The following is a 144,179-nucleotide window of genomic DNA, read 5'->3' as shown; positions in this document are numbered from 1 at the left end:
CAGAGGAGCCGGAGATCAAACCGGCGATTTTTGCGATTAAATGACGACCTGCTATCCTGAGCTACAGCCTCCTTCTAAAGAAAAAGAAAAAGAAGAGAAAAAGCTGCTAAAGTTAAAAGGTGAAAAGCAAACTGACAAATAGACCTATACCTCCATTCTATGCCTTTTAAAGAAATTTATTATATATTATTATTTATAACACTTATTCCCATATTACCTAAAAAATACCTTAAAAATGCAAATATTGCACTTAATACATTCACTTATATTTTCATAGGTTTAAATATATGATTTAAATGTATCCAGTCCACACCATACTGTATGAATTCCAGTACTGTCAAAGCTGTCATAGCAGTTAGGCTAATATTACTCTGCTTAACAAGACATTTAGCAGGACATTAAGTTAGTTTTCATTCTGCATCATGATTGGATTTAGCTATTGCCCCAGTAAAAAAAAACTGACAGCATGTTTGTCACGGTTGATATTTTTCATTTACAGGTAGGAAAAAAAATCAGTTTTAGTTTTAGCTTTTAGCCGCAGCTATCTCATTAGCTAGCTTCACATAAACAAATTCTTCCTGCTTTGGCTCTCTATTTTGCTGCTTTATGTGCGTGTAGTGAGTGTGACACTATCACAGTTTACAAAATACAAAACCTAAGTCCAAAGACGATGGTTTGCCCTGATTTTTGGCCCTTTTTTGTAGTTACACAATGTTTTGGTGGAAATTTTAAATTTCTGTGTTGTTTTTTTTTAATAATTTAAAACGAATGGAAAAAACATGTAGTTTCCTAGTAGTAGGCTACACAGTGTGGGTTTGAACTGAAGGTAATGCATACAAATACGACTGGGTGCGGCCTTGGCACAGTTTATGTGGTGTGAGCGTATTCTCAACCCTCAAAAATAACTACATGCAGAGGCAGAGGAGTTGGGTTGAAGGTTTAATTTATGTCCTTGTTGGCCTGTCAGGAGGTTTGCCAACTCCAGCCCATTTGTATTTCACACTGTTGTTTAAAGGCTATAAAACATTTTATGTCTAATTTCTGTATTTAACAGCGTATTAACGGTGACGATAAAACAATACTGTTTAGCTGTAACTCTCCTAAATACCACACCAGATTATTTATGTTTACACACAATAAATTCAGTCTACAGATTGTCTGATTACTGGGTAGCACACACACATACGTTTTAAGAAAATATTATAGCTTATCAGATGAGAGAAACATATATCGCACATGTATAACTTTCCATATTACGCAAGCTAAACAAATGACAAAGGATGGATTTCATCTGCGTTACATTCAGCATGTGAAAGGACTGACTGCATTTTACCAGCCAGGAGAGATGAGGTGCGGTTGACCTTGGCATGTGTGCTAACGCACGCACACAAACGCAACACATGCACACACATACACGCCATGTACTGTAGGGGGGAAACTGACAAATGGCAGTGCAGAAGCTCAGTTAGATGGTAAATGTGTGTTTAAACAACGCAGAGTGACGCTTACACACGCAACACTTAGTGGCCGGTCTGTGATATAAGATTGATTTGGTTCACTCTCTCACTCTCACTCTTTGACACACACACACACACACACACACACACACACACACACACTCAGTGGAATATGAGTGATGTGATTCAGGACACCTCTCGGCAGCCACTCTGCTTTCCATCCTAACGCCTGAGCAGAATACTAATCACTGGATCACATTACAGAGAGAGAGAGAGAGATGGTTGCAGCTATAGAAGGAGGAGAAGCAGCATGGAATCGCATGGATTATATCAGATGACAGAAATACAAAGGTGGGCTTCGCCAGCACCATGGTGTTCTTTTTTTTTTTTTTTTTTTTTTTTACAGCTACAGCTTCCTGTGAGCAGCATGCAAATCCTGTGGGTTCGTGATGAAAAAGTAATGTCTCGGGCAGGTGAGAGCAAAGCTTAACAGCAGGGTTGGAAACATGCTGGAAACAATGAGAAAGGAAATAAAGTTCTGTCCACCTGTACGCCATGAAAGTCACCTACAACAAGCAGCTGCTGTAGAAACAGGTACTCCCCTTAAGTGGAGTTAACATAAATAATCAAAAACGCTGCCTTTGTTTAACCCTTTGAAACCTGGAGCGATAACGCTTTCCTTGTGCTGCTTTCAGATGCCTTTCACAAGTAGTTAATTTTAAGAAAGAAAAAGCTAAGGAAAAACTATATTTCCATTTATCATAATTACACATTAAAAGGTTGTTAGGGAATTATTGTATTTTTTAATTAATTGTTTTCAGATCAATTCTGTCTTTAAAAAAAAGTTTTTAAAACTAGTTGTCAGGTAATTTTCTGATACTTTTTTACTGATTTCGTTTCTTTTTCCATTGCTCATTGCCTATTTTCCCATGTTTTTGAAAGAAATACAGTTCAGTTAGGTAGAAATGACACAGAAATTAGTGAGAATTTACTAAAAAGTACTCAAAGATTATTTGAAAAATATGCAACGGACACAACAACAAACAAAAAACACAACCAAACAAAAGTGGAAAGTTTAAAAAATAAAAATTAAAAAAGTAAATGTCCTTGTTGGCCTGTCAGGAGGTTTGCCAACTCCAGCCCATTTGTATTTCACACTGTTATTTAAAAAAAAAATATAACACAGAAATTTAAAATTTCCAGCAAACATTGTGTAACTACAAAAAATGGCCAAAAATTAAGGCAAACCATAGTCACTGGACATTGGTTTTCTTTAACTCTTTTCTATAACATTTTCATATTACTAATGGGAAAAATAATCATATGTAATGTCAAAGCTGTCACTTGTGATGAACCCACAGAGAATTGTCACCCAAATCTGCAGCCCCTCTCATTTCTATGAAGTGTTTCAGTGTCTACAACGGGCCGACAACACTACTGTTCTGTTCACTCTCACGGCTCTCACCAGAGTAGTTTCCAGCAGCCACAGGCAGCCTTAACAACTTTAAAGTTATAATATGCAGGAATTGTCAGTTCCTGATTGTACTGCTTGTGGGTACACTGCAAGCTGCTGTACTATTAGAACATTACATCTGACGTGATAGAAAAGCCGATACTTGAGCAAGCTAGTAAATAACCGCCAGCACCTAGCTCTCCGACAGAAAACAGGCCAACTTCATGTCATTCTTAATCCAATTTTGTGCTCGCCAAGACAGCCGACCCCAGATTCACTCGTTTTGAACGAGCTATGTGGGCTCAGCCTGATGTCTCGCTGTACTTGCGTTGCTTTTTTTGTCACAGTCTCTGCAATTTTTGTAGCTTCCTCTTGGATGTGTGCTGCTACTACCTGATCACTACCACTGTATGAAGTCCTGACCTCACCTGTGTGCTGTTAGCAGCTGGGGGCTACACATTCATAAATATCCGAAAAGACAGCAAAATATGATGAAAATAAGTAAGTGAATCATAAGTTATGATTGAGAGAAATTGCTTGTGTGAGCGTAACTTTTTAGAACTTTTTAAGGAAAAGTCCTCCATAGTGCGTTTACAACAATTTTGTCAGTTGCTGTGGCAAAAAAAACATTAATGCTGCTTTAAATACATTTTGCTGATTATTATTACATCATCATTATCATTATTATCGTTATTATCACTAATATCATTATGATCACTATTATCATTATTATTATTGAACTGGGTATTTTAAGCCCACACCCTGCCCGATCCATAGTTTATGTCCACTGTCACACCGGTGTCGTAAACGGAGAGCAAAATTTGCGGCAGATATTCAGGTTTTACTGTGCTGCTGCAACTCCGATAAGTAGAGACTGATTTTTCTTCATGTTCAAATTAAGCTGCTACACCACTTTAAGTGGAACTGAATTTCTGTTGTTCATTTTTAGTGAACTAGTTTTACTAAAATGCTGTAATAAGTGGAATTGTGATGATTTATTTGTTGTGACTGTTAAATGTATGCTAAAACACTGCTTTGAAGTGGAATTATTTGTATTTACTTGTAGTGTTGTGTACTTTTATTACAATGCTACACTAAGTGGATCTGAGAGCTATTTCTGAAGACACATTAGTTTACTTTGTTTATTGGGTTTTAAATGCTGCAGCAAGTGGAATTTTGATAAGAGCCATATGAAAATATTTTTAGTTTGTTCACTTAGTTATTTTGTAAAAATAAAATTTGAGAAAAACTTAGACACTGTTTAGATGCAGACATTTTTTTTGTATTGCACTGCAGAGCTATTAAAGTGTCAAGCATATACACTGCATTGATTTTAATAACTTCAACGTTTTTAAGTTTGCACTGTGCAGCTGTATTATCCAGGTGAATACCAGATCGGGATTCAGTATCAGCAGATACTCAATATTAAATTAATCAGGTCGTGGGCCAAGAGAACTTAATCAGGACATCACTACTTATTATGGTATTATCGTTTCTTCTAATAACAGGTACTTTTACTTAAGTAACATATTGTATGCAGGACTTTTTCTTATAATGGTGCACTGCTGTATTGCTGCTTTCATAAAAAATGATCTGAATATGTTTTCCACCACGTCTGAAACAGAGATTAGATGAAAAAGCAAAGAAAAGAAGCTCTATCCACCTGAATAGGAATCATCCTCAAGAGGCAGCCAGTAATAGAGCATTTAGTCCCATTTACTGAAGTTATCGGAAATTAATCGTTGGAGTCATTCTTCCTGAGCAATGACACAGATTAAAGCTCATTTTAGACTAATCTGGATCCTCACATGCCAGCTTAGGCCATGCGTTGTCCTTTCTTCTCAGAGCTGCACTTGCCTGTTTGGCCAACATGCAAATACAAACACTCACACTAAATCTCACACACTCTCCTTCTCCTCACCCTCCCTCTCTCTCTCCCTCCCTCCCTCCCTCCTTCCTTTTCCCCAACCCCATGCTGAAGCAATTATGTCCAGTGTGTGAGTCTTCTACAGGCAGTGTGAGGGTGATTGATGATGCTGTCAGCACAGGGAACATGTTTTAACGTCAGAATAATCTCCCTGCTAATATATTACATCCACTGGATAGGGTTCAATCATTACTAATAGCGCTGCTAAGTTGGTGAGAGGGGAGCTGGTGTTGAGAGCACGTGCCTTTGTAAGTGTGTGCGTGAGTGTGTGTGTGTGTGTGTGTGTGTGTGTGTGTGTGTATCTCATTAATCAGAGCAGAAGTAGAGGCAGGGAAATCTAGTAAGGCCAACCAATAAACAAGTGTGCCAGTGCAAGGTGGAATAAGCAGCCGGCGAGAAGTGTTTACTTCTTACATAATTACTCACACATATCCTATAGTCAGTGAATCGACTGAGACGCTGTTATTGTGAGTGTGCGAGTCTTACCACCACTTGATATAATATCGTCTTATGAAATGAAAGAAGTGGAAAGAATGGAGCACAAAGGCATCCGACGCTTCAAAAAGAGGCAGCCTTGTGGTGTCTAATCCGCGCTGTCTAATCTCTCAAATTGCTGTGACGTTTGATGAAGGGGATCGAGCTTGGTGTGAGGAGAGAAACGGGCCCAGTCAGAGAGGGAGTGTGTGTGTCTTTTTTTTTTTGCTGATGTGTACAGTACAGATCCAGCTGTGCCCTCCGCGTCTGAACAAATCCTTCTTTAAATACGAGCTGTGTTGTTTACAGCAGTTCTCTGCCTCCAGACACCATCCACTCTCTGCCTACACTGCTTCTGTTCATTTGACACTGCCTCCTCTCTTATCTGCTTTACGTACTGCTGATCAGATGCACCATCCCCCCGCTTTTTCTATAGCTGGGTAGAATATGCATGTTGTCGCATGTTGCATGCACACGCGTACACATGCATCTGGGAACATGGGAGGAAGAAAAAAAACGATGTGTGTGTGTGTGTGTGTGTGTGTGTGCAGGAGGGAGTCTGTGGGGATTGGTGTTATATTCTGCTGGTGTCAGCTGGCTCGTGGCCTGCAGATTAATGTGTGTGTATGTATGTGTGCGCACGCATATGTGCAAACAAAGGCGCCCTCACAAACACCCGTAAACAGATTAGCTCGTCTGCAGAGAAACAAAGGGTTAAGAGAGAATGCAGATTTCACAGGGAACGGGAGGGAGCCGAGGCTGTGCGTCTACTTTTGGGGTGTGTGTTTGTGTGTGTGCGAGGGGGTGAGCGGGGCCAGCGCGGCGGTGGAGCGTCGTGATCCCTCTCCCTAATACTGTGTGGAGAATCTCCTCGCTGGGCTCAGCTGCCAATTCTCTCCACTGTAACAGTTCCATTCTCCTCCTCAGCCGGTGAAACAATACTGCCATGCCTTTCTGTGCATCTCCACACAAAGAGCCCAGCACTGAGACAGACGCTCAGAGTGAACTGAGACACAGCAGCGGGACAATAGACTAAGAATGGTTTTGTTCGGCATTGTGTTGTGTGTTTGCGGAGACAAACAATAAAGAAAGTTCCAAGGGAAGAGCAACTTTTTCCTCATTGTTGAGACTTTAAGAGGATGTGCAGTTTACAGAAGTGGGAGCGGGGGATTTGTGTCTTTGGAAAATCTGTCGGTGAAACTTGTGTGTATCACTCAAGTGTATCTCGGAGAACATTTAGGTAACTCTACTTGGAGTCAGACTTGTTTTCCAGCACCACAAGTCTGATCTTTTGACAGCAAGGCCTGTATCACTCCTCTCTTTAAAAAGCAACAGAAAAACATGCACACATGTCTCTCACTATCCTCAACACACACACACACACACACACACACACACACACATACAGTGGACACTGGCATACGGAAGTTCCCCCTCTACTGGCGGCGGCGGATGCTGAGACGTACTGCCCCAGAGGACCACCTCCCTGGGACCTTGAGCCAATCACAACTGCCGAAACAAGCCCTTTATCTACAGGGGCTTATTAAGCTAATTGAATTAGCATGTTGTGGTTTCTGAACCCAAATACGATTAGCCTGTTATTACTGTGTTATCAGGGTCCCTTGTTACAGTAACAGCAGGTTACTTTTGGCTGCTTCATTGGCTCTTTTTCTCTCTCTGTCTCTCTCTGCCTGCATAACACAGGAGCTTTTCACATATCAGCTCCTGTGTTATCAGGGTCCCTTGTTACAGTAACAGCAGGTTACTTTTGGCTGCTTCATTGGCTCTTTTTCTCTCTCTGTCTCTCTCTGCCTGCATAACACAGGAGCTTTTCACATATCAGCTCCTTATCTGTTAGCTACCTGGCACAGTTACAGTGGCATGAATATCAAAGATATAGCACCTCTTATACCAGTAAAAGCTCCACCTGCATTCATGATAATATGATTTATTGACTCGGCGAGACACTACAGGGTCCTTTGAGCTCCAAACAGCAGAAAGACAGCAACTAGCTGGTGAGCATAGTGGAGCATTTAGCACCTAAAGAGGCAGATATTTCCCTTAGGAGTTGGTAGAGACCAAACACAGAGCTAAAAGGAGGGTAAATATTGAACTTAAATTTATCAGGTTGACACAACTCCAAATGAATGCTAATGTATGTCTGTGTCTGCTGGATGTGAAAAGGGTGACAGTTTGCCAATGTGTACCATACATTTGAAGACTGTGAAAAGACTTTGACAAGAGTAAGTCTTTTAAAAGATTAAAGTCTGACATCTTGACATGTGAGTTTTTAGTCAAACACCATAGCTATTTCTAATTGCAGACTGCGGATCTTACCGGGTCGCATTTGCATAACTACAACTAGATTTCCGTAAGATTATTTCCCATCATGCTCCTGCTAGAAAATATTAAACCAAACTCCCTTTACGAAATACGAGATAATAACAATTCCCTACATGTCCACAAAACACATAGCTCTGGAAAAACAAGATAACAGACATCATATGTCAACAGTGTTCTTGTCAGTTTGGCATCAATATAATCTATAAGGATGATCTGTATGTGCGTACAAGCTTTAAGCTACATTTTGATTTTTGTCACCTCAACTCGCTACCAGTCTCTGTTGTTTAGCTGTGCTACATTAGCAGGAGGAGACTATGGGAATGAGAGGCAAACTATTTCAAAAGTTAGGTTTTCTCACTAAAATAAGTGTCAGTTGTTGGATCATATACAAGTTGAATGAAATACTGACTCTTTTTCACTCCACACATCCTCCAGCTTCTCCTCCTCCTTTCACAGTACAAGAGAATCGAGACTTGTTTGCATTCTTGCGCATTGTAGGAGTCCCCCACCATGTCTAACTGGTTTGTTGCCACTTGTTTGGTGCTGAAGAGCACCAAACAAGTGGTGTTGACAGTGTTGACAGTGTTCATGCCATTGAACTTAAGTATTTGCATGATCCAAGACTAAAAATGGAAAATAATAAACATATTATATTTTGTCAGAACGTGAAGACGAGGAAAAGACTGACTTGAGACAGCAGAGTCAGAGTTTTATGACGACCTTACACCAAACTGTCAAGATTATGGGAGCACACGCCAACTGAAGGTTAACTTTCATGATTTCATTACGAAATTGTAAAATTGTCTGCGACAGTGAGATTGCTTAAAATGTTGTTGTTGTTTTTTTTATATAAGGCTGGCATAAAGCATGTCATGACAACTTATTAAGATAAACATGTTATTGTGTTTGGGGTTTATTGTGCTGCAAGTGACTAAAATGAATGAATGCAGGTTTCAGTGAAAAGTGAACTGATCAAAACAATTGTCAGCTTAAAATAAATTGCATGTTTTACGTGATTTTGGCTATTTTTGCAAATTCTTGAGCTTGTACCTATTACTCTGCTGATTCATTTTAATATCAATTTATTTTAATTGGAATTACTTTATTCTGTTACTAACCTTAACCCTTTGAAACCTGAGCTAATTGGTTTTATCACTTGCAAAAACATGGGAAAAGGCAATGAGCAACTAGCAAAAAGTTAGAAGAATTTTACCTGAAAATAAGCGAAAAGAAAAGGAGAAAAGTAAAAACCAAACAACAATATTTTTTCTGTAACATTATTATAGAATTATAATGATTAGAAATATATTTTTCTGGACATTTTAAAGGTGATTTTCAGGTCATTTTCTTCATTACCTTTTACTTATTTCTTGCAATGTATGGGAAATTTCTTGCCAAGTTTGTCATTGCCTTTATTCCCTGTGTTTTTCAGAAGAAATCTAACAAATTTGCTCAAGTTTTAAAGGGTGAAATAGCTTGTGAAAGGCGTCTGAATGTAGAATAAGAAAACTGATGTCAAACCAGATTTTAAGGAGTAAATGTCACATGTTTATCACTGTATTTCATTTCCATTTACTCTGGATGCTACAGTATATGATACGAAAGTATGACTTTATTTTAAGAGACAATGGCCTTAATGAGATTTAGATTTCATATAGAGAAGTGTCCTGCCCAAGAGACATATAAACCATAGAATTAAAATTGGATTAATTAAATACATAAAACGGATAAATAAAAACACTGTAAATAGTGACTGGACCCAGAGCACAGATTTTTGTTTTTTAAAGAAAAACTCCAGTGTTAAGCCTCAATGAACCTGCATGAACACAGCGTTCCTTGTGTACCGGCGCTCCCTTAACCAGCTGGGCAGGGAGTCATAGAGGCCGGCTTCACTGGGAGAGTAGGAGGTGGGCAGACTGGGTGGAGGGAGGTGTAGGGGTGAGGGAGGGGGGAGCTGGGTGAGGAGGCTGAGGGACCAGGTTGGGGAGTCAGCTGGTGTCTCAGAGCCTGTGATTAATACACTGGGGCTGCTCAGCACCACCTCCACACCACACTGTCCTCACCTCCAATTAGCATGCTAATGAACCTGCACATGTGTGACTGTGACTGTGTGTGTGACTGTGTGTGTGTGTGTCACCTGAGGGCTCTTTCTCACTGTGCAGCATAAACAGAAACAGGCTGGCATTCAGAGGAATGGCTGCTGCTCTGCTAATTGAGATTGTGTGTGTGGGTGTGTGTGTGTGTTATGGGCTGACCCCGGTGTTACTCGCTGCTGTTATGGTAACCGGTCGAATAGGAATGTTTTCTCTGTCTAGTTATACCTGCCATGGTGACCTTTGTTCTCTGTGATTGCTGAGAGGTGGACATGAGCAGTCACAGCTCGTTTTCCTCGGCTAACATGATTTACAGGCCTACCATGAAACACGCGGCATATGCAAATATTCATGGTCCGTAAACACACAATACACAGTCAAAAGATATCAAAATATGTGTTAAGAAAAACCTTCATGTGCTACAAAAACACAGACTTTAAAAAAATGAAAGAAAGAAAGAAAACTGTTTTTTTTGCAGATTCATTATGAATTGTGATGAGAAAAGTATTAGCAGTTGTTAGTAATTAGTATCGAGTACAAAATATTTTACAAACGCTTATAGTGACTAGAGTTAGAAAATAATTTTCATTAATGGATGGAACACAACTAAGTAAATTCATTCAAGTGCGAGTATGGACAGGATGATTATTTATTATTTATGTGAGGCTTTTTAAAATAGTTAGGCCAATTCTTATATTTGAAAAATATAAATAGCCTGTATCTTCTGATCTGGGGCTATTTCTAAAATACAAATGAAGCATTGGGTGCCTAGGTCTAATGATGCCACTGATCTCTAGAGTCAGGTCAAAGTGCCAGACTGCCTCCAATTGGGGGAGTCAGATGGGCCTCATTATCATTCAGGGAGGATTCAATGTCAACATTCAGTGACCTCTTCTAGATTCATGTTGTTGTCGAGCCTCTGTTTTTCAACCAATAAGCAGTAGATGCCGAGCAATATCATAACAACAGCTTAAAAATCCATGATGATAAGTAGCGGACTATGAGCAACCGTTGCACAGTGCAATAGTAAACAGCCCTGAGGAGGGCGCTGCTTTTAAATTACATCAACTCAAGACAAGAGCAACATGACTGACAACATGACACATGCAGGTAGTTGAATAGAGATTTAAATTACAGCCCTGCTGGCGAATGCACTGAGTCAAAGCCAGTCAAGCCAATCCAGCACATGTGCTAGGAAATAGGCTTTAAGATAAGCCAACTAGCTGCTGTCATCAGCTTCATTTTATCGTTTAATCAGTCTTCCTTCGATTCATTGCAGCAATGTTTGCTCTATAGGGCTTAAACTTTTAATCTGATATCCAAAATTGTATTTTTAAGCACAACGGACCATTTCAAGCAGTTTGTGTGGATTAGCAGAGGATGCTCTTTAAAATTTGCTTAACCTATTGCATTTATCATTGATTAATGTAGTAAAATTCAGTGAATTCGGAAAAAAAAAATCTCCAGGTCCACAGTCTGAGTTTCTTATGTCTGATCTCAAGACAGGTCACTAAGGTTTAAAATCAATAAATATTTTATAAATTAACTTTGAGAAAATAGTAATTTAGTAATTGTAGCAGCGCATGGAACTAAAAATGTTGAGACTCTTTGGGTATAAAACTACCTGTATCTTCCACTTCATAAAGCTCACAAAGTGAGTGCGCTACAGACTTCCATCAGCCGAGCGGCTAACTTTCGGTTTAGCCCTCTGCTAACTTTATTGGGTATGAAATTATATACTTGTGTGATTCTTCTAGACTTTTGAAATGTTATTAGACTGCATGGCTAAATCCCTATAATGAAACAAGTCATATCATGCTGGCCGTGATGCTAAAAAAACATTTATCCACTGACTTACAGACATCACTTTCACAGTGTAAATTGAGTGAAAAATAGTATTTTTGGGCTTTGTGTCAAACTGGCTGCGAAGCCCTGTGTAGTTCCTGGGTGCTTGGAAATAACTTTCAATTAAGTAAAAAAAAAAAAAAAAAAGCAGAACTGTCTTTTTGTGTGGTCTGATTTTTGTTTGTTTGTTTAACCAGTAGCAAAAGGGTTTGTGGGAAACATGGTCTTTATATTTAGGGAAACGCAAGCGCTTGCATCAGACAAACACGACCATAATTTGACTTCATTGTGCTTTTGTTTGTGGTGCTGAACAAAAACCATAATTTCAGAGTCCAGCATCCAAAATGCAAAAGGTAACAGCCACACATTTCATCAGCTCAAAATACATACATCTCCATTTCACCAGTGTATTTTGGCAGTGCTTTAAAAAAAAAAAAAAAGATCTTTCTGTGTTTTGGACACTAGAATAAGGATCAGTTTGCATGTTTTATGGTCAGTGTCCCTTCAGTGTCTAACATCACCACGCATCACCACAAAAACAGCACATCTAATAAGACGATTTACGAACTTTAAATTCCTCATGAACAACAACATAATCCTCTTTCCATTTTGGCCCTCTGGGTGCTCATGTATGTACAGGAATGTGCATTGAAGTGCCCGAGTGTGTGCCCACCAAAACTGCGTGTGTGCGTCTGTGTGAGAGTGTGTGTGTGTGTGTGTGTGTGTGTGTGTGTACAGACACAGGCAAGGAAACAGTGCTGCAGCAGTGCTACAGTAACCTTTGCAATAATCAGTTCTGTCTGATGGGCCTCTTTAATTAACCTTGTAGGAAATTAATCCCAGTGTTAAATGGACAAGAAAAAGATGTTTGATTACCACCGCGAGCCAACTGGGACTTCTCCCTCTGTCTAATTGCCCAGGAAGAGAGAACAAGAGGAAAAGTAGCAAGAATGAGAAAGGGAGAAACAGATAGGGAGAGAGAGGAGAGAGGGGAGAGAGGCGAGAGGGGAGAGCGGAGAGCGAAGCGCCTCGAATCCTGTGGTGTCATTAGCGTCTGTGTGAATGTCAGTTAGTCCCTGGAGCACTGATAAGGCTTCACCAAGAAGAGAGAGCAGAGAGAAAAAGAGAGGACAGGGAAGAGAAGGACGTTAAAGAAAAAGGGGAAACATTTTGTTCTACTGAGAGGAACAAAATACTTTACATATTGTACAGAAATTCCTGAGTAGTTACTGGGGAATAAGTAAGGAACTAACTGTTAATCAGGGATTAAGAGGAGAACATGTAGTTCCTAAATAAAGCATGACTGAGACTAACTTTTGTGCAACATGTCATCTCAAGGCAAATGTGTTTTATACCTGCATCAGTACAGTTGTAACATGCACACTTCCTTTTTACAGGAAATAAACACTACTAGTTAGATGAATGCAGCCTTTTTCAAAATAAACTTACATAGTCTATAAAACACTGTTTTTAGGTGTCCTAAAGGTCATCCAGTTTTCAATCCATCTTGAATGCTTCACACATGGCATTTTGAGATAGTATAGTTATGCAACCAAGAAGCATGAAGTGACTTAAGCCCCTTTCCCACGGCACAAAAAAACTCATCCACTAGCATCTGTTAGTAGCAGCGTAGATTCTGCTCAGCACTTCTGTCACTCTGGATTTGGCATTGTGTGTGTTTCGTGTTAGGAGTGACACAAAAGACACTTTGAATTCCGATCTGAGCAGCCAGAGCATCTGGACCGGGAAATATTTTAGATATCCGATTGAAATCGCATTTCAAACCACCTCTAAATAAAGTTTAGATCAGATTTACAAAAATGGCACTTTTTGTGTGTTTTTGCTGTCCAGACTTTCACAAATCAATCTGGATATGCCAAAAAACGTATCTGGGCTTGCAGTCTGACAAGGCTTATATGCGGATGGGTTTCAAGACACAGAGGTTTAACTGATGTTACGCTGAGAGCAGATAACACTTGCAATATAATGGAAGTTTTACCATCAAAAAGTTTTCCATCAACATCTACCCATATACTCCTCTCTCCCTCAGGCCTGTCGGAGCAGGTGCTTCCCCTCTCTCCTCACTAATGTCCCCAGATCTTTGCACTGACCTCAGCTATCCATGACTCATCCCGCAGCGTGCTGGCTCCGTGTGTAAGTGTATGTGTGTGTTGGCTGTGTTCATTGGTGTGTGTCGACTTCCTGGATCCCTGCAGGTGTCTGTGTCAATAATCCAGAGGGCAAAGTGAAGAGAACCAGCGGAGGCTACGTCCACCGTTTTCAGCTTTGGCTGTTTAGTCTGTCCACCAAAATACTGTATGTCTGAATGTTACGTCACAGAGTTTGACAAAGTGGTCTGTCTTCTTGTCTTTTATATAGAGACACTTTCCTTTCAGTTGTAGCCAGTATCAGTTCTTTTTATCACTTCACACTGGCTACATGTTCTCTGCATTTATTATAGCTAGATTTAATTGACAAAAATAAAACAAGAAAAGTGTTATGTGGCAATTTTTTCTTTTTACAAACACCTAACAGTGTTAGGCCACTTGAAAAAAGTCAAATAGCCAACTCATCACTAACTACTCGCTGAAAAAGTAATTGCATTACATTACAGTTTGCCTTACTTTATTTTATTCAGCCCTCAACACCGCTGAAGCTTTCACACCCACTTGTAGCATATTTGGTTTTTAAAACGTGTAGACACAGAAAACAGTATGTGGTAGTTAAACAATTCCTGGAGGGATTCACTGGTATTCAGCAACTTATGTTAGCTAAGCTCAAGAGACTTCCCATCACCTTTCAGGAGTCAGCCGCCCCTCCCCTTTTACCGCACCAAGACTACTATAACTGCTACATTAACTCGTTAAATCGGAAAACACACTTCATTCAAACTACTACAATAATACTAAAGGTACTGTACGAGATTGGCACACAGCTCTCAACTCTGACATCACAAGCACACATGGATAATGGGGCTAACAGTGCTAACAACTGCACAAGGGCTAACAGAGCTAACAGTGGTAACACCAGGTTGGTTGCCTTTAGGCGGATGTGACACTTCCACAATGATGCTGTTCTGCTATCATGGGCTGGGACGGCCCTATCAGTGGTAAGCGCCGCAGAAGCGTAATGCTAAATGACAGCAATTAGCTAGCCAAAAGGACGTGAAGGGAGGGACTCACAGGTGCATGGATGATAATAGCTGATCAGTGAAGATCAGTGAAGCTTGGATTACAACACATATAGAGGTAATCTGACTTGATTTTCTGCACAGCATGCCTTTACTCCACTATATATTTACATAGCAAATAGGTGTTTGCTGCTTTATCAGTGTTATCAAGGCTTATCAAGGCTTTAAGCGAGGTACACCATAGCTGACATGTGCTTCCTTAAAAATGCATATCAGCTACACATTAAGAACAAGCAAAGCTACAAAGTTATCACATGAGGAACTATGATTGGTCATTTGTGTTGTTCTCTAGACTCTCTAGATGCTTATAGAGAATGATCAGAGTGAATATAACTTGAAATTTAAGTTTTTGTTTCCACAGGGTTCCTTTGGCACTTTATTATTGAGTGGAAGATATAAGCCACACTTACTACAGGATGTTGTGTTAAACCTACAGCACATGTGTAAAATAAATATTGGCTGTTGAAGATGCAGCCTCTTAGAAATATCTTAAAATATGTTTATCTAATATGTGTTATCTAATTGACTGTACAAAAGGTAGATGTCTAAAGTCTTGGTAACTTAGTCCGTGAGTATAAATGTTTAAAAATTTGATTAAGAATAAAATAAAAGTGATGGACTATGAGATCAACTGGCTTGATAGACATCTGTTTTCAGATTTATGTTTATATGCGAGTCTATTTGAATATTGTTCTTGTCAGCCGAGCGTCCACTCACTTCATTCTCTCACCTTGCCTTCTCGTCTTTACGAGCTCGTTAGTATTAACTCATCAGCAAGGTCAAACACTGAAAACACGCATTACAACAGCCAAAAGATCACATTACACTATTTGAATAAATACAAGGCAATTTGTCACTGTCATGTCAGAGTTGCCCCTTTCTCTGTCTGCCCTCGCTGGCTCTCTCATCCCACTCCTTCCCTGCCCCCCCTCCTCCTCCGCACCCTGCCTCCTAAGCCCCGGCACAGCAGCAGGAAGCCGTAATGGTGATTGTATTAACCCCTCGCAGAGAGCACTGACCTTCGCCTCTGTTCAGCTGGAGGTAATAGTCCAGGAACACACACACACACACACACACACACACACACACAGACAAATGTCTGAATGCGTACACACTCACACAAAAGGATTCAGGCAGAGTTGAAGATTTTGCAAGAATTGTAGAATTAAAAAATGAAAGGGGATGGAAATGCATTCAAAGGGTGGTTTTCTCCTGGCAGCCGAAGGCCTCCCTCACTGTTCAAACTATTACTGCCATTTTGATAAAACATTTACCCATTTCTTTGCAACTTTAAATGTTAAACAAGGTTGAAGGTTGTTGTGTCTCCACCTGTAATTTTCGATCTGCACGTTTTACATACTGTTCTTCATTTCTTGTTGCACACTCATATCGGTTGTATCAACCAACAACAACAATAAAGCTGGATAAAAATAAAACCTAAAATAAACTGGACCTCTTCTGGGTTTGAATGGGGCAGTGTAAAAACAGACAATAAACCATATACTTTATATGCATAAGCCGGCCCTATGAACTATGACAAGGTAAAACACTGTAAATGACCGTCAATCAACAGATTGATTATCCTGCAGGTAACAAAATTTAGGTAAAATTCACAAAAGGTAAGAAGAACTCCCTTTTTTTCCTCTTATAGTTTCTTTGAAATCTGTTGAAACTATACCTTACTTCAGATTGTCCATCTTGACGGGATGATCCCTTTAAATTAGGTAGTTAATGTTATTTTCGATTAAACCAGTCTTTAAGTAACTATATTATTTTAGGTTTAGGTTAGGTATTTTAGATTGTCTCTACTTTGATTTTCTTATTTTCTTGAATTAACTCTTTTTTCTCTTTCACAGGTACAGATCAATATCACAAAGCCAAATGTTTCACTATATGGCACTCAGGCGTGGTATGGCAACCTGTTGGCACAGCTAAAGAGTACACTTACATGCCTTACACAAACAGCCATGAAAATCATTGTCAAAATTTCATTATCTTCAGCTTCTATATGAGGAATCTGTGCTTAAGGAGGCACAGAAGACACAAAACGACCCAACACACATCCTGAACCCTGAGTTTCAGCTGTTCAGGCCCAAAGTTCAGAATGCCAAAGCCGTACAAAAACTCATTCATGCCATCCTCCATCAACGTACCACACAACAATAAGTCACATTGACTCAGGGACCAGAATACTGCAACCTGACTATTTATTACCGTTTTTATTAACCTTTTGAAAGTGGCTAATTTTATGTGGTTATGTTACAGTTTTATTAATTTTTACTTATTAATTTTAGGAGGAACTGCTGTTTTTATAAGTGTGTCTATGTTGTATGATGCAGCAGCTTCAAGAGTTTAATTAGGTTTCCAATTCAGTTCTGTTCAAAAATCCAGCCGTATAACCAAATCAGTTCAGTTCAAGGAAAAAAAAGTTACATTTAAATGCTCCTACCTCTCTGGCAGTGAGTTTAGTCCATCCATGTGACGCAGATCCTCTCACTGGGATGATGCAGCAGTGTCTCTAGAAGCCATGGTTGTATTATAGAAACCTCGTCCTTTAGGTTTGACTCGCCATCTTGTTTCCCGTAGTGTGTGTGTGTGTGTGTGTGTGTGTGTGACCTCCCACACACACACACACCATGAAGAAATCTTTACTGTACATCCAAACTTCAAACGAGTGCATAAAAACCGTGACCTTAAGAAAGTAATGAAGAAAATAAATCACTTTGTCAGTGTAAATAGACTCAATAATGCTTTACAATCACAGCTTGTTGCAAAATTACTGCGCTGCTGTTAACAAGGCTAAACATGGCGGAGTAACACTACTTTGTCAACATAGGCCTAACATGGCGAAACTTCAACTACTCTCCAGTTTCACATGAAACTCAATATTTTCAGCTTAACACGCATAGCCTCACACACGGTCTCCTTAACAAACCGAAGATGCTGAGTGCTGAACAGTTTGTGGTGTTTTTGGTCATACACACCGTTACTTTAACTCTTTGCTAGCATTCTTCGTTCGTTAGAGGCAAAGCGCATCACAAGCAAAGTTTCAATTAGACGAGTTAAAACTCACCGAAAATCGTCGTGTTTTATTGAGATAAGGTCCGCACGAACCCCGACATGATAACTATTGTTTCACAGACTCTAAATAAACTCTTTATAAAGTATTTGAATCATTAATTTCACCGCTTTTCTTCCGCTCTCGGCTCCGTGTTCCGGTGTTAAGGTGCATCAGGCTCTTAAAGGGGAAGCGTCACCATTTCTGTAGGCAGACTTTTAATTGTTCCCATTAAAGGACTATTACAACGTTTTCATTTCTTGTTTAAACATTTATGCATTTTAATTACTTGTTTATGCATTTTAAAGACTTATTCATATTACGTTTTTTAGTGCGGGTTATACACTGCTCAGTTTTTTATGTGAACAAAATCAGCCAATCTTTGGTGCCATTTTTCCTTTTTTCTTTCTTTTTGTTTCTTTTAAATATGTTTTTTGGATTTTCAATACATATTCACTACAAAATACATGGTACCATTTTTTTCTCATCAGTGATCAGTAATGTAATGTTAGGTCTTTATGGTTCTGTCTTGTAGCTTAATTGGATGCTGTCAGATTGGTTCAAACAATGTGAATCTGAGGGATTAAGTGTCGGATTACTGGGAGTAAACATTCGTTCAAGTCAAATTAAGTTATTACATAAAATGAATCAATTCATGGCACACTTTTTAAATAACACTCTAGACTGGTATGAGTTCCAAGTCATGTGATTCGAGCCCATATCGCTGCATATAACTTTCATTATCTATAGTCCTTTTATAAGACCATTTATGCAACTTGGGGGTTTTCATTAATTTTCCTAAAAAAACTGAACTGATATTGTGGCAAATTCACCAAATTTAAAGACACAGAGCATTTCCATGTAAAATCATTTATTTCATTTGTTTGTAATTCATCATTTATTTATTTATCTCACTCTCAATACCATGTCATTGGAATGTATAGTAATTAAATGCAACCGCCAACTCACTGACAGTGTAAACTATTAACTAACACAAATCTCACAATATCCCACTGGCTCTGTGGATAGAGCAGGTGCCGCATGCACAGAGGTTATGTCCTCGCCGCAGTGGCCACAGGTTTGATTCTGGCCTCGGCCCTTTGCTGCATGTGGCCCCGTCTCTCTCCCCCTTTCAAGTCTACAATTTCTTACAAATTAAAGGCATAAAAAGCCACAGAAAAAAAATTATAACAAAACAATAACGAAAAGTTGGTTAAGTTTTTAAAAAGAAAAAAAACATATCTTACTTAAAGTTAGGAGAAGCTCATGGTTTGAGCTGAAATAATGTAACAGACTGTTCAATATTGTGTTACCCTCTTTAGTTGCCCTAGAGGTACTTTAGAGAAATTGAATTGAAATGCCGTGGAGAGAGGTGATGAAGAGAACATATATATACACTTAGATATCAACTATTATCCCCACCTAATTTTAGTGATAATCAAGTCTCCTCTGTAGTGGAACTAACATCATATTATGCATACTCTTATTGTGATGGCCCACCAGCAGATGGAGACATAACATACAGTGCTTTTTCGATGTATGTAACATTCATTCATTGTGCAAAAAAAGGAAAAAAACTTCAAAGCAGGGTAGATGTTTTGTACATCCTTACTTTGTCAATAAGGTGTAAGTCCAGTCATGATATCAGCAGAAATTAGCATGTTGGTTGATTAATTTTAAAGCCAGTATCAGCTGGTACTGATGACGTGACGATATCGTGCATCCCTATAGATCATGAATAAAAGAAACCAGCGTTTGGGAAATCCCACATTACATTTTCACAGTTTGTTGACCCTATTCATCTTCCCAGGACATTTTAGAGTAACATCAACTTAGTCCCTCTTTTTCTCCCAATGGACAAGAGTCTTTTTTCTCATGAGGACCACCTCTGTCTCTCTAAAATGGATGTCAACCACTCTGCCTCCATGAAAACTTTCTCTTTTTGTCTCACTTTCTCAATTCAGTTCATCGCTGCCTCTCTTTGCTCAAAATAAATAAAGTGGCTGAAAATAAATAAATAAATAGCACACTGTGTCTGTTTGTTTTCACTTTAAGTGTTGTTATGAGGTTACATTGCTTAAGTGTACTGCCTTTTTTTTTTTAGGTTGGCTGAAATTGTGACTTATGTCCTCCAAACAGACTGGCACAATAGGCACCATTCCATGGACAACTTTGACTTTTCCCTGTATCACCTACTCTGCCATGTGTGGTTTGCATAGACTGCATAGTCTATGGTGGTTTGTAACAGCAGCCCATGCACAAGATCTCCTGGTTGCTTTTTACAAGTTTTTTCATCCTTGTTTTGCATTTAAGCTCCGCTGTATAAGACGTAATTGGCTTAAATAATTAGCAAGATAAGGAACACCGAGGGCTGATGTAGGCTGTTTTCCTTTGACACAGATAAGAGTGGTGTGTAAGTCATGTAGTAATACATGCGTGATATGAATTTAACTTTTAATTATTATTGGTGAATGAATATTGAGCGGTTTGTTCACTCCACTTCTGATCAGCAATTTGTATCTGAGTGTAGTACTGTTTATATACAGTATTTGTAACAACAGCATTTCACTATATGCGCAAAATGATATTTAACACCAGATGGCTGAGCTGACTTTGTTACACTGAGTGAGCTGCTGTCACTGGTGCTGTTCAAAGCTAAACTGCCATGGTTTCAGGTGTTAGTGTTACATCTTCTTCAATACAGCATGACGGTCATGTTTGTAAATTATGGTCCCTTTTAGAGTAAAATGAACAAAGTGCAGACAGGGTATGTTTTAGGGTGTGGCTACATTGTTATTGACAAATTGCAACCATGTCTGTGTCCTCAAGTTCTGTCAGCTCCACCCACTTGTCTAAATATGGTCACTTCAACAAAGATGGTGATAGCCAAAATGCCAAAGTCGAGGCTTCAAAATGTTAGTCCATCATACGATCTACGGAAAAATTGATCACAGCCATTGTCTATGAATGTTTGATCAAAGCTCAAAGAAAAGTTTAGAATCAGTGCAATGACTCTCAGTGCCTATAATCTCAACACTAACACTTTTTGAAAAATCAGCAGCAGTATCTTTTAATAAAACCAAAAGCCTCAGGCCTTTTTTTCTTGGAGGACTGGCTTGGCTTTCTCACAAATTTTCCCAGTGCCAAAGACTGCTCTAACTGTAGTTTCAGAGCTAATATGACTACCACCTCTTTTTTTCCATTGCCATGTTGATAAAAGATAGTGTATCTGTCACCATGTGATATCTTGCCAAAACATCACCCGCATTAACCCTTCACACAGAGATCGAACAAATAAAAAAGAAACATGAAGACACTCAGAGTGAAAGTGGTCCTGCTTAGAAATGTACATGAGCTTTAACAGTATAGAAGAAATGATATCCTGTTCAAACACAGTGTAAATCACATGTTCTCTGTTTGTCTGGACCAAACCCTCTTAAAGGAAACCCTTTAATAAAAGAATTTCTCAGAGGTTTGTGTAGGGCGGAAGTTACTTGGGGCACCTCTGAGTGTACGGGGGTTAGCACAACAGCTCAGACCTCCTGCACTCTTTCATCTGGCTGTTTCAACATCCCTCCATCCCCTCCACTCCACTCTCTTAAACAAATCCTCTTCTTTATGACAACTTAACACACATACACACAGGGAGAGAGAGAGAGAGAGCCCCGGGGCAGAGCGGTGACCTATCAAGACTTTGACCCTGTGTGGGTGAAACAGTCAAAGTCCTCATGGACCCAGATGTCCTCTTGGCTTCTAAAACCGCACAGTCTCTTCTTTACTTTCTTTTCTCCTCCTCTCTTCCGCGCTTGCTCTCCTTTCCCTGCAGCCCCTCTGGAGACTCAGTGATAACCAGGGTAGACGGGAGGAGGAAGGGAGCGGAGGAAAGAGGGATGGAGGGAAGGGGGTGGTGGTGAGAGGGAGTTGTGATGTCCCGACTCAGGGATATTTAATCCTCTCTGTGAGGGGCGAGCGTCTCTCTCCCTCTGTTTGGCTTTGGGAGATCAAAGAGGCAGTTCAGATCCTGGCGAGATCGCTCGCTCTCTCCTCCTGAGTGGACCAGAGACTCACACACACACACACACACACACACACACACACACACACACACACACTTAAGTACTTGGGGTGACTGGCGAGGACGTCGGTGGTGATGGTGGTAATGAGGCAGTGATTGATGGGACTTTATGCTTCTTTACTGCACTGTCTTAAACCGCCAGTATATGAGTGCGCTCCAAGTAAAATCAAATCTGTGTGCAGAAGAAAAATGGGCTGGTTAAGACAGAGAAGAAGACCCACATTTCAACAATATTATGTGATTTCCTCTTGGGTTGAATTTTAGCTTCATCTTCATCGAGTGAAACTGGTTTAAAAGTTAACTTTGCACTCCAGCATGCTCCCACTGTGACTCACAAGCTTCGTCTTTGGCACGGACACCATCAACCGAGCACACCTGGAGCTGCAGCCAGTAGAGTGGTATTTGAATTCATCTGTATAAAAGCATACCAATTGCAGTTTTGTTTTGGAGTATACTGTTGACTTTAGTCCATAACCGTGATGTTAATGTGGACACATTTAAAAATGCATCTTTTTTTTTTTGCTCTGCCCCTCAGCCCACACTAAGATAAGTCATAAAGCAGACACAGATAGTTTTCAAAGTTTTCTCCAAAATGAGAACATTAGAAAACTCTGGTCTCACACTGAAATTTCTAAGGGTAAAGTAAAGTTTAAGATGCACGATTGTCATGATTTATCACTTTTGAGGAACTCAATTTTAAGAAAATGCAACAAAATTGGGACAGCCGAATGGTCTATAGGCTCGGACACACCCAACTTTAAATTTAAGAACTAGTGGTGACGAAAGTCAACTGTTGTCAAAAAGTTACACTTAAACACATTGCAAAGACGACAGCCAAAGGCCAACTATAAGGGGGTTTCCATTAACCCTCAAATTGCGCAAATTGAAATGGCCAATATAAGATATCAATGCATAATGGAAAAAAATTCGAAAAAACTCCCATTTATCGAAAAAACTCCCATTTATCGAATAAACGTTTTTACACTCGCATGAGGTGGTGTTTCAGGCGATTCGAAAAAGCCATATCTTGCAAAACTGCGATGGAAATACTTTTTTCACTTTTGAAAGTCATATGACGCTATGGCTATATGCTTGTTGGTAGGAATTGTCCCCCTCCACCTTGTTGCAGCAGGTGCTACAAGAGTGTTATTGCATCGCATAACTCTTCAAAAGTTGAGCGGATCATGTGGAAGTTCTGAATCTACAATTCCCCTGTGAAATCATGGACTATCACCTCCCAGAAATCGATCATACATGGCCGTTGCCATGTAAAAGGAGCTCGTCTTTCCATTATCGCTCGCATAACACACCCATGTCGCCTTCAATTGGAAATAATGACGACTTATTGCCAGAGGAGAAGTAGCGTAACATCCCTCACTGGAAACAGTCATCTCACAATTGTGTTTCATCGACATTTTGAAAATATCTAGCAAACAACAACAGAAGCTATTACAAACAGTTAAATGCTCAGTGGGTAAAATAATAACCTTACCATATATAAAGTTTGTTTTGATCTTGTGCCCATTTGACTTTAGCTGTTTTTTAAAACTTTCCTCACTTTCGTTTCTCTTCTCATGCACTGAGTTGAGCTGCCAATCAGCGTGATTTTATTCACAGATGGGCTACACCATCGCCCATTCAAAATGCTCTTTGTCATAATCAAGTTAAGTCAGATTAACTTGGTTTACTGAAGTTGCGAACACTTATCAAAAACAAGGTCGTTTCACTTGTCATTTTTAAGTTGCAACAACTTCACAAAATTAAGTAAATACATTTCCAGTAAACTTAATGCTAAATCATTAATTATAGTTATATATTTCCCCTTTTCAAGCCAATTGGTTTTAAAGATTATTTTAAGAAAGATCAACTTGTCAAATTTGACACTGTGATTACCCATCTTGGTGCAATAGGAATTTGAGGCTGATCAGTTATCTGTAGGTAGTGATTCGTAGGATCAGGTGTTATTCCTTGTAATTCCTCCAGTCTTGGCTCAGAATAAAATGTTAAGCAACTCTGTGAACGTCCTCATCAGAGGCAGAGCGCTTTATTGTTGGATGTAATAATGTTTTTTCTCACCTAATGCCTAAAACGAGTTTCACACCCATTGCAGCCTTGCCAAGTGTTTATAATATTACTTAAAAGATATTCTCTGAGTCATGAAGTGAGTACATTTCAGCGCTTTCTGTTTCATCACCCTGGAGGAGTTTGTTAACAGTGGGAGCTATAAACCATATAGCTGGCGATAACAAAAGTGATGATTCCAATGTTTCCTTCTATTTGTATTTTAATTTTAAACCAATCCCCTGAAACACACACACACACACACCCCTGCACATACACACAAATGTAAACCCACGGCTCCCCTGCCACTCGGCTTCTGAGGTTTGCAGGTCTCTGATAGGAAGCCTCTGAAATGGAAAAGAGATAAGAGTAAATAAACAAACAAATACAATAAAACCGAATTTGTGCTGGTTCAGTGCACACAGAGGGAGAGGGGGCGAGGGAAACGGAGGGAGTGCGCTCTGCAAGGCCTGACGACGAACCCCACAAAGATGCATTCTCAATAAAGCAAAGCAAGGTAAATACCTAAGTGAATTCATGCAACTTCCATTTATTCAGTGGAATCTGTAGAGACTGAGCACTGATAGAGAGAGACACCATTTGGCTCTCTAACAATGGAGCTATCAGTTACCGCCTCTGTGTTCCCTCGATATGATCTCCGTCCATTTTACACAACTGAATTGCTCCAAAAAAAAAAAAAAAAAGCATTTGATTTCCATCACAATGATGTTATATGGTGTTGTCAGCTAATTCTCAATGGCACAACAAGCTTCTCTTTCTTTCCTCGTGGAAACCTTAGCAGAGGAACCGCGCTAAAGCAAATGTTCTGCACAGCCAGTCTGCCTTTAAAGCAGTGCCACGGGCTTTGATGTGCGCCCACACCAACACGCCACTCCAACAGCCTTTCTTCTCAGATGTTGCTTAATTACACTATCATAGTCTGTTAATTACCTTATCAGTGCTGCATAATCCCATGGTCAGTGTTTGAACGGCATGTATCAAAGCAAAGCGAGTCTCTTTCATGTGTTTTTTTTTTCCTTTGGTCCTGATTAGTGAATTCAGTGGCTCCAAACTGAAATGTAAAGACGACAAGTTGTTTAGGAAAAGATCATGTTGAAGATGTTTCTTGGTAACTGTTTATTGCTGTGTTCTTCAATGCAACAACAGCACGGGCTGCCACACAGCCTACTGTACCGCTGGTGAGAACAGTCTTTGGGATTGGTCTTCGAATAGCAACCTCATAATTCAACTCTGTTTTGTTCATATAAACCAATACCACAAATCTCAAGTTGCCTCAGAGGGCTTTACAACATATAAAACTCTGTTATTGGACCCTCTCAACAGATACGGAAAAACTCCCCCCCAAAAAACTGTAACATGGGGAATAAAATGGAAGAAAAACCTAGAGGAGCAACCGAGGAAGGATCCTTCCCTACCAGGACAGACAGATGACAACAGGACTCAGAAAAGCTGCACGCAGTCACCATGACAGACTGTTGCCAGTGAAGAAATAATCATCAACTGAAGTTCCCATACTTACAGAAGAGTATCAGGGCAAGTGGAAAAAAACAAGAGGATGAGGATTTTTTAAAATATTTTGCATTCTGAAAATAAAGTTGAGATGTTTTTAATTATTTATATTTTTTTCATTTCAAGAACAATCTCAAAATGTTGAGAATGAAGTCTAAAAAAATTGTACTTCAGAATTGGTTTCAGTAACAAATAAATGCTTTTTCTTTTAGTGCATAAAACACAGTGTGGTAATAAGTATAAAGATTTTGACAAGACTGTACTGTAAATTGCATCTGTTTAGAAGGAGAAACCACATCAATTTGGAAAAGGTGGCTGCATCTGCGCAAATTGAAATATCTGGTATTGGACAGATGTAAGGGTATCAATGGTTACACCTGCGTGCAATAAAGAGAGGAAATTCGGTATCACAAGACACAATGTGATGGACCAAAGGAGCAGATTTCGACATATCAATTTATTTTATCTATTATTTTTGACATTCTTTCAAAAAAAGAAAAACCCTCCTCTAATTTAATTTGTCTTATGTCTGGCACTAATACTGACAGTTTGACTTAATTCTTGACATTTTTACTTTATTTATATAAACAGCTGGTTTTGCTTTTTCTTTATGTACGGTTTAAACAAATAAACAAAATGCTAATTACTGAGCTTCAGAGCTGTATGTGTAGCTGTAGCTCTTGTCTTTTTAAATTTGACTTTAAAGTGCAGGCTCGCTGTCTCCAGTTTTACTAACCTTGTTAACCCTTGTTAACCCACTCCAGCTCTGTACTTGATCCACAGGCATGACATAGCCTATATTAAATTTTGCATCTTGGAAATAATATTTATCAAACATAATTGTCCTATTTCCCAACATATATAACTCTCAACAGTTACTGACATGCTGCTAGTACCCTGTTGAGCCCTGTTGTCCATGAAATTTAGGAGTTAAAGGGCCAAAGTCGAAGAGCAGATATAAAATCTAAATTTATGATGTCTTCTCTCACAGTCTCAATGTTGTTGATTTGGAACCATAATGTGACGGCAAACACATCCTGTCTGGCATCTGTATGTTTACCTCGAGTGCATCTGATGTGTTGCATATGTGTCGATTTTTATCGCCGTGCAACTCTGTTTGGATGCGAAGACGATAATTAAGAAATAATTGCAGGGGCTAGTGAAATGTTTCTCAAGCGTGGAAGATGCATGCCTAAATGTTAATTCCACTCAGAATATGTTAACGTATGCACAGATGTTAATGTAGACTGCACGGTGGGCTCTTGTGTTGTGCACCTCAGTGCTTTCCCAGCGCGCATGTGTTCTTCCCCTCAGCTCTGCCGGCAGCCTACTGGATCTGTCAACTTGGGGAAAATTTCCATTTTGCAGCTAACTCTGCAGCCGTTTGATGGATACGTCTTGCCGACTTTTATCTCTTGGTGCGTCTGCAAACTAATTAATATTTTTTTTCTCTCCCTCTCTCTCTCTCTACCCTTCAGGCAAATATTTGTTTCCTCAGAAGTGAGCGTGGGCAAACCTTCCTCACAGCTCCATATGCTGCCAGCTGCCAATCAAGTGGGCTGGAACCCTGAAACTAATCGCAACCCCCTCCTCTCTCCTCTGTCTCCTCTTCCTCTCCTTCAGCAGAAATGAAAGAAGTCGGGGGGAGGAGTGGTGTGTGTGTGTGTGTGTGTGTGTGTGTGTAGGGGGGATGTTAAAGGAAAATAAAGACATACAGTAGAGAAGAAGAAAAGGGATGGTTGAGACACAAGCCCAAAGCAGTGTCTCCTCTGCTCTGTCTGTCCACGCAGAGCTCTTCATGCCTGTCTCTGTGTTAAGCTCTTTGTTTTTTTTTTTTTATTTCTTTATTTGTTGTTCAAATGGATTGTACTGTATCTGCACTGGATTTGGTTTGTTTGCCAGACAGCTCCAAGAGTGAACAGTGCATGTAAACAGTAATTTGTGTGTGTGTGTGTGTGTGTGTGTGTCCTACCCAGGTACTAGTAGTGTGTGTGCCAGGGCTAAAACGCAAACACACAGCAAAAACTGCTTTACATCCATCTGCAGATAACCTTACATTCACACCCTGTGCGGACCTGGCCAATCACAGCATAGAGTGGCCGTGCTTATCAGATTTTGTGTTTGAAGAAAGCTACTAAAATGGTCCCCCGATCCCACTGTAAGAAAGTTGATTTGAGATGTTGTGAAATGGTCTGACAAGCACTTTGTCAGCATCATACTGAGGCCTTCGCTTTGACCAAATGACTTCAGTTCCTAAATGGAAAAACATGTAGTATAGGCCAAAAGCACACAATATGCTAACATTTACAGCAAAATCATTTTCGAAAATAAATATAAAGACGGAAGCTATGAAAACTGTACGCTGTATTTTATGATCACTGTTTTAAACAAGTTTTCAGCAGCAGCAGCTTCCGCCTAGTGTGGTGAGTGCCAATAAATCCAAACACAGAGCAGCACCTTGCCAGTTCTGCAGCCCTTTGGCATCGCCGCTATCTGAACCTCACCTCACCAGTCCATTGAATTTCCCTGCCAAGCTGATTTCATTTACTTTACCTGCAGTATTTACTTTCTTAAGACTACACACACTGTTTTATAGCAGCAGAAACAACAGCTGGTGAATGTGCTATTCAGTGGTTTGAACAATGTGGACAATACACAGGAATGTTTGCACCCTCTCTCAGAAGACAGAGTAAATGACATAATGTCCTCCACTAATGAGATACTGTTGTATCATGTCCTGCTCTGTAGGCGAGTCCAACTGTATACTCATCAGCCACACACGCACACACATACACACACACCTCTTTACTGTTTCCCTCCTGCTATCATGAGATGTGTGTGTAAGTGATCCTGTCTTTGTGAGGTTAATTGAAGGCAGGAGCTCTGACTGTCTGAGACATAATCTGTCTGCATGAACAGTGTGCTTGCATGCGTATGTGTGTGTGTGTGTGTGTGTGTGTGTGTGTGTGTGTGTGTGCGTGTGTGTGTGTGTGTGTGTGTTTAAGGAGAGGGATGTCTTTAATAAGACTGTACTAGTTATTTATACAAAAACAGAAAAAGAAACACACTGAAACTCCTCTTTATTCCTCCACCTGCTCTCTCTCTACCTCAACTAACCCCCAGTACAGATTAGTGGTGTGTGTGTGTGTGTGTGTGTGTCTGTGTGTGTCTGTGTGTTAGGGGGGTGCCGAGGCTGTTTCTGGGGATTTGGGGTGTACAAAAGAAAGAAAAAAAGCAAAGAGTGATGCCATAAGGCTTGCTATTCTCTCATATCAGCTCTTATTATCAGTCATTTTTTGACAGGACAAAAACCTTTATCTGGGAGAAACTGTGTCCGTCTGGCCGTCTCAGGAGCACACACACACACACACACACACACACACACACATTTTCTTTTTTTCAAGCCATGCTCGGGGCCCAGCAGACTGGGGTTCACACACACACAGAGCAGGTAATCGGCTCACTAGTAGAGTTAAGGGGTTAGAGAAAGGACGTAAAGAGCTCTCACCAAGTGTACCCCCCTCCCCCCTTTGACTGGATTAGAGCCCACCAGAATTCAGTCCAGGTGCTCTGGGGGACCGAGGGGTGAGGGGGTCCACGTAGGGTTAATTTTCCCTACCTAGTGTGAGACCACATCCCGCTGTTTGCTGTCTGACACATCACATACACGGGACCTTTAGCAAACACTGGAAATTAGCAGCGAATAATGCAGCCATGCTTGGAAACACAGATCTACATCCAGCACACACTCATTACCCCTAATCAACAAGACGTATGCTCTTTGGGTCTGTTGGGGTTAATTTGCAGACCATTCATTACTTTATTATCATGTCATGTCTTTATTCACATGATGCTCACTCTGCCATATGCATAATATTATAACGCCATAATTGCTGACACTTCAAGTGCAAGATTATTTCTTCCTTAAATGAAGTGATAGTGTGTTTCCATTGTTGTGGATGACAGGGGAGGAGACATAAGAGTTAATTAACTATGATTAGAAAGAGCTGCAGTCACTGAACAAGCTGAGGTTCTAGCTTGATACTCTGCTCAGTAATTGCTTCCTTTCCTTTCCTTCACTTTTCTCTCCTTTTCCACTCGCGGCTCCCTGTATTTTTCTCCTTCTGTCCATCCATCCATGGGAGATGTTGTTCTCAAAGAGGAGAGCTGGAGAGCCCCCTGCTGGCTGATTGTGGCAGTTCAGCCACAGCCAAGCGGACCAGTTACCAACTATTGATCAGTCAAATGTTCGGAAAGAGTACAATTTTCATGAATTAAAGACCATAACATGTAATTGGCCATCAATGTGTCTTCTAGATTTTAGGTATTTGCAAACTCTGCAAAAGTACCCAGATAACTCAGGATCTGGACCATGACTTTCCTCCTCGGATGGTATCAGGTAATGGCCACATTGACTTCTCACCCCATGAGATGTAAGGATTAAAGGGACAGTTCACCCCCAAATCAATAATGCATATTTTTCCTATTACCCGTAGTGCTACTTATTAATGTAGACTGTTTTGGTGTGAGTTGCAGAGTGTTGGAGATATCGGCTGTAGAGATATTTGCTTACTCTGCAATCTAATGGAACCAGATGGCACTCGGCTTGCGGGGGCTCAATGCACCAAAAATGTACATTTGAAAAACTCATCTGCCATGTCTCTTTCCGGAAATCATGACCTGGTTACTTAAGATAATCCACAGACCTTGTTGTGAGCAGTTTAATGCATGTATCACTGCGCAGAAGGAATCGTGTATCTACTGGTCGCTCACCTGGCACCGAGTTAGCTAATGTTACAGCTCAGCAGAAGGAGCCTCAGCTTGTCCAATAATATATGCACACGTCCTTTAGGGCAGTGATACCATTGAAAGAAAATAGTTCCTACATGAAACTGCTCAATGTCTTGAGTAACCTGGTTTCTGGGGAAAAAAGCATTGCTGTTGAGTTTTGTCACTTTTTTTTGTGGCTGAGTGCTATCTAGTTTCAGTTCAGGAGAAAACACAGACATCTCTATGGCTGTAATCTCCACCACTCGCTCCACAACAACTTACATTAATGAACAGCACAACGGGTAAGAGATAAAATATGTTTTTGATTTTTGGGTGACCTGTCTCTAAGTATGGGGAATTTTGCTCTGAATAGTCAAGGGGCCCAAATAATAATTCTAAGGATTAACGTGACCTCTGACCTTTTCTCACACAAGCCAATATTTCACCAAATGCAGAAAACATCTAAATGGCAGATCTCTATGATTGTCATTTAGAGTTTTTCAGCTGGACCACCATGCAGACAGAGATATGGAAACAGATAAGTTGCAACAAAAAAGTTATTTATTTAACAAAGTAAGTTTCTGGAGGGGGGCGGAGGCTTGGCTGAGTTCTGGGGGGACAAGAAGACTTCAGAGGGGTTTCCTGTGTTGCAGAGTTTCTTTGTGAGGCGACAGGAGGGGAAAAAACTGAGCCCTAACAATGATATCTGTTGACCACGTTAATGCTCCTGAGAATTAACCTACCCACCCTCAGTACAAACATTTTAGCCTCATCACTAAGAATAACTATTCCCCAAGCCAACATTGCTTTGGCAGTTCTATGCCGATAAACTTCATATCTCTGTGAAAGAGGCAGCTGTGCATTGCTCCTTAAATTCTGCAATGAGAAGCATCCAGGACTGTGTGCCATGTAGTGGATAAAATAGTCCCAAGTAATAATTGTGAGTTACAAGGAATGTCAGCGACAGGCGCATCATTGGCATCTCATTTACCACCGCTGGCCTATTTGTGACTATACATCATGCTTTAGCTTTGACTGAGCTGCTGCCAGTGGCTGTCAGTGGTCTTATTTTGGCAGTCGCATGGCTGCATGAAGAGAAAATCAAACTGAGCAGACAGAACTCAAGGCTCATTCAACACCTCCTCTGTGAGGCAACAGTGCTAACCACCGAGCCACTCATGTGACCAGTGTGTGTTGCGCTAAATATTACCACCTGCAGTTCACCGCTCAGTGTCTCAACAGCAACTGACAATTCAACTCCTTTTCGTGTCGACAGTTCAACTGACACTACAACTCCTTTCAGTGCTCATACGTCAGCCGACACTTTTAGGACCTTTATTCAAACCCAACAGTAATTCTCAAAACAAAATTTCGTTTTAGGGTTTTTAACTACAATTGTCTAGCTGAAGTGAACTCATGTACACAGTCAGAACATGGGGCCTTTTCTGGTTATTGTTGCTTCATCTCCTGCTTTTTGCATAATATGATCTTTTGAATAATCTTTTACTTTTACCGTTCAGCCAGCAGATGCTTTTAACAACTTAAAGGGTCAGTTCACCCAAATCACAACAAACAATATTTTCTCACTCACCTTACATTCATTCATTCATTTAGTAAATGTAAATTTTCCCCTACCTAAATCTGAATCAAATCTTCCATTTTACCCATTTTACCAGGAGAGTAACATTACTCATCGCACTTCGACACCCGCACGGCTACTGGAAGTGGCAATTCAGACAATGATGAGTTTTTTTTAAATGCCATTTAAGTGAAGCACAAACCACATTCTATTTGTCACATTTTTTGGTAAGATGGCAGTAATTTCAGAGACAGATATTTAAAACAATCCCTCTTGTATGTTGCTGAATTTTTTTTCTGTATCTTTAAACTGCAGATTTATCTCTCAATCAGCTCTGCTGCTATTTCAGTGGCATACCTCAGATTCTTCAGATGAATATTTGCGTTTTCTTCTTTTTATCTCTTTTTTTTCTCTTTCTTTTTAAATCTGTCTCACTGCCTGAAGGCTCCTTCAGATCAGGAGTGGAGTGTTTTCCTGTGGTTGAAATGTTATCAGATTACAACTCACATATGAGATTTCCCTTCTTATAAGAACAAAGAGGAGCTCTTGTAGACGTTTATAGACTTTTATTTTTTTTATTTTTTTATTTTATTGAAACACATTTATTTAAACACTTAAGAAGAATAAGAGTATACTTTATCATGAAAGCGTCAAAATATTAAAACTATTCTTGCAAGGCAGACAAATCTGTGACGATTACCATAATAAATGTAAATAAAATGACATATTAAATTACCAATAACAATCATGTAAAAGAATACAATGTACCAAAGTTGGAGCCTCTGGTATCACACACAACACAGTAAACTCAGCTGACCTTTAGCATTCGGTGGCTGTGGTGCTAAATCAGAGCATTACACTCTGACACAGCGTCTTCCATGTACATAAGTCAGATCAGGGTCAGCAGTGCATGTGCAGTTAAAAATACAGAATATTTCAATAATTAACGTTCTGGACAGTTTGATCACAGCATGTGTGTACGTATGTGTGTGATTGAATGTGTGTTTCTATGTGTTTGATCAGTGAGGTCTTTGAAGCAAACATGCCCCCCCCCCACCACCTCTCCTGTTCCACAGTGGAGCAGATGAAAGTGGATATGTGTGACTGAGAGTCCACCCGCTTGTTTCCACACGCCGCCCATTCAGACCAATAAAAAATCAGGATGATCTAATATTGAAGCAGTTATGATACAATCACGTCCTATTTCGATAACACCCAGGGAAAATAAAAACAGTCATAATTGTGCAGGCCGTTATGTATGTGTGAGTCAATAAATGGGCGGGGTGTTTTCTGAATTCCTGAATTGAAAGTTTCTGGACACATGTTGGGTGGGACAGAGACAAATAACAGTGTGAGGCAGAGCAGAGAAAGCAGAAAGATTTCAATGAGGGAGTGAAATGTGATTGTGGTGAAGGAGGCAGGTGGCCGGCCTGCTGTACACCAACCAAGCCCACAAACAGCTGTTCATTTCTCAAAACCCCCTTGTGCCCCCATACACGCATCAATTCTCTCTCTATCCCCTCCTATATGCACCCCTCTCCAGCTCCATCCCCGCCCTCGATCCAAACTCACCATTTCTGTCTCCAGTCCATCCAGCCGTTCCTCCCTCCCACCTCACTCCTCGCTCCAGCTAGCCTACTTTGATCGTGTGCCAAAATCAGGACAGGGGACGCAGCTGGTTCACCCATACATTTCTCACCTTCCACTCTATGGCCTCATCGTTTGCAGCTTTAGTAAGAAAATAAATAATTAATTGATAAAAAAATAAAATAAAATAAAATAAAGCTACCAGTAGTATGATGGTAGGATGAAGCCGAGTGAAGTATTTAAATTCAAACAACTAGACATTTCTCACCTTCTACTCTATGGCCTCATCATTTGCAGCTTTAATTAAAAAATAAAATAAAATAAAACAAAATAAAGCTATCAGTAGTATGATGGTAGGGTGAAACTGAGTGGAGGAAATATTTGTATTCACACTTTTAGAGAAATGTCCTGTCACATCATATGTTGCTACTTAAAGGAATACTTCACCCCTGAAATGATTACTTGTGTATCAATTCCTGAACCTGTGTTACTTTGTATCTGTGAAGAAACCAATGCAGCCAGCCCCCCAATGTGGCTGGCGGCAGTGCAGTTCATAAACCCCGCCCACTCCATATTAGCAGATGGGACATGGGCCAAACTAAAAACTCAAAGTACACATCAAATACATTTTCGGTTTCTTTCATTTTAGGCAGTTTTCATTATGCTGAAATTATGATTGACAGTTTTTTTAACAATCACTGTGCTCTGGCTCAGTGGCGATGCTTGCGATTGGCTGGACGTTTGTATGGGTGAAAACTTGATACTGCTGAGATCGCGACAACGTACTCTGGTTTCCAATGACATCACCAGCACAAGATGGCACAGCCGAATCCTGAATATATTAACAGCTTTTGTACAGTAGGAGGAAAATTAGATGTGCTATCCGTTTTTATATGCAGTTTATGACCTCAAAGGTGAACAAAGAACAAAAAAATAAAGAAAATTTTTGATGAGTTGAAGTCAAATGGGCCTGTGTTTAAAAGCTAAATTATATCAAAACCCTTGTGTACAAACTCACACACAACTCCTGTGTTCAGTGAGGAAAAATGACTATACGACTCGATAAAAAAGACTTGTATTGAACTGCAAGAGTCTGTAAAGTTTATAAATGGATGTTTGGATATAGTGTTGTTGTCAAACATGGACCCAAATGACTTCAATTAATCAAGAATTTTTCCTGGTTTTGGATGCTTTGTTGTCCAGAGGCGTGCGAGAAAAACAAAATTTTCCTCATAAATTCATCATATCACTGGATGAGTAACTAATCCTAAAGTAGACCTTTAATATCAGTATCATATCCATATCACACCACATTAATCCCATAACGTGTACTCTTTAATGGTGGTATTATTATTCTGTAGTAATTAGGGTTAGGTTTTTATTTAAATAAAGCAAAGCAAGTTATAGAAAACTGAAAATGAGTGTCTCTGACTGCATCCTATGCTTGGCATCCAAATGGTGGTGCTGTAATACTGATCATGTCTTTCCATAACAGAATGTACATCCCACAACTGTGCTGATGAGTCCCAGTGCAGGACATAAAAAGGTCAGTCCTTTCTTCCCCTACAGGCAACACGGCGAGCTCACTTGCTGCTGTACAGCGCACGGCCCACCAGCATGAAGACCATCCCAGAGATGAGCTCCAGAGGCACGCCGGCAGCCGCCACCATGAACGACAGCCCGTAGAGCACTGAAACCTGTGCATGTGGGCACGCCTCTCCTCTCTCCTGCAGGACGTAACGCTTCACCTCCATCACCTCCATCCACAGAACGTAGAGCAGCAGCATGAACAGGATCAAGCAGGCTGGGGAATGTGATTTGCAGAGTATCAGAGAGACACAGATATCACTGCTGTGAGTAACACCAGAGGAATGCAGCTCCTACTCATCTCTACTGTTACCACGGCAGCAGTGTTTAAACATGCTGTTGTTATAGCGACAGTCCTGCAGAGTGACATCTGCTGCTCCGTGTGTTTGTCATGTGACAGGTATGGACAGCTGACAGCAGCGCTGGCTGCAACATGTGTTTGTGTCTGTGCATTCACCTACTCCCCTGGCACTGTATTTCACGCTGCAGACAGACACCACGGTTATGAACTCCTCTCATGAACACAGACTATATTTACCAGCAATGATGAGGAAAGCACCGCCCAGCTTGTACAGTCTGTGGCTGATGAAGGGGACGCCGCAGACCAAGAGGAGGCCTCCAGTTAGAGCTGCGACCAGGCCGAGGACTAACAGCACGGTCCAGAAACCCCGAAACACTGCAAGAAATCCGACCAAGCCACAATCAGAGCACCTACTCATCCATATACATAAATATAGCACGGCAAGTGAGTGTTTGCACCCGGGCCACAATTATCACTGAGGTCATGTTGACAGTATTATTTTTTTTTTTTTTAGCTTTTTGCAAGTTTGGCCAACCTGAGGGGAAATGACATTCTACAGTTGGAGAAATAGCTTGACATTTTGCGAAATAACAATTACATGAGAATAGTGATAGCCTAACTCTCATATTTCATATATTATAGTCTATTTTTAAATACCTTATGAAGCTACAGCCAGGAGATGGTTAGCATCTCTTTCAGACTAGAAGCGGGAGAAAATAGCTCTAAAAATAATGAGTGCCTATCAAGCCTGGTAAATGAACTTACTACAACATATTTGTTCTTTTAAATATATACAAAATCTGAAGTGTGGCAACAAATTGTGGTTTCAAAGAGAGCTGTATGCCAGACTATTTCTTGGCCGGGTGCAGTGACTTTTTGAACACATATTTAACATAATGAGCTTTAAAGCCTTTACAAGAAGAATGAAGAATGAACGACACGACAAGCATTCGCCAGCCCAGTTTTGCACAAAAACAATGCATACCAGTAATGATGGGAAGTGGAGACAGTTGCAACACTTCAGGATGAAGCACTCTGGTGCACATAGATTTGTATGCAGTAACGTGAATTTGCAAGCGGGATCCTGTTGTTGCACAGCGGCGTCTGGCAGTCTGAGTAAACTTGGTGTAGAGCTACTAGCTAAGCTACTGTTCTACTGAGTTTCCTTTTAGTGAAATGTTCTGAATTTGTGTTTATGTGTGTGAGTGATTGTAAAAAAAAAAAAAAAAAAAAAAAAAAAAATATGCTTGTGGGTGTGTATGTACATATTTGGGTGTAAGGCCAACACCTCCAGAACAGCTTCAGCATATCTTGGTGTTGATTACAAATCTGTGAAACCACCAAAGCAATAAACCACCCAGAGATATGACCTCATTTGATGTTTTTATGATTGCATTGGAGTTGGAATTTAGTCAAACATCTACACCATAGCATCACTTTCATCAAACCATGCATACCCTGCACAGAAGCATCTGCACTTCCAGTGTTATTTTAGCTCCATGTGTTCAGATGTTTCACCTGTCTGTGTGGGTGTGTTGAGTGAGTTACCTGCTGCAGTATCATAACTTGGATGAGGCACCTGTCCAAGTGCGACAGGCAAAGGGAAGAGGTAACCATGGATACAGACCTTGGATTCTGGTTGGTTTGCTACATGAGAAAGAAAAAGTCTTTAAGGCTCAAAAGGGTAAAAAAAAAACCACACACACACACACACACACACACACACACACACACACACACACACACACACACACACACACACACACACACACACACACACACACACACACACACACAAAAACAACAACGTGGTTCTAAAAAACCCACACAAGCAAAATTTAGAGAAAAGCAAAAAAAAACACCCCACAAACTGAAATAAATGCCAACACATTCTTCCTCCTGTATATTTTCTGTCAAATATCCAAATTATAGACATTTGTCTTTGCTGCATTTGTGAGCGTGTCAAGCAGACCACACTGCCGAGCAAGAGACATGCAACCACACTGGACAAACCCCAACAAAAACTTTTTGCCGCCGTAGAAGGCGTACATACTGAAGAGAGTGGCCAGGACTGCATGTGTAGTGGGCTCCACCTGAAACACACATCTCCAGAAGAAGCCCTCGTGGTGCAGAGTGAGAGGTGGAGGAGAGGCAGTGACGGTTTCCACTGACTGGATCTAAACGAGAAAAAGAGACAGATTGACATCAGCGCACAAACAGAGAGACGGACACTGAATGTCTGAAGATGGATGGACCCTAATGTGTGTCAGCTCTGTCATCACGTGTCTGTTAGCCGCTCTGTGTGATTCTGTACTCCAGCGGAGCCACGGCATCAAACCTGGTTCTGATTATGGCCCGCTAGTCTGTGAGGTTTTCAAGGGGAACTTATGAAACACGCATGAGTGATACTCTCCATTTGCTTGTCAAAAACATGATTGATGGTGCTGAATAACACACAGCAACTTTAATCATCCTCTTTTATTGAAAATGAAAGACTTTGTTGTGCTGTGGCGGTTGGGAGGAGTTCACCGAGGGATCGGCTTTTATAAATATATCCCTTACTTTGCATTTTGTGGACTTTCTCACAAATGTGGCATGGAAGAATAAACGGGGAAATTAAAGGGGAAGTCCACTGAGTTTACACATGATGGTCAGCTGTGGAGTACTACACTGTGTGATGGCTCTGCAGGAGCTTTGTCTAGTCTGAATGATAATCCTGATGATATCATGACGTCGCTGTGTTTTAATTTTGTTAGCATGCTAATATTAGCATTTCACCCAAAGCGCTGCTGTACCCAAGTTAAGCCTCACAGAGCCAATACTGCAGTAAATTCCCTGTCTTGTAAACAAAATCAGTCCAGTAACCAAAAGACAATGTTGGCACTGTCCGTTTCGACTGTGGATATGTTATATTTGCACAGTTCATATGTATCATATAAACAATTTTACAGTTATGTAGCATATGAGCATGTACTGTATGTCCGTCAAGCTGCAGACCACTGTTTTGGACCAACAAACAACAAAACCAGTTGTAATTTAGCGAGTCATTACTGTGTTTCAATCAGCTTCTTAGGTACAAAAAGTGGTAACTTTTCATCGAGATATCGTTGCTTTTCCTGCTGGGACTTTGCCCACAAAACTGGGTAATTTGAGCCAAAACATGATCTTTACCAAACCATAACCATGTGGTTTTTCATGCCTAAACCTCACCAGACATTCACCACATTATTACTGAAATGTTAAGTTTCAAAAGATAGAGATGCATAATAACGTGCAAATGTAACGTGTCCGTGGTTTGCAGAAATGCCAACATTTATTCTGCCGATTGGGTTGAATAAAAAGCCTGCTTTACAAAATGATGTTTGGAAAACATTAGGGTTTACCAGACATAGGTGGCATTCACACAACAATACTTAATGCTCAGCTGGGATTTTCTGCTCAGATCCATTTTTTTGTTTGGCTGTTCACTTTGATTTTTAAATGTGGCCAATATCAGATTCTAGTGTGAACTGGTCACAGTCAAAAACAACACGTGATACTCATCAGCAGCTGATAACGATGACAAACGTTTAATTAGAGGTGGGAATTATGGAGGTGGAATCGTGTCCTGGATGACTTCACTGAAACTGATTTCATTCAGAATTTTCTACTTATTGCCACATTTTTTTATCACCTCTCCAAACAAGACACTACAGTGATGTAAAAGCTGCATTAATTCTGATTGACGGTTCAGACTTTGGCTGCACTGAAAAAAAATCTTACATGTATCCAATTTAGGACCACATATGGCAGTGGCCCAAATATAAATTGAAAAGATCAGAATTCACACTGCTGTTCACACTGTTATTTAAAAATCAGAAACGCTTGCGTTTATCAGACATAAAGGGTGTGACAAAAAGGTGCCACTGGATGCATTATGGGAAGTGTAGGATCCAGTGTTTTTGAAGCTTGATTCAACTAAAATTAAAAAAACAGTCAGGATGTCTTGACCTCCTGGTAGCTTGTTTTGCATTCATTCTTGTTTATATATGTTTCTCTGATCTGCAAGTCCAAATTATTTTGGTACTTCTTTAAATATCCTGTAGTGGCATAGCGTGCACACCAGCGTTTACACGACATCTGATCAGGTTCCACATTCATCTTTTTGTGGTTCTCACATGTGATGTTTCGGTAATTAAATTAATATACTGCTTTTTATTATAATATTATATAATTTATAATATACTGCTTATTATCTACATTTGTTTAGCAGGAGCTCACTGACTAACTCTGACAGTAAGCAGTGGGGTTTGTATTCAATGTATGTGTTTGTGTTTGTGAATGTGTGCACACATGTATCTGTCCTACCTCAGTCCCATTGGCATCTGTAATCAGAGTTGTTTTTGTCGGCCATGTATACGGTCCACAGTCGTCACTGGCCACCAGCCAGTAGTCTGTAGCAAAGGCAACAAAGAAACACAGAGTCCCTACTATCCCAAATATCCCCCCAGCCAAGGTCGCAGCTCCCACCCTCATAACTCCAGCCTAAAACCTCCTTCACTCCTCAGCTCTCAGTCTGCAGGTCAGTTAGTCCTCAGCTCCTCGCTGGTGTCCACTCTGCAGCCCCGTCCTAAAGAAAACAGTCGGGCTGTTCCGGCCACTCCCTGGCATGCTGGGAGCAGTGGGGAGAAGAGGCTCCTGTAACTGAGGGGGTCAGGCGGGGGGGACAAGAGTTATTTTAGGAAGCAGTAAGCTTGTCCTCGTCAAATTACCGGCGGGTGTGCTGCGTATTTATAAAAGAAACAAGGAGAGGCAGGAATGGCTTGTGTGTATAATGTGGACAGCGAGTATCAGCATTTATGACTGCAAGGTATTTCTAAAGTAGGTGCTACTCTTGGAGCACCACTTTGAAAATGAATTAGACTAAAGATGCAAATGACCCTCAAACCTCCACTAAAGGTGCTCACGAGGTGAAACACGGAGCAAAGCTTTAATGTAGCTGGCAAACAGTCAAAATGATAAAGCCAGGAGGTGACTTATGTAATCCTTTTAAAAAGTTTTAATTGGAAGGTATCCATGAAATTGCAACAACCTTTCATCAAGTCTTGAAACCCAAAACTCTATGGCTAAATAAATATGAGGTACTTATCACTTTATGGAGCCATTCTGAAATGACTGAGCACACTGAGTTCACTGGTTTCTCCTCCTGGTTTTTCTGTCTCTCTCACAGTCCGCCTTCATGGCTGCTTCTCGCTCTCCAAGACAAAGCTGAGTTGTTTCTTCGGGGCTCTTCCCGCAGGTGCTTGATGTTGTGGAGAGACCTGCTCCTCTCTGGCAGCTGAAGGTTGTGGATCCACCGGCCCACCGGTGTGAGCCGAAGCTGCTGGGACTGATGAGTCCTGCAGGATGGGCCTCGGGCTCAGGGCGCACACTGACGAGAGAAGAGATGCTGCAGTGAGCTCCAGGCCCACAAAGTCAGAACAGTCGCACTATTGCTGTCAGGGTCAAAGGTCAGGAGGTAGAGAGAGATAAGAGCGTTGGGAAGGCCACTTTGAACGCATAGCTTTGCAAGCTAACAATGACTTCCCCCGTTGAAGAAGCTGAACTACAGCAAAGCAACCTCAGGGAGAAATATAATTTGGTTAACTCAAGAAAAGTTGTTCAAAGTACTTTGTAAAAAATTATAAAATTGAAATTGTATATGTGATGCAAAATTATAACAAAATATAATACAAAAACATCACATTACAGCAAAAAAAGCCTCCCTCTTGTTCACAGGTCAAACATAAAACCAAAAAATAAAATACCCCACCATAGAGTGCTCCACGAATGAGTCCTGGAAACCTGGTAATGAGTTAACATCTTAGCACCCCTGATTCCCTCATCTCAAAGTTTACTGAATTTTTGGTTAGATGCCTGACATAAGGTCTGTGGTTAACACAAGCTGAAGAGACTTTTGTTGAGACGTTTTGATCTATGACATCAAATACGCCAGTAAATAACCTCTTCGTGAACTTTGAACCTTTTATGTGTCTTAAAGAGAGGCAGTTGCTAACAAGTGGCTAAATGAGACTACAGGATGTCATCAAGCTGAACACGGCTTACAGCCTGGTTGTGATGGTGACATTAAGTCATGTGACCATAAAGTAGTTCGTTTATAGCCTAACATTAGCTTTTAATTTGGGGTGTTTACATTTAGGTTTCAAAAATCCTAGAAGTGGTAATCCTTTGTGTTTTTGCTGAACAAAACGTGTCAGTATCAGAAATGTTTCTTTGCTGCAGATCTTATCTTAAGCAATAATCCAAAATCCAATGAAAAAATCCCCTGGGCTTCTTTGACAAGGAAACAAGGGAGACACTAACTTCTGTGTTAGCCTACAGAAAAAAAATCCTGAAGCACTCTATTCATGTGGAAGTGCAGGGATGTCAGCTTTGGTTTTGGGATGATAATGTCTTGATCAGTCAGACAGGTGCCTTCCGAAACTAGAATCCAGGTGTTGGGATGATACAAAGCAGGATTACTCACTTTAGCTAGGTAATCTCTAAAAGAGCAAACAACAACTACTTTGAACAATAAATCGCAATAATCAGTATGAATGATGACTGATTATCGTCAAACAGGGTTTAATAGAAGTAGAGAAGCAATGGTAAAATAAAAAACAAAAATCATTACTTAGCTTTCGTGGCCCACAATTGTTAATAGTTTTAAAGTTATCTAAGCACAAAAAGTCAAAAAAGTAATAACTAACTACTTGAATCACTATGCAAATATGAATGTAACTACGAGCAAGCTAATCATAATGTAGATAAACCACTCAGTTAATGACACGTACTTCACTTCTCCCCGACACAAGAGACGAGGGACAATCTGATGCTAAGCCTCTATATTCTAACACTGTTTTAGTGAGGACTGCAAGTTCAAGAGAAAGCAGAAGAGTGGAAAGACAAAACTTAAATTGTGTGCAGACATAATAATATGTCATTACAAAAACAGTCTTCCTGTCATCCATTTACCAGAGACTGTCCTATCCCACAGCAGTATCTTAGATACACACAAACAAAGAAACATAACATGCATAAATACATGCATATCCTTGGGACCTAAGTCTAGGACAGAAGTCGTAAACCTGAAGGAAAAACTGCATATTTGGTCTAATATGTGTTTTTTTTTATATTTATGTCTTTTACTTTTTACCTGTGTGAGACCTGCTGAGTCCTGCTCTCACTCTGCGACAGCCATTGAACTCTCCATCCTCCCCCTGTCACAGAGGAAGTACAAACGCTGCAAGTTCAAACTAAGTAATGAATAAATGAAACTCAATCAGCAATCAGTAATTTTCTTTGATTAAGTGAGCGTCATTTTCTGAACACAAATAATGATCTACTAGCATGCCTTGTTTCAAAATAGTGACACTAGGTTCTATTTTCAATTTAAAAAAGTTTCAATTTAAAAAAAAAGTCCTCTTCCTTTCATTTCTATTTACTGCATTCATTAACAGTCAGAACATATTGTTATTTCATGAAGGCATCTTAAGACATTTGCTCACAAAGCATGAGGCTGAGGATAAAATTATTTATGTTTTTCAATTTTTCTGATGAATTTCAGGTTGTCCTCAGCAGGATGTAGACTTAACCTAACAGAATGATCTCACCTCATTTGTTGACATTTTCACTAGCTTGCAGAATGATTAAAAAAAATGCAGAAAATGAGACAGAATGACTTGTGTTTGGATGCAGTACCTGTGTATTATACGTGTATCTCTCTCCCAGACTCTGGTGTCTGTAAAGAGGCTTCCTCGTTCTGTCCGTGGTGGCGTCCTGGTGCAAAGTGTGTCTGCTGTAGGCGGGTGTCTGCTGGAGTGACAACTCATACATAAATACATGAAAAGTAGATACTGTGCCTTTAGTGATTTTTTTCATGTAAACAAAAGGTACACAACTCAAAGCTGTGAATTTACCTTGTTGTTGAAGTTTTGAAGGTTTCTGGACAGGATCCGCCTGATGCTGTCCATCTCCTCTGGTAAGAGGGGACGGCTGTGGGAGCGAGGGTCCACTCTGAAAGGAACGGGGGTGAACATTAACATCCATTCAGCCAAAAACGATGTTGCGGAACTGACAGTGAGTCAGTTTTCAGTGGCACGATTGGGGTTTTAATTAAGAAGAAAACTGGTAATTGTCAGGGTAGGTGGAGATATTCCCTAACTTTCGACTTTCATCAGATGCAAATACTGCTCAAAAACTTGTGTTAAAACTTGCTATTCTTTAAAAAAACACGGAAGTAGCACAGATTATTATTTTGGTAATGACAATAGTGTTTTGGATTCAATGGAGCTCTGTCAATTAAGTTTTTAAGATCCCTGAGCCTCGCTACAAGACACATGGACATAAAACATGTATCCTCACAGTGGCGGCGCCTCTTCGTCTCCCCTCTGCTCCCTTCTCTCCAACTCCTGGTAAACTCTGAGGATGCTGGAGCGAGCCTGGTGATCCTCACGGATCAGGAAACGACGGAGGTACTTCCTGTTGAACTGCTCAAACCTCACACACACACATAAAATACATTACAGTAACCACTTGACATTATTCAGAGTCCTGACTGAAAAAAATATTCAAAAACTTTTCCATGAGGTATTTGCTGCCACCTACTGGTCATTTTAGGTCTTATTTTTATGGACATGGAAAACTGTTCAGGGAAGCACATGCAGAAGGTGAAATAAACTTAAAACAAGAAAAACTAACTTGTCTTTCCAGTAGTGTTGTCCCCAGTAGCCAACCACATCTTCTATTCCTGCCAGCAGGTGATCAATGAGCTAAGAGGAGACATGATGTGAGTATAGCTTCCATAGATCATATTATTCCTCTATGTATCATTTCAGTGTCTTATTTCAGAGTGGGTATCCATCCCGGCATGCTGCATATCTATTAAGAAAGTATAACCAGAAAACAGATTCTGTGCTGAATTATCCCTATTATTTTCATTTTCACAGATGAAAGTGAAAAAGACCTGTGTTCACACACAGAGGCCATGACACCAGTGCAACATGAAAGACTCCTTTTTATAACAAAGAACTTTGAACATGAAAAGGGATGTCATGTTTAACAGTTAAAGCATTTCACCTTGTTACACTGAGATAATGTCACATAAATGAAAAGAAAATGCATTAATAAATATCCTCATGCTCTCTTTATTACTATGAAAACAGCTGAGGTGTAAGTATGCTGCACAAGAATAAATGATGTATTGAAGACATTATTATCATTTAGTGACAAATGACACCTGAAATTTACCACACTAGTAACACATATACAGTACATGTTGGTAAAAGTTGTCATCTCTCACCCTGCTGTGGATCTCCTCGCTGACAGTAGGCAGAGCTCTCTTCTTCCTCTTTACATCCAGCAGCTCTACCAGAGGCTTAATGGTCATCCCCTGGAAACAAGACAAAGCACAACAAATAAAACCAATACATCTTCTCTGGCTTTGTCATGAATTACATGAATACTGGTGTAAAATACTTCAGTGGTCTATGGAAGGAATATTTCTGCTGACCTAAGACAGCCACTCTTTGGATGTTCAGAGTCTGTTTTGAACTCTAAATCTAAGGAGCACTGATGCTGAGGATAGTAGCTGCCAAGAAGATGATTCCAACCAGATGGAAATGTTTTACACCCTCCTGCTCTCAGAAATGGCTCAACAAAAAATGATCAGAATCATAAAAATGAAGAATAGAGTTCTAAAACACAAAAGCATCCAAATTGATTTTTTGAGCATATGGAGCCCATTTATTGACTAAATAAAGATTAATAATTGTTATCTATGAATGTCTCACTCTATCTACCTGTGCTCTGTTTACCTGACTATGTAAGATCAGGCGTACTTTTTTATTTTTGTTTTTTTCTGTTTTCTCATTTTGTTTTGTTATAGTCTGTTGATTATTTGTCTTAATTTGTTTTCATGTTTCCAGTTACACTCACAGTTTACTTCCATGTCAGTACAAACATGGATACTTCACACAAGTATTTCCCCCGGCAGCACAGAAGATCTCTTCAATCAGCACAGTTTCAAAGTGGACACCCAAGATTAAGGTCACCAATTCAGTATCTGACCAAATGTCTCCACTTCTGCTCCTGAGTTATGGTGTTGAATAATGGCAGAAGAGTTGTTTTTATAGAATGTTATGATGTCACAGTGAGGTTGACCTTTGACCTTTTAAATATAAAATCTCATCACTTTATAATGTAATCCTCTTACTTCTGTGTAATATTTTTCATAATTAGCATATAAATTCTTGAATTATGGCCAAAAACATGTTTTGAGGGGTCACAGTGACTTTGAGCTTTGACTTTGATCACCAAATTCAAAAAAAGTTAATTGTTTTGTGCTGAATTGTGCTCGATGTTCTTGAGATATTGAATTTAGGCGTATGAGACAGACGGAGAAACTGAAAACACAATGCCTCCAGCCATGGCTATCTCCGGCATGGAAGCATAAAAACTAGACTGTGACAATAGAGGAAGTGGTCTCTCATGAAGTGACATCGCACTCCCACCTGTACAAAGACAGTGAAGAGGATCACCACGATGGTAGTTGTGATGAAGAGTCTTTTCTTTGGGAAGTCATCGATCAGGAAGACGAGGGAGAAGCAGATTGCCCCTCTCAGGCCTCCGTAGGCGATAATGAACTGATCTCGAAAGGTCACAGTGTTCCTCCGGAGCTTGTTCACCACAGCAGTCAGCAGGAGGACGCCTTCAGAGGAGGGAGATGTGTTGATTCCACTAAATGACAACTGTTTATGAAGCTCCTGACCAGAACATGACTGGTACATTGTAGGGCTGTCAAACAATTAAATTTAAATCGTGATTAACTGCAGAATTTCAATCGCTAATCACTATTAATTGCATTTTTAATTATGTTTTTAATTCCATTATTTTGCTTTTCATAAGAGTTTCTGAAATCCATACTGAAAAGATGACGCAATTATTACCAGACTGTCTTGATTAGGAATCAAATGACAGCAAAAAAAAAAACTGCATGGGTCTGGCATAACGTGGACATGTCTGTAAAGAAGAGGCTCATGGTTACCCAAAGAACCCATTTTCATTTAGATATCTAGAGGTCAGGGGTCAAGGGACCCCTGTGAAATGACCATGCCACATTTCCATCACTAAAAATTGAACATGACCTGGTGGTTCCAGTCATTCATCAGGAATTCTAGTTTTGTTATTATACCAGTATCATCGCTTTTACTTCAAAACTCATTCTGGCACAGCCTCTTAAAGACAGGAAAGTAGTCTGACGATTATGGCGATTTGAAAACAAATTACGCGTTTATTACAGACATTAAATGCATCGCGATGAATGCATTGGCATTGACAGCCCTAGTGTGCCGGTTGACATGTGAAATGTGAAGATTTTTAAAGCAACCTGTGGCCCTCCAGACGAGGCAGAGCAGCAGCGTGGAGCAGACGAAGGGCCAGCTCCACATGTGGACGTCCTGTATTGTGGACACGCCCAGAAAGATGAAGATGAGGGTTTCACTCACGCTGCTCCACATCTTCAGGAAGTACTGGATGCTGGTGTTGCTGCGCTCGGACACATTAGCCTCCACATACTGCTTCATGGTCACCGCACAGGTCACAATGCTACAGAAAGGTTTAAAAAAAAAAATTTAAAAGATATAATTAGATTTTACCAAGCTAAACATTTACAAATGAAGGTCTTTTGGTTTAAGACACGGCAGCACTCACGCCATGATACCAGAGAGGTGAAGCATCTCTGAGGTCAGGTAGGACAGGTAGGAGTAGAGGAAGACAAAGAGTGGGGCAATGACCTGGGCTCTGGAGGTGAAACGTGAGGTGAGGGCCGCAACCAGGCCAAAGAAGAGGCCTACAAACAGGCCACCGAGACCCACCACCACCACCCGGCAGCCCCCCAGCAACACATCCAGTCCCGACACTGACGGCAGACGGAGGAAGGACTCAAACAGCTTGTAGAGCACCTGGGAGGAAAAGAGAGATGTATTATGCACAAAATAAGATATTTTATTTTCACGCTACCTGGTGACCATCTCGCCCCTCACCACAGTAACGGCGTCATTGAGCAGCGACTCTCCAAACACCAAGATGTGCAGCTGCTCGTTAACATGCATCTCCTGGAAGACAGAGAGCACGGCCACGGGGTCGACGGCAGCGATCAGAGAGCCAAACAGCAGGCAGTGGAGCAGAGAGACGTCTCCCAGAGAGCTGTGGGCCAGCAGACACACACCGTACAGAGACAGGCCGATGCCCAAAACGTTCCATAAGGTTCCCAGCACCGCATACCTGGAGATGTACACACAATCAGCAGCTTAGCTGAGCCATAAAAACCAAAACAATGATATAAATGACGAAAAAATGTTCCATGTTCCATTCCCGTTTACTGAGTTAGCATGTTAATGTTTACTAATTAGTGCTTAACAAAAATGAGAGTTGAGGCTGATTGAAATGCCGGTAGTTTTTCAAATGTCATAACCCAAAGATTTTGACACATTTTGACCCGGTGATAGCACCAGAGTGAAATGCAGGGGATCACCAAAGTCTTGCGAAATTACATCAAGATCAAGACATGACGTTAACGTATTTCTAGTTTTATTTAATAAGTTATTTAGTAAGACTGTCACTTATCGTACGCTGCTGGACCTGAGTCTTGGACCTTGACCAAGACCACACTGCATGACACATTTAAAATAAAATAAAATAACAACATCCACAGAAAACAAATGAAGATTCCTCTTCATTCACCTCTTTTATTACGATGGATACTGTAAATGTGTGAGTGTTTAGTGATAAATGTCTTGATAAAATAATCAAAAAGCATTGCAGCTGTGAATTTATGTCAGAATTCTATGAGCAAATAAACACCAAGGAGCTGAAATCAACTTGATCATCTTTATTCAGCACTCCATTTTTGCACAGGTAATTTAGTGATATCCCTGCAGTTGTGGTCTTGAAGTAAAATCCAGGGTCCTCTCTGTTTGAGAACACTACCAAGTGAAAATGCGGTCGATTCTGAGATGAGATGGAGACCTTCAAAAAGTTGTCTTGAGACCAAGACCGATCTTGTGTACTAAGATGCTGCCTGTGTGATAAGTAGCTTTAAAGTGATTAATTATATTTCCCTGACAAGAATATGTATTTTTATCTAATGTTTGAGGGATTCATTGATGCTTGATAAGTTCGATGGAAAATGTGAGATGTGCTGTGTATTTTATATAAATTATGGATTAAATTTCCCTGTAATTTAGACATATTTGGCACAATTGAAATCTTGATCCCAACTGTGGAAATTCATTCTGAAAAAATGATGAAAAGATAAAGAAAAAACAGCTTTTGCTAACAGACCCACATACGCACACACAAACATGTAAAAATGAACTTTGTACAAACCAAAGGATGGTGCCAAGGTTTTCGAAAAACAGCCTCCCTGGCAGGAAATATCCTGCGTCCAAGACGATGGGCGGGAGCAGAAAGAGGAAGAAAGCATCAGCGCTCAGAGTCGGAGGAGCCGAGTGGCGAACACCGTAGATCACTCCTCCAACCAGGAGGCCCACCATGATGAGGAGGCAGCTCTCTGGAACAACTGCAGGGACCCGACCTGACCAGTGGAAACCTGGAGGTTAGAAGATAAGTTACATCATGCTAACTGTATTCAACAATGTCATCACTTTTTGAACATATAATATAATATAATATGCACACACTTTCTCGTTATATCTTGGAAAGACTTACACACCTTTGAATGGGGATACTTTTTTTAAGTTAATTTTAATTGCAGATTAGAGAAGTTTTATTTCTCATGTGACTTTATATTGTAATTATATAAGAAATTTGAAAATGATACAATATTGATAAACCACTTGGATTATGTAACCACCTCCCATAGCATCTCTTGGCTTCTCATGTCTGAGCAGAGGACCAGCTAAAGCTTACCCAGCTTGGCCAGTGAGGCCAGCATGATCCACAACACGATCTCAAAGGGAGCCTGCACATGGTGATAGTCCACGCTGAAAACCCTCAGAGCCATGGGAAGATCCACAGACAGGCTGCCATCGCTGCTGTTCAAGCCCAGTGTGGGGGGCAGGTTGTGGGGCTGCGGGAGCTCAGCTGGGGGGGTCAGGGCCAAACATGCAGGCCAGAGCAGGCAGGTGGAGAGCAGCAGAGAGAGAGTCCGCAGGGCAGCCATCCTGTGAGAGAATAGGACAGGGGTTGTGGAGTTAGGGGGAGGGCGAGCAGCGTGCGCACGCACACACACACACACACACACACACACACACACACACACACACACACACACACAGACACACACACACACACACACACGCTCCCTGAGCTAGCAATGATACTCCACCAGCAGTACACACACACACACACACACACACACACACACACACACACACACACACACACACACACACTCTCTCTCTCTCTCTCTCTCTCTCTCCCTCTCTCTCTCTCTCTCTCACACACACACACACACACACACACACAGTGATTTAGAAGGATGATACCACCATTGTTTTTGTACTTTTAGTATACATAAGGTGCCAAAGTGCATAAAACAGCATCAAAATAGCGCTTGTTTATCAAACAAAAAGTGCCAGTGGAGGATCCCTTGCACCCCCGACAGAGGTCCTTGCTAAAAAAAATCCTAGAAGAATCCTAGAAATGTCCTAAAATCACAGAAACATCCTAACGTGTTGCTCCCTCACTGCACAGTTGAAGCTGAGACCCTACCTGACGGTAATGTTGTGAAGCCCATGGTCTCTCCGTCACCAAAGCACTGGGACTCAAGGTGTCAGCACGGTGTCTGTCAACCCCCCTGCAAAACAAAGCTCCAATTATTCACTGCTGATTAATGGCGACGCTCTGGAGCCTAGAAAATAGTATTGTAGACTGCCCTAGTTGGTTTTTTTTTTACATACCAAGTCATTATTTGGAAATATTAACTCATTATTTTGATAAAACTTTATCGTTTTCAATGAGACACAAAATCATAATTTTTCAAGAAAGTTTTGTATTACAATAACTTTTTCATGGTGATGGTGCTGTTGTGACATACAGTAACCTAAGTGCTTGAATTGTTGCTACAAAAGCATGCAGTATTGTATTGTTTCCACATAGACTAATTAAGTCTTATATTATTCCCATAATTCTTCACAAAATTGTATCATGGCAGCAATTTTACAGTGTATTGAAATATATGTAGAAACTTTAAAGCTAATTTCCTTGTTTGACAAATGCAACAGGGGTCAAAGCTTTCCTGCATGGCAGCTACGTTAAAGCCACCATCTCGGCCTACAGAATCAGATTACGGCCTCCACTGTTTAATTAACCTAAACAAAAAAGCTTCATTGTCCTGGTCATTAACACACATAAATTGTGGTTAATAGGCTCTTATGCATATGTTGCATGTGCAAGCTTGTTTGACTCTTTTACTTTTCCAGAATTTCAAACAGATGGCATGTGAAAATATTCATTTTTCTTCAGTTTTTAAAATCTGTTGCTGTTTTTGTAGTTGTCGCGTGTTTTCTGGCGCAAGACACTTTTGCCTTCTTTCTAAAATCTGGTGTGTTATGAATAATGAATGAAACAATAACCTGCTTATAATTAACTTAAATCTGAGCACCACACTGATCTCAGATGACCTCCGGAAATTGGAAACAACATTTGGGATACCAGATTGCAAAAAGTCTATTCTGTCTTTTTAGCGAGCTATCCAATGGAGAGGTTAACCACTTACCTTCTGGAAAAGAGCTACAGTGCATCTGGACTATTTTTAAACCCTTTTGTAAAGTATGTTTTATTAAAGTGGTATCCTCTCTCTTGACATACCGGGGATCAAGATGAGATTTTGACTTAGCAGGAAAAGCACAGGTGTAATTAATAACGTGAATAATGACTGCTGGAAGCTGTTACTTAATGAAACAGGGCAATCATTATAATTATATGGCATACCTGTGCTGTTTTATTCCTACTATGACAAGTATAAAATATATATTGCTGTAAATGGTTTTAAACTGATAAATGTGATGTGTATTGTTATTCACCAGGTTATGTTCTCTTTCAATTTGTTCATCCCACCCTCTGTAAAGCCAACATTAAGTTAGCTTGGCTCTCTGCAGCTCCTCAATTTGACCTGTCATGACAGTTCACTTTCTCATTTAAGGTCATTGTAAGTGGCAGCTCTTGAATTTAATCCTTTACTCTGATGTTGAGTCTTTTCAGTACATTTCGTTTTCTTGGATTTTCGTCAATAGAGGATGGAAAAAAAGTGTTGTTTTTTTTTTTTGTTTAGTAGCCCTTTCACAGCCATTGCTCCACCCACACAGGCGTTTTCACTTATGTTGCCTAATTAGCTGGCCTTGACCTCCTTTAAACCCTAAGCAAAATTCAGATAAAGGGTCCTCCTACCTGACTGGCTGATGACCCAGCATCTCCTCTGCCTGAGCACAGCACCTGTAAATTATAGATACAACACTTTTAATGTTATTAGCTGCATCAGGCCCTTTAAAATGATCTCAGAAAGATTTTCTGTGATACATTTTGAAACATAAACATACTGTCGCCCATTGTCCTTTATCAAACGTAAAACATGGTGATATTTCACTGTCAGGTCATTGAGAACACAGTGAGCATGATACAGACAGAGATGGCTATCCTAGCTAACGTTAGCAAAGAGGACGGAGGTAGACTAACCAGATAGCATAGCCTTCCTAAACTTAATATGACAGTTGCTTAAATCACACTGGGAAAGGAACATAACACGTTTACCTGACTGCTGTTCCCGCAATTCACTTTCACATACCTGCCAACATTGGGCTGTGAGGTACGTTATCTGTTTGTGTTCGCTATAGTTAGCATGTTTGCTAACGTCGTTTTCCCCACCATGTTCTACACTAAAGTCAGACCTACATAGCTTTCAAAACGCGTGGTATTTGCTGGCGTGACTAGCGGCTAGAAAACGGGAAGGTCTCACCTCAAGTGGACAGATATTTCGAAGCACATTTCGTCTTTTTGGGAGCTGTTAAATCCATTTTAAGTTACAAAGTTAGCAGTGCCCATCAACTGTATTAGCGACGCTTCGAACCTGAGCTTGAACGTGCGCAGTGACGAGTGACGCACAGCACGTCAGGCTGGGTTGCCAGGTCAGTAAAGTTTTTCAAGTCATTAAAGTCATTAAAAAGTCATTAAGGTCACTAAAAAGGGAAAACTGAAAGACTGACGGGGCGAATTCGAGACAATAGTTAGCCAGTTAGAACACTAACAAATAATCTGATGTTAACAGATAAATTATATGTACTATGCCCTAGCGATTGAACAATAACGCAATCACATGCCATTTCTGTTAAGCAGCTAAATAGATAATAAAATAATCTTACCATATAACAAGTTTTGATCTCACACCCTCTTGACTTTGGTCATTACTGCTTCTGTTTCTCCTCTTGTCTACTGAGCTGAACTGCCAATCAGAGTAATTTCACTCATCAGTGTATACCCTCAGCCTCTGATGGGGATTCAACATGCTGCCAAAAAAAGCTGACGAGGGTTGATAGTTTGGGACAAGCCGCAATAACTAGGATGATAGACACTCACTGACAGCCAAACATTGACCGTCGGCCAACTGTAAGCTTGGTGTGTCAGGGTCCTTAGTGGACCTTGATGATCCGATTTCTCCTACATAGCTCCACCATCGACCTTATATGAGCTCCACCCAGTTACGGCCTGAGCAGAGGACTGATCAGCCCACTGAAAGCACCTACAGGACAGGGCCTTTAAAAAGTATGATGTCCAGTAAAATAAAATTAACGGTAGGCCTACTTACAATAGTGACAGAATCAAGCAGTGTTCCTACCTGCCCACACAGTCCTGAGAGGAGGTGTACTCAAGTAAAAAAACACCTGTGGGTTTTATCTGTGTAGGCCAGGGATACTCAACTTGCTTTTTCCCTAGGGGGACAATTTTGCAAAATGTCAGGAGGCCAGGGGCCTGACGCGGCAGCCCCGCTCAGATTAGGTGTTTCTAGGAGTTGAGGACATTTATACCAAACCTCTGTCAGGGGAGTCAGATTTTTTTTTATTGATAAACTCTATTTTGATGCTTTTTATGCACTCTGGAACTGTATTTATTTAAATTAAAAGTGGGGAAAAATCCCTGTGTGTATTTTCTTTGTGAATTAAAAAATGGTTGAATGGCCACCTGGCAAGAGATCTGGCCAACGAGCTGTAAGTTGAGCTGGTGTAGGCCCTTTAATACAGATGTAGGTACAATGGTGTCTGAGTTACTGTATGTTCAGCACAGTCCTCACTCTACTTCTAGCCTATATGAGGACTCAATTGATAATGCGCTTACGTGTTTTATATCCAATTGCAACTTTCTCAGCATGAAAGGTAAGATAGCTACTGAGGGTTTCAACTTTGATTTGTACATTTCCCAGGGGTAAAATCTAATTTTCCTCCTATTTTTGTTAGTATTTAATATCTAGATTCACAGTTGCAAATTACCTTGAAATTTAAGGATAAAGGCCCTAATCTCCAGATTGAGGCTGTATGTAACAAAGCCTGATTAGATGCTGTCGACTCAAATCTGTTAATTAGAGAAATCTCTGTTTTCTGTCTTTTCGCACAGATCAGTGAGTCAGCTTATGTTTCCAAAGAGCCCAGAGTGTTATAGTGCGTGTTGATGGATCACCATTACCTTCGCTGTTGGTACTAAGGAAGCCCCGCTGTGAGGATTTGTGCTTCACAGGTTACAAATCAACCTTAAGCAGGCAAATGCACCATAAATCTTCAGGCTATTGCTTTGTCAGTTCATTCTGGAGCTCGCTGTGAGGTGCAGGTGCCTTTAGGACAACTGGAGACTCCACACACTCAGCAGAAGGGTCGGCATGGTGGCGGATATCTTGAATCTCTCAGGTTGTGGTGTACAGCTCCTCACTAAAGTACACCATCATCACACATACTTGGATGTTTTGGAAGGAATTTAAAGGGTAAGAACTATCAGTTTATATACATAAGCTGTACCATTTGTAGTATTTATAGTGTACTATAGTATATGGACACACTGGACCCTAGGACAGATCTCTGGGTCTTCGCAGGTTTCTTACAGACACACATAGTAGTGTAAGACAACAAAAATCCTTATTGATCTCAGTGGGGAAAGTAATGATTATGGAAGATATATTAACCCTTTGTAACCTGGGTGAATTGGCTTGATAATGAGCAATTCAGGAAGAAATGACACAAAATTAGCAAGAAATTAGTAAAGATCGCAAGGAAATTACCTTAAAAATTTACAAAACAACTACAACAATTAAACAAACAAATCAAGGAAAAAACAAACAAAAAACAGAAAAAAAACAATAGGAACGTTTAAAATAAAAAAATAGAACTCTACAAAACTACAACTCTAACAATAGCTCTGTAGAAAATGTAAATGTAATTATGATAATTAAAAATATATTTTTCTGGACTCTTTTCCTAGCTTTTAAAGAATTTTCTTAATTTACTAATTTAATAATTTAATTTACTTATTTCTTGCCAACATGGTCATTGCCTTCTTTACCATGTTTTTGAAAGAAAATCAAACCAGTTAAAAGGTCAATGAGTCGAAAGGTTTAAATACTTGTATTTCATTGTTTTAAAGGGTTAAGACAAACTTCACTCTAAAGAATACGTTCAAGTTACACCTAATGTTGTTTGTGTGTGTGTGTGTGTGTGTGTGTGTGTCTGTCTGTGTTACATTTACCCTGTTTTTATAACTGATTTGGGAACATAAAAATGAAAGAAAGTATTGACATCAATCCCTTTAGGATATAGTTTGAGTAAATAAACAGCATTCTTTTTTTTAATTTAAGCACTATAAAATAAAAAAAATAGACAGTCAACCCACTTCACTCAACCATTTAATATATTTCATGTATATATTAACATTACCTAGAGACTGTAATATCAATCTAAAAACCCCACATGGGTGCAGAATATTGGATGTGAATTTCCTTCACTTGCCAAAGACAGAATATAAAACCAAATATAACACTTACCAGGTAATAAAATCAACAAAATAAAATCCAAATGCACTTAAAAACTCAAAAATAATAATGACTGCTTATTTGTTCACTGGAATCATCATTTAGACCAGATTGATTCATTAACACTAAGTTACATCTCTTTTTGAAGGCAACCTCAATGTGCAGCATAAATCTTAACCTATAAACTAAACACTAACTAACTAAACTTGCTTCAAAATAATAAATAACTTAAACATACCACTTTTAATACAAATGAAATATATATCAGGTAAATTCAGGAAGCTGTAGTTCTGAAATATAACAGCAGATGGCGCATGAGAGCAGCAAAATTTTAAGGCATCAATTCATCAAGTAAGTAAACAAAGACATTGTGTAAATAAAGGTAAACAAACAAAAAAGCATGTATTTATTCAGTGAATTGCATTTGTTTTCTTGCATCAGTTGCTTGTTGGTATGTGTGAACATGGAGGTAAAGAAAAAGATTTGCTGAGCATCACAAGACTTTTGCAGACGGTATTGTGTATTCACTGGAGAGGAGGAATTTCAGCCTCTGAGATCCTCAGCACGGGGGAGCTGAAGTTGGACGAGCAGGGAGCTAAGTTCTGGGTGCTCAGATAACTAATCTTCTTACCGTTGTCCCCTCCCTGTTCCAGACTGGACTCCAGTGAGTCGGTCTCCTGCAGCTGGCTGCTGGGCTGCGGCGGAGGCACCAGGTCGTGCAGGAGGCTGTTGCCCAGGTGTGAGTTACAGCGAGCCAAGTTGTCAGTCAGATGCTGCATGTACACCTCCTCCAGCTGTTTGTCCAGCAGCCCGTTCAGCACAGAGTTAGACATGGGCTCCAGCGCTGATCCAGGCAGATCCAAACTGATGTTCACACTGGCCCCCATAACCAGATAACCCTGGTCTGGTATTGATGAGACAGGCTCGCCTTGCGGCCCCTGTTGGGCTGTCCATTCTGAGGGACAGTGGGCTTCAGGGGGCTGAGTGTACAAACCGTGCAGAGGGACTGTGGCTCGTAGTGGGTTCTGTGATATGCGGCCTGCGTCGGCTACCTGAAGGTCTGGATACTGCTCAAGGAGGCTACAACTGTCTAAGCGGACTGGAAAGTCAGTGTCCAGGGTGAGAGCAGGTGGGCACCCAGGAATTAAGAGGCCTGCAGGATCTTGAGGCAAGCTTTTCAGTGGTCTAGGGTCAGATTCTTCCTGGTCTGGATCTAATTACAGAAAATAAATGGATGTTTTCAATTAAATCTAGTTTGGTTTAACTATTATTTGTATTTAAGGTCATAAACAAGATTATATCTGACAAGAGGATTTCAGTAAAAGGGAAGTGAGGGAACCTGACTGTGTAAAGTTAACATTAGTGCCAGTACAACCAGTACGGAAAGTTACATCAGACAGTTTATGTTTTTATGAGGCTGTTTACCTGTTTCAGCTGAATCTGCCTGTAGGCCTGTGGAGTCTGACTCGGAGAGGATACTGTTGAACTGCTCCGTACGATGAGTGTGTGTCTGTGATCTCTTCGGCTTGGGAGCAGAGGCAAACTTTCTCTCCTCCCTGTAAAGCAGCACTCTGAGAAAACCTTCAGCCAACATGGCACACAACGACTGTCTGCGTCTTTTTTGTCTTTTTTCTTCTTCTAACGTTCGTTAGTATCAAGGGCAAATGGCACAGTGTTTTTGCGTATGCAATTGTGAAGTTCTACTTGCTTGTTTCACTTCTGCAACTGAGAACTGGCCCCTCCACCCCCATCACTTACTTCCTTTATTAATCTGTAGCTGAAAATCACAGAGAACTGAAAAGAGAACGGTACATTTATACACAAGCTGAGAAGATGTAATATGGTGAGCCAAGGGGCAGAAGGAAAAGTACCAACACAGAATCTCACTGGAATTATTTGCCTCCACATACCAGTCAAGTTACAGTTAACATCCATGTTAATCCAGACTCATACGTGGCCATAACAGCAAAAAAAAAACGCTTCTAATTTGGATGTTGCTGCAAAGAAGACAGAAATTCTTAAACTCCGCCTCTTCACACACATCTTCAAGATTTATACAATTATCACAAGGTGGGTACCAAAGATTAGTGTCACCACTGATGAAACGTGTCCCCTCCTGTTCCTGAGTTATGATGTCAAATAAAAGTCAGAAAAGTGTTTTTTTAGAACATTATGATGTTACAGTGAAGTTAACCTTTGACCTACTGGATAAAAATGTCACCAATTAATCATCTTATCCCAATTCTATCATCATAATTAGTGTATAAATTGTTGAGTTATGGCCAAAAACATGTTTGTGTGAGGTTACAGTGACCTTTGAAATTCGGACAGGTGGACAACTTGAAAACATAATACATCCGGCCTATATTGGCATGTGGACATAAAAATACCCCTTTAAAATCCTGCATTAAAGGGGAACACCACCTAAATGAAGAATTCCAATGTTATTTCAATGGCCTTGGGAAGTTTGATCAATATTTGTGAACATAAGTTACTTTTTCTCAAAGCCAGAAACTAGAAGAGGAAGTCAGCTTTATTCTGTACAAGTGTTCTGTCTGAAACAGAAAATGTACAAAAATACTCCTGGCTGCTTTCAGTGTCATCCATAACATCTCTCTCAGTTCATTGTCTCTGGAGTAGCTCCAAACTTTATATCCTAAGACATAACAAATTTGAGTTTAAGCACTCTAGCTTTTGGATTTGTGAGAGTTGTCCATCTTTACTAATATTTTGGACTGTTGCAGACCATAATAACATGTGGGGATTTTGATAACTTGCTTCCTGACTGTGTCCAGAAGTTGTTCAAACTTAGACAGAGTCAGTGTGAACTAACAGGAACATGTACATTTACAAAGTCAAAAATCAGAACGAATGCAAAACATAAGGGTCAAATGTGTTAATAGATGAAATAGTTATAAAAAGGAGCTGGAAATATTAAAGACATAAAAGAATTTAAAAAAAAAAAACTTTAAATAAGTTGATTAACAAAATTAAAACCAAGTTATGAACACCAATGTGTGTATATGAAGATTTTTGGAGGACTTTGGGATACATACATTCTTTTAGTTTATTTTTATAATATTAAGATAACAGTACAAAACAACAAATGTAAAAGTGTAGTTCCAATAAGCTAAGACTTCAGCCTACTTGATTTGGTTTGTGACTGCTTCAAACGGAATGAGTTATTATTGTTAATTCTATTTTCCTTGTGTGTATTGGAGTTGTATACGTTGGAAAATGACAGAAATAAACTAAACTTAAAACAGTGTGGATCTCACACTGGTCTGGCCTCGGTCTCAATACACTCTGGTCTTGGTCATGACTTGGTCTCAGTTTAGGTGGTCTTGACAACAATGAAATCACCTGTTCCAAATGCTTGAATGCTTGCTTATCACAGCGCACAAAGTCAGTCCAAAGATTGTTCAAGTTCTGTAAACTTAAACTCATTTATTGTACATTAAATAACAGCATGTTATAAGACTGCGGAATTTGTTTCAATTTGGTTTGACTGTGTCAGTATTTTTTATGACAGCCATCAAGGAATATTGAGAGTCGGCTTGCAGTTTTTATTATTTTATTTATTTCAGGGAAGATTATGTAAAACAGGGATTACCAACACAATGTGAAACAGGACACTTATAGCAAAATGAAACAGCCATCCACCTCCCCTTGAAACAAAAACAGCAAATAAAAAAACCCTTCACATCTCTCTGTGTTTGCAGACCTGTAATTTTGGCATGTGTTATCATTTTTAAACATATATCATCTCGTAGAAAAAAGTTTGCTTTTAAAACAGCATTAAGACAATATGAAGTAAATAAAAAAAACAGAATGGGATTGTAACATAACGTTTACAGAAGGTGCTGCAGGTTTGGCGATGACGTGATTGGCAGGAGCACAGCAGGTTTCCAGGATTCAACACATTAAGACTTGTTCTTATGAAGATAGATTTGTCTCAATATTATTTGTCTGAACAGACTGACAGTTTGTGTGTTAATGTGTTATCTGTAAATATAAAATACCTTCCACAAATACAAAAAAACTATTTTGTAAATATAAAAACAAATCTGCAAACACACAAATTAATTCCACAAATAAAAAATATCTGTAAATACATTTGATTTTTTTTTTTTTTTTAAAAAAGCATTTGTGAATATCTTCGTAACATTTACAACTTGTGAACAAATATTTGTGAATCCAGTATTTATTTGTGAATCTCAATTCTTTGCCTGCAGATTTCAATTTTACGCACACTGAGTATTTTTTTGAATTTGTTTATGTATTTGCAGTTCCATGTTGTACTTGTAAAATAGTTTTTCAAGTTTACAATTTTTTTGTATTTGTGGAGGTGGTTTTATATTTACAGATTACACATTAACATATGGTTTGTCAATAATTTCACACAAATACTACTGACACAAATCTGTCTCCATATGTTCTGATTAATCCTGTCGTGTTTTCAAAAGAAATCGGACCAGTTTCATCACGTTTCAATTGGTGTAAATGCTTGTGAAAGGCGCCCCAATGTAACACAAGAAACTGACGTCAGTCCAGGTTTCAAAGGGTTAAACAGACGTTTCATGGTCTAACATTGATGATGTTCTGTTTGCCAAATGATGAATCTGTGTTACACATTTCCAAAGTGCATACATTTGGTTGTGTCTGATAGAAGCTACACGTTCATGCTAATGGTTGATTGACATGTCATTAGGCCAGTAGGCTTAGCAGGCTGAGGCTAATGGGAGGAAGCAGAGCTGTTTGTAGATACCCATAATGCTCTGCTTTAGTATCTCCCTTCACTACAGCTGACAAGGCACAGCTGAACACAGATTAATAGAAAAAATAAAACATACTGAAAAAAAAGTCCACATATTTATAAGCCGAGTGAAATTCTTGTTTTTGCTCCTGGATCAGTTCCAGGTTGGTCTGGGTCCAGATCAGGTCTCAGGTAGAAACGGTGTAAAGCTGCTACTGCTGTGCTTCTTTCTTCGCTAGCGCCTCGGCCTCCTGCAGAGACAGACAGAGGAAGAGAAAGGAGGAGAAGAGGGAGAGAGTGTTTCAATTAAAATGGAGGATATTGGTTTATATGTCCCCTGCCACAGCACACAGGAAAACCCCTCTGTTTCCATGGTAACTGGCACACCTCCCTGCAGTCCCGGCTGTGGCACAGAGGAGGCGCCCATGTGCAGGAGTGAGAGGAGAAGAGGCCTCCTTGGGTGCAGGGATATCATGAACAGATGTATTATGTAATAAGTGTGTTTTCCGTATGAAAATCGCACAGTGAGGATAAATATATATTTAGGCACATAAGCCGGTGTTACAGGAAATATGGTCCAGCTGTTGGAAAGCAGTTCAAAGTGAGGGCAGACATCAGACTGTGTTTCTAAGCTTACCTTGGAGCCCGGGGGAGCGGTCAGACCCAGAAACGCATACACAGCGTTGTCTTCTCTGGCATCAAAGAAGGCCTCATAGTTCTGAGAAAGAGGCAGAGAGAACTTTAGATCGATCCGAGGACTCCAACCTGAGGAATGATAATGCGAAACAGACTTTGGATCAGCGCCTGCGGGCGACAATCTGAGCTGCAGTGCCACATGAGGACCTCTTTGTTAGAGTAGGTCGGGGTTGTGTTATTTGTCCAAGGAAAGGCCTCGGTAGTCCATCTGATAGGAGGGGTATTGTCTTTGAGAATGTAACCCTGAGTAAACAAGCAAACATATTCACCCGTTTACTGTTCAGCTGTTCAGTCTGTCTCATTCCTGGTCGCTCACTCCTTCTCATTCCTTTGTTTTCACTCCTTTTTCTCCCCCACACACACATACCGGTGCACACACAAACAGATTTTTATAAAAGGGGCCGTACAGCTGCAAGTATCCTGGGAAATGCTGTTCTCTTTGTCTGTGACATTCAATACAGCCCATCCTGCATGTGCTGCTTCACTTCCAGCTGTCTGTTTGCTGCACAGCAAGACTAAAGGCTTAAAGCCTGTGTGCCTCTAATGGGAGAAAACTAGCATTTGCTAACACAGGAGTTTTTTTCCTCTCTCATTTTAATAATTTGCCAACAGTTTGGTTTTTTAAATTTTATCTCCACACATTGCAGAAATAGTTTGACATTTTGGGCTTCATTTTCTGCAGACGGCTTTAAAATGAGAAGATCTGATGGCAATCGGTCTTTTATTTGTCTGTTAAATATGAGTAGGAGGAGTAAGATGATGGTTGATTGTGTCTGGTATTTTTCAACCTGGACCATAAATTCCCATGTTTTGTTTTTCAGTGAATTCTAGGAAGAACATATAAAAGAAAAAAATGTGTCTAGTATAGAGCCAGGGGGTAACAGCCGGCAGCCCTGAGACTGGCTGCAATGTAATAATTCAGGGCAACAGCACAACGTCAATGCACATCCACCACAAGTGCTTGCTGACAGCCTCAGATTGTTATTATAATTGTCCAACACCATTATGGAGAGGATTTCACAGAAAAAATTAATGTTTTTCTTACCTTTTTCATTATTCAGTCTGTTTGTCACTATGCCCCATCAACTCTCTCTTAAGTCTCACGAGTTGAGTTGTTGCAGAGAGACAATAACAGACACTGTATCAGTGTATGGTAAAGTCTCTGCAGAGTCCTTTCCATAATGTCAGAAACTTTTAATAACAACTTGAGCCTGTCAGTGGCAAACACAAGCACTTTTAATTAACGTACACTGATGGTATGCTATTGCTGCAAGGGATTACATTACAACCTGTTTCACGGCTGACGGCTGCAGCCCTCCCGCTTAATACTTGTTAAAGAACTTTTAGAGTCCGCACATGACCCATACAGACATGTACCTAAACCCTAGATCTGTTTTGAGTTTCCATCGCAGACAGTACTCTTACATGTAGGTGGGGTTGTTACCAGATGTTACTGCTCAAATGAGATGTGGCTGTATTTGTCTCTTCAGCAGCGATGCAGAGGAACGTCTGTCTTATTGATTGTCCGTGACATTTTCAGATCAAAAAATAACAAACTAGAGTTCTTGAGTTCTAGAGTCTCTGTCGCAATCGATAGGATATTTAATTATGGCAGGTTTGTTCATCGAGTCCTTGAGTGTCGACTCTTTATTGACCAATCAACAAAGTGCAGTGTTTCTAGTTGCATCTTTTAGTATCAGGTAAGTGTGCAAGGTACCTCAACAGAAGGGCAATGAAAACACGTGACGAAACTGTTCTATTGGTACAATCCCCAACTTTTGACAATGGAAACGCAAAAATAAATGTCTAATGAGCCAGACTGCTTGGTGGAAGCGAGGCTTTAGACACAATAACATAGGAAATCTCAGCAATGGTTAGATCAGACAAGTCCAAAGGCCAGCTCAAGGGCCAATTGTGGCCCACGGACAGATTATAAAAACAGCCCCCATATCTTTCAAAATATACTGTATTTAGCCTGCCACATTACTTTGGTAAATCAAGCAAGACCTCTTTGCATTTTTTTCATCACCTCGCAACACCAGGACTATAGTACAGTTTGTAGAAATATGCCAAGTAGGAACTAAGCAGGCAAAAGTAGAGTGCTTTCATAAACAGGTTGTAAACAAGCAAATAAACTCAGAAAGAAGCATAAATTTGACGGCAAAGGCGGCTGTAGCAGGCAGAAAACATACTCAGTGGAGGATAAAACACTTGCATTTGTCTAATTTGATTTTTTAATAACCGTTACGGTGCCAGAGGCAGCTAGCCCTCAGGCATTTTCAAATTATCGAATCTGGCCCCCATTCAAAAAAATGTGGACACCCCTGGGTTGGATAGAGGGAAGTTTACCACATTTCATTTACACATATGACCCACACTGTTATGACCCAAAGCTGGTTGAAAATCAGCGAAGTATCCTGTTAAGCACAAAAACCAGAAGCAGTGGGAAGCTCTGTTAACGTCTCCACCAAGTAAGGATATATCTGACTCTTCAGCTGCTATATGCTCGACTATGTTCACCAGCAAGTCACTGCCTTTGTGTATCCCCTCTGGTGCTGGGCAGGGGGTGTGCAGCAGGTATATTAAAGATTTTTTTTTTGCTAAAAATGACGCTGATAAGAGCCATGAGAGTAAAGCAAGACAGTAAGTGGTAGAGCTGAGGGGAGCTGCAGAGCTGGGGGATATTTCTAGGTGGGTTACAAGTGCCACCTTTCACATTACACATAGTAATTTAATCTTTTGTCAACATTAAAATGTCGATTAGTGCAGCTTTAAACGTATTTAGTCTAAAAACATCAGAATCGGCATTTTAAACCCAACATGCATGACTTGAGTAGCTGGAAAGCAGCCGCAGCTCTGTGTGTAACTTATCAGTGTGATTGCATGAACAGTCATGTGCCAATAATTCAGAGCATCTGACTGCATGTGTGCCTCACCCCGCAATATTTGCTTTCGTTAAATATCTGTGGGGGGAGAGGGTTCCCCGTGGCCGGCTTGGACTCATCCGGAACATTCTCTCTCATCCACTTCCTGTTGCCCTCATTGGCTGCGATGTCACACTCCTCAAATTCGATCTTATTGGCCGCCAGGAAGCCCATCACGTCCTGCTGCTGCTTTTTGATCTGCGTGCGGGGGAAGACGAGAGAGAGAGAAGGGGGGGGTGGCGGCAGAGAGGGAAGTTGTCAGTTAGACGTGTTGTTAACTTTCAGCCTTATGAGGAAACAGAAGGGCCTCGGTTCCCCATACTGCCACCAGTCTGCTGTAGAAATAAGGACACCTCTGATCTGCTGTGAGAAATTACACCACAGAGATCGCCGGCCGCTCTGTTACTAAGTTACCACTCGTTTGCTGACAAATGAATGAAGTGATACAACAAGAGGATTGAAGAGGTTGAACTCGGACAAGGCTAAGCAGGGACAGATTGTGTTTTGTAAGCATGAAACATGGCAGATAGTGAGGAGGACCGCAACTCCCAAGAGTGGACTTTCATCATCTTCCTGACAATTCCACACAAAATTTCACTTTATTGTTTCAAATGGAACCATTTCAAAAGCATTTGTAACACTTTGCATGCTTTTAATTTGACAAGCTGATCATTTAAACACAATAAATGGAGCCTATTTCCCACAAAGAAAGACTGTGTTGGCGGTCCACACACGAGAGTTGCTGTCTCTTTCACTATCTGGGATTTTCATGTAGATGTGATTATTTTTGAATGGCTCCACTTTCTCACAAAAGGCAGTTCTGTTGCATTAGCACGGCACCATATTTAACACTTTGTGACACTTTTAAAATAGTCTATTGTGCTCCATGCAAAACCATGAGCTTTTCATCTGAGCAGATGCCAATAAGCAACTCTATGACCCAACAGGAAATAAAAATATATCATGATTTGACACTGGGACCTCAGTTCTTTTTAATGAATGTCCGTGAGTGGTTCTGTCACAGAGTAACCCGAAAACAGTCACCTACAGGAAAATAATAGACACAAATAAGACACTGTGTGCTTGTGTTGTTCCTGCATATGCCTCTATCTATAAGGATGTGTGTGTGTGTTTGTGTGTGTGTGTGTGGTTGTGTGTGTGTGATTTAGTGTGTGAAATTGTGGTCCAATGAGCTCTCAGTGGGAGTGTGTAAGAGGGAGGATGGCCCTACAAGGCCAGACGGAAACAAGAGCTCCTCTGGGACTCGAGAGGAGGTAACTGGTCAAACACGAGCCAAATAAGGCCTGCTGCAAGAAGACACACACATCCAGCCTCAGCTGCACCCACATTCACACACCTAAAATCAAACGAAGCCAACTTCATGCTTAAAAACACCGCAAAGCTCTGTGGATGATAATTTACTGTCTTCCAGTGCAGACACCTCTGCGTGAGGGCTCCTCCCAGCTTTATGGTGTACAGACCAGACAGGTGGATTATTCATTGTTCAGCCATCTGCTGAAGCAACAACACTGAGATATGGAAATGAGGGGGCTGAAAAAGCTGGCAGATTAGCCGTGGTGCAGTTTGAATCATTTAATGGCAGTTGCACTCCCGAGGCCAAAGTCCTAAAACCAGCTCTTTGCCCACCTGCTCTGGAAGCCGTGCGGGACAGAGCAACGGAGTGGAACACCATGAGCTCAGACTCGCTTTAACTAACTCTGTCTCTAAACACAGACGATCCTCTCTCTGATGGAAGAATCTGCACTGCCTGCTCTTCCTCCCTTTTGACTTACATTAGCATGGTACACAATAATATGCTACTCAAAACAACAATAAAACTAACTTTATCCTAAATTGCTAAAATGACAAGTTAAGCTCAGGATAAGTTAAGTTAAGGATCCCCTTTCTCCTCTTTTCTCTTTTCTTTTGGCGCACTCTGGCCACTATCCAAGAAGCCTGCATTGTACTGTTGCCAAGCAAAATTAATTTGTGGGGCAAAGTGGCCTCATGCCATCTGCCCCTGACTCTAATTGCACTGTGAGAGTTCCCAGCTTTGCCCCCTTTAGCCCTTTGCATCGCTCTCTAGTGTCTTAAGTGGAGCTCCTGGTGATTTTAATATGGAAGGAAACAGGCTGCCCCTGCTTCTGGGTGTGGTAATAAACAGCTAGTCCTCTCCTGTTGCCCTTTATTACTCCTTATCTATCTCTATGGAATGCAGGAAAATTACTCCTCTGTCCTTATAAGATACACAAGAGAGTGATGAGTCAGTGTCCGACGTGCAGACAATAAACAGGCCTCATGATCTGATTTCCTTAATCTGTGCTTTCTCTCCCAATACCTCATTAGCTTGCCTTGGTATGCAAATATATACTGACAATGACTTAAACAAAATGCAAAAGCAGGAGAGACATTGAGTCTGTTTATTTTGTTTAGACATTGATCAGGAAGTAACTCTTCTGTGATTTTAGCCATCCTAAGGCTCTGTGGGTGGCAACATGGGTTGATTGGTTCACCACTTTGTTCCAGACCAACTGAAAAACTTGAGAGTGGTGAAGGGATGGCGTGTTTTTGTAGGCCAACCAGGAAGTTAGCATCGCACTGGTTCCCTTGTCAAAAACCTTATGGGATTTTCGATTATCTTCAAAAATAAGCTCTGTGACCAACACGACTTTATGATACTTATAGGTTTTGTTCAGCATGATAATCTTCACAGATGAACACTACTTTTGTGTGTTTTGAAGCATAAATTAAATCACCAGAAGCAAAAAGCTATTGTTAGGCTATAAATGAACTACATCGTGGTTCCACGGCTTAAACGTCTCCAGCCTGAATCTTTCAACTTCACTGTAAAAACATGTTAAAACAGAATTGAAAAATATTACAGATAAATCTACAAGTTTGAGTGCGACTCTGTAAAGCTGTAAAGGCAGACAAGTGGGTTTAATGAGTTTCTGTGTCCACTGTGATGACGTCTAACGTCCCCTACAAACACTACAGTCCCATTTAGCCACTTGTTAGCAACCAGCTTTTTTAAGATGCATTAAAAACCTTAAACGTTCAAAAATTGGGTTTGTACAGACACATTTTATGTAGCAGAAGAAAACGTCTAAATATCTTTAGCCTATGTAAACCACAGACCTTTTTTAAGGGATTTAACCAAAAACCCATTAAAAAAACCCAGAGACTTTGAGACAAGGGAGCCGGAAGTGCAAAACGGACTTCTGTGTTTTAGGACTCATGACTTCACCAATCTATAGATTATCATGAAATGTAAAACAGACATCCATGGGTTCCCTGTTTACCTCACATTTCATCTAGCACAACCGTGAGGTTGACATTTTTGTCTTTTGATGAAACATTCAAACGCTATCAGATGGGCTGCCATAAAATTTTGTTCAGACATTCATGAACCCCAAAGGAGGAATCCTGATAACTTTGGTGATCCCTGACATCTTCTTTAGTGCCACCAGTAGGTCAAAGATTTCACATATTCTGTGAAATATCTCAACATATATATTTTGCAAACATTTAATTTGTCCAATATGACCAAATTCATGCAAAACTAATGACATTCTTATTGGTTTTAGCTGAACTTTTAGACTTAGCACTAATTAGCAAAAAGTTGATTTTGATGCTAAGTTGATTAGCATGGTGAAGTTTACTGAATATATAATCTTTAAAATGTATTAGCATGTAAGCATTGCCATTTTGAGCATGTTAGCATGCTGAATTTGGCATTTAGCTCAAAGCACAGCCCTCATACAGCAGTTAGTAGGCTGTTGACTCTTACATAATGAATAAGGATCATGAAAATGTTGCCAGGTAAAGTTTCACTCACACAGTTTAGTTTAGTAAACTTTTTTAAAATTTGATTTAATTACATTAATACAGAAACTGCATAAAACGAACATGTTTTTCATACACACTGATGGCAATTTATCAGCACTGAACTGTAACCCAAAGTACGTGTTAGCATATGCCCAAAGACAGTTTGTGTGCACACCCATGGAAGAACTACAATCTTTAGATGATTCAGTGTATTCACAAAAGACTGCAATGATCAAAGCTGTACTTGGGTGTATACCAGAGTCATGCACTGGGTACCTGCAAACAAACTGTGTGAGCAAAAAAAGGAATATTTAAATAAAGTCAAGGTTAAGGGCTCAGGTCAAAATGACCTAAATGTAGGAATGCGCCGCGTGAGAATTTTTTTTCTGGAAAAATCAGAAATGAAAATGATTATGCAGCAACTTTAACATCTAAATCAGCTTATTTTATCAAGCCTATCAGCCAACAGGATTGTTTTTGTTGTGAAAGCCTACAACACCACCTCTGACCTCTCACATCCAGTCAAATATTGCATTGTCACTGATACAACATTGATGCAGGCTAGCTGCTAGCTAAAACAAAAACAATGGATGACAGAAAGGCAAAAATAGGAAGTAATTGCATTTGACAGGAATTTAGTGTGATCAGTGACTGTGATATGAAAATCATTGGCTTTGCTGCTTGTAAAAAGTGCCATCGAGAGCGAGACAGTGAGAGACTTTTCCGTGGCTGGATTTGTGATCCAAGAAAGGAGAAGTCAGTTAAAGTAGTGACTGTGAATGATATTCTTTTTCTGCACAGGCTCCAGGTTCAATTTAATATCAGCATAGTGAGTAGCAACATATTTAGTGACAGGCTCAAGTTAACCATGATTTGAATTCAAATCTCTTCAAGCTGTGCAAGTGGGGCAAAAAAACGCACGTTTAAATGAGTGACTGTAGCCTGTGCATCTTTAATTATGGGTTGGATCAGGTTTGGATTTGGTTCTAGTACTGAGCTTTCTGAGTGTGGGTTTGTACAACTAGACACCAACCCCTAACCCCCTAGCTCTAACAATATTCAGTGGTCATTAGCATGCTAAAAAATCTGATATTTATTTATTTTTTAAATCAACTTTGGACATTTAATTTTGAATGTATTTCCTATTGACAATTAGAGGCAGCAAAGGCAAGTTAGAGTGGAAAGTTTCTATTGTTGCATGGATCATTATTTTTGACTCAAAGAAAGCAAACAAACAAAGGCCGCAGATATGGACGGGAAATCTGCAGCATACGCTCTTTGGTTTATGTTTCACATCATCATTGTCATCATCATGTGAGAGTGGTAGTGGGGCCATGAGATCAGATCTAGAGCTGATCAGTCCCTGACAAAGGGCAGAACTCTGGCATTAACAACTGCCAGACAATGGCAGGCATTGATTAGATGCACTTTATCCACAACACGGAGTTGGATCAATAGAGTGGAGACTGATTCAATCAGTTATGCCAACACAGGGCTGAGGTCAATTCATGTGCAATCCTCTCACGTGTAAAGGAAAAGACATTTAAACTGAATTTGTCAAACATTCTTCGTAGCAAAGACTAAATGACCTTTCTAATGGCTCAGGAGTCATTTGAATGCAGGAAAATCCACTGCCTGGACTAAAGGAAACATAAATCAGCCGCGGCCCTGTGTGTTTGCACGGGATAAAGGTTTTTGTCTTGATTAGATCAAGTCTGATTTGTGCTGAAAACAGACGCTCAGTGGAATTTTAACACAACAGTAGCCTCCACCCAATCTAGAGCTCAGTCAGCATTACAACATTGTTACAAAAGAGCCTTACACTGCTGCTCTGGCTGGGTTCCCTCACTGCTACAACAGCAAAAGGCCAAAAAATAACCTTTTATACAGGCTAATGGACTCACTGAAGTAGCCGTCCAACTCCAGCCTGACCTACAGGCCCTAATGTCAAACCCACAGTAAAGAGAAGTAGTAAATCTGAAACAGAAACAAGACTTGGGACAATGCAAATTCTACACTAACAAAAATATTCCCAAGTTGTTACTGGTTCTTTGTACATTTATAATGGCAATGAGGAAATGGCACAATAGTGTGGCTCAGCGCATAAAGGAAAACAGGGATGTCAAAGTTTTGGCTTGCGCCACAGACGCATTCAGTTTTCAGTTAGTGCTCAACAGTCTAAATGCACTGCTACAGGTGTGGCTTTGCATGTGCAAATTCAAAAGATAGTCTAGTTTGTCATTCAAACTTGGCCTAAATGTAACCTAAGAAGCGGGTAAAATGAGAATAATTGGCACTGTTCTCTCAAATATACTGCATGCACAAATAGCATATGAGTGTATTTTTTCTTAAAGGGGGACTGTAGGATTACAAACAGTAACTCTACATTAATGTGGGATTTTTGTGTGGCTGGCTGACTCTGGAGTTAGGTGAACAAGAGGCATTGTTTTATTTACCAAATATCACAATTGGAACAGTGGAGAAGAACATAAGTCCCATGAAAAATGAACAAAAAGCATCTGAAGTAAGAAACAGCTAAAAAGGAAAATCACAGCAGGCTGCCACTGGCAATCATTCCCCCCAGTCAACGCCCAGGTGGCTTCTTATACCCCCTCCTGGCCCCACCCTAACTGGACGCATCCACTGCATGGGGATAGGGTAAACTGAAAAGGTGAATAAATGTTAAACCTAAATCTTACAGGTCAGCATCAACATATAATTGGCAACATATTTACAGGTAAGCCAGAATCAATATATGTCTCTCTAGGATGAATTATGTCAATCACCAGTGTCTGATCACCCAGCCAGAGGACCTCAGACTGCTGAGTGGTCCCCCTCTCTCTCCTCAGCCCAGTCTGCCAGAAACCACAATGAAACTGGTGAACAAAGGGCAGAATCACCACTATCATTAATAAACCAGGTTGAAACGAAAAGCAAAAACAAACACACAAACCTGCTTTATGAAAAACCAATATCTTAAGACATTTCATTGAAAAAAAGTTGAGATAAGACACCTTATTGATAACTTCACTCTGACTAACAAGACACAGGTGGCCTCATCAAGCCTGCTGACAGTGGCTGCTGTTGGAGATCTGGGCATGTGAAAGAGAGTTAAGAAAACCTTTTCACAAGGACCTGTTATGCTTTTCCTTATTTTCTGTCATATATATTATGTTAAAATGTCAAATGTTTATATTAAACCTGGCCAAAGTTTCAAAGAATGAGGTAAACATATGTGAAAGTAATCTCTGTCCACAAAAAACTCACATTTCAGACAGTTCTGAGTACTCTGCTTCCAATCTTTTGTTTACTTTTGAGACGTCAGATTGATTTCTGTATGCTGTCATTTGATCAAAGGCATACTACTGCAAGTGCTTACCTGACATACATTGCTACATGTAGCAACATGCTAGCATCAGGGAAACATGTAATCTTGTTTGCCGATGTTTATTTCTCACAAATTTTGGATGGCCAGTTGGCCAATTTTTCTAGTATAGCGATGGAATGGACCGCCTCACTTTGCCTTTAATTAGCTTACCCAAAGGGGCTTTCACACTGCTGCGCAGCAACAGCCCGACAGCGCCTGTCTCCAAAAGCGTGCCCCCCAAAAGGTAAAAAAATTTCAAAAGCTGCTGCCATGGTCTGCAGCTGTGATGCCAGGCACGCGCTCCAGAGAACACAAGCTGATTTGTAGCTGCATACTATTGCAAGACACTGGAATTATTAAAGATTTCTTCATATTTGGAAAATTACTAGTTATCTGAAGTTTGGTGGAAATGTTATCCCAGGCCCAGTTCTTTTTCTGGTCGTCCTCACAAGTTGATGGCACTGTGTTGAACAACCCCGAGTATTCAGACACCAACATGATTAGCGCTTCTGTCTTTTCTTCTTTCTACCTCCACAATGTCTACTGTCCTATATGACCGGCCAAACTCAGGCAGCAACCACCAAAAGTTCAGCACAATGAACTCAAGCAAAGAGTATTTGCCATTTGCTATTCTAGAACTGGCACATTTGTGTCTGGTTGTTTTAGGTTGTGTTGTGTTAGGAAGCTGATGTATCCCTGGTAAAGTCATTCCATGACTGTAAGTACACTGCTACATGTAGCTACATGCTAACATCGGGGAAACGTAAATTTGCTTGCTGATGTTGCTAATTTCTCACCAAATTTAGATCAATTTCCTGTTGCAACATATTAGATTGTGTTCAAGAGCTTGTATTTCTGGTATTTCTTGGTAGAAACTGCTGCTATACTCCACTGCAGTCATTCCAAGATGCCAATATACAGAAGACCTGGAAACGGTGACCAATCAGAGCAGACTGGGCTTTTTCGGGAGGAGGGCTTAAAGAGCCAGGTGTTAAAACAGAGCATCTTATCCAGAGGGTGACTATAGGTGATCCAGTAAGTGTTTTTTTTACTTTAAAGCAAGTAAACATGTTCTAGTAAAAACCAAAAATACAATTAGAAACCTGAAAATGAGCATTATAGGTCCTCTTTAATGTTTTGCCAAAGCTGAGGTTAAAATAAGGATATGGGTACGCATGACCTGATCCTTACAAAGCCATTGACGGTAACACTAGAAGTCTCTCTGGAGAATTAACAGCGAGTCACAACACAATTTCTCCAGGTGACTCAAACGTTCTGTTTCTCTTTACTGGGTGGAAATACTATGATGTCAGCTCACATTCGCTTTGCAGAGTTACCACCCTCCACAAGGGACTAGCACAGGTCAGGGGTCAGGGGAGAAATAAGCTTGAAAGTATGGCAATCCTTTTTTGGCACTGATTATGTTCCTTTTTTTTCCATCAGAACTGTAGTTAGCTGTCTTTGTTAGATAGCATTATATTATAAGGCATTAATGTTATATTTTTCTTAAATCTACAGCATCAATGCTTCAAAAACATCACATTTGTTCCAGGTCTATTACTTTAGGACTAAAACTTGTATGTGGAAGCCAGTGGGCACACACATACTAACCGGATCTATTGACGATTTATGTAAATGGGAATTGTTGAGGAGCAATCATGTTGGCACAACTCCCTTAAGATCTTCATCGTATATCATTTCCATACTGTACTACCCTCCATTTGACCTTCATGCATTATTACACAACTTTTGCAAATCAGCTGCATTTGTCTTATATTACAGATTGAAGTGTTCAGTCCATTACATCTTTAATGAGTCTTGGGATGTTTAACAGCCTTGGTGCCACGAAGTACCATTTCTGAGAACTTTGAGCTGTCACAGATCAGATTCTGCAAAAAAATCAATACGCATTAACAGCTATAAATACGCACTGACACAGAACAGGACTTTATGTCTTCAGTACATACAATTGGCTGAATAATGCTGACTGTTGTAGCTTGTCAAGCGCTAAATCTGATACATCCCTCGGGCTAATTCTACACTGTCTCTCTCGCTGACCTGCAATTGCTCCCTCAGTGGAGCGAAAGCTTTAAATGTAGATTTTTTAAATACTCCTGCTCGTCTCTGTGTTTTGTCTGTTTCTCCATTCACATGCTGAACTAGATTGGAGTGAGTCATGTCTCAGCAGACACTGCTGGATGGTGGAATGCAATCACACTGTTTTGTACTAACTGATGCAATCTAACTGCAAGCTGAGGGTTTGTCAGCTTTTTACTAGTCTGAATGTCTTTTTTTTTTTTTACATCTATAAGACATTAGAGAAAGATTCTAACATTAATAGACTCTAACATATAACAGGCATAATGTGTTGATGTCACTCAAGTAAGTAACACCGCTGTTTTTCTTCCAACTCTAAAAGAACGGAGATGAGTATAAGTGTTTTTGTGCAGCTTTTAAGAGGACATGCACTTGTCCACTTGTTCTAGCAGACTATACTAAAGACAGATCAATGAGTGGTAATGCATTTTTCCCTGGACAGGCTCCAGCACAATGATGGCATCACTGGCTCTGAACTCAGACTGCACTGGCTTTATAGGAAGCTCTTGTTCTGCAAGACTGCTGATGAGCTTTTGCAAATGTCATTTACTGTCAGGGCAATAAAGTTACATGGAGCTGTCAGACTGAAAAGACACTCTGTGCTTGCTCACTTCCTCTGTGTGAGAGCTGCAACGTGAAGCTGCTTGGTGAGAGTAAATCACTCTGAATGGGACCTGAACCATATGATGGAACAAGAGATTTTACTTTAAGTGACTGTGGTGCAGAAATTTAATTTAAAGTAACCCTTTCTATCAGATAACTTGCGCTATGAAACATTTTAAGTAACATCCTGGACTATGACAATCAGCACCAGGCAGTTACTAGTAATATTCTACATCACTTAAGAATCTTGCAGTAGCTGTAGGCCAGTCAAAAATCTGGCCCAGGGGCCAATTGTTGCCCTCAGACTGATTTTAAGCGACCTTTGGCTTGTTTTTCCAAAATATACTAAAATATATCATTACCACAATATTGTTTGATCCAACAAGATGGCAATTATACAGACATGCACCAAGTAGGAACTACGTAGATGAAACTAATGTGTTTTCATAAACAGTAAGTAAACAAGCAAACAAACAATTCCCTAACACCAGATATTTCCTGCAATTTAGCACACACAGCCACAGAAAAGAAGCGTGAAGTCGACAGTGAGGGTCGCTTTCAGGAGCGTTGGAAAGTGGAATACTTTTTCACTTAAAGATGGAACTGTTGTGTCATCTGCATGTGATTCTTTTAAAATCACAGATAAGATGCGAGAGGAAGCGGGTCCCCATGTATTTTCATATTATCTAATTTGGCCTCCATTCAAAAAAGTATGGTCACCCCTCTTGTAAGCCAACTATATTTGGTTACAAGAGTAGTCAGAATTCAAGTTTTAGAGCACTTTTAAGGAAAATTCCTGCAAATCAAAACCTCCACCAAGTCCTAAACAGAGCATAAGTGTTCCTGGGCTGCAGCTGCATGTCTAAAAAGGGGCCCTGGAGAATTGCATCACCATCATTCCTCTCCACTCTGGAAGAAACTGGCAGGAATGACACTGATGGTCCTCTGGGCTGCAGGACAGTGAAGGCAAAACTGTCAAACACACAGACTGCAAACCATCCTCTTCTGACATCAGGTGACACAACAAGTCATTTTAAGTACATTTGTGGATTTTTACTGCACGTCTTTCCTGTTTGTGAGCTTGCAAAAACATGTGAAGCCAGGAAACCCTGTGACAAACCACACACACAAAGAGAGAGCGTGCCAGTTAGCTGCCTCAAACTTCCTCCCTGTCTCTGAGACAAAGTTATTGACAGACTCCATCTGTAAGTCTTGAGGAGGGCAGAGCAGCATGATGAGTCAGACCAGTCCAGGCTGTGAGGATGACAGCCCGATGGACATCAGCCTGTGAGTTCAGTAAAAGTTCAGCTGCCTTTTTGTTGTCTAACAGGCGCTGTAATGCTGCAGCTAAATCCAGTTAAAACATCACATGTATATAAAATGCATGCGATTCTTTTATGTCTTACCGAGGTGGATCCGGAGGACGATGCTATGTACACTTTGATCACCATGTTAGAATCCCTGGTTGCTGACACGAGTCCTGTGAGCAGTGTGGTTGCCCGGCAGACACTTTGCAGGCGGATCGCTCCAAAAAATCACAACAAAGTTCCTCGACTGAAACACCGTGTGTCTGGTGAGGGCAGCGCAGGCGATCTGCGCAAATGCTCCTGCTCTCGGCGCTGGATGGAGCTTCGCATTCCTCCTCCGCCTCTCCTTTGCCTCCCCGCCCCTTCTAGCCCCTCCTCTCTCTCTCTCTCTGTCTGTGTGGACAGAGAACACACACGCGGAGACACGTTCACGCACGCACACAGGGGCAGCGGGCCTATCATGATGGCAAGACATCAGGGTTATATTGTGTGAGTGTTTCAGCAGCGACCCCATTGTCTGCAAGCCAGACACAGGCTATTGTCCCCTTTACCAGTGCAAATGTGCACAACAGCATGTGATTTAGAAAATGTTGGTATGGTAGGTGAATTTAAGGGGAATAAAATAAATATTTTGGTGTGATTTTAAACTCTTCTAGTCGCTTATGTGTAACAATGTAGCCTCTTTAAGCGCACGTCTTTTATTTAAAAAAAATAATAAAATTATCTAAAATTGTTTATTGACAAACATACATGTAACAAACAGAGAATTCCAGGGGTACATGTATACAGAAAAAAATAAAATAAAATAAAGAAAACACAAGTCAACATAAATAATAAGAAGTAATACAAAATCAAAATATTGCCTTTCAGTTGCAGTGACATTTTTCAAAAATATTGTTCATTTTAACTGGCTCATTGTTCCTCTTATTGTGGTGCCACATTGTTTAAGTTCATGGTCACTAAAAAAAAAAACAAAAAAAACAAAACCCTATAGTTTGGCCTGGAGTCCTCCCATGTCTTCTTATGCATGGGAAAATGTCCCAAAAATAAAAACAATTGCACAAAAAAATGAATTCCTTCTCCATCTCTGGGCTTTCTAAATACATAAATATGTCTTCATCCTACAATTAAATTAGTTGTCAAGTTTTCCTTCTTATATAAAGTTGAACATCCATCCATCTGGTATACATACAGTTATAAAACAAATGACAGATTATTTATTCTAATAATTCACAGAAAGTACAAGAATATTATCATGAAAATACTCAAGAGTTATTTGTTTAAATGTGCTAGTGTATTGTGGTATGTGTATTTTATCATATGTATTGAAATACGTGTATTGTGGCATATGTACTGTAGTCTGTGTATTGTGGTATATGTATTTTATTGTACCTCCCATGGTTATAATGTATTATGATGTTTGAAACTCCATATTTATTTAACACTATAGGTCTGTATGTAAAAGCCCAACTAGGGACAAGATCTGTAAATTAGCAATAACTATAAACTCTTTGTGCAACACATCAGTTTCATACTCTGTATTGGAAGTATTGCATCGTCCCTATCAAATAAAATACATTTAAATTAAATTTCAAGGCTAAACCTCCCCAATGTCTCTTTTTTGTGGGATATATTTATATTTAGGATTTTAAAAGAAAACCTCTTTGACTTAAGACAAAATTTGTCCCCAAATAACCAAGCTCTCTGCCAGTTGCTTTCTGCAGCCACATCATTAGACGGGCTTTGTGGGCCCCCTGCAGGCGTCTGGGGCAGACGGCGCGAGGCTTTTCTCTGAAACGAATTTAGGAAAGCCGACTGACAAACAAAAAAAAAATGTGTCGGAGAGGAGTGGGCGCCATATTGGACTCAAACACGAAGTGAATTTATGGTGAAATTTGTGCTCGCTGGCCGCTGCAGATGTGCGCACTGCTTCGCATGGCTTTACCGTGCTGCACGCCCCCGGGGCCTGTATAACGGTGCACAGCGGCCCGGCGCGCGGCCTCTCTCTCGCTGTAATTTAACACACTCGTGTGAAGGCAACATGTCCTCGCTCGCGGTCCTTTCATTCTTGCAGGCTTCCTCCCATCTCTCCCTGCAAGGAGCCACTCGCGCAGACCTTAGAACATCACCGGCTCCAAAATTCCAAGTGTTCTGCAGCCCCGAATGGCGTCACCTGATTGGCCGAGAGCCTATCAATCATGCCTTTAGCCGCACCCCTCCCCCCATTCAACCACTCGCCTCTCTGTTCCAGTGTGTTTACTACACTGCCGAGCATAAGGGAGACACTCGTCTTCACATGCACTGATCCCACTAAGAAAAACAGTTTTTAGTTGTATTTGTAAGAAAACCTCCAAGAGATCAACATGCCCAAGAGAAAGGTACGTATTTTCAAAATAATAAAAATAGTTTGAGGGAGATATCAGCTATTAATGCATTGCAAACGATTGTGAAGACATCCCTCTGAGACATTACTTAATTATAACGTAATGGATAACCGTTGTATGTCGCTGGGAATTTTTGCCTAGTTTCTAGATATAATGTCCATTTTTTATGCGTAAGAATGAATATTTTCCCGCTCGGACACGGCCTTAAAATCGTGGTTTCTTGCAAGAGCCGCTGTCCTTTGGGGAGTCAGAAGTCTCTCTCGGTCTCCATGCAGTTAAAGCACAAGCAGCAGCCATGCTTTGCAGCTCTTGTCCACCTTCGTCGCCGACCTACCGAGAACAAACGCTTCACTTATCGCGGTTTCGCCACCAAACCGGCCAAAAGTGCCACCAGAAAATGCTTTAGTGCCTTTACTTTGCATTTTGGCCGCGAAAACAAACACTCGCCGTCGCGTTTCGATAAAATTATCTATTTTCTCTCTTTGTTCATAGTCCCAAATGGCTGCGATGACGTGGCTCTGCCGCCGGGTGGCGCGCGTGAGCACCAAGCAGGTCCCTCCCCCCTTCTCAAAGACTCCCGCGCCAGCTTTCAAATCTGAGCTTCATGCATTGAATGAGAGAAAGAGTCGGGGGAGTGAAAGGGAAAAGCAGGGCCTGGGCCCTCAAAATATGGCTCCAGAGGCCCACATGGCTGAGCTCTCACAGCCTATCACTGAAATCACGCTTTTCCGCAACATTTCCGGGCTGTAATCCTTTAAAATGAGCTGTATTTGAAATAAAATTTTGTTTTCGTGTGAAACCAAAAAGTTTTTTCAGCAGGTCTGTAATAACTTGTAATATGTGCCTGAAGCATTTCTCAAATGTTTCTTGTTAATTTAAACGCAGTTTCACCATGTAGTGCCATTTACTTTTTAATATTTTCAATTTTAACCATTTGTGTTTTTGTTTTTCAGAGTTCGGGAGCAGCAGCCGATGAGGAGGTAGGGGGGCGTGCACCAGTATGAAACATGTCATACATATGATTAAAATTAGATTTTTATCAGTATGTGGGACACATGAGGGCATTATCAGGATGAAAGCACCAGTATTGAATTCAAATTGTGTGTTTCCTGAATACAATTTTAATCAAAATAATCACTGTCTTTGTTCTGTTTCAGCCCAGGAGATCAGCTCGGTTAGCGACGGTAAGAAGACACAAACAAACTCAGCAAACTCATTTACATGATCAAAATCAGTTATAAACAAGTTACTCATAGTAGAATGCTTAAAAGTAGTCGCACATATATATTACTAATGACATAAAGCAATATTTTGCTCTCAGAGAAGCAAAAAAAAGATAAAAATAGGTTTTCTTTTTAAGAAGACGTTCACATACTCAACCAATTCATTTACATTAACAAATACAGTTAAAAAGCAGGTTAGTCTTAGTAGAATGCGTAAAAGTGGTTATACACGCGTTGGTGATAAGAAAAAGCAATATCTTGCTTTCAGAAAAGCAAAAGCAATATAAAAATAGGTTTTCTTTTTAAGACGACATACACAAACTTAACCAATTCACTTACATTAACAAATTTGGTTAAAAACAAGTTACTCGTAGTTGAATGCTTTAAAGTAGCTGCACACAGATATCACTTATTAGATAAAGCAATATTTTTCCTTTTATATAAGCAAAAATAATATAAAATCGGTTTTCTTTTTAAGAGGACATGCACAAACCAATACATTCACATTAACAACCTCAGTAAAAAGTAACTTGTAGTGGGATGCTTAAAAGTTTTTGCACACATGTATTACTTATTAGATAAAGCAATACTTTGCCTTTAGAGAAGCAAAAACATTAAAAATAGATTTTTTTAAAAAAAATAAAATGCTTAAGTTTATTTCCTAGCAATGCCAACCTTCAAAACATGTATATTTTACACTGTTAAACTTAAGAATTAGCTCAGATTGTTAAAGCAGTGAGTTTGGTAGAAATAAAGTTGTTAGAAGTAACTTTAAGATAATATAATGTCATATTATAAACGATTGAGGACGGATTTTGCGTGTAAAAACTTTAGAGCTGATACAATACATACTTAATACCAAGAGAAGGGGTAATAAGAGTGCCTCCGATTTTTTTCTTTTAGTATGTTGTCTAAATTCCTTAATCAAGTCAGCTGGGAGCAATCATGTAAATATTATAACCCCTAATATTAAAAAAACGTTTCTTTGGAGGGAAAATGTTACACATAGTTCAGTTTTCAGTCGTTAAAAATGTGTTTTATATGAGAAAAGTCTTCTGGTAACGTATAGAAATCCAAAAAGTATTGAAAATGAGCAAAGAAAGCCCTAACATAGAGGATGTGTTGCAGTTTCTTGATCTTTTTCCGTTTCTTTGTCGCAGAAACCGCCTCCACCCAAGCCGGAACCAAAGGCCAAGAAGGCAGCAAAGGTAAGCCCTGATTCTGAATATAAGCCACAGGTAGTGTGTGTGATTATCCAGCCTGCTAACGGCTCTTCTCGCGGCCCCCCTGCAGAAAGAAAAGGCTGTGAATGACAAGAAGGAGGACAAGAAGACCAAGAAGGCAAAGGAGAACGCAGAGGTGGAGGCAAACGAGGAAAACCACTCTGAGAACGGAGAGGCCAAGACCAACGAGGTGGGTGGAACTAAAAAGAAAAAAAATTGGTGTTTTAAACACAGGGTTTCAACTTGAGATCTTAAAGATGGAGAAGACAAAGTTTTGACCTGTCCGCCCTGTCCCGCAGGTGGAGGCAGCCCCAGAGGAGGCCAAGGAGGAGGCCAAGTCCGAGTAGCACCACTGCCCAAGCTTCCTCCTCCTCTAATAGGCTCCCCCTGACCAGAAGGAGGACAAGACAGCCAGCAGCCAGCCCCCCCAAGTCTCTCACATGGTTTCCCTCCAAGGCGTATTGTTAACAGAGGAATATTTTTATCAATGATTTTATAAGTATCCGTACAGATTTTTAGCACAAAACGCAAAGCTGATTATGGAGCGCCTTGCAGATTTGCAGTGGTCATATCAAGTGTCTGCAAGCAAGATGAACACACTAAAATCTTTTTTAAATGGCATTTCATGATTGTTGAAGGCTTGTTTGGTGTAGAAAGTGTCGTCCCTTGCCGGATTGGCTATGTTGTGAGTTGTGTATTCCTGTGTTTTTCCTCCTTCCTCCTCTCCTCCTCCTCCTCCTCCTCCTCCTCCTCTCCTCCTCCTCCTCTTCTTCCTCCTCCTCCTCCACAGATTAGACCTTCCTCCCCCTTACAGTTCAGCCTTTATCCATGTTTTATTAACGGTTCAGCCATGTTAATGTGGGTGATTCTTTTAGACCTCTAAATGTGCAGTGAGTTCCCTTTGCTTCTGTCTCTTGTTTTTTTTTTTTTTCCATTGAAATTGTGTTTCAAAAAAAAAAAAAAAGCGTGTTGAAGCGTGTTGTCCATAAGAAAGAGGAAGACGAACATGTGTGAAACATTCCGGGAACAGCGATGGCCTCCGACCTGTCTCCTCGACGGCCCTGCGTGTGAAAACAGCTCCTGCTCCATCCACGCTGTCATGTCAGCTTTTCTAAACACTCTGGTTTTTTTAGACGAATGAATTTGGAAACCCTCTCTGACAAATGCAGGTGTCTGGTCCCTCTCTTTATGTTCTGAAATTCTCTTAATAAAAACGAGTCCTGGGAATTTTCCTCGATATCATGCGTCTTGAGTTTGTTTCTTTGAGAATGATAGTGATAAAGCTTCCACATTTACACCATGATAAGCCAGAAATAAAAGTAAAAAATGTTTGTTAACTTTATCAAGCTTCAATCTATAACTTAAGTAACCTTGGGTTATGGCGTTTGATAGCCAGACTTAAATTCCAGTGGTTTTGCAAGAAAAAGCTACAATGTATCATCTCAAAATGAAAATTTAAAGCTATTTTGAAGCCTTAAATCTGTAGGTATTAATGCAGTCTAATTTTATTTATTACCATACATGAGAGCTCTTCAGTGTTAATCTGTATAGGAAGGTGGAAAATCTGACTTTAAAAGCACATGTTGCATCCTTTTTTCCTTTTTAATCCATTCAAGACATAAAACAGGCTTCAGACATCAGCATTGACCTCTGGCTAAATGATACAAGTCTGTAATGTAATTTAACTGTTGACAAATCCAGCCTTTCCTCTGAGACTGCTGCCGTGGGATATTCTCCAAGGAGGCATTTGCATTGTCAAATTAAACAGCGGAAGTTTGCTGATCCTCCATACTGTATGTAGGTGGGTACTTGTCAGCTGAGGATTTAAACCAACAGGATTTACCTCACAGATCTGTGGCTGCAGATCCACAGGGAGGTCAGCAGAAGGTCAGTCAGGACACTATTACAAGATTTCCTGGTACGGAGAGCAAGTCTCACATTCTTCATCTTTAAAGAATATCTCAGATATATTGCAAATCACTGAAACGCTCAAATGAAGCGCTTTATACTCAATACAGACCCCCTGTATCTTTTACACTGCTGTCTTGGAGCCATCACAAGACAGAGGTGAAGTCACAGAGCAGAGGCCTGCACCCACTGAGGGCACAGACAGTGTCTTTATTCCCCTTTAGGCATCACACATTCACATTTAACTCTACATGAACTCGAGCGTGAGCGCCCCTGACCCACATCCACCTCAGCCCTCACACATATCATATTTATTCAACACATAAATAGAGCTCCATGTTTGCAGCTGCATGCATCAGTTCATGTTAGAAGCCTGGCAGGAGCACACATGAGGAAATGCATGGTAATTAAGCAAACAACATGAATGGATTTACTTTTTGTGGGCTTTTGTGCTGCGTGCACTTGCCCCCAGCACTGACAGACAATGTGAATGCATGTTTACTGAGTCCTTTGAAGCTAAAAATCTCATTTGATGTGCGTTTAAATATGCAAATTAACATGTTGGATTATATGTTGCAAACAATTTGCAATGCCCTTCATAAGTAAAAATTTTAAAAAAGATTAAGATTAATGTGCAGCTGACTGCAGCAGGCCTTTTTTCTTGCTGACGAGCGCCTATGAGTGTTCCCTTTACTATGAATCACTGCTGGCATTTTGCACAGAATATGGTGCTATGTTGCTTTTCTTCCGCTGTTTTGTGCAGCACTTGCAGCCCCTCTGACCTGCATTGTCATGGCCGAGCAACGGGCTCCATTTTGTCGATATTTTTTTGTTGTGTGCAAATCGTTATTGCAGCGCTCCACCGCTAGATGGCAGACTTGTCTTGACTTAAATCCTGCAAACACAGAGAAGCTTTGCACATAGAAGCCCGAGCTCTGGTTAACCCTTTGAAACCTGAGCAAAGTGTCTTTATTTCTCTTTATTAAGTAGTAAATTAACAAGAAAAGGCCCAAAAATGAGCAAGCGATGACTGAAAATTTACAAGAAAATTGCAAAAAAAAAGCAAAGAAAAGAAAAGAAAAAAAGGAAAAGAAACTGACCTGACGAAAAATGCTAGTATAGTTCTAAATTTATAAACTATCCTATAAGAATTACAAATGCAGTTTTTTGGACCCCCCCCCATATTTTTTATTTTTTGATAATGTAATAATCCCCAGATGATAGTAATCCTCAAATTATTTTCTTGTCACTTTTTACTATTTATTTATTTATTTATTTTGCAATTTGCAGGACATTTCTTGCCATGTTACTCATTATGTTTTTGGGGAAAAGTTCATAAATTACGTGTTACAAGAAAATGACCTGAAATTAAAAAAAAAAAAAAATAGAACAAAACAAAAGCAAAAAAATAAACACATAATAAGAAATATTATTATGAATATATAGTTTTCTGGACATTTTTTCTCATTTTTAAATTATTATCCATCTGTACTATAATAACTTTTCTCTGTCTAGTTTATTGCCTCGTTAGCCATGTTTTCAAAAGAAATCAAACCTAGTTGCTCAGGTTTCAAAGGTTTGAATGCATGTGACAGGCGTCTGAACACTGCACAAGAAAACTGATGTTGTTCCAGGTTTCAAAGGGTTAACCTCAGATTTTATTAAGTGACACATTAAAAGTGTTATTATTTTTCCCCAGGCATATTACTAGGAATCAATGAATAATAGGGGAAAGATCACAGGTTGTTGCATCATGAAAAGACACTTCAAAAGTGGATCCCTGCAGGCTTTCCAAAAAAAAAAAAAAAAAAAAAAAAAAAAAATCCCATTTCCTCTTTCATTCACATATTTTCTTTTAATCCTGTTATCTGTTTGATTTAACCTGTATTCAGCCAGACAGGTCAATCTCAAGCTATGAATCCAGCATCCTCTGTGTGAGATCTATTGAGTGCAGTGATGTGAGGGGTGGAAACTAAAGGAAACACTTTATTGAAAGTTTCTGATCTCTCTTTTTTTACGCACCACCTTCTTTCATCTGGTGCTATTCCTCCTCTCCTGCACCTTCATTGATCCATCTATTCATCCTGTCTCCTGTGATCAGCCCTCTAGACTCTTTAACAGCTTTGATACTGAGATGCAAAACACACACACACGCGCAGACATACAGTCCTCTTCTCGAGGCAGCCTGACATCAAAGAGCTAATTACTCCAATATTATTTTATCTTTTCGTCGGTGCATGTTGCTGCCTGGACTGTCTGAACTCAATGTTTGTCTGCCTGCTTTACTGTCTGTCTGACCATCTGCCAGTCTGCACTTCATCCTCTGTTCACTGTCTAGTAAATCACAGGGGAGTTGTGTGTGCTCCCCAGCCCCCCCACCCCCCCCCCCCCCCCCCCCCCCCCCCCACTCCCAGTGTGCACTCTCATTCTGTCCTCTCTAACTCTCTGATGGGTTATGATATGTTGACTAAAATAGCCCCCTTTCCCTTTTTAAACATGCGCATATCCTATTCTGTCATCCCACGCGTTTCCAGTCTCCTCCCTGCGCTCATCCATTCACATCCACTGTCCACATCACTCTGGTCAGGGTCTAGCACGCATGCAGGGCGGAAAAAGACCGTGCGTGTTTGCACACACCCTGCCATGTGCGTTGGTGGTGTGTAGTACCAAGAGGGGGGTGGGGATTCTCTGCGTAAAAGATGAGGATGACCTTTTACGAGGAAGTGATTTAAATGATGTCCTGTCGTCACCAGGGATACCAGTGTGTGAATGTGGATGAGCGTTTGTTGTGGAGAGAACGTCACACTTTGGCACATGCTCACACACACATACACAAGTTGCCAACAGGTACATATTTTTATGCAGAAAAAGTCAAATATCCTCCCTGCAGACCGGACCTTGGTGATGCTTGAAAATGAACAGATGTTCAGTGGCAGGGTTCTCTGCTGTGCTACTCTGAGAGGATGCTGCTGTCTGGCTGTCTTAAATTGTTTGTGTTCGACTGTCTTGTTTATCTGCGAGGCTGGCTGCACCCTACGGGGGTGGGATGTACAAGAGCGGCGAGGGTGGGTAGGAGGGAGGAGTGAATGGGAAGAGGCAGGGTGAGAAGGAGAGGAAGAGAAAGTACCGGGAGGTGAGGAAGAAGAGGAGAGGGTGGGTGCTGGGGGGGGGGGGGGGGGGGGGGGGGGGGGCAGGGAGAGAAAGGCTGGATGCAGATGGGGATCTATTCTCTCCGCGCACGCAGACAAGATGGAAATGAGTGGGCGTCTGTGACGTCAATCAGTGTAGACACACACACACACACACACACACTTACACACTTACGCACACACACACACACTGGCACACACACACACTGGCACACACACAGTGAGACACTCCCCTCCTCTTCCAGTCCCATGCTAATACATGCTTCACTGCAAACAGCAGCAATGCCACGGATCACAGGCATAAACATCAGCACCCCCCCCCCCCCCCCCCCAACCACCAACAAATACTAACATACGCACACACAGACACGCAGATCTGATTTTCATCTCTGACCCAGCTGATGATGTCACACTCTCTGTCATCCATAGTTAAAAAAAAAAAAAAAAAAAAAAAAAAAAGAGAAACAACACTTATGTGCCATAGACAGAATTAGTAACCGGAGAATGTCAGTGTTTAAAAGTTTTCATCTACAGGTAAACATGTAGCTTCATTCACAGGGTAAAGACCCATGAGTCAGTAGAGATTATGGTTATTGTACATACATAATACATGGTATATAACCCCAAGTGGTGTAAGATGTACTTGATCTTTTACTTTGCTGTAGCCAAAAAAAGCAGTGTTAAACTCCTTTACTGGCACACATGGGACTGAGGACCCAAAAGCTGTTGGATAAAACGGATGGACGGTTAGAAAAAAAAAGTTTATTATTACAGTAGTGAAATGTACAGGAGAATGATAGCTGATGGCTAGATGGAAATGCTGGCAGAGATCACAAAGAGGTCTAAGCAAAAAACACACAAACAGGTAAGTCGGCAAAAAAATGGAAAAGGTCAGAAACTGAACTTGACTTGGCTTGCAACAAACTGTGTTTGGCAGCAACTGGGCAGGGAACGGTTGTGGAGCTGCCCTCTTGCAAGTAGCTGGCTTGATTGCAGACAGGTGTGTAGATTGATGAGTGCCACCAGGTGTGTAGAGTGAAGGAGTGTAGACAAGAGGTGGGGGGAGTGGGAACCAAAACACAACAGGTACACACCAAACACACACAGAAGTGATGGAAAGATAAAAGCACACTCATGCAGACACATAGGAGTCACCTCGGGCTGGTTGTGACATTTACAATCCTTGCATTCAAAATCATACTTGTTCGTTAAGTTCAAATACTTGTTCTGCAGGAAATGAACCCAATGTTTATAGGTCATTAACATATTGCAATATGTATGGTGCTGATTGTGAACAACGATGCAAAACTCCTAAAACTGAATTTTATTGTTGTAGGTAGTTGAGATAGAATTACTATTAAGTACTTTGTAACTGGTTCAGTCCAGTTGTTTCAGTTCAGATATATTTGGGGGGTCATGGGATGATTAATGGGGAAATACAAGTGTGTGTGTGTGTGTGTGTTTGTGTATGTGTTCAGGAATATTTTTATAAATCGCGTCACCTGTAGCGCGTTTTTTGCCCCTCTCTCGTGTCGGTGTGTGTGTGTGTGTGTGTGTGTGTGTGTGTGTTTGTGTATGTGTTCAGGAATTTTCTTAAAAATGTGCTTCTTTGTACTGGATTATTTGACCTCTTCTGGTGTCCAACAGTTGAGGAGCTAAAGGGGTTGTCTGAGAGGCTTTTTAAAGTAAATTGCCAAACTGCAGTCAGTTACTCCCTCTGAAGTGTAGTGAGCAGAAATATAAAGGTACATGAAATATAAATAAAAATACCTCAAAATTGTACTTATTACAGTAACTGAATAAATGTACCTGGGTACTTTCCCCACGGATAACCCCTTTAAGATCAAACGTGTATCCTAGCGATTTAATATTGCACCTCCATAAAGTTCAGGGACTTGCGACAGATTTTTACAAAAGAATGGTCAAAAATCAAAGCAGCAATAGCCAAGATATTTTGATTTTTAGGTTATAGTATGGCAATCTGCTTGAATTCCCGGGGCATCAAATACAGCAGCTTTGTCAGAGGTCGACGGTGTCTGATTCCAAAGCACAAGGGACCCTTTAGCATCTATATGAAATGTGCCAGGGTTTCAGATAACTCCAACAAAAACACATCCGCAGCACAAAAAGCGAGAAAGTTCAAGTAAGGTGAGAGGGAGGTGTTGAAGAAAGAACATTTCTTTCAGGTCCAATTCTGCGGCTGGTTCAGATGAGTTTTTAGTCACTACACAGTGAAGACAGAAGTTCACAACAAGGGTGTAGAATTCTTCAAACATTCAGAACATTTTATAGTGTTACATCAAGATTAGACCAAAACAATGTGTTGTAGGCTGATCTAATCAAGAAGTGTGATTAGAAGGTGAATAGAACTCACAAAACTCTGAAGAGGCTTTTAAGCATTACAGTCTGATTCAGTGGGACCTAATCCCTTCAACACCTCTCCTATTGTAATATCTCTGTCTGCATCAGGGATTTCTAGTTCATTTAATTTACATATAAGCAAATTTGCAAATTAGATAGCACTCTTCCTATGATTGGCTACTAGTTATTACCTTCATTGGTTGGATTGGTTAGGTATAAGCAGCGGAGTGGGATTGGTTAGGGTTAATCTAAGAATTGGTAAGCCAATCAAAGGCAGAGTAAGCTGGGCCATTCCTTTGCTGGAAACACACATTCAAGAACAGTTAAACTGTTAGGTAAAATGTTTTCTTCTACAGAGGGTTAGTTGATGGGTTGTCAAACACACAACCTTCACCTGGGAGACCAGGGTGACACTTTGATTTTTTTGTAACTGTTAGGTAGTCATTGTCATGTGACATAGGCCTACATGTCACATGACACATGTCTGCTGACATCATTAATTTTCTGAAGTGATGCAACAAATGTACTTATTTTAACCTAAACCATAATTTCTTTTTCCTAAACCCTAACCAAGTTTTTGTTCTCCTAAACATAAGTACTTTTGGTGACAAAATCTATGTTTCCTGTGCTTATTTTGAAAATACGCTGCATATAACAAGCAGAAACTGATATCCTTTAACATCCAAAACTGACTGTAGAGAACTACCCAGAGCATCAAAGTTTGAAGTATATGGGTAACTGATAAAGCTTCCGCATTTGATGAGCTGGGAGTGAGAACCTGTTGGATCAAGCACTAATAAGACTAGATCCTACAATTCCCATAATGCAACTGGATAACATTTTTAATTAAACAGCAAAGTCGTTGAAACTCCACACCCTCAGTTTGTAACATTGACTCGCTGTCAAAAATTTAAAGTCTCAAGCCCAAGCTGAGAAAACTCAGATGACATCACAATGACATCATCAAGGTTACTTTATACTCCTTTAAACCCTCTGAGGACATTATACAACTGTCCTCTCATGACAAATAAACTGATTCGTATATGCAAAATCAGTGGAATGCCCATTTTAAACACCAACCTTTATTTGAAGGTCTTATGAAGCATTATCTATGCAGGAGGTGGCACATGGACTGCTGTGTGAGGTAAAATAATTGGTTAATGTCGACACCAACCAGCTGCATGTACAGCTGTGCTGCCTCAGTATATTGTGCCCCTCACTCTGTTGTAAATCTGCCTTTCTATCCGCCTGATTGATCGCTTGTTATGTAAGCTTTGTCTTTGTCACATGGCTAACATTATGATCCATTATGCTGCATTTAGTTTGCATAATTAACAAAGTAAGGTCTCAGTGACCCACAGGTTCCTGAATGGATTTAATACCAAAGAGAGAAGCAGAGAGGAGGCACAGACACCATTCAGGAAACATTCTCGTCGTCTCCCACTGTATTCTGCATCACTGCATTAATTGGATTGATGTAAGAGGAGTTAAAGTAATGACAAGCCTGAAAATAACACAGATGGGTTGAAATTGTGAGCGGAATAACAAAGTAATATGATCGACAGGTTCAATCCCTCAAGGTTTACTGACTCAGGCTCCATGTATGGCATGTATTTGGCAAGTTCGCCTTTAAGAAAACCATCCATCCATGTCACTGAGTCGTGACGACACAGACTTCTATCTAGAGAAATGAAAAACTATTTTTGAAACACTCCTCACTGGCTTCCAAATTTTGCTGTTAAGGATGATTTAGCAGATAAAGTAAGAGTGCATCAATTTCAATGTGGAGGCGGCGTGTGTGGTATTTCTGATGAGGGGGACTGGAGGTGTGTGTGTGTATGTGGTGGGTGGCATTAGAACTAAAGATGCAGCAGCCACTTGCCTTGCCAATTGTTCTATTCCTTTGAGTAAAATGGTTTTCTTGGCTGTTTTTCATCAAGGTTTTTATCCTCTTGTACCCTCAGCTGGGAGAGGACTGAGTCATAGCAGTCAAGGAAGCAGGTGGGTGGGAGGCACAGTGGGTAGGGGGGTGAGGAGAAAGGTAGAGGATGTGGGTGGCACGGGTTAAAGAGGGTGAGCAGAAGGCTGTAGTGAATGAAAAAAAAATTATGAATGGTGAATACTATGGAGTCAGTTTTATTACCTGGTGTTCATCAGTCACCTAAAGAGAAACCCTGTCTGCAAAGGAGCATAAAACCCTCATAAATGATGATGGCTTCTATTCGCGGTGTGCCACTTAGTGCTTTATAATAGCAGCTTTGGATGGTGTAATCTTTGCATTCAATAAACATCGCTCTCATATGAGACTTTAAAGTGACAATTCACCTCAAAAATAAAATTACACATTTTTTACTTTTACCTGTAGTGCTATTTATTAATCTAGATTGTTTTGGTGCGAGTTTCCAAATGTTTGAGATATTGGTCATAGAAATACCTGCCCTCCCTCCAGTATAATGGAACTAGATGGTACCTGGCTTGTGGTGCTTAAAGCAACAACAACAAAATAAATAAATAAATACAACATTTAAAACAATGGGAAAAAAGAAAAAAAATGAATAAAAGAAAAAAAAGACAAAAAAATTAAAAAACTTGACAATGTTTCTTTCCAAAAATCCTGAGCGCTTACCCGAGATAATCCACAGGTCTTTTTGCGAGCAATCTCATGAAGGAACGATTTTCTTTCCACCAAACTACACCTGCCAATTGCTTCACAGCACAGAAGGAAGTGTGCATCTACTGCTATCTCACTTAGCACCACTGAGGTAGTTAGCATCACAGAAGAATGCTACTAATATTTACAATTTACTTTCATGAACTGACCCCCCCCCCCCCCCAGCATCTTGTCAACGGATGGCACCCACCTGTCACTCAGAGTGGCCGCACCCTTAATTATGTATAACTTTGAGCCTTACTGAAATTTACGCTGGTGAGTTTTTTAAAAATTCACCCCCTTTACAATTGTCATGAAGAGGAAAATTAGCTATAGAGACCAAAACTGTTTTTGTACGAGGCTGTAAACATGTCTATTAATGCGGTAAAGTTGGCATTTTATAATGGGGGTCTATGGGGACTGACTCATTTTTGGAGTCAGCCTCAAGTGGCCATTTGAAGAACTGCAGTGTTTGACACTTCCACATTAGCTTCATTTTTTCAGCCTTTTTTGGTATGCTCACAACAAGGTCTATGGATTATATTGAGTAACAAGATAATGGTTTCTAGAAAGAGTCATTGTTGAGTTTTTTTAAAGTTTAAAAGTTTAAAGTTTTTTCTTCGCTTTGAGCACCACAAGCCAAGTGCCAACTCGTGCCACTATATTTGAGAGAGGGCAGACATCTCTACAGCCAACACTTGGCAACTCACACCAAAACAATCTAAATTGATAGCAGGAAGAAAAATAATATATTTTTGATTTGATGGTGAACTGTCCCTTTAAAGAAGCTTGTAATCGACAGAAAGTTACAGAGGAATTCATTTGGACAACAAGATGAAGGGAGATTGGCCGGCGGTCATAATTATCTTGATTCACACTTTAGATAAAGCAACATGTTTCATGCCTCTAGCCTCTGCTAACCAAAACTTGATGTTTTTGTTTTCATTTACACTGCAGAGGCTGCCCACAAACCATTGCTATTTTAATTCTGAGGAATAAAAAGATTTGGAAATGTGAACAAATTAAAATTTTACTAGTTTTTTAAATCTGTCGAAAGTGATGAGAGAAGATGAAGATAGTCAAATAAAATGTGTTGGCCAGAACATGTGAGAGTCAGAAAGAGAGAAAGACAGATGTGTGGGTGATGTTCTCTTTTTGTCTCAGTGAGTCTGAAACTGTTTGTTGAGGATGGACGGGTGGGCAGACCATTAGGAAAATTGATGTGCATGCAGCTGTGTGTATGTGTGCACGCTCATACACACATGTGTGTGCCCCTGCTCTAACATCACTGCTGCCGTCACTGCAGCCACCTCACAGTGACTCCCCTGTGACTGAAGGCCTGACAACCTCCCACGCTCTCCCCATAAACTCCCCTGCTCCTCTCGCTTTATCTATAACCTCGCCCCCCTCTCACTCTGTCCTTTTGCTTTCTGTCTCCCCCTCAACTCTATTTTCTCATCTCTCTCTCCACTTTCTTTCTTTCATTTCACCCACCTCTTTTTTTTCATTTTACTTGTTTTCATCTCTCACCCACTCATTTGGTGTGTGGGTCTTCCCTGTTTTCCGTCATGCTCTCTGCGCCCACCGTGCTGCCTGTCTCTGTCTCTATGGAAACCCTGAGTGGACAAGAGTGGCTCAGAGGTCTGTGAGACGCTGATACAGACCCTATTAGATCACACGCTCCCTTTCTCTCCCAGAGAGCCACATGCTTCCAACCTTGCAAGCCTATAGTGTGTAAATAGATGATGTGTGACAGTACCACTACCTGCCATCACACAAGCACCCCCCCGCCATGGAAAGAGACGCCCCCATCTCCCCATGTGCCTGTGACTTCTCGGTGGTGTGAAGTGGGAGCAAAGAATGGAGGCGATGTGGGATTAAGGAGGAAGCCCTATTGTTTCATTATGTTGTAGGTCTCTTCAATTACTCAGAGGAGAAGGGGACCACCTGATGCCGCCTTTGCACATATATTCCCATCTGAAGCGCACACACACACACACACACACACACACACACACATGCACACACACACACACACACACACACTTTCTGCCCCCCTCCTCCCCCATCTCCCCTTTCAGTCTCACACCTCACACACCATATTCTCCTCACATTTACACATTGTTGAGGCTGCTGTGTTGCGTAGCGTGTGCGTCATTCGGGTCTAAACGCATCTGAAGGACAGGTGATTTGTGATAAGAGGCCTCAAACAGACAGAATTTCACAGCTTTGGGTCGCTCTCCTGGGCACCATCGTGATTTGACGGTCACGCTTAAGTGGATCATCGCAGAGCGTAATCATAGGGAGGATACGTAAGCCGTACGGCATGTCGTTTTGGGGGGAAAGTGGAATGGGGGAGCGAATGAGAATGGAACAAAAAAGAAAATGTTGTCTCTTTTAAAAGAATTCAATTTCTGAAGGTTGGTTGAGTTTCCCCTTTATTTTATCAAAATGTACATGAATAAACTACAACAAAGGACTACATTAAAGAAGACATCAAAACGGGCAGCAATAACAGGGGTCAACAACTGAACACACACCCAACCCAGCCCCAGGCCCACCCCTTTAACACCCCCAGTGCAGTGAGATAAAGACATGCCAATCATGTCTCACATTTAGGCACTTGATTTCCCTACCAAACCATCTTTGGTCATAGTTGCTGTTGTACAGCTTTGAACTTAGATTCAAACAAGTTTGAGGTGGATTTGATCTCAGGTTGATTCGGACTGCATGAATTAGAGGATGCTGATTCATGCTGAGAGGAGTTGCAAGAGTTTCGATGCAATTCCTTCGCTTTAGACCCTACGGTTTTGACAGATCGCCGTCTGCCATGTTTAGAAATGACCCAAAGATGGTTATAACCTGACCACCTCCACAGAGTAAACTTTAGCATCAAAGAAATCAACACTAGATGGTACAGTACTTCACATGATTACAGAAAAAGACTCCACGAGGGAAAGGAATCAAGCACTACATCTTAACACAATTTACCTGAAAACAATGCAGTGTATCCGCACACGATATACTGTAATCAATACACTGTACAGTCTATTGCAAAGGCATTGTTGTTGGCATTTTTCTGTAGGAACTAACCAGTCTGTTTACCACTGAGTATTATCATGGAAAGTCTTGCAAAAATAGATCAATTTTTATTAAATTAAAAGCCTTTGCTTTGACTTCAGAATGTGATCTATATATTTAGCTACTCATGCATTGTCTAACTCAGTGTTTATGTATATGTTTATGTGTATTCTGTGCATGCGTGTGTTCTGATGAAAGTAACTATACACACTGGTATGCCTGTCCCTCTGTATTTTTTTCAGAATACACCCCTTCAATAAAGGATTAACAAAGTTACATTAAACTGTTTAAGAAGCATAGTAGTCACACAGTATTTGGCAGTGAGAGAACAGTCCTAATTTATCCATGCACAATATCAACCACAGGCAAGGTCCACATTCTGAACAAACCCATAAAGAACAACACAGTAAGAACATGAAAAGAGAGTACAAGAATTCAAGAACCTGGAGGTGTGAGTTTCATGTGTGCGTGTGTGTGTCCGTGTATGTGTGTGAATGTCAACAGCACAGTTGGTTTCCCGGGGAGACCAAAGGACTATGACTCATGCAGTGCATAAAGCATTTTCTGGAATTTTAACAATATCGGAAGAATTATTATTTTCCCACAAAGCCCAGATAATTACATATAATCATATTAGAACCTTACAGTGTACTCGGGGAGTTTACTGTAAAAACCCACTCAATCCCACCCCCACAGGTCTATTATAGACCAAACAGTTTATCCCTGGATTACGTTTCCATTCTCCAGCTCTTTCCTCATGGAAAGCACCTTCCCCTTGCTCCAATGTATTTTTGTGTAATTCCGTGTGCGTGTGTTTTACACTAGTCCAGTCTGTGTGTGCAGGTGTAAGGGGTACGGTTGGTAAAGCAGAGTTGATCCCCCCTGGGGTATGTAGTAGCTGCAGTAGCTGGGTTCTGCTAAATAGGGGCCGCTGTGATCAGCGAGGTACGGGGCCGGCTGGTAGAAGCACGTCACATGGTCTGTGTTGGGGATAATGTTCTGCTCTCCCAGAACCCTAAGTGCCAGCACTGTGATCATGTTCAGGGTCTGACGCCTCTCGTGTCCCATCAGACACACAGTGCTGTCGTCGACCACGCGACGCAGTGTCATCAGGTACTGGTACTTGCTCCTCTCCTCACCGATGAAGTGGTTCTTCAAGTAGGACAGGATCTTCCTCTGCTGCTCCTGCACGTCAGGGAAATCGATGAAAAAGCGTGAGCACATGTAGCGCTCCAGTGTCTTTATCTGAGTCTCGCTGGCCGGTCGGTAGTCCCTGACCAACAGGTTGCTGTACTTCAGCAAGCCGCCGCCTCGGATCTCCTCGGGGTTCCTGGTGGCGATTAGGCGGTAGCGCAGGTGGTCCATTGCTGCCTCAAAGTCACCGTACATGCTCTCTGCCAGGACCTCGACAGCAGGGACTGAGCCAGATGCCTGAGGAGCGCCACTCTGTTCAGGCATGTCTGCAGTTACCTTAGGGGCCTCTTTGTTCTCAGGCACAGAGCTGGATGCCTCATCGACTTTTGGAGGGGCCGATTCCCCTGGGCCTTCAGACTGAGAGCGAGGCAGCACATGTGAGGTGGAGCTCGGGATTGTGATCGGAAAAGAGACAGGCTCTGCAACCCGAGGCGATGGCGAGATATAATCTTGCTCCTTTTTATCCTCCAACTGTAGGAGAGGGATTCCTGGCTGAGGGGAGGACTCTTTAATCTGTTCCTTGCTGCCTGTGTTCAGTATCAAAGGCTCCATGTCTGAAGATACCTGAGGTACAAGGTCTTCTGACTCCACCGGCGGAGTGAGGCAAAGGAGGGGTGGACTGAGGCAGGGGGAAGGGGGGCTGAGACAGAGTGGAGGAGGGCTGAGGCTAAGCATAGGAGGGGTGAGGTAAGGAGGTGAGCTGAGGCAGGACGAGGTAGGGCTGAAACTCAGGGGTGGAGAGCTAAAGCTGGTGGTGGGGCTGATTGTGCTCAGCATTGGAGATGAGAGGCAGTGAGAGGGAGGGGTGAGACATGGCGGAGGGCTGAGACTGGGGGGTGAGGGAGTGAGGCAGGGAGGGGAAAGACTGAGCACAGGAGGGGTGAGACAGGAAACAGGAGGGGTGACACAGTGGGAAGAGGAGGACGAACTAAGTGTGGTCTCTTGCGTGCTGCCATTTGGCTGATTCAAGTCCATCTTTTTGGTCCGTAATTCTTTTTCTTCGTCATCACTGAGCTCAACTTCTGAGGTATGTACAAGTTCAGGGGTGTTGGATGAGTCAGTGTGTGAAACTAACACATCCACTGAGTCGAGAGGCTCTGATTGTTTGGGTGCAGAGACAGTTTCAGTCGGGCTATGCTCATCCCAAACCATGTGTGTAGATGGAGTCTCTTTCAGGCTGTGAAAACTTGTCCCACATGGACTGTCTGTGATTAGCTGAGGGGGTGATGGCTCTTGAGGTAAATCAGACACAGCAGAGGTGGACATTATGTTGGGGGCTGGATCGGGAGCCAAGGTAAGGTCTGAGTTTGACGCGAGGTTGGGTTCAGGGCTTGTTTTAGCAGTGATACAAGTTGTTGGGGTAGTTGTAGGGTCTGAAGAGGGAGCTGTTGGATTTGGGTTCAAATCTACCTCAGGCTCGCAAGGGCAAGGGTTTGGATCTATACAGGGCGCTGTGACAGACTCACTTTCAGAGACTGGACTGGGGTAAGGATTGGGGGCTACCTTCCTACACATCCTCCGAGGGGGTTTGGGCGAGGAGTGTTTGAGCACCACCATGTGAGAAAGTCTCTCTGAGGCCTTACATGTCGGAGAAGAGGAGGTCTTTTTGTCAAAAACAAGGCTGGGTGGTGCAGGTAAAATATCCTGAGTATCTGGAGGGCTGACGGCATCAAGTGTGTTCTGAGTTTGTGTGCTGTGAATGTCCTGTGTGCCAGCGGGCTCTGTGTTGTGAAGTGTAAGGGATATGGAAGAGGTGGAGCAGGAACAATCGATACCCTGTGTGTCGTCTATGTTTTTTGCTTCTGATGCTAAAACCTCTTCTGTCATTTCACTCGTTTCTGTCTCGTTTTTTCCCCCCGCCTGCTCACCTATCCCCACTTTTCTTTCATCTGCTAACTGTGTCTCGATCTTTGCATGTGAAGGTGTGCTAGAGTCTGGAGCAGTCACATGCTGCATTTTATCTTTCTCTTTACTCCTCTGATCCTCACTGACACACTCGGAGGAGCCTGCACTGTGACATGCTTCTGACAGGTTTGGAGACGCTGCCTGGGTTTTGTTTGAGGTTTTCGGCGGCTTGGACTGGTCTATCTGCTCCGTGAGCACGTTCTGTCCCTCAGGGTTTTTTTTGTGGTTGGATTGTTCACAGAGTTTCTTGTGATTTGAATGTGCTGGTTGTTGGTCATCACAGGGCTGGGTTTGCTCTGACGCTTCTATCTTTGTCGAGCATTTGGTCTCGTCTGAGAATTCTGGCTCTTGTCTCAGTTCGATCTGAGTTGGGGGTTCGGCCTCCTCAGAGGTTACTGTCTTTTCTGACAAAACATTTCGGGGGTCAGAGAAGTCTGTCTCATCTACGGTTTCTCTGTGTTCTTGTTTCAGCTCCACATGCGTTTTCTCTTTGTTGTCCTTTTCAACTTTGGAGTGTTTTGTCTGGTTTGAATGTTCAGTTTGTTGTGAGAGTTCTGTCTGGGACTCTTTTTCGTGCACTTCATCTGTCTTTTGTGTCTGGCTAATCTGAGCCCCCTCTTTGCTGGATAATTCCCTACCAGAGGACTTCTCCATCTCTGCAGCAGCAGCCTGTTCGAGCACAGAGTCTTTATTCTGATTCTCTGTGGGTTGGTCCTTAATATCAACACTTTTGTGCTGTGACTCCTGCTGCATATAGGACTCCAGAAGACGATCCAGAATGATCTGGAAGGAGTCGACGCTGAACTCAAACTGCCGCCTCAGCGTGCTCACAAACTTGAGCTCCAGGTTTTTGCCGCTGTTGTTTGACAGTGAGATGAGGCTCCAGCGGTCATGTTCGTTGAAGACCTTGACCATTTTCTGGACGTAGGCCTCCTTCATCGTGGCGCTGCTGATCCGCTCCCTGTTGACTCCAGCGGGTAGGCAGTCCAGCAAGCAGCCCAGCACTGACTCTTTGATCACCTGGGAAGAGAAAAGGTTAACAACATGACAGCTATAACTAATGTTTGCTATCAGAGTGCAATTTTGCTTGTATCATTGAATTTAATATTGTGGTTTCTTTATAATAGAGTTGAAAGAGTAAAAGCCAGTATTATTGATTCACCCAAACAGTAAAATGTTTTACAATTAAATTATGGTTAGGATAACAATAACGTCATTATCAAGATAACACTGTAAAAATCAATACTGAAACATCTGAAATATTGTAGAGATTCAAGGATAATAAAACAGAACGAATGCTGGTTAATGCACGGGATTGAAGCCAAATGCTCCACTGCTATTAAATGAATTTCCTCCTTGTCTTAACCACGTAATACAGTAATAGTACCTGGAACTCCTCCTGACTTGGCAACTCCACTCCAAAGATGATGTCCAGGTCCTTGTAGCTGCTTCCGTTGTCTCGGACGAGGACGTGGCTGGCCGTGGAGCCGTTCAGACGAACATCTCTCACCGTGATCCCCTGCCTCTGCAGCCTGGCCCGCACAGCTATGATGATATCTCGGGGACGCAGCTCCAGCGTGGGAAAGTTCCCGCGGCCGTGGATGGGAACCACCTCTGACAAAACCTGATGGAGAACCTCCACCTGCTCAGTGTTCAGGCTGTGGAACCGCTGATTGGGTTTGGTTTCAGACATGCTGCTGCCCTGAAGGGGAGGGAAAGGTGGATGACAAAGAGAGTTTATTACAACTCCTCCAACAAATTGTGCGATGTGTTTAACTCTCTCTGTCACACAAACACACACACACACACACACACGCACATACACGTACACTCACACTCATATGCACACTCCCTGCCAGTCTGCTGTCTGCAAGTCACAGCTTGGCTGACAGCTTTTCCACAATGCTAATGTAACTGCTGTGTTGACAAGCTGACACATGGAGCGATCCACGTAGATGTGCTTTGCATAAATATTCCTCCATTGCTCAACCAGATCACAACAAATTAAGAGGAAATATTTGACTGAAATCTGGAACACATTACAGTTTTCACTGCCCACTTATATCACATCAATTGGTCCCTTTATTTACACTCCATCTCCGTCAGATGCAATATCTGCCTCTACGAAAAAAAAAACCAAGAAAAAAGATAAAAAATATACAATATTATTGTATAAATGAAGATAATAATAAGTGTTATTTGAATACTAATATAATGGTAAATAATAATTATAATGTAAAGGCAGGCTAAATCTTTGTTTATTGATTGTTTCCACCAGAGGAGCAAGGGTTAAGCTGAATGAGTCATCACCAGCAGACTGCATTAATCACACCAACGTCACTAATTAAAGACACACATCTGTTTTTGTGTGTGCGTGCAGCACATGATGTGTGTATACATTACAAACAATGACTCCCACACACATTCACGTGAGTGCACACAGGCTTTTATATAACACCTTTTGCAAACTGCAACACAAATTGGAACAAAGTGGGATTTAATATCAGCCAATTATGTTTGTTTGCCTTCCACATGTGTAATCCTCCTGGCAGTTACGCACGCAGCCCCTGCATCCGGACTCCATCAATCAAATTTCTACAAACTAGACGTATTTTTCAATAAACATTTGCCTAACCAAGTCAAGGGTCTCTGTTATGTGTGTGCATGTTTGCGGGCGCGTGTCAAAGTGTTTTCAGGGAGTGAGTGCTTGTGTCGGAGTGTGCAACTGTGGTTCATAGCAGCCCATTATGATCTATTGTCTGCTTTAATCAATAGATGTCAGTCAGTGCTGCAGCTGAATGCTGCTGATTGCTATGATTTGTCAATACTAGCAGGGTAAACATTGGGATACTAATGAGCAGTAATGGGATGCTTTCTGGTAGCTTTTTATCAGACATCACAGGGCTATAGCCTGTAAACCTTCTATTATGGGAAGTGTTTAGAATCCATGTTGCACACATTTCAACAAACACTAAAGGAGTGCACTTTATTCTATAGCATCTGTAAAACTATAAAATGCACTCACTGGGGGAAAAAATGCTCACCACAAGACAAAGAAGTTGAGTCTATGAACACAAAGCTCCTGAAAAACTGTTGCAGATGAGACATTTCTCTTAACAAGCTGCACTTCAAGATGCAAAAAACCCAAAACAACCAGTCATCATATATCCAGAGGCAATAAATATAGTCCCTGATGTTGACACTGGTCATGTATACAATGAAACAATGTGTTGTGGAGGCAGAGAGGCACTGCGGGGCTGTTTTTCCAGCTAGCCCCTGTATCTCCCCCTCCCCTTTCGTACTCTTCTGCAAACTTGCAGCCTGAGTGACTCATCCAGGCGTATCGGCTCAGCTCGCACATAATCTATGGCCACTGAAAACCCAACAAATAGGTCTCATATACACTGGGCTGAATCTAAAACAAACACAAACAAACATGCTGTGTAAACTTAGGTTGATGTCTCTGGTATTAAATCTATAAAGCACTATACAGGAAAACAAACAACTCTGTCCTGTGTATAGAATACTACAACTAAAGCAATAATAAGCCTTTGTGTCCCTGAGTGATTCTGAATAATTTGTTTTATCTTTCATTCACTTAAACAGTTATGATCCTATTAACTAATACTACAAAAGAGCAACTCAGCATTTGTTGCCCTACAAAATGTAATTGCAAGGTCTGCAATCCAGAATTTTGTCTATAGTATGGGACCTTTAAAATGTTACTGCCAAACTTATTGACTATACTATAAAGCACTATACAGGAAAACTTTTCCTGTATAGTGCTTTATAGATTTAATACCAGAGACATCAACCTAAGTTTACACAGCATGTTTGTTTGTGTTTGTTTTAGATTCAGCCCAGTGAAAAGATAAAAACCTCAAAACTTAAAAAAAAAAAAAACTTACAACCAAAAAAAAAAAAAAAAAAAAAAAGTAAAATACAAATAAAACTAAAAAAAACAAAAAAAAAATACCATAAAAAAAAAAAAAAAAAAAAAAAAAAAAAAAAAAAAAAAAAAAAAAAAAGAATAGAAAATAAAAAAAAAAAAAAAAATGAATAAAACAGAGTGCAAAAAAAGAAAAAAAAAAAATAGTATTTTCCACTGGTTTATTTATGATTAGTTATGGTAAGTTTTTTTATAGTTGTTGTCAGACATTACAGGGCTTTTTTTTTAAAAAATACTAACTAAAGAAAAAAAATTATAGATACCATGAGTAATTGCATTATAAAAAAAAAAATTATAATAAACATGCACTTAATCTATAGCATAAAAAAACAAAGAAAAACAAAAGGTTCATTTTTATATATTTATAATATGCTAAATAATATAAAAATCCAAATAAGGTTGAATAATAATAATACATATAGCTCCTGATAACACTGTTGCAGATTAAAATATCTTAATTGTACAAGCTTTTTTTACAGAAGCACAAAAACCATTTAAACAACTTTAGTCATCATATATCCAGAGGCCAATATTTAGTATATAGTTTCTGAAGTTTGAAACTGTCTCATGTATTACTACAAGAAACTAATGTGTGGAGTGGAGGCATGAGAGGCTCTGCCGGGTGTTGTTATTTGTCAATTAGTGCCGCTGTATCTGTCCCCTCCCGATTACGTTTACTCTTCTGTCAATTACTAGCAGCTTGAGTGACTCCATAGGCGTATCGGCTCAGCTCGCACATAATCTATGGCCACATGAAACTCAAAAAATAGGTCTACATATACCAGCTGGGGCAGAATCTACAAAACAAACATAAAACAAACTAATGCAGTAAAATAAAAACTTATGTTGATGGCTCTGGTATTAAATCATAAAGCACTATACAGGAAAACAAACAACTCTGTCCCTGTGTATAGAAATACTACAACTAAAGCAATAACTAATACCTTTGTGTCCCTGATGATCATTAATAATTTGTTTTATCTTTCATTCACTTAAACAGTATTATGATCCTATTAACTAATACTACAAAAGAGCAACTCAGCATTTGTTGCCCTACAAAATGTAATTGCAAGGTCTGCAATCCAGAATTTTGTCTATATTATGGGACCTTTTAAATGTTACTGCCAAACTTACTGACAATACTTGTAAAGCAGGAAAAGAGGCAGATTGAAATTCAGCAGGGCTCTGGAATATATATATATAACTGGAGTTGTTTCCCCATCAAATAACCAGCAACTGGAGGCTGTTTCACAGTCCACCACTGGCTAAAATTTCCTGGAAGTGCTCCAGAGCCCTGCTGAATTTCACTCTGCCCTGCTGGTCTTTACTTAAATCACCTAATCACGCACTTAGTCACTCCTGAGATACCAGGTGAAGGCAATTAACCGCAATTAAGAGCCTGGCAGGATAAAGGGCAGATGCAACTCTAAGCAGGAGGATTAAAACACATTAAGCACCAGGCGTGCAGCTAAAGCTCCGTGTAGCCACACAAAAAGTGAATTATCCAACTTTTACAGAGCTGAAGGTTCTTACCTGTTGCTGTGGCGTTGGAGGGAGCGACTGGCTCCGGACTCGACTGTACAATTAAACCTTGAGTATCCACCGAGCTTCAGGTCCGGAGAGTCTGTGTGTCGTGTACGTGGGTTTGTTTTTCTTTTCAAGTCCCTACCCACTCCGGTTAGGCTGTGTGCTGATGCGGCTCTGTCCCTTACAAGGCATGTGAGGCTCCAATCTGTGCGCGAGCTCATTCGGGCGCTGTCCAGGAGCTCGCGTGGTGCTGAAATGAAGACTGAAATGAGTCCTCGCGCTCTTGTTTTCTCCTCCGGCCGCCCGGAGCGTAACGCAGTTTCCATAGCGACCTGCCGTCATTCAGTTATGACTGGGGAGCGTATGTGTGTGTGTGTGGTTGTGTGTGTGTGTATGATTGGGAAGTTGTATGTGATGTGGTGCTGGCGCCTTAACTGGTGTAATGTAATATGTGTGTGTGTCAGCTCCATGTGTTTCCGTATTCAGAATAAAAGTTTAAAATCGGAGATAAATTCAGAAGCAACAGAAAGGACTTTCAGATAAACTCTCTGAACTGTACTGCTTTAATTAATTTGCAAAAGTCAGCCTGCTCAAAGAGCACTTTGTTGTCTGCTCTAATGCTTTTAGGGACTGTATTTTATTTATCACAGCAGGTGGTGGCTGGGGTGAGACCTTTTTTTTCGCTATCATGACCCTCCCTCCACCATAAAAAAATATTTTACAATTCGTGGCCATGATAAATGCTGTGATATGGAGATTTTTATAGAAAATATGCTTTTAAAACCCACTTACTGGGTTAGAGGTTCCGAGCTGGCCCCCATTCGTACTGCAATTTCAGGGGTCCATCGCGTGATACAATTAGGCCCCAAAACACTTTTTCACATTGACTTACAAGGCGAAAGAGATGTCTGCAAATTCCACACCCTGCCTGTGGAACGGTTTTTTCATTATCAGGATTAGAACTATTTGGTCCGATAACATTTGGAAAGTCTAGAAGAACCACATGATAAAAAATGTTTTATCTCCATTTAAGTTAGCAGTGCGATAACTGGAAGCTAGCCGCTTGGCCGTGCTTGGCAGCCTTAAGTCTCTAGTGTGCTCAGTTGGCTCACTGACGCAGAAGCAGCACCCATCATCCAGGTAATTTCATACTGAAATAGAGCTTTTTTGACTTCATGTGCAACTGAACTTTTAAGGACTGTACAAATGCCGGGTCTTTAACCGCCTGGAAAACACAAGGTCCGGTGCTAGGTACTACTCTTATGTCCACTCTGTGACAACTTTCATGAGCGCAGAGGCAGCTTGCGTCTGAGGTTGCCAAAAAAATGCACCATCTGTACGGCCCCTAATAAGAAGGAACTGGGCCTCGCCTTCAATGCTGTATCCAGGTCTCTTAATACATCATGGTTCTGAGGGAATTTAAAATAAATAGCCTACAGAATACAACCTTTTACCGATGAATGACCCTCCTCTAAGCCAAATAAAACGACACAACTCCCTCTTCAGAGGATAAGAAATTATCTGAAGCGCCTCCCCCGTTTAGCACCACCTCCTCTCCTCTCATAAATAACGCACAGCCCCTTACTTTAGGTCTACGTATGGGACTCAAAATGGACATTGTCACCTCAAATGTGAGGCTACAACATAGCTGTGCTGGGGTTCAGGTCAGGACTTCCGTGTTATTACTGATATGAAGCAGCCGACTGAACGCGTAGTTTTGGGGAACATTTCTAAAACACTTGTCCCTCACGCGCACATCTTTATATCTGGTGCTGTGTCCATACAGAGTATCAGCACATACAGTATGAGTCATCCATGCTGCTCCCTCCCCCTGACCCAGCCGTTAATCCCCTCAGCCCCCTTCGGCTGGCCGGTGCACGCACACACCGGAACCATTTTCACTCTGGACAACCGATGATTCCTTTTCCCCTCATGCAGCATTTCCTCACCGTTTGTTGTCTCTTCAACAACAACTAGCCAAAAACCCTCTCTGTTCCCGTCTCTGTTCCCACAGACCAGTTCACACTAATATTATCCCCATGCACACTTATGCAAGAAACGGTTACAGATGTTACATTACTCGTTAATGCACCAGAAATAAAGTCAAAGAAACGTGATTCGAGGCGTTCAAGCAAACAGCGAGCTGCTCGGTAGAAAAGGTCAATTTACTCCCTCAAAAAAAAAGCACAAATGACGTCACCAGACGTGTACCACAACCTACCGATACCGGGTACAAACTATTTTTAGCCTGGATGGAACTTGTCTGCTGCTTTGGACACGCGCGCCCGTCCACCTCTCAAACGGTCGTGACGTAGGAAGCGCGTGCACGCCATGCAAAATCGTGACCGTGTGACGACGGTGAAAGGTGGACTGAAGTTAGCGATTGCATTCAAAGATAAAGATAAATCAAGATGGTTCACTTATCGCAATCTAGCCGCATGTAGCATGTGATGACAGCCGTCGTTACGATCAATCTCTAAAAATCTAGCACGAACGAATACTACTAACAATAATAATAATAATAACAACTCAGGTATCATGGTTATTATTATTGTCAAAATGATCATCATTATTCTGATTATCATATAACTTTATCTATATAGCACCAGAGCTTACAAAGTGCTTTGACAAACATAGCAAAAGCAGAAATGAAACACAGAGAGAGCAATACAACAACAGAGCCAAACAGTCCTAATAAACGCAAGCAAAACGAAACTAGGGTAGAGTTAAGATAAAATCAACACAAGAGGACAAACAAAGCAAGATGTCAACGTCAAATAATACAAACAAATATACCCCAAACAAAAATAAGCAATACAAGTAGTAAAACAACAAACAAAAGGAAATGAATATAAATAAAATAGGTAAAATAAAATAAAATATACAAATAAAATATAAGTATATACAATATCAACATTAAAATAAAAAAATGAAATATCGATTCGTAGTTATTACTGGTTAAACTGCGCATGCGTCAAATGAGTCTAATTTTCAAAGTTTTATAAGCGGTTTATGGAGTTCTTCTTTTCCCCAATAAATTACAAAAGCTCTCCCAAAGACACAAACATTTTCAATAATAATGAGACAGTCGTTGTCACTGAAAGACAAACTGCATACTGCCGGTCTGGCTAGTTGATTCAAAGCAAATGCGGAAGTACGCAGAGGGGAAGCCTCTTGCCTCGCTACACTTGCGAGGGTACGCTAGCTTGAAAAAATCAAAACAAACAACTCTGGGAAAGAAGTGAGAGGCTGGGTGTTTCTTTGTATCTGTGCGTAACCAGACTGAGTGTTTGTCTCAAAAAAGACCTTCGCCATGTCGAATTTGGAGAGTATCCTTTCCTGTGACGCCGAACAGGCATAACGGTGCAGTTACCTAGCAGTAGCAGTAACGTTAGCTAGCTAAATGTGAGATGGGTTTGGTAGCTAATCCTGTTTTGCATTAGCTTGTAACTTCTGCCCAGTCATTCGCTGGTGCCAGCTCTTTTAACTAACTTTATGACTCTTTGGTTAAATATCACCTATTTAAAGATACAAACGTTGTCTTGCCTTCGCTGAGTTAAGTTGAATTAGCTCAGTGTCCTCAGCTAGTTTAGTAAATAATCAGTATATATTTTATAATTCTGCTGTATTGCCATATCAAAAATAAACCATGCCTTGACCAGCCATACAGAACACCTGTTTAACCTCAAATTTGCTGCCAAGGAGCTCAACCGCAGCTCCAAGAGATGTGACAAAGAGGAAAAGGCAGAAAAGGCTAAAGTGAAGCAGGTTTGCCTGTTAAAATGCTTATTTAAGAGATATCAGGCTCCAGGATCACGTCTAGTTTGGTGAAGTTGCATATACACATGTACAGAAAAGACAGAAAAAGAGAATTAAAAAGTTTAAACACTGTGCTGGAGAGCTTCGAAGCCAAACATAGCTTATGGACATACCTCTCCTATTGAATAACTATAATCATTCATAAAAGAAAACGAGATTAAAAAAGAAATCAAAGATTGCATAATTGATCAAAATCTCAAGACCAAGCAGTATTACCAAGTTGATGAAAATGTACAAATGACCAGAAGTTTGTATTTACAAAGTGAAATTCATTACAAATGAATCTATAAAGTGCTATGAATCTTTTCAGATTGAAGTCCTTTTCAGATGTTTACAAAAAAATTAATAATAATGTCATTGATGACTGTAGAGATGGAAATAGGTTGTTCCAAAGAGATAGTCCTCTGAATTTAAATGAATATTGATTTAAGGGAAGTCTGACAATACAGAAGATAAAAGTCTGTTAAAGTGTCTTGTGGGATATGAGTGAATGTCTGAGGAACACTTAAAGAATTTCTGGAAAACACTCATCAGGTCATGAGTTAGGTGTACATATTTATACATGACCACACAAGTCTGTTATATGTTCACAATAAAATTTGATAGAAGCTAATATTTTCTAAAGTGAGTAGCAAATGAGTCGCATTTTTGAAGCAAAGCTAATTACTCTCAAAAAATTCTTTTGAATTAGAAAAAAAAGCTTTGCTACAGTGCAGTTACAGCCTGAATTATGTTTGTGTATTTACTCCTTTCTTTTGTCTCTCAGGCTATCCAGAAGGGTAATATGGAGGCAGCAAAGATCCATGCAGAGAATGCCATTCGTCAGAAGCATCAGTCCATTAACTTCCTGAGGATGAGTGCACGTGTGGATGCTGTGGCTTCTAGGGTCCAGACTGCTGTCACTATGAACCAGGTCAGGACTGCAGGTCAAAAGGGTTTGTTGAAGCTTGCTTTGCTTTCAGATGTAACGTAAAGCAGGCAAATGATAACCTGTTCGCTGCAGCCACTCATCCATTTTCCAAGATAACCTGTTGTTATTCAGCGTGTTGGCAGATGATTTAAAGTAGAGAAAATGAGCAGAGGTTTGTCCTGTCTGATGTAGTGAAAAATGAACTCCACCATAAATGATAATTCCATTATATTTCCAATTAAGCTGGTTGTACATTTAGCATTTCACATCATTTGCCTGGTCAACATTGTAACTTTTTTTTCATTTTTATTATGATTATTTTGGGGGGCATTTTTTATATTGCAATCATAGAAAGAGATGAGTAAAATGGTCAGCATCTTAACCCCTAAGCTACAGGGGCACCCCAACATTGTAACTTCTGAAAAACAGTGGTCCCAATAGCCAGACACTTTATAAACACAACCGTCTTCTGCCCCCTTGGTTTATATCTGAAGTATGGCCCATTTACTCACTCACAAAGATGTAGAAGTCACATGGCTATTAACTGATAACACAATTGTATATATGGGTTACAAATGGTTACACTCTCCAGCACCTTCTGAATAAGATGTAGTTTTCAAAATATACTCTTTGTAAACTATCTTAAAGCAACATTTGAATGGAACACTTAAGTTTTTGCTCCCCGGTTTAAGTTAAAGAGTTAAAGACTTTTTCATGCACTCAGTTATCTCAAATTTTTACCACAAATTTGTAAAAAATTCCATGTTGGTTCGCACTTCAGTTTTTCCAACATAAGCCATCTGCCTGGCATGTGGCAGATCAAGATGCTAATTAAGCATTATTACTACACAGGTGTGCCATGGGATGGTCACAACAAACCTAAATCTAAATGTAAAACGTGCAGTTCGATCACACATCATAATGTCACAGATGTAAGTTTTGAGGGAGCTTCTCATTAGCATATAATAATAATAATAATCTAATAATAATAAGGTCTATTTATATAGCACTTATCAAAACCAACGTTACAAGGTGCTGTACACTTAAAAATCACAAAAACACAGAAAAAAATGTTAGAAAAAAAAGAAATACAACACAGAAGAAAATTTAGAATCAGTGATTGATCGATTGTGGAGTCTTTTTATTGTGAGCATCCGGAGACACACTTGTGTCATGATGATGCTGTTTTATCAGCATCTTGATGTGCCACACCTGTCGGTAGACGGATTATCTTGGAAAAGAAGTGCTCACTGACACAGATTTTATATAAATCCTTTATTTAACCAGGCAATAGACTCATAGAGATTTAAAATCTTTTTCCAAGAATGACTTGGCCAAGAGGGACGGATAAAACCTTGTTACAACAATAAATACAAGCAGACAAATAAAACTATCACACGTTACAAAGAGCGAGCACAACATCCAGTTAAAATGCAACACAGAACAATCAAATACATTGATATGTGCAATTTTCAATGTCAGTAAAAAAAAAAAGTAGCAATCACATTGACCGAGAGTGCCATTTTCTCTATCCTTTAAAGCTTTTAACAGATTTAGAGCGCAAATCTGACATTATTATCTCTGTTGAGTGCATAAAAAGTCTTCAAGTTCAATCTGTGAAAAATGGGAGTGAAAACAAAAGTGTTGTGTTCAAATGTTTTGTTAGGTATTATTTTCAAAGTGTATAGTTTGGAAACAACATCTTTTTTGAGAATGTGAAAAGCTGCAGCATGTAACCATTTCAGGGTAAAAAGTCCACAAGTAGTCCATCACCAAGTCAAAAGTCCTACCAGAAGGACACAGAGGGAGGGAGAGTGGGCCAAAAAAAGGCTAGAAGACATGCAAACAAAAAGCCACCAATTATTATATAATGTCATTAGATGTGCTTCAGACTTTAGGCTATTAGCTTCTTGCTCTTATGTGAGTGACAGCCTCTTTAAATGGCTTCAATTGAGTTTCTCTGCAGGACAGGCATCATTTCAGAGAATAGAACTTAATAGCATGTAAATGTCAGATGGTATTTCTAAAAAAACATCTCTTTATGATGTTGTAATACTGCTGCCAGTCTAATGAAACATTAACACAATAGCACTGATAATAAATGCCTCTGCCATAATTTGATCAACTATTGGTAAATTGATTCTGAGAAAATTAATCCTTAATCAGGGCCATCTTTGTTCAACTAGGGATGCTTGTAACGATGAGAGGTAGTCTTGACAAAGTGTAGTTGAAAAGCTAAAAGTGACACCCAGTGGAGGTATAAGGAAACAGCACCTAACACTTTGCCATATCAAGAGCAAACTCACTCTTTGACTTCAGATACCTTGATCCTGTTTTGAGTCAAAACCAGTAAAAAGTGAGAACTCAGCAAGCAGGAAACGTCCCCACAACAAGTTACCTACAAACTTAAATATAATGTTTTAAAGAAAACATAATTTCAAATAATGTCTCTATAAGGTTGAATGCTGACTAAGACGTAACGTTTTAACTGCAACACTCTGAGGATGTTTTGGTGATGTTGAAAGCTAACAGATCAGAGAATGTTCTTTTATAAAAAATGTTCCCACAATTTTACATGAGAACATAGGAAGAACATTTTCAAAGCAACATTCAGGACGTTGTTATTGAGGCCAGAGACTACAGTCCATTTTTTTGAATGACAATGTAATGCAATGTGACATGTTAACAAAAAAACATTTTTTACTTGATATTTATAGAGAATGTTACCCTAACTTTAAGAACAACATTCTGGGAACTAAAAAAAAAACGTACCACTGAAAACATTACTAAAACATTTGTTGCATTGTACCATTGTCAGAACATCTTTAGAACCAAAAATTGCTAGCTGGGAAGGCAACAGAGGCTTTGATGCTTTATTTGATGTGTTTTTTTTGCCTAGGTATCTAAATCGATGTCTGGAGTGGTGAAGTCGATGGATGCTACTCTGAAAAGTATGAACTTGGAGAAGGTAAAACGAAAACTCCTCCATGAGCGCAGACAGAAACAAACTATGCAAAACTAAATTTGTTAATGGAGATTTTCAAAATGTTGTTTTGTGTATCTGTTTTTCTCTGCAGATCTCTGCATTAATGGACAAGTTTGAAAACCAGTTTGAAACTCTTGACGTGCAGACAGCTCAGATGGAGGACACAATGGGCAACACCACAACTCTGACAACACCTCAGGTAATAAACACAGTCGTCTTACAAGCAGGGATAACTATACTCATGTGGCTGCTTATGATGGAGGGCTTAACCCTGGTTATAATTCAAACACTGAATCCTCTAAACACGTTGTTGTTTGCTTTGTTGGTCCCTAGAATGAAGTGGATACGCTGTTGCATGAGATGGCTGATGAAGCAGGGTGAGTATGGTCCGTAACTCCAAAAAACACAAATAACAGTCATGATAAAAGCAAAAACATTGATAGAAGACAAAAATAAATGAAAGAACACATTGTGCCCACTTGTTAAACCAGACAAATTAACCTTTAAAACAAATAAGCCACAAAATAAATAGCTCTAAAAGCTTTATTTAAATGACCTTCATATAAAAATCAAGGAACTCTTCCACTGTTTGCAATGCTTCTTTCTAACACAAAAAGCCCATTAAGATTAATGGTGCAAGCTGTGTTGTGAGGTCACAGTGGCTTTAATCTCCCCCATTTTGCTGATTCTCTTTAGTAGCTAAGCAGTCATGCAGAACTTAAAGTGTTCCTGTGTTTTTCTCCTCTTTGTTTTTTTTTTAGGTTGGATCTTAACCTGGAGCTTCCTGCAGGCCAGACTTCCTTGCTGGCTTCATCTGTGGCGTCAACAGAGCAGGTGACACATCTACTTTCATCATGATGCTGATGCTATTTTTGGGTGTTTTACATCCTAGAACAGAATTCACACATTGTTGTTGTTGTCTTTGGAAATCCGTCACCCAAATCTAAATTTAAGGAGATACTCCACTGAAATACCCACCTCATGTACGTTTGAAAGGTGACTCTTTAAGGTTCTATAAATGGCATTTTGAACATGAATATAGCAGCGAACAGCTATTAGCTATGTAAAGAAATAGTGTCACGCGCCCTCTGTGTGTGTTGTAATGAGCCATTAGCACTTCTGGCACTGCTGGGGGTGTAAATACAATATTTGCTGATATCACAAAGTTTGTCATTATTATTATTATCAATGCAATTTAAAATCAGTTCAATTCAAGGGCCTGCGATCGATATGAAATGATATCATATGTCCATTTAAACAATCTATTACAGAAGAAACTGCCACCCCTTTCTGTTTAGAATAATAATAATAATAATAATAAATAATAATAATAATAACTTTACTTATACAGGACCTTTAAAAACAGTTGTTTAAAAAGTGCTCTGACAGACAAAGCAAAGGCAGGAACTAAGGGAATAATAATCTATAAAAGTCAAACAAAAAGAAAAGAACACAATGCGTATGCAAAAGGTCAGCAAGAATAAATAAAATAAAAGAAATAAAAGTGATAAAGCAGGCAGATCTTGAAAAGCAGTTTAAGTAATAATAACATTTTAGAAAATGCAAGAATAAATGCAATAAAGACAATAAAAATAATATAAGAAGAAGACATCACATCAGTGGGGATTAACCAAAGATAAGACGATAAAAACAGATTCATAAGAGATAGATAAACAAGTAAATACATTTTAAACCTAAAAAGATGGTAAGAGCAGGACATCAGAAGGATAAAGAACGGATAAATTGAGTAAGAGCAGCAAAATGAATGATTAGAGGAAGAAAGATAAAAAAAAATGAATGAACGAATAAAGGTAACATCACATTAAAGCAAGTCTGTAAAAGGAGTTTTAAGAAGTGATTTAAAATATGGCACTGATTCTGCGAGCCTTATCTCCTCAGGCAGGTCTTTCCAAAGTCATGGCAAAAGCACGGTCTCCTTTAGATTTAAGCCTCAACTTTGGAACAATCAGAAGACCCCCCGCCTGAGGATCTGTAAGGTGCGTTGGCTCATAAGGGTACAGCATTTCAGAAATGTAATTTGGGGAAAGACCCATACGTGCTTTAAAAGTGATCAGTAAAATCTCAAAATCAGTTCTAAAACGGACAGGGAGCCAGTGGAGGGAAGCCAGGACTGGACTGGCATGATGTCGTCTGTTAAAACCAGTAACTTTTGGCCATAAAAGAGAAAAAACAACATAAACATGATTCTAAAACAATTGTCACCATTAAAGTGCAGTAAAGTTTACTTTAGACTGACTCCACTGACACACACGTTATGGTCAGAGATCCACAGAGATCCAAAATGTATCCAGGTTTCCTTGCTAATCAGGAGCTTTTGGGTGCAGCTGAGAAGTTCTCCTCAGCTGCTGGTGATCAGTCTGGCTGGGAGGTTAGAAAGGGAGCTTTTCTCTGCTCAGTTGGTCGTGTGTCTCCGGAGAGTCAACACCTTCAGTTGGCTTTCTGTGTTTTTTTGTGTGCGTGTTGAAGTGTGATTCTTCCGTTGGTCATTCGTTTTTTCTTTCCTTCCTGTTCAGTGACTCACGCTTTAATTTTGGGGCCAGTTCTTTCTTTTGTCCTTCATTCCCTTAGAATCAGTGAGTGGCTGTGGGGAGTTTGATTCCCACGCCACCTTTTAGAAACCAAAAGGACTGATTTTGCTTTCACTCTTTAGTACATGTGCAGTGTTTTGTTTCCCAGACTGCGTCTCATGCCCTTCAGGTTTTGCTTTCTGGGGAACATAACACTCATCAAACATGGATTAACAACAAGAACGTTTAACAAAAGTATAAAACTCAGCTCAATAACTGTCAAGGTTCATAGACAAAACCATTGTGTTTTGCTTGTCATCGTTATTAGCTTAAATGTATGGGCTTTTTACGTTACATAAATTAGCCTAGCAGCCGGCAGACTGTCCTCTACTTATAGTTTAACAAATGACATGTATTATTTATACTTTTTCTTACTTACCATAGAGTGTGCCTCAGGGGTGATGTTCTTCTGTAGGCTGACACAAAGTTAATGTCGCCCTGGTTCCCGCCTCAAAAAGCCTCTGGGATTTTTTCAAGACACGTAAAAGCTTCAGAATCCACAAGTGGAGTATTTTCTGGCATCTTTTATGTATAAGAACAAAAAATGAAAGTCTCTTTAGCTTGTGTTAACCACAGACCTCATTTCAGACATCGAACCAAAAACACACCCCAAAAAAATCCCATTGACTTTGAGACGAAGGAACCGCGAGTGTTGAAATGCAAACTCATTTATGGGTTTTAGGACTCATTCCTGTCACACTCGTCACTGCATCTCCCAAAACAACAACACAGTTGAATTTAAGCTTGCATGTTTTTTTTTAGTCAATGATTTTTAAATCAGAGCAACTAATGTTGCCGTAGAGAAACAAGTGAGTGAAGTGAGATGTGGGCCAGGTTCATCAAGTTGTATTTTATTTTATAACTTCTTTATTTTCCCCAAAATCCAATATATTTCACCTCATCTGTTTTTCTCCAGAGAGCAGGGTGAATATCCTGATCATCTTCTTTTTTTTTTTTTTTTTGCTGCTTGCCATTTTCTGCCTGGCTCTGTTAGACAGCGACACAGACCTGCCATGGGAATTTCAAAATAAAGGCGTATCTTAAGGATGATGATGTGGATCGATGTTTTCACTTTGGATGATATTGGATTGTTGATTGCTGAATTGAAACACTGATCCAGATTAATGTTTCATTAAGTCCCCAGTAGTCACCATCATTTTGGCTCAGCCACCTCCATGTTTGTGACATCAGAGGTGAGAGCCGCGTGCAGGCAACTCTGAATGTCCTTTATAGCACTTTTGAACATGTGTTTTTCAGATCAGTGTCTGTGTTCAGCTTGAGTCATATCCAGCATGTTCATTGTAATGATGACAAGAGTTCACAATGAACAAAAATATTAAAATATCCACAGACACAGAAAACACTCCTGCAGCTCAGTACACCTCACTGTATGCTTCACATGATCAAAACAATAACTGTTTCACCAAAAATGGCTAACAGATGGATCCTCCGGTGGAACTGTGGAACTTCACGGAGAGTGATAGTCTGACACAGGAGCAGTGTGTTCAGCCTTTCTCACCTAAACAATGACCGTGTGGAACATTTTGATCACGCAAATCAACAGCGGAAACAATGAATATGTGGCAGGAAGTGTTTGAGTTGTTCCTGAATATGTTTTGATATATTTTCCGTTATGACAACCCACCGCTGGAATCCATTGAAACCAACATAGTTCAAGCAGGCCACTGCAGCTGCTTGTGAAGAAGGCAACTACACGCTTTAGGCCTTCAGCTTTCGAGCCTGAAGGGGTTGAGGGATACACTGAGAATAAATGCTTTATGTCAAATTTCAAAAACTGCCCCACTGACAATATTTTTTCCATCGCTTTACCTGATTGGTATTGTTATCAGGACGAGCTCTCCCAGAGGCTGGCCAGACTGCGAGACCAGGTGTCGTAATGATGCAGAAAATAACGAGATCCGGAGGAGGGAGCAGAGCAGAAGACACGAGACAAGACAGGGAGTGAAAAAGTGGAGAATAAACAAAAGAAGGTGCCATGTGCCTGAAAGCTCTGTGTTCCAGGTTTGTTCTGTAGTGAGAAGTGAAGGAGCTGTTTAACAGCAGGAAAGGACCAAGAGGAAAAAAACTGGATATTTACAGTCCTGCTACTAACTGCATCACATGCAGTCCCTCTATAATAATGTTCATTTGCACACTCGTATTTAAACTTGTATTCTGACTCTTTAGTAGCTCAATAACAGGACACCACTGTGCTGGCATGTTTCTTTATTTTAAAGTGGTACACCTTATATGGGATTTTTGGTGCAAATTGTTAAGAAAAAAACAATGTGTACTGCTTAATAATACCTCATTCCAAAGTGATTACACACTATGTACAAAATGTAAAGATCCCTATTTGTTTATTTACTTGTGTATTTATTTACACAAGTATTTATAAATTATATTTATTTACTGCCTGTTTTACTGACTGATTGTTAAGAGCATGTTTATATTGTTACTGTTATATCTTATCTGCTCTGGCTGTTGAATTGTCTGTCACTGTTTTGGCTGCAATGCCGAAACACAAACTTGTTTTATGCTGTGTTGTTGGGCTAAATGTTGCCTCAAACATGCTTTGGAGAAAGCTGGAATATCACTGATTTGCTGCACGTAGCAGCAGCGGTGTGGACTTGAGTGACATGACTCAGACTCAAGTCATAGATTGTCATAGATTTGATGACTTAAGACTCAACTAAACAAAAGACTTGCAACTCGACTTGGACTTTAACACCAGTGACTTGTGACTTTAGTTGGATTTGAGCCTTTTGACATGAAAAGATGTACTTTTCCCTCAAAGCTGCAAGATTGAAAAGTATGTTATTTACAAAGTGTGCCACAAATCAATTTCTTTCCTGCCATCTCCTGAATCAGCTGATGTAAATGCTATTTATTTCTAGCAAGCTGTTACTGAATCACCCAGATCTGCTTTGTTTGAACCAATCTGACAGCAATTCAGTCAAGTTGCAGGAGAAAACCATGGATAACTAACTATGTAACAAATTGAATATGTAAGTAAGTAAGTAAGTAACTAACTCATTTTAACAAATGAATACAAATTCTGAACAAGCATTCATGATTTTTGTAAATTTGATACATTAGAACTATTATTGAAATTACATTTCATTTGGTCAAAAATTACATTTTGACTTGCTGAGGACATGAATCTTTAGGTTGGCACTTGGAACTTGACTCCAGACTTAATTAGGTGGTTTTCCATTACAAATTTGCACAAAACTTAAGTGATATTTTCGAAATGTTGATAAAAACACAATTGCGAGATGACTGTGTTTCCAGTGATGTGATGTTTCTTCTCCTCTCACGATAACATTCCAAGAAGCATGGCGATGGATGTTCAAAACTTTAGCAGCTTTATTTCTATTGCAGCCGCTGCATTAGCCGTCATTATTTCCAATCAAAGGTAAAGTAGGTGTGTTATGCGAGCGATAATGGAAAAGCAAGCCCCTTACATGTGGCAGCAGCCATGTATGAGGGATTTGTGGGAGGTCATCGTCTACAATATCACAGAGGCATTATGGATTCAAAACTTCCAGATGATCTGCCAACTTTTGAAGAGTTACGCAATGCAATAACACCTCTTCTAGCGCCTGCTGCATCATGCCCACAGCCATAGCATCATGTGACCCACAAACGTGAAAGAAAAGTGTTTCTATTGCAGTTTTTAGAAATACAGCTTTTTCAAATCACCTGAAATACCAACTCATGCGAGTGTAAAAACTTTTTTTTGATAAATGTGAGTTTTTTCTAAATTGATGTGTTTCCATTAGGCGTTTTTTTATAATAGCAATTTCAATTTGCACAGTTTGAGGGTTAGTCGAAATCCGCCCTACTGTCTTGACTTGTGACTGGACTCGTGTCTTTTCTGTCTTGTCTTAGGACTTTGAGTGCAAAGACTTGAGACTTACCTGTGACTTGCTTAACAGTGACTCGGTCCCACCTCTGCATAGCACTAACAACATCAGTGGCTCACCCTGTACTTACATGCAAAGACAGAGTCATTAAAAGAGTTTCCGAAATGTTTTACCTGTTGTGTTTTTTGTCAGTTTATAGCTGTGTTTTGGGTGGAGTATGCATCCCAGCATGCCTGTCTACCCCTCTTTTTTCCACCCGACCCCCTCTCCTTCTCTCCTCCAACAGGGAACAGATGAGAGGTCAAAGGTGTCACCTGTAGAGGAAGCGGCCCTCTGCTGCTCGCATGCCAGTGCCTCATTACACACACACACACACACACACACACACACACACACACACACATACACACACACACACACATAGTTGAGCACATCCCAGGGGGGACTCAGCTGGGAGCCATTACAGGTGCTGTCCAAGCACACACAAATATCTCTACATGAACAGCCCCGCAGCTGATGGGAGTCCTCCAGAGTGACACTCGGCCACCTCTGACCCTTTTTGTGTCTTTACTAATCATCATCAGCACACACTTAACTACATTCACAATCATCATCAGTGCCCCCAGACGGATGTGAGTCTCTATTTTGCCTATTACGCACATACTTCTTCAAGTCCTCAGTCGTTGGGAGTTATCCGAAAAACAGTGACCCCAGTGATCCAACAGCTGTCAGTCATTTCTGCCAGGAGTTAGATCACCTGAAATTAAAATTCCATGTCCCTCTGCTGTCAGAGCAAAATCTATTTGGTGAGTTTGTCTTAAATCTATTTATAACCGACTCTTTAAGTATGATTAAAGCCGGGAGGGTCTGTCCGCTGTGTGCATCTCAGCATGTGTGCAAGGATTCTTCTTCCAGATGTGCTGGAGTCGGCTCCTGTACGAGCACAGCTCTGGGAGAAGTCTGTGTTTTATATGTGTCTGTTTCAGGTGTTGATATCAAGTGGCTTTCCTCCAGTGCCGTCAGCACCTACTCGTCTTGGTTCCCAGAGGAGTGGTACTTGCTGACAGGCAGGGATCCGGTGGGCCGGTGGTCTTGTCCCCGTGGGCGACCTGTGGGGGGGGGGGGGAGGGTGCTCAGAGCCACACATGCTGGCTCAGTGAAAAAGCTCTAATTGCAAAAAGGGGGATTGGTCAGACTACTGAATCACACACAGGAAATGAAACCCTGTGTCCAGACAGTAAGTCATGAGTTGGGATTCAGCAGGAAAAGATACATGTCTTTAAAGTATTTTATCTTGAGAATAAAACAGAATATGTGTTTTATGTGTCATTTATGAATAATTTCTAAGGAGTTTTCTAAGAACAAGTACATGATGTGATACTATAGTGAAAAAAACATACAGTATACACGAGGAACACTTGCCACTTGCCATTGTCATTTTAAACTGATCGGTCTTTTTCAGTCAGTGCGCAGCATGTCAACCAGACATGTGCAAATGTCTTTTTTTTGCGAGCAAGCACACAATGAAACAGACAGTATATTAAGAGTACATTTTCTAATTATAAATTGATAGTGAATGGATATTTTGAGCTAAAAAAAGAAATCAATAATTCAACTGAAAAGTCATTGGCAACTGCTTAAATAATTCACAATCGTTAAAGAAAATTTTCAAGCAAATTTGAAAAAAAAACAAGAAAAAATTCTCTGTTTCCAGCTTCTCACATGAGATGATGTGCTGCTTTTATTGTCAAGTGTGGTTGTAAAATGAATATCTTCACTATAATCCAAAAAACAAATCTGCAGATTTATTATCAATAATGAAAATTATCATGAATTGCAGCCCTACTTGCATTTAAATGGAGCATTGCTCCTAAATTAGTGAGCAATGTTAATGTGTGGTTGGCTGTTTTGGCAACTACTCGGCGTTAGTGAGGAAAACTACATGTTTGGAAGACACAGCGATGACTCACTAAAAGACAACTTATTTTGTTGTTTTTTTGTTTTTCCAGAAATATTTTTTTGTCTTTTGCCCTTATTAGATAGGACAGACTATTAAGCCTGAAGGTGGGAGAGAGAGGAGATGCATGCATGCATGACATGGGTCTAGTATATGGGGCATGCGCTCCACCAGGTGAGCTACTGGGCACCCTGGTTTTGTTGTTTGTTGGTCAAACAGTCATCTGGAGCTTAGCCGGCATCTTCCTTCGGTGCCACATTGACCATCCCTTTCACCTCTTGATGACAAAGTAAGCTCATATATAAAATCACTTTAGAAATGTTAATATCATACATATAAACACACAAAAGTAATGGCTCTGAGGTTTGCAGCAATGGACAATGCCAACATTTTATTGAGGCATCTGGGTTAATGTTTAACAGGAATATTTGGACATATTGCACATTTTTATTGTTCTATTCTTTTTGCTATACATTTAAGGTTTTTTTAATGGTCACAATTTAACTCCTTATAGTTAGTGTCATCGCCTGTGAGTGTTGACAGTGAAAGGACTCGTCATGTATTTAAGGTGAGATGGAAAAGTTTCACACAAAGAGGTCGAACAGGCTCTTTTTTCCTCTTTTCCTCTCCTTGTCTTCTTTCACCTCCTCAGCCTTCCGTTTGAAATATTCAATTACTATGCGTGAAGGGTCAGGTCAAACACAGGAAGCCGAGCTGATTGGTTCTACTCGGATATCGATGGGCATGTGTGACCAATCGCTGCTGCCCACAGTCTCCATCTGCCGCTGCTGCTGATAAGTGTGTGTCTAATCGTTCCAGCCCAAGGCTCTTCCCAGTTTCCACTCACCTCTTGACCATTGCTTCCTGTCAGATGTGTTAACGCTGCTTTTAATCAGTTTTACTGTCTCGTGCACACACATACACATGCGTCGACACAGCTGGCCCCATCCATCCCTGCTCTCCAGAGCACGCTTCATTAAAATTGAACCAATCTCTTGCTCACACCGTCGCCACCTCTATCGCACACAAACACACACCTGATCCCCCCGCCCCTCCACTTGACCCTCACCTCACCCCATCACCCACCCTGATATCTCTTACAGTCAAACAAGCCGTGAACATGGACATGCAGCCTCGTCTTTTGCTCTTTATTGAGGCTGTCTGCCAGTCTTTGTGTCTGCACACATGATGCAGTGTGGAATGTGCTCCACGCTTCATTATTACATTATAGCTCATCACCTGTTGCCTCAAGCTAAATCAAACAAATAAGAGTTCTCATTTACTCCATATGCTTCAAAACTGTAAAAACATGTCATGCCTTTTCACCTTTTGCTGGTTTGGGCTTTTGTGATCCCTTAAAGGGACATTTCACCCCCAAATCAAAAAAACATATTGTTCCTCTTACCTGCAGTGCTATTTATCAATTTAGATAAAAAAACAAAAATCAGTTTGAAAAACTCAACAGCAATGTCTCTCCAGAAATCATGACCCGGTTAGGCCACTTAAGATAATCCCGAACCTTGTTGTGAGCAGTTTCATTTAGGAGCTACTATTTTTATGAACTGAACTACACCACCAACCAAATCCCCACGCAGAAGGAAGTGTGCATCTACTTCTGGATGAGAGGCTTATGTCTGTCTGAGATATAAACACAACAGCATCCTCCTCTGCAGAGCTGTAATGTAGCTCGCTCTGTAGTACCAGTTGAGCTAGCAGTAGGTGCATACTTGCCATGCGGTGATATGATTGGCGAGTGTAGGTCGGTAGACAAAAACATGAAATTGCACACAACAAGCTCTGTGTATTATCTTGAGTAACCGAGTCATGATTTCTGGAAAGAGACATTGCTGTTGATTGACTGATTGATTTTTTCAAATAGATTTTTTAGAACGCTTTTAGCGCCACAAGCTGAGAGCCATCTAGTTCCATTTTACTGGAGAGAAGTCAGACATCTCCATGCCTGATATCTTCAACACTTGGCAACCCACACAAAAACAATCTAGATTGATAAATAGCACTACAGGTAAGAGACAATACGTATTTTAGATTTGGGGGTGAACTGTGCCCTTGTTTTCAATTATCAGGTCAAATTTTTAATTTGTCCATTACTTTGGTTTATGACTAAATAGCTATAAAACTAGTCATATCCCTATCAGCCTCTGCTTTACTTGGTATTAGGTGCTAATTAGCTAATGTTAGTTTGCTAGGACACTAAACTAAGCTGGTAAAGATTATATCCATTAAACATCAAGTGCTTGCATTGTTGTGGTGCACATATTAGCATGTTGAAGTTAGCATGTAGCTCTTAGCACCAGTGTGTCTATAATGATAATAATAATAATAAAAAACTTCATACAAGAAATGCAGCCCAACGCGCTTTACAAGAAAGAAATTCAATGCACCAAGTGCTTCACATCAAAAACACATAAAAGACAAAAAATAATATACATAATAAAACCTGCATGTAAAAATAAAATAAATACATAGACTAGAATACAATAGAACACATAGAATGCATCTTCTAATGGATAAAATCCTCAATATAATACTAGTAAAAGTAAGATAAAATAAGGATAAAAAATAGTGCACACAATGCATAGCATAAAATGGAAAATACAATAAATAAAATATAACCCATTGACATTATTAATAAAATCAGCATAAAAATAGAGTATATAAAATGCAGAAAATTAAGGAAAACACAGCATCTTTACAATGTGCAGCAGTATGCAAAGGCAAAGCAAAATGCAAGGCAGCTGAGTTAGAGCTAGTTAAAGGCTAAAGTGAGGAGATAAGTTTTTAGTTTTCTTTTAAAAAATATTTAGCAAGCTGACTTCTCTGATATCTATAGGCAGTGTGTTCCAGAGCTTTGGGGTGTAAATGACAAACGCTGCATCCCCAGTTTTTGGCTGTTTTTGGGAACCTCCGAGAAACCAGCTGCAGATGATTGCAGTGTTCATGAAAGCAAGTAAGAGAGTTAGCGTAGCTTGGTCCTTGCCCATTAAGGGCTTTGTATGTTAGGAGGAGGACCTTCAAATCAGTTCTAAAAGTTACAGGAAGCCAGTGCAGAGCAGCTAAAACTGGACTTGTGTCTGGTTAACAGCCGAGCTGCAGAGTTCTGGATCAGCTGAAGTCCTATATGCAGCCTCACAGACCTACTAGCAAGGCTTTGACCATTACCTTGGTCTTGGTCATATATCTTATAAATATTGTGTGCTGCTTCAAAACAATGGAGTAGTTGATATCAATGTAATCTTTAGCATGTGATACCTTGTTATATTTTCCTGGGGAAAGAAGCTTACAGTAGATAAAAATGCAGTTCAAATGGAAGATAGTCACAGTTCAGTCATATGTAGTTGACATGACTCGCTTGTCATAACCTACATCTTTTGCCCATTTACTTCATATTAACATGCTGTGCGTGTCATTAGGCTGGCTGTGTAAATTGATCCTGGGTTAGGCAGTTGGAGTTGAAGGGGTTGATAAGGTGTTGCTTTGGAGTTGTTGACAAGATAATGAGAGAGACAGGAAGAAAGGAGATCTATTAATAGGACCAATACCTCTGGAATTACATTATTATTATACCAGCAGATCTGACAGAGCAATGTGTGTGTGTGGAGAGATCAGTTAGGAGTGTGTGTGTGTGTGTGTGTGTGTGTGTGTGTGTGTGTGTGTGGTGCATATGGTAAAACACTCTGCAGGTCTGCTGTTAGTCACACTCCTGCGTCTCAAATTGAATTAGCGTTGACAGCGCACAGCGCCAGCCGCGTGTATGTGTGTGTGCACTTGGGGCACTAGCTGTTGGCAAACTGTCTGTGTGTGCGTGTGTGTGTGTGTCAAACAGAAGAGAAAGAGGGCCTTCCCCCCTGAAATCAATTAAGCGAGTATAGGTCTGTAGTTGTGGGGGTGAGGGGGGCACATCCTGTAGAGGGCAGCCCAGACAGACAGCACCATCTGGGGCAGCAGGCGGGTCGACCCTGGGTTTAGACATGAAAGAAGCGGGGCAGGGATAAGAGGAGAGGAGAGTACAGGCCAGCGTTAAATCACTCTTTTCGCTCCACCCCGTACCCTCACCCCAGCCCCTCGTCTGCCATCCGATACATCAGCCACGGAGCATCATTCTCACTCAATCACTCTCCATCTCTTCCCTTATTCTCCCCTCTCTCTGTATCTGTCCCAGGAGTGATAACCTGTCATACACAGGAAGCAGAAAGAGGTAAGAACGATCTATCCCTCTGTCAGAGATAGGGGCAAAGAGAAAAAGAATATCTCACATCTCTTGTTCCAAAAGGGTTGATTTATGGGTCCATATTTAATAAAAACCAATGCCAGAGTGGTTCTCTCTTTCTCTTTCTCTTTCTCTTGCTCTTTCACACACACACACACACACACACAGACACACACACACACTCATGCACCTGTAGAATCCCCCTCAGGTCCATCAGACTGGAAGGAATTAGCACATACAAACATACATTCTTTTTGGGGGGAGGGTTTGACCCCGTGTGATGGACAGCTGGGGTCAGAGTGTGCGTTGTGTTTGTTGGTCATAAGCTGGGTGCTGACAGGCCTCTTCCAGCCACCCTGCACTAACACACACACACACACACACACACACACACACACACACACAGCTGTACTGGTGACAAAGCAATTAGCGCAACAAGAAAGGGTTAAAGAAATGGAGTAACATCAAGAGGCTGTGGTTAGACATGATAAAAATGGTGGATTTAGCGAATATATATGCAGCACTAAATGCTCATGTAGTACAGCAGCAATGGCAAAAGTATTCAGATCTTTTAATCAAGTAAAAGTATAACTCCCATAATGTAAAATACTCAATTTCAAGCAAGAGCGTGTAACTTTCATTAACAAGAATGTACCCATTGTTCCTAAATCTCTGCAGGCCAAATGCTCTCTTTTATTGTTATAAAAGTATAGATTACATTAACAAATAATATAGATGCATGAATATTTAAATAGTGTTAGTTAGTGTTAATAGTTAATGTTGTAGCTGGTTGAAGTGGATTTCTTTAAATTTTTTAATGTAATGTTTGGTAGTGTTTTTACCATATATACCTGTGTATGGCTGTGGTATTTTAATGGGTTACTTAAGTAGCAATACCACAACTCAGAAATACAATACAACAAATACTACAAATAGGGCTGCAACTAACAGTTATTTTCATTAGCAGTTAATCTGCTGATAATTGTTACTATTTATTGATATATCATTTAAAACACACACACACATATATATACTCATCACAATTTCCCAGAGCCCAAGTGACATCTTCAAATTGCTTCTTTTGTCCAACCAACTTTCCAAAACCTAAAGACTCTGGCATTTAAGAAGCTGGAAGAAGCGTATGTTTGACATTTTGCTTGAAAAAGTTGGACAATCTATTTTCTTTCGAATGATTAATTGATTAATCGGTCAATCATTGTAGCTCTAAGAAATACTCTATGACAAGTACAAATCCTGCACTGATAACATAACGTGATTAAAAGCACAACAATATCTGCAGCAAAATTTACTTAAAATTTTAAAATGGTTTTAGAAAATTATCCTACTTCTTAAGAATAATACACTATTTAAAAAAGCCATTGCATTAGCTAAGACCTAAAATTCGAAGAAAGTTTTTTCATTTCCTATGGAAAGCTAATATTCACAAAAAGTAGTCCTTGTGCAGAATAGCGCTTGTCAGTGTTATTACTGGATCATTATCATTGCATGAACATTAACCATACTTTTATATTCTAGTTGTTTGAAGTGGATGTTGTTTCAACTACCTTATATTCTTATGGCTGGTTTGAACTATTGAACTTTAGTTTATAAACCAATGATATGTTCGCACATAAAATCTTAATCTGAAAAAAAAAACAATGGAATAAAAAGTGCAAAACCTTAAAACCTCCAAATATATAGGATTAAGTGGCATCTACCACATAACTGCAGAACTAAAACTTCTCCTGTGTGCCACTTGGGTGGCTTATGCAAAAATGCAAAGATGCAAAAATGTGAATGGCCTCATCTGGCCTCATCTAGAGCCAGTGTAATTTAACAGCTCATTCTAAGGTGACAAAAAGACAATGATTCTTAGTTTTAGGTGATGGTAAACTGAAAAGATATTGTTATGAATATTATATCCCATTTCTCCCGATAAATGCTCCTAAATCCCAAACACTGGACTTTTAACTTCATTAATTGTGTAAAGGTATATACAGTAGTTAGTTTCCAGCCCTGAAGTAAGGCTATGCCTTGTTTTGAATCTCTTACACCAGTCAGAGACCTGCCTGTAGTTAATGAACACGAAGCATCGTTGTGTTCACTTCACAGAAATGAGGGCAGAAAGGTGAAAATAGAGAGGTGAGGTGTGAGGGAAAGTGCAAGAGCTGTTTGGGTCATTAACACTTTCTCTGATGAATGGCACGAGTGTGAGGCCCAGATGGAGCACTCAGAGGAAACCCTAAAACACACACAACATGCAGGCCAGGTGCCAGGCCACATGTTAAAACAGTTTGTCCTCCACTCATCTAACCTCTGCTCCTGTGAGACAGGGGCCTGTCAGGGAGCACATGCCTATGCAATGCCCCGGTGACCCCTGTCGACACACACTCCTGCAAGCAGTATGTGTAAACACACACATGCAAAGCAACATGCGGATCCTCGGAGGCCTCTGGTTCTGTCCGCACTTCTGTGATCTAATGCTGCGAGACTTCTGATCACAACAGAGGATCTCAGAGTCTTGGCCCACATTTAAAACTTGTTGATGTTTCATAGAGGATGTGTTTGAGATGAAAGGGAAACAGTGATGGGACGAGAGGAGAGGCAAAGTTTGACCGAGCAGCGTACGCCTACTTGATAGTGCAGTAGAAGAGCGCTTAATCACTGTTAAACTGCCCTTGCTTTTCACATTACTCACTCTGTGTAATTCAATTTCAGCCACAGCTGGTTTCACTTTCAACTTTACAGCTGAGCTCAGTCACGTCCCATAATCTGACCTGATAAATAACCAGCTTTTATTGAGTTTGCAGAGAAAATAGCGTCCAGTATAAACCTTCACAAGAGACTCACAGAGCCAAATACGAGCGAGGCTGGAGGGCACAAAGCTGAACGGGCTGCGTGTGTGTAAGTGTGCATGCATTTGAGTGCTTGTGAGTGAGTGTATGGCAGCTATTATTAGGAGATAACTGACGTGTGTGTGTGTGTGTGCGAGAGCTGTGTATGTTAATCTAATGAAGGCAGAGTATATTTACACGTCCTGACTCTCTGCCGAGCTTCTCTCCTGTTTCAGGATGCCATTTCACATGATTGGAAACAAATGACTTCAGGGTCAAATTTCTCTCCTTTTACTGCCTGTCAATCAATGCAGAGCGGCCCAGAAACGTCTCTCCTTGTGTTATTGCAAAGTCGAATCAGCACAGTTTCCATGTTATTTCTGCCACCACCTTCAAGAGGATTATGTTGACACATTATCAAGCAAATTGACAATTTGTGTGTATGTGAGAGGACAAGCAACATGGGTAATCATCGACAGACTGATAAAAGGTTAACTAAACAGCAGTTTCAACCAACTGTCAAGTTCTTAAAATGTGATGAGAAAAGAACCACTATGAAACATATGTAAGCTTATAATATATAAATAAAGCCTACTATATAAACTCATATACACTGCTTCATTTAAAAACGTATCACAAAACACAACTCATTTGAACGAATAGTTTGACACTTTGGTAAATAAAATTATTTGTTTTGTTTTTTTGCTGGAGAGTCACATGAGAGGATTGATACTTTTGTTAAATATGAAGCTTCAGCCAGCAGCCGGTTAGCTTGGCCTAGCATAAACATTGGAAACAGGGGAAAAAGTTATCTTGGCTCTGTCCAACAAAACCACAAACTGCCCAGCAGAGCCAGGCTGGTTTGCAAATTTAGTCTTTAAATGCTAAGCTAAGCTAACCGGCTGCTGGTTGTAGCTTCTAATTTAGCGTACACACGGGAGTGGTGTCCATACTCTCATCTAACTCTCAGCAAGAAAGCAAACAAAGTTTTTAGCATTATGTCAAAGTATTTCTTCAACAAGAAGGGTGTTGTAAGTTGATATCCTCATACATAGTTACTTATAGTTTCATCAAGCAGAATTTGTAGGCTATTATTGTTAAATGAATGCATGTATCAGTTAAAGCTAATCTTCCAAAATTAAATAACTTAATGTTATTTACTGTGTGCATGGTGAGGCAAAGAGGATTATTTTGTAAAAATAAAAAGTAAGGTAGTCAATGGCAAGGGATGAATAATTTTTTGAATCAGTTTGAATTGTATCATGAGTTACATACACACAGGCACACCTTTTGCATCAACTTTGGGGATACACGTAAGAAACCTGGGGAGTTGTGGGGTCCTCCGCCAGAGAATTTTTTAGCATCAAACACTTAACAGCTAACACTCTCTTGCATTCTGGTGATTTTTTAATGCATCAAGTTGTGCCTTTTCTGCATTTATAGTGTAAATGTCTTTAATTTTGTCTAAATAAAAGTCCCCTGCTACTTTAATGTTTTTACTGAGTCCCCTGTGACCCCCCAGAAATTTACACCTATGTACACATTTGATGTGTGTCAATTTAAAAGATAGTTTGAGAGTCCAGAAAGTCATGGTTGTGAAAGGTTTGAAATGTTAGACCGCTAAAACAATATAGTTATATAAAGTTACAATATAGTTTTTTCTCTCTTGCTGATGCCTGCGAGTTTCATCACAGCATGTACTCACACAAGCAACGGGTCTTTCTCGTGCTTTGCTTCCGAGCTCATAAAAAGACCACAAGGCGCTGGATGAAACACATTAGGTAGAATTACCTTACATTTGTGCCAAGATAATGGCCATGTTGTTGTTAGTAACGTAAATTATGTGAGATGAGTCATGTAGATACTGAACAGCTTAAGACAAAAACAAATGGTGCTACAACAAAACCTAAACAAACTATGACCTTCTTTACTTGAAAGTTATCTTTAAAATTGGAAAACATCATATGAGTAATTCATGGCACAATCAAAGGGGATCAAATAAGGTCCCATGAGGGACACCAGGAGAGGAAGGGCTTTGCCTTTCTATATAGCAAAGCATCGTAGTATTTACACACTATTAATGGCAGGTATTCATGTCTTATTCTTTGTAAAGTGTGTTTCTGTGTTTCTCTACTGCAGAGCAGCAGGTGCAGAGTTCAGCTCTCCTAGTATGAAAGCAATTAGTCTAATTGAAAGATCAGGAATTAGTCGGGAGTTAAAATGATCGTGCTACACAGCCAAACATGGAAATGACAGACAGTATCAAATAACTGGCACAGATTATGTCTGTCTGCAGACAAAGGGCAGGCTGTTTGATAGCAGTGCACACCTGACCACTCGCTCAAACACGGGGCCATCCCCTGCCCCGAGTTCCTCAATTAACTCCTTCCTGCTATTTCCACGTCCAGTGCACATTAGCTCACTGCCATGCTCGGCCATGACAAGTAAATTGCTGTTTGGTTATGACCGTTTGTCGGGAAACAGGCCATTTCCCCCGCTTTGCCTAAACCGCTGTTCCTCGCTCCGCTCAGAGCTGAGGGAGGGAGGGATGGTGCCGGGTTTTGAGTCTGAGCTGAAGGCAGGAATTATCACATCAGCGGCTGAACGGGCGTGCCCCCTTTGGTATGGACAAAAAAACACAGCATTATGTTGGCCCGCAGTAAGTTTTCATTCTCTTCTCCTCATGGCACAGTAGAACTCACTTTTCGGAAAAAGTCTTCACACAGCGGTATTGATTTACTGTTGATCCTGGAACAATGTTACCGCAGTGATTACAATAATGATGACACGGCTGCAAGGAGCCTTCTTCCAATCTTGTTATAGACTGCGCCTAATAAAGGCCTCTATAGAGTAACCCTTTCACCTCCATGCGTCTCTGATTAGCCCTGTTATTGGTAATAAAGTACAGGAATGGAAATTGGCCGCCTGAATCCTGGCAGCTGTTGTTCTTCCCCTAAAATCACAGAGAGACCTGATGAGCTCATGTTATTAGTCAGGGGTGGCCGAGCCTGACACTGAGATTCAGTTTAGAGCTCAAAAAACACAAAACACGCTTTGTTTTCATAATGCCTGTCCTGTCCTCCTCAGAGGAGATTTTTGCATAATTTCTTATCCAAAATCACTTCCTGTTGCACAATGGCATGTGTTTCTGTTTTACTATGAAATGTACTGTATATTCATATGGACTGGAAAACATGGAAAAGGTATTTCCTCTTTAAATTTGTTTATACACACTGTTTGCGTGGTAAAAGAACATTTTGAATGCCGATGTGTGATCGCAAACAAAAAAAAAATACGAAAAATACTTTAATAGGCACTTATGGTCAGTTTAACAGTCATACATTAATATTTATATTACATAGCTTTAGATCCTATTGCTGATGCTCTTTGGCTAGGGTTAGGATTAGGGGTGTGAAGGTGGAAAAGAGGTTCTGCTCTGCGGCAAAGAAACTGTGCTCTCTGTCCCAAATAAAAAGCTACATTCTGTCTACATTTCTGTTCACTCCGATGTTTTTTTGGCTGTCTCTGAATGTGCACAGTTGAGAGGAGCAGCTTTCAGGATCAGTTTTGTGCTGGTGTATCCAACACAGTGTACAAAACAGTTTTTAAATACTGAAAAACTCCGTCCCCGTTGCCACAGTTTATTGCTCCTTTGAGTCTCGCTCCAATAGAGAATCAGCCCTCTCTGTTTTGTTGCAATAAGCTTTGGCTCGTTACACTCAATGGGCCGGAGCCTAAAAGTGCGGTCCAGCTGTCAGAGGCAGTGGTTGGTGGTCGGGTGCCACGGAGACTGGCGCAGCAAACAGTCTGTGGTGTCTTCGGCGAGTTTGGCGTGCCGGGAAATAGCTGTGAGTTGGGGGTTCAGGGGGAAGCTGTAGCGGTAAAGACAGTAGGGGCCTGCAGTGTCAGAGAGATGAGGGAGCAGAGAAGGCCCCTGAGGGCTGAGGGGGCTGTGGAGGGGGAAGAGGCAAGGGGAGCTCCCAGGAGACCCGTGAAGACATGGGTCCCTACAGTGGGGAGGTTTCTTCGCCTGCAGCGCTGAGAGGAGCGGGAGGTCTGTTAGTGGAGACAGCGGGGGCAGGCCTCTCAGTCTGTCTGCTCCCAGGGAGGAGAAGGCCCTGCTGGGCAGCGGGGAGGAGGGTGAGGCAGTGGAGGTCTTGCCGTAAAGAGGAAGAGCGAGGGTGTGGAGGGCAGCGTCCTGGCAGGAGAGCGCGGAGACGGAAAACGGGTGAAGGGATGAAGACGAGGACAGGGGGAGAAGAGTCTTCACACTGCTGGTTGGCGACCCCGAGCTCCCTGTCAAAAAGAAAAAATAAAAGTTGAATAATAAAAATTAGACTTGGAGCAGAGAAGTAATAAGAGCTGCAGAACGCTACCTTGGAGCTGGATGGTGAATGGCTTGAAGTCTAAGCTGAGAGGACCTCTCCAGGGATACGACTCCAACAAGCCGTCCAGCACTCCCCTACACACACAAACACACACAGATACTGTAAAAGCGCTCAAAAATGTTATTCCAGGTATTTAAATATTGGTTCTGAGAGGTGTGAAATTCTGCACTACACACTTCAACTTCATTTGAAGGTTTTATGTGGTGTCAGATGTCAGTGGCTGAACCTTAAATACCTCTTGGGTCCTTTAGTGGAGCACTTTCTGAGCTAAAACAAGTGTTGGTGTTTGGTGAGGTTTGCTGTACCTATTCCTTCCTGGATCTCTGAAGCCCTTGGCGAAGGGGTTCCTGTCGATCTTCAGTTTTGTGATCTTGCCCAGGAGAGAGGAACAGACATGCGTTAGAGGTGGACGTGTCAACGGCTGACGTGTTAAGCTAACAATGAGCTCAGCTTTGCAGCAGCACAGAGAGTGGAAGAGCTGTCGCCCTCTGGGACTGCATCTCCCAGCAGCACCCAGGGCGATCAGCCATGTCAAACAGGGTTCTTGGAGGTCATACGGTTTTATTTGGTGCTTTAATAGGCTGTGGACTCCAGCAGTCGGCCCAGTCACAGCTCGTTATTGAGTTTCTGTAATAATACGTTCGCTGATCGTAAAGTGAGCCCTGATGAAAAGAGCTGGCAGTCCCCGCGGACGCCACTGTTACTGGAGGAGCTGCAGCCAACAGAGGGTTCAGCCCCCCTGCACGGGAACACACACACCCGCTCCGAGCAACTGGAAGTCAGGACACTGCAATTTATGATTTTGCTGAGAGAACAGAGAGGTGGGCCTCGTCACCTTCAACATGATCAGAGTGAGGCATTTTTGAGCTGTTGATGAGGAATATCACGGCCAATTGACTTTCTGAATAATTCTGGGGCGAATGTAAATACCTAACATCAGATATGTGGCATATTTCTACAGTATTTTTATTAACACAAACAAAAATGCAGTTGTTTAAATAAGCAAATACCCAAACATTTGGAATGTATCATAGTTTTCAGCAGGTTTTTAGTGAGTGTTACCTGCTGGTTCTGATAGGCTGTGACTGTGGTGAACTCCGTCTCGGGGAAGGAGAAGCTGTGCACTCCTTCAGCAGGCAGCGACTGGATCTGGGATAAGTCCATGCGAGGGTCGTGCCGGATGACGTGCACACGTGGCTTGTATTTATGCATCGACTGCAGAATAATCTGGATGAAGAGATGAAGAGGATACTTTATGTTTTGGAAAAAAGGACTCAAATTCTATCATCAGTGTTTAGTTGACGCAGAAACAAACATGCAACCATGCCATTATCAGTGATCTTAAGGTTATTTCTCAATTAAATGAACAATAGTTGGGTAGATCAAATTTCAGACAATAACTAAAAATATAGCAATTTTGTAAAGCTCAAACTGATGTCATCAGATTGCTTTGTTCGTCCAAAACCCAAATATATCAGATTTTACTATCACAAAGAGAAGCAACTAATCCTCATAGTTGAGAGGCTGGAATCAGAGAATACTATGAATTTTTTTCGTGAAAATTTAAACTTATTTTTTTTTACACTATAAAATGTCATTATCAGAATTATCATTTGTCTGTCCATAACCTAATTAATTAATTGACCGATTATAAACATTTATGAAGTGTGGTAAATGAGAAAATCCCCACAGTTATATATGAAAAACTTCAAAAGGTGATATATAAGGCAAATACAATAGAAAAAATATAATTTCCGACAATATCACAGCAGCCGTCACAATCTGTAACATAATACATAATACACTGCAAAATAGTAACAAATAGACTGTTGCGTACAAAACTAATATAGATTTAGTAAAAATATGCTGTTAAGCAAATCAGTATTATCAAGTATAATTCAGAAAGTAATTAACTAACAATTTCATGGATATAGACATGATTTTAATTTGAAATAATTTAAAAATGACAATTTAAAAAAATAAATAAATTAAAAAAATGAAATAATAAGAAATAAAACAGTCAGTTCATTTGAGTAATTCTAATTTCCCCAAATTTGATTTTATAGTTAATGGAGCAACTTTCTAGTGTGTGATTATTATTCTCATTTTTTCTATTTGTTTAGGTTTTGTTTTTTCCCCCCAAATAAACAGACAATGTAAAATAGCATATTACATGAATGAACAGGCTGGCTGCTTTTCGGGTTCTGGAATCTACATATTATATACATAAATCTACAAAGTTTTACTTTTTACCTGTTATGGGAGACATCAATTAAAAATATTTGTGATGATATTCTATAAGGTTTCATACTAGAAATAGGATTTTTTTTAAATGCACAACGCTGCTACCAAAGCCTTAAAAATTGTCACACAAACTAACAGAGTTACTGAAAGGCCATAAAAAGAGGTAAATTGCCCTCAATGCCATCTCGGCATTAGGGATCATGGGGGTGTTTCTACACACTTTTTACATTCCTTCATTCTACCAATCCCCCAAACACCCCATTTCCAGGGTGGTGGATCAAGTGAAAAGCCAACTACAGCCTCCCCAGTCACCACATCTGTCACATGTGCACATCACTGAACCTTTACAGGAAGTTCTGGAGCTGAGAAGGATTTCCACTTCCTTTATCCCTGAAAGACACACCGGCTGTCCCTCCTGAGGAACCGTCCACTATTACGCCAGGTATGCATCAATATGTTAGCAATCCAAGCTGGAGGGACGCTGCCAGAGTAGTTAAAGACTGATTTGCTGCTGCTTTATCAAACATCCCGACTGATGTAACCTCTCTCATATATTAAAAGTATCTGAGTTTTTAAAAAATAGCATAAAAAATGACATTAAAAAACACAAGAGCAAGAAATAAAAGTGTCTGACCTGTGGGCCTACAGGTCTGTTACCAGCTGGACAGAGAGAAAGAGGAAGCAGCGCATGCTCAGATGTGTTACCTACATGTCCCTTATCGTCCATCTCGTTGTTGGTGAGTTTGACCCGGTCAAAGCTGATCACCTGACGCATCCACGTCTCTCCTGCGCACGGCGAGTCCGGGTGCACGTAGAGCCTGGGAGAGATGCAGGAGTGATCCGTGTTTCCAGCCACCATCCATTGCGAGCTGTGGTACACATACCTGCCCCGGGGAGATTACACGTGTGAGAAAAGAATGGATAAATAGTGCGTTTCATGAGGCTAATTTAACACACACATACACACCTGTAGCGTTTTGAGTCCACTGGCATGACGTCCATTGCGATGTAGTACTGCTGGCACGGGTCCAAATTGCGCACTTTGACGCGCACAGAGGGAAACATTCTCCTAAACAGAGGAAGCGCAACACATTTATTACACATTTAATTCGCGTTTTATCCCTTTTGATGAAATATAATCAACTTTAAATAAAATTGTAAAAGTGTGTTTAGTTGTCCTGGATTTTACATCCTAAAACCACCCATGAAGAGATCAAGTACTTGAGGAGGAACTGTTCTGCCAAGTTCAGAGGGAAGTTCAGGGTCCTCGAGGGGCCATGAGGGCATCTTCACTGCAGAGATTTATAGCGTGTGTTCTCCGTAATTGAATAAACGGAACCTAGATTTCACCAGGTAGTTATGTCCCAATAACTCATTTCTGGGGGAGAAGGCGCACATGGCTACCTATCGGACCACAAAACAAGTTAAATTAATCGACTAATATCCAAAAACACCCATGTGTCAAACAATTTTATTATGTTATTCGATAGTCTTGGATCATTCTGAAATAGGTATTATTTTGAATTTTGTCTATTCAATATAATTCAATTCAATTAAAAAATTAAAGACTAGCTCAAAGAGAGGTCCATAGGTAGGACATTAAAAAAATAAAAATAAAACACACACACACACACACACACACACACACACATATATTACATATATACATACATACATGTCTAGACCGACTGCAGGATAGTTTAGGTGAAACGAAATGTAACAATTTGACAAAAATCTTAACTTTTACATAACAGAAAATATATTGTGCACTATTTCTTCTTTGTTCCAAAATATAAGTCAAACAACAAAAACATATACTGCTACATTTGAAGCTATTGAGAGGACAAAGATCCAAAGCTTGATTTGTGGCCTATGTTTTATTAAAATGCTCTCTTCTGATCGGCTGCACCGCTTTCAGAGTCGTTTTACATCTAATAAACGCGCACCTGTGACCGCAGAACAGTTTATGTAAATATCATATCATGTATTATATCAGTTATAAAACCCTACAACGTGTATTCCAGGTATATAAGACACTTAAACATTTTTTGTAAAGGACTGAGAATAAGATGACTTTTCTTTCTTTCTTTCTTTTTTACAGGTTGTTCCTGTCTAAGCAGCATGGCCCAAGGTGCAGAGTGGGGCCTTCTTTTATTCCGTGTGATTAAAGCTACTTTTTGTTAAGATTTTATTGAGATAAAGTCTGGATTTTTTTTGTCTAAAGAGTAAACGACCCAATTCAAAATCTCATCAAATTGTATTGCTATTTTGTTTTTGTAATGTATCTAGTTTTGACACTTAAAAAAAATAATTAAGCGCATACAGACAGAATGATATTATAATGAATATAGCCATTAACTGTCAAATATCTCTCCTCTTCCCCCCGGATATGTAGGCCAAATAAGTTTAGGATTTGAAGTTTTGCAGAAACAAGGCATAAAGTCTGTACAGGGCACCGAGGGACCAGGATTTGCAGCCCTCTCCACATTCGCTACACTTCACTGTTGGTCTCTCCTCTCCAGGTTTTGTACCTGCCGGCTTTGGTGATGATCATCTCGGTTCCGATCTCATAAAATCTCTTCCAGAGCTCGGAGCCCTGCAGCTCGACCCGGACCCCTCTGTCCGTTCGGCAGTCGCTCTCCTTCGGCTTGCTCTCCTCTGCGCTGGGCTCAGCCTCCTCTGCCCCTGATCTGTCCGGCTCGCAGGACTTGTCCTCTGGCCCCCTCGGTGTTGAACCTGCTTTCTTCATCTGGCTGACTGGATATTCGTTAAGACCTATAAAAGAAGCAGAAACTCGAATAAGTGAGGTGCAAAGAAAAGAAGCCATGCAGGTAATACATGCATTTATGTCAAGTGTTGTTTTCCAGAATCATTTGTACGTTGGCTACAATTTAAACTTTTTAATTTTAAAGAAGTTAGATATTAGAAGAAGGTAGATATTACAAATACAAAATCTTATAAAATGGAACAAAAAGTTGCTCCAGTTTGCCAACTGGCATGGGGAATATTTGCAAAACGTTTCCCCCTCGATAATAATTTTATTTGATAATTTTGGCAGCTGATTAAAAATAAAGACATGTTAGTTGTTAAAATGTAATAAATGGGTGAAATATAGGTCTGGTGGAGCAAAGTAACTCGCAGATTGCGATTCTGTTTTGAGTTTTAGTATTTCATCTCGTGCGTAAAATGCGTAAAAATTAAAGCAATGAGGCGTTCTAGGAAATTCAAACATCCATCCTGCCTCACCGGTGAGGATGCTCGTCTCGCGGCCGGTGTCTCCAGCTGAACTTGACTCTTGCCCTTCCGACACTTTCATCCTCTTGCAGGGTTTCCCGACCAGCGCCTCCACAGAAAACGCGTGAGCCCGTGAACTCAGACCCTGCATCTCGGCCAAAGATCCCCTGCGACTCGTATATCCGTCTGAACTTTGACTTTGTCCCGCTCGAGGTTCAGTGTCCCAGCTCATTCAGAACAGGACGGGGTAGAACAGGCAGCAGCAGGAGCAACAGCAGCACCTCAGGGAGCCCCTCTTCTCTGACGGCGGCTCCGTGACGCTGCGTAATTGATCCGGTGCCTTTCCATGTGTTCTCCGAGACGTGCACCCTCATCCAAAATCCTTGATTATTGGCACGCCTCTCCTCCTCACTACAATATTTCCCCTGTCTCCCCCTTTATCCGTTTCTGTGTCTCCCCTTTCCTCTCTGCCTCACAGAGCGCTTGTTCCTCTGGTTCCCCTCTGCGCGTCACAGAGAGGGAGGGAAGAGCGCAGCGTGCATTCCTCCACACGGGCCTGCGCTGCAAAAAGTATCCATCAATACTATACTAGGACTTAAATACTACATTAATGAGAAAAATAAGAAATAAATGTTGGTGTAAAAGTAAAATGAAACGTTTTTTTCATTAAACCAACCACTGTTTGTTCCTTCCTTACATGGCACAGCTTAGAAATGACGCAACATTAGAAAGATTTCGTATCAGAACCAACAGCTGCAACTTGACTCCGAGTTGCGTTTATTTGACAATTGAAATATCCAGTCAATATCGTCATGGGATTATCATTTTTTTCCGCTAGATGAACAACGAGACTTGTAAATATTTGACATTTTTTGCAGTGTGCGCTCGGTCTCAGTGGCCTTTGCTCATCCAGGACACTCGGAAGCATTATCTTTACGCGCGGCGCCACTGTGGGATGATGATACTGTTGAGGATGGGCAGCAATAATTTGACTTTTTTAAGGTCTGGGTCATTTTGTAAAATACAGTTCAGGCTCAGTAGATTAAAAATGAAATGAGAGCATGTAGGTCGTAAAATAATTACGTCAGACAAATGGATGAACATTATAAAGGTGCTGGCCAAGATTTAAATCTCCAATGCACCTTACTTGAAATCTGTAAAGCACATTTTCTCACTTAAAAAAAGCATAAGCAAGCTTTGATTGACCTGCGTGTTGTCTCTGCCGCTTTCCTCCATTTGGACATACGATAGATAAATATAATGAACATTTTAAAGCACTGGAGGGGGAGTCTATGCACAAATATTTAAGTCTTTTAATTCAGACCATCTGGAGGGTAAAATGTCTCCCTGAAACTCACTGCTTTTCTGTTGAAGCTAACATTTCCTATATTAATTTGAAGGCTTTCCTTAAAGCGCTCTCTTGTCCTCCGTTCCTCCGGTATAGAAGTGGGATTTTTTCCCTTCTTTGCGGTGCCCGGTGAGGGTGTGCGCCAGTCTGGTTCTCATAAGTGCGGAGATCAGATGGAGTTCGGCGCACAGAGGGGAAACTGGGCCGTAATGACAGCTCGGGATTATTACATTACTGCTCGACATGAAATAGATCCGCTTTACACAAATAAAAGTCAGCGAAGGCTCTATTTAAAATGTTTTTTAATCACATGATATAATTGCTGTGAGGAGAAAACAAATGAGGGCTGTGTTTACGGCACGGTTGGTTTGGTTGGTGATGGAAATCTCTGACAACAGCCGGGAAATGGAGAACTATGACCAACCGGAATCACATGCTCTCTGTCATCATATAACCTGTTTCAGGACTGCGGCCTGGATTTATGTTTATTCTTAACTAACTTGTCGTTTTCTCCCAGTACTGTAACAAAAAGTGCATCCAAAGCACGCGGCCTGCAGAGTGTAACAGAAATAGCTGCGTGTGTCTGTGCGCACAGGCCTCTCTCTGAAATAAAATACGCAAGAAGCCGATAGAAATAGCCTGTGTCGTTTCCTTCCACTCAACTTTGAGAGATTATTTTTCCATGTTGTCTTCAGCAGTCAGCTCATAAATCTTCGTCATGGGATTATGGGATGTCAGCCGAGTGATGGCGGGCGCGCAGGCAAGTGATTCCTGGCTCCGCTCAACACAACAGGAAGCTGATTCATAGTTGTTTTATGATTCTTAATCCAGCGCAAATCTGCGTTTGTCCCATTCAGGGATGTTTGGCACACATGTTTCCTCTTATTAGGCACAACACTCACGCTTGGCGGAAACAAGAAACTTAAATCCAATTTAGCATGGGCGTCAGGTTTCCATTAATGCGGAAGTTTGATGACTGGCTGCAATTAGGCTTTCCGATCATTTTGCGCCTTCAGGCCCGCTCACAATGCTGTGGATTTGCGTATCCACGGCTTAATTAATAATCATTGGTGAATAATTGGTCTGCAGTTGAGACTTAGTGGTGGGCAAAAAACGCAACCACAGACTGTGTATGCTTCAGTGAAACACTTTAATCATGAAGGTAACTTCCACTTTTTGGTTTAATGTATAAAATGTAACTTTTCCGCATTAAAACGACTAGACCAGTGTTATGTATTTTTCCAATAATTTTTAAACCAAAAAAAAAAAAAAAAAAAAAATCTGACATTTTAACAGTGTTTGTATTATTTGGTCACCTGTCAGTCGGGGTGTCATATCTCCTTTGTGCATGTGTCATAGTTGTAGCTGTCTGTCAGAGGTTGTTAAACTGACTTTTTATCCAGTTTCAAGACACATTTTTCTGATTCACTTTGTAGAGCTTGTTCTTTTTTAACTATATGCTTTAACTGCATGAACAATTTTTGTCATTAGATGTCTGTATCTTAAATTATCAGAGAAACAAGCTGGGCCAATGCTAGCAGCAGCTCCACTCTAGCTCCTGCAGTGCCAAACAGCACTGGAGAAACCTGATATTTAATGTATAAAGGCTTTATTCAGAGATTTTGTGGGTTTGAATCAGCGGATTTGTTTGTTCAGGAGAGCAGGAGACCTCTGCAGATAATTTGGCTCCCAGTACAAACCTTCCTGAATGTCTGCATCTTAGGTCATTAGACCAAAGAAATGTACACATCTGCAGGTGCTGGGCTAGCAGCCACTCTGATAAGCCAGAAAATAAATACTGTTTTTTGTTTGGGTTTTTTAAAAAGTGAAACTGTTTTATCCAGTGTTTTTTGTTGTTCATCTGTTTTGGAAGGAAGAGACCTCTGCAGATAATTCGGCTCCCATTAGAATACTAAATGAATCCTCACCTGGAGAAACTGACGGCAGTGGCAGAAGCCTATTGCTCTGTGTTTTGTCTTTATTATGAGACCCCTACTGGTAGAAAATTAGGCATTGTAGGTTTGAAAGCAAGGCAATAAATATTATGTATGGGGAGGGGGTCTCCACTATATTGATAAGAATATTATATATATATATATATATATAAAATGCCTACCATGCTACAACAGGCAACTACACACCCACAATAATCACAATCACCATAGCAAATGTAATCTTTGTCATGAATAAACCTACAAATGACTGTATTGTGTACTGCAGCTCTATGCATGGTTTGACCAAGTGGTGCTGCCGTATCTAAGCTGTTATTCTACTGCTGTGTGTAGTTACTGTTAATGTCAATATGGTACTGTCTCTCTATTTCATTCATTTCAAATGTATTAAAAAGTGGAAAACTAGAGTGACTATGTGTGTTATGTAGGCAATATAACTGGATTGTGATAGTTCTTGTAAAGTGTTATGAAAATTATAATTTTTAAGAATGGTTATCTTCTTACAATGTTATGCTCGATTCTTCTCAGAATGCCAGCTTACATTACCCGAATCGCCCTGTGAACAACTGACACGTTCTAATAATAATCCACTGGCTAGCTCTGTGTATGGTTAGGATCTGTTAATGTTCCCATCGGTTGTATGAAACTTATTACTGTAGCACCACACCAGTACTAACATTTCACTGGAGTCAGGACATGCATAAAAAGATGACGTTAACGCAAAAACATTACGAGATGAGATGATAATGTAACGTTGGTTGTGGAAATAACTTCTTTTTTTGCTAATAAGTGTCAGTAATTGCATGGGGAGAAAACAAATGTGTCTGACAAAAACAAGCCACTCTGCAAGTTATAATCAATCAACCATCACTGATGTTAAGTTACACGCAGTTGATTGGCTGCACATTGAGGGGCAGCAGACCCCCCCCAGATTTGGTCCCCACAAATGTTGATTCCTTGGTTACAGCCTTGGTTAAAGGGAAAGTTTGTTATTTATAAAATATGGCCTTTTATAATTATTTTTTTCACTAGTTCAATAGAAGGCTTTGTTTATGACTTGATGACTGACACTAGGCTGAAGTGTGTGTGTGTGTGTGTGTGTGTGTGTGTGTGTAGCTAAAGGCTGGTGCCCAAAGAGTAATCATGACCAGCCGCACACTCATGGTAGGCGTCTGTCTGTACTGTATATGTGCACATGCTCACAAATTAATGTGTGTGTATGTGTGCGTGTGTGTGTGTGTGTGTATGTTTATAAACAGGCCTGTCTGTCTGTTGATCAGTGCTGAGTGGATGTGACGGGGCCCCCTGATGGTTTGTTTTAAGTTGGATCCTGATGCTGAGCAGTTTGTGTGTGTGCGTGTGTGTGTGTGTGTGTATGTGTGAAGGTTATTCTGGGCATGGGCTGCTGGAGCGGATGCCCACTCACTGCCAGACGTCAAACTTGCACCACCCGTCCGCAGTGACACATGCAGAGTGTTTGAGTATAAAACGCTGTATACACTTAGTGTAATATGGCACTAATGGGTTGTGAATTCTCTGTATTGGGCTTGAATGGAGGCTCACCTGGAAATGCACTCTACACACTGAGACAACGATGTGCTAATTGTTTCCAACACTAGCATCATAAATGTGATCTCAGATTTCGAGTAGCATATAGGCTGTTTATTATTAACTCTTGTTGTTACTGACTGCTTTCACTATTTGTACTTCACATAGACTGTGCCAAAACGTGTGAAAGAAAGACGAAAAACAAGATGAGAGCAAGCAACCAGTCAAAGCTTTTTACAACATGACCGATTACATAGTGACAAATTCCTGTGACCCTGACATGTCATCAGCTTCACTGTGTGTGCGTGTTTGAGGATGTGTGTGTGTGTGTGTGTGGTGTCACATCTGCTTCTTATAATCTCCTTCTTGTCCCTCTCTTGGGGGTTACAGCTGTCTGAGGTTCAGAGCGTCTCTCAGACTGTCGAGTCTCTGCAGGGATCCTCTCTGTGCAGAAACAACGTCCTCCTCACGGCTTCTGCAGCAGGTCTAATGAAGAGTCGCTCCTTCTCTGCCTATAGTAGTTAATCGACTGTGTCTGCCCACATCGTGCCTCTTGATTTCCTGTTGAAAAGCATCCAAATTCTCTCCTCATATCAGCTGAGAGAAGTTAATGTTTAATCGTATTTGGTTGCTGATGACAAAGAGGAAAATTTCAACCTAAAGTTTTAAGTTGTCTGCTACAGCGTTCTGATGTTATGATCACCAAAACACTTCTTATCACTTGTCTTAGCGTCTCATAATCTGCTCTGTCTCCACCCTCCTGTATCAAGTAATCAATCAGTCAAACTGTAGAGCATCTTTTCAGCAGGTTAGTGCATTCCAGACTGCTTTACACATGACTGACACGAGAGTAGAAATACGAACATTAAAACAATAGAGGCCTCACTCAAATAGGAATATAAAGATAGATAAGTACGTATCACATACCCCAACCAACTTTAAACTGATCCTACTCACAATTATTTTCTGTCTTATTCCTCTGTGCTCCACAGCTCCATCGTTGTCCAAAAACTGTCAAAAAGACATCAATGAGTCACAATGTGGCACTGGCTGACATGTTCCTCATGTTTTGATTCAACTCACACACACACTGTCCTGGAACCCTTACTAGGGCACCATACCCACTGTCATGATCTTGGGTATACTTTGTTTTTGGGTTCTCTGTTTGTGTTTTTCTTGTTTCATGTTATTCATGTTCTGTTTCCTGTTTTATTTTGTAGTATCAGTCCTCAAGTGTCACCTAAGGTTTTACTTCCTGCCTTTGTCTTTTTCCCTCCTGTTTTCTATCACACCTGACTCTTATCAGTCTTGTTTGTCCTTCCCTGTTACCTGTCTTCCCTGCATACCGGTTCTGTTTTAGTCTTGTTTGCTGCAATTGTTAGCCAATCCCTGTGTTTCCCTCCTTTAACCACGTCCACCTACCTCAGCTGTGTGTCATTCTCCTGATTAGTTCCCTGTGTGTATATACCTGTTTGTTTCCCTTTGTTCCTTGTCAGTTCATCTGTGAGTCTGTGTTTCATTTGAACTTTGTCTGTGGTCCTAGCAAGCATTCAGGTGACACATTTCAGAATTAAATGCAGCCAAATTATAGGTGATGGGCATTACAATGGTCAAGCCTGAAATGAGCAAAAACGTTGTTAGTTTTTCTGTGTTGCTGCGCGGCACCTTTCCTTTTCCCTCTGTGCAGCACCTCTGCTCTCTGGGTCTCTGGGCTGGCAGCGTTTGAGGAGCCTGGGCACTAGGCCTGGTACTACCGCCTCCCCCCTGCCCACAGTGTAGGAAGATTTAATGGCTCATGTGCCACGGCATCCAGCCTTCACTGGCTCCTTCTGCCTCAGCCTGGCCCGGATGGGTAACGAGGGATGAGGGCAGGAGGAAAACAGGAGAGGAGAGTTACATCTCTGCCAAGACACAGCCTCCTCCTCTCACCACAAGTGTGTTGTGAATTATCTTCTCCCCCCTCCCTTTTTTCTTTCTCTATTTCTTTCTCTAAGCCTTTAGTTATCCCTTGCTACTCACCCTCTTCCTATTAAACACATATAGATCTTCATCTGTCCACAACGCTTTCATGAGGCCCTGCTGTGAATCCGGCTCTATGGCACATTCATCTCACTTGTTTGGATAGCTAATTCTTTTTGATGAAAATTGCCTTTTCTCTCTCTCTTGCTCCATCTCTCCCTTCCTCTCTCTCTCTCCCTGACTGCCAGTAACTGTGTGGTTAATGGTTGCGGTAAAAAGAAACAAAAACAGCCGTAATTGATAATGAGAATCAGACTCTGCATGTGAGGATCCCAGCCGAGTGCCTCCACTCTCCTCCCCTTGGAGTGACGGCCGAGACGGGCAGCTCTGCCAAGCAGGACCTTTTCCAGAAGGATGTCAGGGGGTGGAAAACTAATCAACAGGGTGTTAGTGTAATTTCCTAATACTATAATGTGTAACTAGCATATTATGTTGGAAAGTTTGGATAAAATAATGTATAAAAGTGAACAATGCCAGCACTCGCGCAGCAACACACTTTCAGATCGTAAGCTGACTAAGGCGAGAGTTTGAAATGTGTTGAGGGCTCCTTTTGGTGTTGTTAACATGCATGGTGAGGGGAAGTAATAATTATTTTTGGGAAAAACCATCATTTTGTGCCTGAATGTGGTATGGAGGAACCCCTCAGTCACACACGTCTTTATCTGTTTTTGTCCCACTGAGCGCAATCGCTCTGAACACAAATATTTTTTATCAAAGCCTCGCCACAGTGAAGGGGAATTATTTTTAGATTGCCCTGATAAATGAGGGGTTTCATATATCTGGAGGTGGTGGGGGGGGGGGGGGTGAAAATTTAGGAGAAAAAAGAGACAGAAAAAATCTGGCAGAGCCACAAAAGCTTTTAAAACAACATGTGAAAAATCTGCAGTTCTTTAACAGTTAGCTTGTCATTTTTATTTGCCTCTTCAGATGGTGGCAGCGGTTGTCTTTCAGGCCGTGCCAGCTGGGATTGGCTGCTGGCTGGAAGGCGCGGGCCTGGCCCCGGGTAGCACTCTTATTATCATCACCACACACTGTAATTCACATGTCAATCACAGCACATGGCTGAGGGGAGAGGGGCTGGTTAGAAGGGGCCGCCGACTGGGGTGATGGACCGGGCGGGGCGGGGGCTGCACGCTGAATACTTCCAGCAGGCCCTAATCGGACCTTTCATTCCCTCATCTCTGCAGAATGGGTCTGGATAGGGGTATGATTGGTTGTGCGGTGCTGGCCTGCGCTGAAGCAGGAGGCTGTGTGGGACTGGCTGCTGTAAGAATAGGAGTGACCTCTGAGGAAGGTTAAACTGTCAGAGTTTGGCCCGTCTGGCCTGGCTCGAGTTCGACGTTAGCTTGGGTAGACAGGATGAACTGAAGAATAAGAATAGAGGAAACAGTGTTAATCTCACAAGAATTTCACATTTTTAAGCCAAGAGTCACAAAGATGAAAATTTCTGTTTAGGCTGAAGAGTTGTGGGTCAGACCATAGTTATGGGACAAAGAATTATAAGACAAAGAATGTGTTGAAATGATTTGGTTTGAATGAAAACTATTGATTTTGCATCAAATGTCCAATAATTCCAGTGTTTTGTCTCTATGGAAATCCTGCAATCTACTCCAGGTGGTTCCACCGACTCTTTGTTATTTCAAACTTAGCCTAGTTATAACTGAGTGGAGATAAATGCTAGCCTGGCAACGCCAAACCAGCTTTGCAATCTCTCTGTTTATGCTCAATTTCCAAGAGGGATTATCAACAGCATCAACCATATTTCCTCTGGACACCATTGGATAGATCTACAACCAGTCAGAGTAATGAGACATGTGATGTAGTGCTCTGTAACAGACAAATAGACTACAGCATGTAGAGATTAGCTGGGATGGTTCAACATCAATATGTCTGTTAACGAGTTTTGCCATTGTAATTTTAAAATACTACTTAAACAGAAAGTCCCACGTGAGCTGCAGCCACTGACTGCATAGTCTGCATGGATTGCGTGGATTTATAAGCTATGTTGCAGCTTGTGATGCCACAACAATGACTTATTTTCTTTTGTTAAATTGAATGCTTTTGATTGGACAGCAATGCTTTAACACATGCAGTTCTTCAGTCCAAACGTAGCCTTAATTATAACTGTCCATTAAGTGGAGATTCACATATTGCTTAATCAAAACAGGTTAGGTTGTTTCGTGGCAAACAGAAGTAATGCCAGCAAAATGACAACACTAATGCTAATGTTAGCTTGCTTATACCATTGCTAATACATTACTTGTGTAGAATAAAAGAGGTGATCGTCGTCACATGACCAGACACCCGATTGAAATAATTTTATCTTACTAAAAAGGAGGGAGTCTCTGTCTGTTTGTCTGTCTGTCCTTTGGTTTTCTGGCCAACTGTTCATCTGGTTGACTTACTAGCAGGGTGTATGATGAGGACAAAAGGAAAGGTGGTGTTGAGTGCGAGCTCTTGGGATCTATGGAAAGTGTTAATTAGTAGTTGCTGCCAGAAGTACATGCTGTGAGAGGGGACCCTTAACTGTTACACCGCAAAATAGTGTGCTGGTTACAACTCGCCCTCAAGAACTGAGAAAGAAAAAGAGACCGAAGGTGTTACATTGTAACAACACAAACATTTCAAGAATCAGCAATGTAACTTTCGCAGTACATACTTTTGTTCCTGGAAATAGCAGGACTTTCACTTCATTTAGGCCATAACATGTGTGAGCCCAACCCAAATGACACATTTATTATGCATAGCC

The 144,179-nt window shown here is 40.6% G+C and overlaps 8 protein-coding genes across 10 annotated transcripts; 2 read left to right on the top strand and 6 right to left on the bottom strand.

The window, feature by feature from the left end:
- Positions 1-32,451: 32,451 nt before the first annotated feature.
- On the bottom strand, positions 32,452-39,960 carry LOC121948233 (transmembrane protein 182-like). The gene is made up of 5 exons (XM_042493574.1): positions 39,678-39,960; positions 37,384-37,507; positions 36,879-36,977; positions 35,568-35,705; positions 32,452-35,246 (listed from the first exon to the last, which is right to left on the bottom strand). Exons 1-5 carry the CDS (start codon positions 39,843-39,845, stop codon positions 35,026-35,028), a joined length of 750 nt encoding a protein of 249 aa, XP_042349508.1. The 5' UTR covers positions 39,846-39,960; the 3' UTR covers positions 32,452-35,025.
- A 555-nt stretch (positions 39,961-40,515) lies between these two features.
- On the bottom strand, positions 40,516-52,456 carry LOC121947929 (sodium/hydrogen exchanger 2-like). Of its 3 annotated transcripts, XM_042493127.1 has the most exons (16): positions 52,435-52,456; positions 51,759-51,803; positions 50,082-50,166; positions 49,278-49,531; positions 48,735-48,957; positions 47,390-47,630; positions 47,058-47,308; positions 46,735-46,952; positions 45,860-46,056; positions 44,650-44,739; positions 44,049-44,119; positions 43,713-43,847; positions 43,268-43,364; positions 43,050-43,163; positions 42,505-42,568; positions 40,516-40,740 (listed from the first exon to the last, which is right to left on the bottom strand). In XM_042493127.1, exons 4-16 carry the CDS (start codon positions 49,528-49,530, stop codon positions 40,547-40,549), a joined length of 2,148 nt encoding a protein of 715 aa, XP_042349061.1. In that variant the 5' UTR covers position 49,531; positions 50,082-50,166; positions 51,759-51,803; positions 52,435-52,456; the 3' UTR covers positions 40,516-40,546. The 3 variants fall into 3 exon arrangements, with proteins under 3 accessions (XP_042349061.1, XP_042349059.1, XP_042349062.1); XM_042493125.1 differs by lacking the exons at positions 51,759-51,803; positions 52,435-52,456 and adding an exon at positions 51,088-51,150; XM_042493128.1 differs by lacking the exons at positions 50,082-50,166; positions 51,759-51,803; positions 52,435-52,456 and having other exon boundaries at positions 43,050-43,160; positions 49,278-49,401.
- Positions 52,457-55,235: 2,779 nt separating this feature from the next.
- Positions 55,236-57,069, bottom strand: si:dkey-237j10.2 (uncharacterized protein LOC568721 homolog). Its single transcript, XM_042493605.1, has 2 exons — positions 56,800-57,069; positions 55,236-56,587 (listed from the first exon to the last, which is right to left on the bottom strand). The coding sequence occupies exons 1-2, from the start codon at positions 56,966-56,968 to the stop codon at positions 55,899-55,901; spliced, it is 858 nt and encodes a 285-aa protein (XP_042349539.1). The 5' UTR covers positions 56,969-57,069; the 3' UTR covers positions 55,236-55,898.
- A 2,381-nt stretch (positions 57,070-59,450) lies between these two features.
- On the bottom strand, positions 59,451-75,269 carry sh3bgrl (SH3 domain binding glutamate-rich protein like). The gene is made up of 4 exons (XM_042493455.1): positions 75,052-75,269; positions 63,763-63,948; positions 60,768-60,848; positions 59,451-60,381 (listed from the first exon to the last, which is right to left on the bottom strand). Exons 1-4 carry the CDS (start codon positions 75,094-75,096, stop codon positions 60,343-60,345), a joined length of 351 nt encoding a protein of 116 aa, XP_042349389.1. The 5' UTR covers positions 75,097-75,269; the 3' UTR covers positions 59,451-60,342.
- Positions 75,270-77,189: 1,920 nt separating this feature from the next.
- On the top strand, positions 77,190-80,171 carry LOC121948218 (non-histone chromosomal protein HMG-14A-like). The gene is made up of 6 exons (XM_042493552.1): positions 77,190-77,330; positions 78,290-78,316; positions 78,494-78,520; positions 79,720-79,767; positions 79,853-79,972; positions 80,082-80,171. Exons 1-6 carry the CDS (start codon positions 77,316-77,318, stop codon positions 80,127-80,129), a joined length of 285 nt encoding a protein of 94 aa, XP_042349486.1. The 5' UTR covers positions 77,190-77,315; the 3' UTR covers positions 80,130-80,171.
- Positions 80,172-93,715: 13,544 nt separating this feature from the next.
- LOC121948024 (flocculation protein FLO11) lies at positions 93,716-102,045 on the bottom strand. Its single transcript, XM_042493260.1, has 3 exons — positions 101,513-102,045; positions 97,418-97,732; positions 93,716-97,050 (listed from the first exon to the last, which is right to left on the bottom strand). The coding sequence occupies exons 2-3, from the start codon at positions 97,721-97,723 to the stop codon at positions 93,748-93,750; spliced, it is 3,609 nt and encodes a 1,202-aa protein (XP_042349194.1). The 5' UTR covers positions 97,724-97,732; positions 101,513-102,045; the 3' UTR covers positions 93,716-93,747.
- Positions 102,046-104,747: 2,702 nt separating this feature from the next.
- Positions 104,748-114,879, top strand: LOC121947938 (charged multivesicular body protein 1b). The gene is made up of 8 exons (XM_042493137.1): positions 104,748-104,835; positions 105,177-105,274; positions 106,092-106,238; positions 109,135-109,203; positions 109,313-109,420; positions 109,555-109,598; positions 109,983-110,055; positions 113,660-114,879. The coding sequence occupies exons 1-8, from the start codon at positions 104,820-104,822 to the stop codon at positions 113,705-113,707; spliced, it is 603 nt and encodes a 200-aa protein (XP_042349071.1). The 5' UTR covers positions 104,748-104,819; the 3' UTR covers positions 113,708-114,879.
- Positions 114,880-128,451: 13,572 nt separating this feature from the next.
- On the bottom strand, positions 128,452-134,795 carry tbx22 (T-box transcription factor 22). Its single transcript, XM_042493946.1, has 8 exons — positions 134,576-134,795; positions 133,861-134,104; positions 132,297-132,398; positions 132,039-132,213; positions 130,148-130,312; positions 129,391-129,455; positions 129,074-129,159; positions 128,452-128,993 (listed from the first exon to the last, which is right to left on the bottom strand). Exons 1-8 carry the CDS (start codon positions 134,793-134,795, stop codon positions 128,452-128,454), a joined length of 1,599 nt encoding a protein of 532 aa, XP_042349880.1.
- Between the last annotated feature and the right edge of the window lie 9,384 nt (positions 134,796-144,179).

Source organism: Plectropomus leopardus, chromosome 9 (genome assembly GCF_008729295.1).
Source record: "Plectropomus leopardus isolate mb chromosome 9, YSFRI_Pleo_2.0, whole genome shotgun sequence".
In the NCBI taxonomy this organism is placed as follows: Eukaryota; Metazoa; Chordata; class Actinopteri; order Perciformes; family Serranidae; genus Plectropomus; species Plectropomus leopardus.
Note: the sequence above shows the minus strand (reverse complement) of the source record. Positions and strands in the feature narration are given on the sequence as shown.

Bases quoted from the DNA above. Each gene is read 5' to 3' on its own strand.
- LOC121948233 (XM_042493574.1), bottom strand. From the start codon at position 39,845: ATGAGGGTGGGAGCTGCGACCTTGGCTGGGGGGATATTTGGGATAGTA. The intron at 35,706-36,878 runs GTAACTCACTCA...GATTTCTTGCAG, and splicing joins AAGTTATGATACTGCAGCAG to TGTTTCGGGGTTTCTGGACC. The intron at 35,247-35,567 runs GTAAATATAGTC...CACATTCCCCAG, and splicing joins TGCTTTCCTCATCATTGCTG to CCTGCTTGATCCTGTTCATG.
- LOC121947929 (XM_042493127.1), bottom strand. From the start codon at position 49,530: ATGGCTGCCCTGCGGACTCTCTCTCTGCTGCTCTCCACCTGCCTGCTC. The intron at 46,057-46,734 runs GTTGCTTTAAAA...CCTCCTCTGAAG, and splicing joins CCTCGTCTGGAGGGCCACAG to GCGTCCTCCTGCTGACTGCT. The intron at 40,741-42,504 runs GTAAAAAGTAAA...TTCTCTCGTCAG, and splicing joins ACTCAGCAGGTCTCACACAG to TGTGCGCCCTGAGCCCGAGG.
- si:dkey-237j10.2 (XM_042493605.1), bottom strand. From the start codon at position 56,968: ATGTTGGCTGAAGGTTTTCTCAGAGTGCTGCTTTACAGGGAGGAGAGA. The intron at 56,588-56,799 runs GTAAACAGCCTC...TTCTGTAATTAG, and splicing joins GGCAGATTCAGCTGAAACAG to ATCCAGACCAGGAAGAATCT.
- sh3bgrl (XM_042493455.1), bottom strand. From the start codon at position 75,096: ATGGTGATCAAAGTGTACATAGCATCGTCCTCCGGATCCACCTCG. The intron at 60,849-63,762 runs GTGAGGCACACA...CCTCTTTCTCAG, and splicing joins ACGAAAGCAAATATTGCGGG to AACTATGAGGCCTTCTTTGA. The intron at 60,382-60,767 runs GTAAGCTTAGAA...CTGTCTCTGCAG, and splicing joins CCGCTCCCCCGGGCTCCAAG to GAGGCCGAGGCGCTAGCGAA.
- LOC121948218 (XM_042493552.1), top strand. The intron at 78,317-78,493 runs GTAGGGGGGCGT...GTTCTGTTTCAG, and splicing joins GAGCAGCAGCCGATGAGGAG to CCCAGGAGATCAGCTCGGTT. The intron at 79,973-80,081 runs GTGGGTGGAACT...CCTGTCCCGCAG, and splicing joins GAGAGGCCAAGACCAACGAG to GTGGAGGCAGCCCCAGAGGA.
- LOC121948024 (XM_042493260.1), bottom strand. From the start codon at position 97,723: ATGTCTGAAACCAAACCCAATCAGCGGTTCCACAGCCTGAACACTGAG. The intron at 97,051-97,417 runs GTACTATTACTG...TTCTCTTCCCAG, and splicing joins CAAGTCAGGAGGAGTTCCAG to GTGATCAAAGAGTCAGTGCT.
- LOC121947938 (XM_042493137.1), top strand. The intron at 106,239-109,134 runs GTCAGGACTGCA...TTTTTTGCCTAG, and splicing joins CTGCTGTCACTATGAACCAG to GTATCTAAATCGATGTCTGG. The intron at 110,056-113,659 runs GTGACACATCTA...TATTGTTATCAG, and splicing joins CTGTGGCGTCAACAGAGCAG to GACGAGCTCTCCCAGAGGCT.
- tbx22 (XM_042493946.1), bottom strand. From the start codon at position 134,795: ATGAGCTGGGACACTGAACCTCGAGCGGGACAAAGTCAAAGTTCAGAC. The intron at 132,214-132,296 runs GTGTGTATGTGT...TCCCCGGGGCAG, and splicing joins GTGGACTCAAAACGCTACAG to GTATGTGTACCACAGCTCGC. The intron at 129,160-129,390 runs GTACAGCAAACC...TTGTGTGTGTAG, and splicing joins AGAGATCCAGGAAGGAATAG to GGGAGTGCTGGACGGCTTGT.